The 144,179-nt window shown below is 44.6% G+C and overlaps 2 protein-coding genes, 2 long non-coding RNA genes and 1 pseudogene across 5 annotated transcripts; 1 reads left to right on the top strand and 4 right to left on the bottom strand.

Moving 5' to 3' along the window:
• Positions 1-1,522: 1,522 nt before the first annotated feature.
• LOC137349293 (zinc finger protein 22-like) lies at positions 1,523-11,093 on the bottom strand. Its single transcript, XM_068014835.1, has 2 exons — positions 11,006-11,093; positions 1,523-9,803 (listed from the first exon to the last, which is right to left on the bottom strand). Exon 2 carries the CDS (start codon positions 9,175-9,177, stop codon positions 8,914-8,916), a length of 264 nt encoding a protein of 87 aa, XP_067870936.1. The 5' UTR covers positions 9,178-9,803; positions 11,006-11,093; the 3' UTR covers positions 1,523-8,913.
• Positions 11,094-16,097: 5,004 nt separating this feature from the next.
• Positions 16,098-40,658, top strand: LOC137349259 (zinc finger protein 135-like). The gene is made up of 4 exons (XM_068014774.1): positions 16,098-16,318; positions 17,515-17,637; positions 23,540-23,662; positions 38,551-40,658. Exon 4 carries the CDS (start codon positions 38,655-38,657, stop codon positions 39,789-39,791), a length of 1,137 nt encoding a protein of 378 aa, XP_067870875.1. The 5' UTR covers positions 16,098-16,318; positions 17,515-17,637; positions 23,540-23,662; positions 38,551-38,654; the 3' UTR covers positions 39,792-40,658.
• A 1,653-nt stretch (positions 40,659-42,311) lies between these two features.
• Positions 42,312-51,882, bottom strand: LOC137349318 (uncharacterized). Its single transcript, XR_010969331.1, has 4 exons — positions 51,688-51,882; positions 47,194-47,296; positions 44,796-45,030; positions 42,312-42,652 (listed from the first exon to the last, which is right to left on the bottom strand). It is a non-coding gene; the product is annotated as an uncharacterized lncRNA (long non-coding RNA).
• A 25,979-nt stretch (positions 51,883-77,861) lies between these two features.
• On the bottom strand, positions 77,862-138,027 carry LOC137348766 (zinc finger protein 721-like; annotated as a pseudogene).
• Positions 103,954-107,028, bottom strand: LOC137349315 (uncharacterized). Of its 2 annotated transcripts, none has more exons than XR_010969327.1 (3): positions 106,943-107,028; positions 106,024-106,088; positions 103,954-104,307 (listed from the first exon to the last, which is right to left on the bottom strand). It is a non-coding gene; the product is annotated as an uncharacterized lncRNA (long non-coding RNA). The 2 variants fall into 2 exon arrangements; XR_010969326.1 differs by lacking the exon at positions 106,943-107,028 and adding an exon at positions 106,866-106,917.
• Positions 138,028-144,179: the final 6,152 nt, after the last annotated feature.

The following is a 144,179-nucleotide window of genomic DNA, read 5'->3' as shown; positions in this document are numbered from 1 at the left end:
TGAAAAGATTTCTCAACTGTCTTCCAATCCTTTGCCAATTACTGTAAATCTATGTCCCCTGGTTATTGACCTCTTTGATAATGGAAATAGCTCCTTCCTATCCACTTTATCTCAGCCCCTCATAATTTTATACAACTCAACCTCCTCTGTCCCAAAGAAAAAATCCCTAGCCTAACCAATCTTTCCTCACAGCTAATATTCTCCAAACCTGGCAACATCCTTGTAAATCTCTTCTGTACCCTCTCTAATGCAATCACATTCTTCCTGTAATGCGTTGACCAGAACTGCACACAGTACTCCAGCTGTGGCCTAACCAGTGTTTTATACAGTTCCAGTATAACCTCCGAGCTCTTATATCCTATGCCTCGGCCAATAAAAGCAAGCATCACGTATGCCTTCTTAACCACCTATTCTACCTATCCAGCCACCTTCAGGAATATGTGGACATGCACTCCAAGGTCCCTCAGTTCCTCTACACTTCTAAGTGTCCTACCATTTATTGTGTATTCCCTTGGCTTTCTTTCCCTCCCCAAATGCATTACCTCACACTTCTCCAGATTGAATTCCATTTGCCTTTTTCTGCCCATCTGACTAGTCTATTGATCTCTTCCTGCAGTCTACAGCTTTCTTCCTCACTGTCAACCACACGGTCACTTTTTGTCTCATCTGCAAATCTTTTAGTCAAGTCCCCTACATGTCAGTCTAAAGCATTGATATACATAGTAAAAGCTTTATTATCCAGGACTTTGCCAATCTGAAAACTCTGTTATCCAGAATTTCCAAAAACTTCTGAGGCTTGCCTCCCAATGCTGAGTTTTCCCAGTGCAGCCGATTGTTCTGGGCATTACTGTCCTGTAGTTAGTGATGCTGCTGATAGTAATCTTAGTGATGCTGCTGGAGGTCCAGCTTGTTGTGCCACCGTGTTTATGCAGTGTCGCGATTTATCTCCCTGTCCACCCATTATAGCATCCAAGAAAGCATTGACAGGAAAAGGGGGAAAGCAGAAAAGGATTGTTTTGATGCTACACCAGAAAATAGACATTTGCTGACGTCTTGAAAATGATGAAAATCATGATGTGTTGTTGAATGAATATAAAATACCACATACGACATCAAGGGTCAAAAAGACCAGTTGTTGAAATTTTTTACTGGTTCCGAGACTAATAAAACCGTTGACCAACACCGTACTCTACATAAACCTAAATTAGGACAGCTAGACAATGTATTGTATGAATGATTTTCGGTGAAAAGCTCTAAGGTGCCCCAATCTCAGGCCCAATGCTCATTGCAAAGGCAAAAGCCTTTCATAAGCCAAATGGAATTGACTGAACCATGCGCATTTTCCGATGGATGGCTCTCTTGCTTTAAATGGTGGCATGGCATTGTTGTGCCTAATTCAATTCAGCATGGGCTGACCCTTTATCCAGTTATTTCAAACTCCCAGGCACCAGACACCGGAATACAAACATACGACGAGGAGAAGTTTAATACAACAGTTTTATTTCGACACCAAATAAGTACAAGTCTCACTTCTTATACAAGATACCACTCGTCAACACAGAGGTGATCAGTCTCTTGACACTGTTGATCACTGAGTCTCCAGACTCAGGGTCCTGCCTTTGGGAGTTGTTCCTGGGTTCTCGCTGAGAATACCCTCCAGTAGTAACCATTATATATTCTTTGAAGGCTCCTTGTTCAACCCAAGACTCACAAGATCTTGTTTTGCACAAATCTTCAAGCATTATCTCATCTTAGGCAAGCATTAGCTGTTTAGCCAGCTGGACAGAAGTCCAGACTTGTTGATGATAACCACCGTTTGGTCCCCTGTATCTGTTCCTCTTTTATCTATTTTTATACAACAGTCCTGTCCAATGGTCACTGTCCCTTAACCACACGTTTCAACATGTCTGTTAGCTTACTTCAGCAAGTTCTGCGCTTATCTTTAGCTGCCTTAGAGCATGCTGGGTATTGAACAATACTTGGCCATTTTTTCAAGGCCTACAGTCCCCCCTTTGATCCTGCAGGGCTATTCCCAAGGGATCACACTCTCATGTCTCTTAGGTAGTACACTTGTGCAATTACAATTTATAAGCAGGGTAATGTTAAAGAAAGCACAACATAAGCATCACTTACATAATCAATCACTTGTGCGAACATAATATAGTTGCGATTTTGTTTGAGAGTTCATTGATCCTTCATTAATTCATTTTAAGTATCCAATCATAGGTTATACAATTATGCTTGTGTTACACAATCAATTGTCTATCTTTTTATAGAGCAAGTTCGAATACTGATTGCCTTTAAGGTAACTGTCCAACCTGTGTTCATACATCCTCTCACATTCCTTAATTAATGTCTTAAGTTTCCAAATTAAGTATATTATATATAACACCATGATACCCAAAACCACTATCAGGACATGGGAGATCATTCTAAGCCATTTGACCCCCAGTTTCATAAGTCCTCCCACCAGGTAGAATTGTTTATCTCGTCAATCTCATTTTGTAGCTTCTTCGACTGTTGTTCCAGATTGTCGTGCACTACGGCTTCTAGCTGCTGTCTCTCTTTACTCGAGCGCGTGGACAATGGCTTAATAGTATATTCATATTCCCGCAGGTAATTTATCAAGTCTTCCTTAATACATTCTGATACAGTTATCGTTTCTGTCTTTCATTTATGTATGTCTACCAACTCCATCTTCCCTACTGTGCTTGGTATTTGTGAGTTGAAACAAAACGTACTGTTACTCACTGGGAAAGTTTGGTTATGTCCATACTGGTATTCCTTCACCGTGGTGGTTAAGCAATATCTCCCCTTTCCCATATGGGTTAGCCCTGACAATGCTTTCCTAGTCTCCGTGGTGCAATTTACAGTGACATTAAGTCCACATTTTGACTCTATTGTTTTATATATAGGATGAGGACATACGACCACCTGGTTTTCCAGACTACACTTGGACAATGTTGTCCCAATTATCTCCTTTCCAATTTCCACAGCATAGAGTAATAAATCATAGTATTTTATATAATTTCTTCCCCTTATCACCCCTATATTTTCTACTTTGTATAATTGCATCCCTAATTTATCACTTGGAATTACAGGTATTCCCAATCTACTCCAATACTCAGAGATCTCGTATTTCCACAGTCCTGACCTTTCCAAAACTTCACCAGTTTTCTGAGTTGGCACCTAGTAATTTTATCCTTTGTGTGACTAGCTAAGTCCTCCAACTGGGTGTCATTTATCCAAACTGGCACCTGTCCTGCATCAATTTGCCTCAAATTTTCCCAAGTTTGTTCTAACGTCCACAAACCGTACGTACTACAAACACTTTCATTATCTGAAATATTGTGGAGCGCCTTTACCTTTTTTATTATATCATTAATAGTATGAACATGACCTTCCAGTACTCTCACCAGTCCTGTCACTGTGTTCGTCAAATCCTGTCCTACTTTAGCTACACCACTCTGTTCCTTTTCAAAATATCCTTTACTAGCTGACTGAGAGCTCTAACCTTCTGGTCCACGCTTTCCAAATCTATAGTATTGACAATTGAGGTTCCTGTGTTAAAGACTGTGCCTGCATCATTCACTAAACTACATTTATGTCTCTTTCCCTTTATTATTCCCTCATCCCCGAATTCTCATCCCAGCAATTATTGCAATAATACCTTGTACAACTCTCGGGTCTTCTCAGGGCACCAGTCAGGTAGCTGGATATCTGAGATATTCAATATTACCAGTGCCAACTCATGGTGTATGTTATCATGTATAATTTTATCAGTTTTTATGATCGCAAGTTCATTTTCAGGCCCTGCAGGTAAGGTGGGGCAAGGGAGATCAGTCGCTCATAGCTGCTGGGTTGGTAATTCGGATGCGGGGGTAACTGTGGTGGCTTATGCTTCTTGCCCATCCAATCTCATAACCTGGAATAGCAACTGTCCTTTTTTATTTCCCCAACACCATAGAGCCAATATCCCCTATCGTTGTGTGGTTTCACACATATTGATCAGTTTCTACAATCTTTATCATCGCACTGCCATGCGGGGAACTCGAGCTCCTTGGTAGGTCTCTTTTGGGTGTTTGACACATACCCATCAACAAAAATTTTGAGTGCTGGTTTGATTGCTGGCTCCTTCCCTTGTACATCCCCCAATGATTTTGACACAAAAAGGTCCCTTGAGGGTCTTTACTGTCAAAACCTGACACTCATGGGATTCGCCCTGGTAGATTGAATTGTCCGCCGGGCACACAGTAGTTCTTTTTTTTTCAGGAGATCATATAAAGGGCTGCCTTTAAGGCAAATCCATCCACATGGTTCCTGCAATACCGTCCACGGCCCTAAAATGTTCTCAGAGCCTTAATATCTTGCGGTAGGGGGAGGTTGAGGATTGTCTGTACTCGCATTTGCTCTATCTCATATTTTCCCTGTGTTATTACTATTCCCAAATAGGAAACCTTGTTTTCAGTATCTGTGCCTTTTTAGGGTTAACTTTCACTCCAACCTTCTACAGGAGTTGAAGGAGCTCCTCCATACTCACTGCCAACCGCTGGTGGAATATTGACGGACTGTTATGAAATCACTGAGGGAGACACGTCCAGGTGAATTGTTGTCCCTGGAATGTAAACGCAAATTTATATTGACACTGTTGTGCCAGCGGTATGGACCAGAACTCATTGCTAATGCCCAACACAGTAAAACACTTAGACTGTTTTTGTTTTTTTGTGTGTTTCCTAGAACTTTGATTGTCCTCTTAAATGTCAGATAAATTTCCCTTTGTGTGCTTTAAATAACCACGCATGTCAATTAAATTTTGTTTATCAATTCCAATTTCTTATGCCCAGACTTGGTGGTAATGCATTCGTTTTTTTTTACACTAAAGACAGAAGTGCTTGCAACTATCTCTCCTTCTCAAGCACTTTGTCTCATAGATAACGGATGCTGTGACATCAGAATCCACTGTGGCTCTGATCCAAAGCCCAATGGGTTAATTTTACTCTCAGCAATGCAAAAGTTGTGTGGTGGATTTAATGGGAAAAACAATAGCTGTAGTAGGGTTAATTTCCTTGCTTGTCTCCAAGGGGGTGGAGCAAAACATTCTCAGCTGGGTCACTTTACGTAACCTTTTTCTTCTGATCAAAAAGAACTACACTCCATTTTAAACAGTATTTTTTTCAATTTTTTTGGTATCCTGAAGATTTGAAAACAACAAAATCATTAGTAACATTACCAACTTCAAAGGAAAGCATCTCCATCGGGAAAGACAGCATTTTAGATTAAACTCCAATTGTTTCCAAACTTTTAACACCTTTTGTAAGAGGTTTCTAATCCAAGGATTTATATATATGTATACATACACAAAGATAATTCAAAATTCCAATTCACGGCAATAAACATTTAAAAATCAAAACTGCTGATGTTATATGAGCGAATCTTATGTCCGGAATTAAAGACTTCCTCAAAACTTCATATAATAAACTTGAAAGTTCATTGTGGCCACAAATGAAATTTCCAGTTTTCTCAACTTAACAGGTCAGTTAACCCTAATAGTATAAACTTCGTTCAGACTCATTAACTGCACACAGAACAGAATATCATGCTTTTTTTTTAAGATTGTTTTTTCTTCAGCCGCCTTTTCAAATGACTATAATAAAACCAAAAACTAAAGAAAAAGTTATTAAACGTTCTTAAAACAAAAGATTTAACACCAGCTTCTTAAACAAACTTTAAGCAGACAGAATCTTTCCCATGTCTCCTTTGTTTATCCTTCTCTCCCTTAAGCCAATATCCAATTCCTGACATTTGCCATTTAAAACAGTTAGTAAAACATGTCTTTAATTTAAACTCCAAAATAAAAAACAGATTTTAAACTGGAACTCCAATTAAAGCAGTGTTTTAAACTTCAAATTGGATTTCTGCCAGACATCTTCAGACCTGTGAGGCTGAATCTTATCTCTTACAAAATTGCTCATTGCCTTTTCACAGTTGCAAAACAAACTTTTAAAATAATAAAAACTTTAATTTAAAATATAATTCAATTTTACACCCCACTCCTGGGTGCACAATCTTAAATTGAAATGGACACACTCGATGATCACTTTTCACATTCATTCAATTTCAAACAACTTAGAAAATTGATTCCGTAATGATGAAATCAAAGTAGCAAAATTTGTGTTAAATTCCCTGCCCCGATTGAAATGAACACACACATGTTCAACTAGTTCAAAAACAAAACATGACTCAAGGTTCCCACAAAATATACATGGATAACAAATAGAACAAGCAGCAAACTCATGCTTTCATCATTAAGGCCAGACAACAAAAAGTTAACGACTGTCAGTTCTACTGAACACAAGCTGCACATCCCAAGGACATTCATTTCATTCGTGGAAGTTTCCAACATTCACACATTCGACTCAAAAGACACAGTGAATTGTTTTTACTCACTTGAAATTTCACTAAAACATAGTCTTTTTATGTCACTCTGCCATAAACTTAGTCATTGAGCCCTCTGTCCCCCAGTTATTAATGGCATCATAAGTAAGGCCAAGGTGGGGGCCGAAGGTTCAATTGGGAGTTCGGGCAGTTCGGTGGGGGGGTGGGGGGGGAGGTTGTCATCCCAAGGACTGTAACCATCATCATGTATTTACTGGCCTTATCTGCCAAGTTGGCCCGATTAAAGCCGTCATTGTCAGCATCCTCCCTATCCGCAAACATGTATATTATACCCCTTTGCACTGAGAGTTGAGACTGTAGTTTACTTATCTCCTGCTAACATTTGGTATGATCTCCCTATGCATGTCCGTGGTCTGTTGTTATATGTCCTTCATAGCGATCTAGAGATCGCTACATTTCTGTTCAGTTTTAGTTAACTGTTCTTTGACTCTCTCAGTTTCTCACTCAGCCTTACGGCAACTGTTCTCAGCCCTTTCAGCCTGAGGTTGAAACTGGCTCAGAAATATTAACTGCTTCTGTTGTTCCTTTTGTACCTGGAGGAGCCGGTCCTTCCAAGTGTCCCTATCCTTTTTAATTTCTCCCAATTGTTCCTCTAATTGTTCTACCCTTTTTTCCTTTTCATCCAACTCTCGCACACATGAGGCAATCGCCGTTGCCTTTGTTAATGTAGGGGCTATCTTAGCCTGGTGAGTACGAGCATCCTCCCAATGCTGAACTCCTACAGATCCCTGACCCGTGTACTGTTTAACTGCAAACTCAAATCCAAGAAGGCCACTTATCTTCCAAATATTTCCTCAACTCCAACTCCCAGTCAGGCCGAGGCTGAGCCATTTAACACTACATTTCACTGAAGGATTCCCCGAATCCTTAACTAACCTGCACAACAGACCCCTGGCCTGTGAGGATTCCCTGAATCCTTAACTTCCCTTTTTGTATTTCAAGGTCCAGTTCAATTCCTGCGAGCTCAAAAATGAACTTCTCATCAGGATCCTGCCAACTACGCCAATTCTGTTCTGCCCAATTCAACTCAGTATGGGAAGATTGACCCTTTAACCAATTACGTCAAAATCCCAGGCACCCGACCTTGAGATACAAACACATAACAAAGAGAAGTTTAATGTAACAGTTTTATTTAGACACCAAAAAGCACAAGTCTCACTCTTTGTACAGAATACTACCAGTCAACACAGAGGTGATCAGTCTCTTGAACCGGTTGATCACTGAACCTCCAGACTCAGGGTCCTGCCTTCAAGAGTTGTTCCCAGGTTCTCACCAAGAATACCCTCCAGTGTTAACCTTTATATATTCTTTGAAGGCTCTTTGCTCAACCCCATGACTCACATGGTCTTGTTTTGCACAAATCTTCAAGCATTATCTCATCTTTGGCAAGCATTAGCCGTTTAGCCAGCTGGACAGAAGTCCAGACTTGTTTACGATAATCATCGTTTGTTCCCTTATATCTGTTCCCCTTTTATCTATTTTTATTCAACCGTCCTGTCCAACGGTCACCGACCCCTAACCACAAGTTTCAACATGTCTGGTGGCGTCTCATCAATTTTTACTGCTGCCTTTACTGCCTTGAAAGCATGCTGGGTATCAAGCGTTACTTGACCAAATTTTCAAGGCCTACATGCTGAGGGATGTTCCTTCTACAAACCCAATCAAACAGCTTAGTGAAAATGTTGTAGAAGATTGGATTGAAGCTGACAAGGAGGTTGAAGTGACACATGTTGTTAGTGATGTGGAAATAATAGTGTCCGGAATCCTGAGAAGTCTAAGGAAACTGAAGAAGACTCGGCAAAAGATTTTAGTGAGGAACAGAAAATAACTTGGGGGAATGCTGCATCAGTATTTGATACATGAATCAAATTTGCTGAAAGGCAGACTTGTCATTCTGCACAAGAGTTAATGCAGCTACATATTTTGCTCTACTTTCATGAAAAAAAGACATGAGGCAGGTAGGTAAACTGATCCGAAATCTTTTCAAGGAAGCTTCCAGGGCTTGCCCTAGGCTCAGTACAGATTCTCTCCCATCACCTTCTACATCTCGTGTTTTAGTGTAATTTACACATTAAGTTTACTGTTCCTTAAGAATTCTATGTATCATTACTGCCTCAAGGTTTCCATTTTGTACATCTTGTACTTTGCAATTAATCATTTCTATTAAAATTAAAATTATTACATTGTATTGCCTTGGTAGCACGACTCTTGATTAACCGGAATTTGATTAACTGGCACCTCTCAGGTGTGACACATGCTGGATAACAAAGCTTTTACTGTACCACAAAAAGCAAGAGACCTGGTACTGAGCCCTGTGGAACCCCACTGGAAACAGGCTTCCAGTCACGGTTCAGTTCCAGATGTGATTAACAGCAGCAATTACAGCAGAATCCACCCTCTGCTGTGATATGTGAAATCGCTGGTGTCTCAGTAGGTGGGATGACTGAGTGAATCCCCTCACACACACACAGAGCAGGTGAATGGTCTCTCCCCAGTGTGAGTGCGCTGGTGTGCCATCAAATACTTTGTACTTTTAAATCTCTTCTCACAGCCAGAACATGCAAAAGGTCTCTTATCAGTATGAACATGTTGGTGTTTCAACAAGTTGGATGACACAGTGCATCCTTTCCCACACTCAGTGCAAGTGAATGGCCTCTCCCCAGTGTGAACTCGTTGGTGTCTCAGTAGGGCGGATGCAAAAACTGATTTCTTCCCGCACATGCAGCAGGTGAATGCCTCCCCCAGTATGAGTGCGTTCGTGTGTCTGTAGATCTCTTGTGCTTTTAAAGCTCTTATCACAGTCAGAACATTTAAATGGTCACTCTCCACTATGAACACACTGGTGTATACAGAGGGTGGATGAACATGTAAATCCCTTCCCACACATGGAGTAAGTGAATGGCATCCCCCCAGTCTGAGTTTGTCGATGAGTTTCCAGCCAGGATGGGAAATTGAATCCCTTCCCACAGTCCCCACATTTCCATGGTTTCTCCATGGTGAGGGTGTCCCTGTATCTCGGATGATCAGTTGAAGCCTCGTCCACACAAACACTTTTAAGCTATCTCCCCGCTGTGAATGGTGAGATTTTTTTCAGGCTGTGTAACTGGTTAAAGCTCTTTCCACAGTCAGTGCACTGGAACACTCTCACTCGCATGTGTGTGTCTCGGTGCTTTTTCAGTCATTGTGATGTTTGAAAGCTTTTCCCACAGACAGAACAGGCAAACATTTCTCCTTCCACATTCAAAGCCTGGTGATATCCAGGTCCTGATGAATCGAGTGATTCTGTCAGATCTTGATGTGATGTTTCGTTTGAGTTTTCCATCTGCAAATCCTTCCTTTCTAATATCCTGTAAAAGGAGTTTACAAAATTCATTACTGTCAGTCCAGGATAGAAATTCAGAAGGGACAAACATTTCTTTTGGTTTGAATTTTCAGTGTGTATTTCCTCCCCTTAAAAGCCCGTGTAAAAGGAGTTTACAAAAGCCATCAGTCAGTTCAAGATGGAACTTTTTAACATTCTCTCCTCCTGCTTCCTGGCCCAGGATGGCTGTGCTGTGTCCTGCTGCATATTGCCCTGAGGAGAGGCAATATACTACAACACTCTCAGCAACCTACAATCCACCTACATTACCGGGATAGGGAGACAGAGTTTAGAAACACTCAGCAACACGACTCCAGTAAAACATCCCAGGAGGAAAAGGGGGAGCAGTGTGTGTACCTGCCCTGATATCCCCCTCCCCAGGCCTGTCAGTCAAACCCCCCACTCCTCCCAGTCCACAGCTCAGCCTAGCAGCTTCCTGCACCTTGTGCCAGCCCTGCCCAGGTGTGCAAAGTCCAGGGGAAGTCTTGATAACTGAGCTAAGTTTCCTTTAAAGTTCTGGGCTTTGATGTTACCGTTTATTAATCCTCAGTTCCTCCAAAACAGCTGTAAAGCTGGCGGCCATTAACCTCGGCCTGTTACCTGCAGAAAACCCCACAGCTGCAAACGTGACATCTGGAGGTTATTAAATGAGTTTATGGCCTACACTGTGTTTCTCAAGCCTCCCACCCACCCAGTCTCCATTTCTCCTCCATTTACAGACGCTCCCTACGCACTCTCCATTTCTCCTCCATTTAGAGACAATCCCTGCCCACTCTCCATTTCTCCTCCATTTACAGACGCTTCCTACCAGTCTCCATTTCTCCTCCAATTAGAGACGCTCCCTGACCAGTTCCCATTTCTCCTCCATTTACAGACGCTCCCTGCCCACTCTCCATTTCTCCTCCATTTACAGACGCTCCCTGCCCACTCTCCATTTCTCCTCCATTTAAAGACGCTCCCTGACCAGTCCTCATTTCTCCATTTAGAGACGCTCCCTGCCTCTCCTGGATTTTGGGACAGTCTCTGCTCTTTGTTGAGATTGGGTCCGGAGGGAAGCGGTGGAAGCCGCGGCTGGGGGTTGATCTTGTTGTTTGTTGTGATCTCTCTGTTTAGATTGTCTCCTGTCTCCGCACTCGGTGTGTCTGCAGCCTGCGAGCCCCGGGCTTTATTAACCCGCCTCCCTCTCACCTGCTGGAACCGCGCTCTCTGCACCAACTCACACCGTCCGGCCGCTCAGATGATAGAGAGTAGCTCGGACCCATAGGCAGAGCGGGGGCGGGGCTGGAGGACCGAGCGGGCCTGGATCCTCCAACCAATCGGAGCAAGCGGTCTCGCGCCACGGTGAAGGCGCGGTCGCCCCGGACCTCCCTCTTGCTATTGGGCCGGAGGTGCTGTCAATCAACTGACGTCAGGTCAGAGGTTGCTGGCGGGAGCTCCATGTCTCGAGTGCATCGCGGTACAGTGTTTGGATCATGCGGGAGCGATGGAGCAGGTGGGCGAGGAGGCTTCAGAAATACCCGGTGTAAGCCGCAAGGTGTACCCTCTTTCAGAAGCTCCAGGTCCCGCATTTGTATCGAGCGGGGCGACAGCTGTGGGGTTTCTCCCGGTGACAGGCCCGGGGTTAACGGCCGCCAGATTTCCAGCTCTTTTGGAGGAATTAAAGATTAATGAAGTGTAACATCAAAGGAGAAAACTTTAAAGGAAACTGAGCTCAGTTATAAAGGGGCCTGGGGGAGGGAGGGAGGGAGGAACCATTTGGGACACAGCACAGGGCAGGAGGTCCCCCTCCCCCACTCCCTGGTTCCACAAAGACTCCCCTTGGACTGGGCCACACCTGGGCAGGGCTGGCTCAAGGTGCAGGAAGCTGATAGGCTGAGCTGTGGACTGGGAGGAGTGGGGGGTTTGACTGACAGGCCTGGGGAGGGGGATATCAGGGCAGGTACACACACTGCTCCCCCTTTTCCTCCTGGGATCTTTTACTGGAATCGTGTTACTGAGTGTTTCTAAACTCTGTCTCCCTATCCCGGTAATGTCGGTGGATTGTAGGTTGTTGTGAGTGCTGGATTATATTCACAGAATTACAGAATAATACAGTTCAGAAGAGGCCCTTCGGCCCATCGAGTCTGCACCGATGCATCAAACACACCTGACCTGTCTACCTAATCCCATTTGTCAGCACTTGGCCCATAGCCTTGAATGTTAGACGTGCCAAGTGCTCATCCAGGTACTTTTTAAAGGATGTGAGGCAACCCGCCTCTACCACCCTCCCAGGCAGTGCATTCCAGACCGTCACCACCCTCTGGGTAAAAAAAATTCTTCCTCAAATCCCCCTTAAACCTCCTGCCCCTCACCTTAAACTTGTGGCCCCTTGTAACTGACCCTTCAACTAAGGGGAACAGCTGCTCCCTATCCACCCTGTCCATGCCCCTCATAATCTTGTACACCCCGATCAGGTCAGTCTTCTCTGCTCCAGCGAAAACAGCCCAAGCCTATCCAATCTCTTCATAGCTTAAATGTTCCATCCCAGGCACCATCCTGGTGAATCGCCTCTGCACCCCCTCCAGTGCAATCACATCCTTCCTATAATGTGGCGACCAGAATTGCACACAGTACTCCAGCTGTGGCCTTACCAAAGTTCTATACAAGTCCAACATGACCTCCCTGCTTTTGTAATCTATGCCTCGATTGATAAAGGCAAGTGTCCCATATGCCTTTTTCACCACCCTATTAACCTGCCCTTCTGCCTTCAGAGATCTATGGACAAACACGCCAAAGTCCCTTTGTTCCTCGGAACTCCCCAGTGTCAGGCCATTCATTGAATACTTCCGTGTCACATTACTCCTTCCAAAGTGTTTCACCTCACACTTTTCAGGGTTAAATTCCATCTGCCACTTTTCTGCCCATTTGACCATCCCGTCTGTATCTTCCTGTAACCCAAGATGCTCAACCTCACTGTTAACCACTCGGCAATCTTTGTGTCATCCGTGAATTTACTGATCCTACCCCCCACATAGTCATCTATGTCGTTTATATAAATGACAAACAATAGGGGACCCAGCACAGATCCCTGTGGTACGCCACTGGACACTGGCTTCCAGTCACTAAAACAGCCATCTGTCATCACTCTCTGTCTCCTCCAGCTAAGCCAATTTTGAATCCACCTCATCAAGTTACCCTGTGTCCCATGTACAGTCCCATATTGCCTCTCCTCATTCTTCCTCCTTCTCCCATTCCGAGTTCCAGGCTGCAGGTTCCTGTGGCTTGATGGGCCTGAAATGTTAACTATTTCTCTCTCCACAGATGCTGTCTCACCTGCTGAGTATTTCCAGCATTTTCTCCTTTTATTTCAGATTTCCAGCATTCACAGTATTTTGGTTTTATTTTAACACAAGCATTGCTCACAAAACTGAGTTGGGAAATGCAGACGGACCAATTCAGAGCTGGTTTGTATCGGGTTGGGTCTTTTTTGTTGCATCAGTTTGAGATGGAGGAACAGCTGCTGGGTTTAATTCCAAATACCTTTGAGCCCAGTCGGGCCCAGCAACTTCCAAAGTGAGACTGTCAAGGGAGGAGAGGTTGCGAAATAGATATCAACCACTCAATGTGAAAGAGAATTGTTTCAGTAACAAGTATTTCTACAGAGGCCTTTAATCCATTTTATATATAGAGTCATAATAATAAATACTGCGGATGCTGGAAATCCGAAATAAAAACAAGAAATGCTGGAAATACTCAGCAGGTCTGGCAGCATCTGGGGAGAGAGAAGCAGAGTTAACGTTTCAGGTCAGTGACCCTTCTTCAGACTAGATTTCCAGCATCTGACGTATTTTGCTTTTATTTTAGTGTTTAATTCACTGCCACTTCTCTTCCAGGAATTTCTAACTTGAAGTTCTGCTCTTCTCTCTGGGACTTTCGTTTGTCTCTTTTACCTTGTTCACCTTCATTGCTTTCCATTTCCCTCCTGGTGTTATATCTAGAGTCGCTAGCCAGACCAGCATACATTGCTAATCCCCAGTTGCCCATTGAGGTGGTGATGGTGGGCTGCCTTCTTGAACCGCTGCAGTCCATGTGGTGAAGGTGTCCCACAATGGTGTTAGGGAAGGAGTTACAGGATTTTCACCCAGTGCTGATGAAGGAAAGGTGATATATGTCCAAGTTAACATCAACTTGTATTTATATAGCATCTTTAATGTAATAAAATGTTCCAAGGCTTTTCACAGCAATATCATTAAGCAGAGGGGCGGCACAGTGGCGTAGTGATTAGCACCGCAGCCTCACAGCTCCAGTGACCCGGGTTCGATTCTGGGTACTGCCTGTGCGGAGTTTGCAAGTTCTCCCTGTGACCGCGTGGGTTTCCGCCGGGTGTTCCAGTTTCTTCCCACAGCCAAAGACTTGTGGGTTGATAGGTAAATTGGCCATTGTAAATTGCCCCTAGTGTAGGTAGGTGGTAGGAGAACGGTGGGGATGTGGTAGGGAATATGGGATTAATGTAGGATTAGTATAAATGGGTGGTTGTTGGTCGGCACAGACTCGGTAGGCCAAAGGGCCTGTTTCAGTGCTGTATCTCTAAATAAAAACATCAATCAAGTCGCCTGTAACTCTTCTAAACTCCAGTGGATAGAAGCCTAGCCTATCCAATCTTTCCTCTTAGGACAATCCGCCCATTCCAGGTGTTAGTCAAGTAAACCTTCTCTGAACTCCTTCCTTAAATAAGAAGGCTAATACAGTGCACAGTACTCCAGATGTGGTCTCACCAATGCCCTGTATAACTGAAGCATTGCCTCCCTACTTTTGTATTAAATTCTCTGTGCACTAAATGATAACATTCTATTAGCTTTTCTAATTACTTGCTGTACCTGCATGGTGACCTTTTGCGATTCATACACTAGGACATCCAGATCCCTCTGCATCTCAGAGCTCTGCAATCTCTCACCATTTAGATAATATGCTTCTTTATTTTATTCTTCCTGCCAAAGTGGAGAATTTCACACTTCCCCACATTATACTCCATTTGCCAGATCTTTGCCCACTCACTTAACCGATCTATATCCTTTGTAGCCTCCTTATGTCCTCTTCACAACTTACTTTCCTACCTATCTTTGTGTCAACAGCAAATTTAGCAACCATACCTTTGGTCCCTTCATCCAAGTCATTTGTATAAATTGTAAAAAGCTGAGGCCCCAGCACTGATCCCTGCAGTAAATCACTCATTACATCTTGCCAATGACAAAATGACCCATTTATGAATTATCTTTGAAGAGCAGGGGTGTTCTCCCCGATGCGTGCCAATATTTATCCCTCAACCAATATCACTAAAAAGATTGTGGTCATAGCCACCTTTCTGGAACTTTGCTGTGTGTACAATATTCCTGCCGTATTTCCAACACTACACGAAGGACTTGCATTTATATAACATCTTTCACGACTTCAGGAAGTTCTAAAGCATTTTACAGCCAATGAAGTACTTCTGAAGTGTTGTCACTGTTGTAATGTAGGAAACACAGCAGCCAATTTGCACACAGCAAGATCCCACAAACAGCAATTTCATAATGACCAGATCATCTGTTTTACTGATGTTGATGAAGGGATAAATATTGGCCAGGACACTGGGGATAACCCACCTGCTCTTCTTTGAAATAGTGCCCCAGGATCTTTTACACCCACTTGATGGAGAAGACAGGGTTTGGTTTAATGTTTCATCTAAAAGATGGCACCTCAGGCAGTGTAGCACTCCCCCAGTACAGCACTGGAGTGTTTGCCCTGATTTTTGTGCTCAAGTCCTGGAGAAAACATGCACCTCCAACCTTCTGACTCAAAGGTGAGAGTGCGAGTCACAGCTGCCAATAGCACTAAGACATCAAAAGAACTTCATTAGCTGTAAACCACTATGGGACATCCTGAAGTCTTGAAAGGCACTATACAAATCTTCCGTTAACAAAGGAGAAAAGACACAAAATAGAACAGTTAGTAACAGGATATCGGTCTCTGTTATCTTGAAATCAAGGACTCGAACACTGCATGTTCGATGCATTGTTAGAATTAATATATTCATTTTGCGCGACCCTGGGGGGAGTGCGAGTTGTTAATGTGTTACACCATTATAGTTTTCTATAAATATGAAACTTGTACTACAAATAAATGGCAGGCTCTCCTACCCAGAGTGCAGCGTGCGCGTGAATACGGCCGATCTCTATTAGAAAAACAGTAACACGCAGGCGCGGTAAGGCCCCTCCCCCGGAGCAGCTAGTGTGCGCAGAGCATGCGCGGTGCAAATCCAGGAAGCTGAGCGGGGCTGAATGCAGCTTCAGCAGCACCGAGTTTCAGCAGCTTTTAGACCCCGAATCAGAATCGCAGGGTTGGTGGTAGTGCGGCGAGGGTGCACCATTAAAGCGAGGGTGTACCATTAAAGCGATGGTGTAGCGTCTCCCCCATCCTAGCCGCTGCTTCCCGCTTTCTTCTCCCGTTTGCACCGAGTCAGGAAGTCTGTGAGTTGATTGACTGGTAAGTATTGTAGCTTTGTTTCCCTTTCTCCAAAGTTAGGAAGTTAGTCCAAGGAGTTGGAAATTAAACATTCTAGTTTTCATCAGAATAAGGGGTAGATTTAAGTGGCACCAACAGAAGGTAAATGAGAAGCTGGTGAGTCTTTTTTAATTTTTAAGTAGTAAGGTTTACTATTAGTGAGGTTTATTCGTAGTAGCAAGGTTTATTATCCAATAGATTGATTAATGGCATAGGAGAGGGAGTAGGCCATTCAGTCCATGGAGCCTGCTTCGCCATTCAATACGATCATGGCTGATCATCCACTTCAATGCCTTTTTCCCACACTATCCCCATATCCCTATCCGTTATTTATGTTTAGAAATCCGTCAATCTCTGCATTAAACATACTCAATGACTGAGCTTCCACAGCCCTCTAGGGTAGGGAATTCCAAAGATTCACAACCCTCTGAGTAAAGAAATTTCTCCTCAGCTTGGTCCTAAGTGTCTTCCACATTACTTTGAAATTGTGTCCCCTGGTTCTAGACTCCCCTGTCTATCCCTTTAAGTATTTTGTAGGTTTCAATGAGATCACCTTTCATTCTCAAACTCTAGGGAATACAGGCCGAGTTTCCCCAGTCTTTCTTCATCAGACAATCCCGCCATCCCGGGAACACGTCTGGCGAACCTTCATTGCACTCCCTCTATGACAGGGCTGCTCCAACCTCGAGAGAGCACATCCTGCGGTATGTCGGAAATCCAGGACATTTCCGTGTCCTGGATAACCATTTACACAGGAAGAGCTGCCGGTTGCTGCAGCTCGAGCTCCAGGTTTCGGAGCATGAGCAGCAGCTGATGTCACTGTGACGCATCCGTGAGGTTGAGAGCTTCATGGATAGCACGTTTATAGAGGCGGTCAGCCCACAGCTGATGAGTATACAGGAAGAGAGGGAATGGGTGACCACCAGACAGTAAAGAAGAAGGTTGTGCAGGAGACCCTGAGTCCATCTCACTCTCCAACCAGTATTCAGTTCTGAATGTGATGGTTCATCTGGGGAGTGCAGCCAGAGACAAGGCCATGGCACCACAGGTGGCTCAGCTGCACAGGGGGCCACAAAGCAGACTGAAAGAGCAATAGTGATAGGAGATTCGATAGGAGGGAATGTTGTTCATTTCTATCCTGGACTGACAGTGATGGCTTTTGTAAACTCCTTTTACAGGGCTTTGAATGGGAGGATCTGAGAACGGGGAAACTCAAACCAAACATCACATCAAGATCTGACAGAGGCACTCGAGTCATCAGGACCAGAATATCATCGGCCTTTGAATGTTGAAGGAAAAAGGTTTGTCTGTTCTGTCTGTGGGAAAAGACTTCAGGTATCAGTTTGACTGGAAAAGCACTGAAATACACAAAGCCCTGGTTAGACCACATCTGGAGCACTGTGTTCAGTTCTGGGCACCACATATATATTGGAGGGAGTGCAGCACAGATTTACCTGAATGATACCTGGACTGCGAGGGTTAAATTATAAGGAGAGATTACACAATCATATGACCAAATGAATTTGCAGCAGAAGTAGGCCATTCAGCCTGTCAAACCTGCTCCGCTATTTAATAAGATCATGTCTGATCTGTTTCTGTCTTGAATTCCACACTCTCATCTACCCCCGATAATCTTTGATTCCCTTGCCTAACAAGAATCTATCTACCTCCGTCTTAAAAATAGTTAATGACCCCACCTTCACCACCCTCTGAGGCAGAGAATTCCAAAGTTGCACAACCCTCTGAGAGAAAAAAATTCTCCTCGTCTCTGTCCTAAAAGGGTGACCCCTAATTTTCAAACAGTACCTCCTAGTTCTGGACTCACCCACAAGTGGAAACATCCATTCCACACCCACCCTGTCAAGACCGTTTAGGATCTTATATACTTCAATCAAGTCTCCCCTCACTGTTCTAAATTCCAGTGAAAACAAGCCCAGTCTATCCAACTTTTCCTAATAAGACAACCCGCTCATTCCATGTATCAGTCTAGTAAACCTCCTCTGAACCGCCTCCAATGCATTTACATCTTTAAAGAAGGAGACCAAAACTGCACACAATATTTGAGATGTGGTCTCTCCAATGCCCTGTATAACTGAAGCATAACATCCTTACTTTTATTTTCAAGTCCTCTCGTAATAAAGGATAGCATTCTATTCGCCTTCTTTATTACTTGCTGTACCTGCATACTAACATTTTGTGACTCGTGCACTAGAACACCTAGATCCCTCTGCACCTCTGAGTTCTGCAGTCGTTTCCCATTAATACTCTGCTTTTTTATTCTTCCTGCCAAGTGAACAACTTCACAATTCCCCACATTATACTCCATCTGCCAGATTTTCGCCCACTCACTCAACCTATCTATAATCGGTCTGCAACCTCCTTATGTCCTCTTCACAACATACTTTCCTACCTATCTTTGTGTCATCTGCAAATTTAGCTACCAGGCCATCACTCCCCTCATCTAAGTCATTGATATAAATAGTAAAAAGTTCAGGCCCCAGCACAGACCCATGCAGGACTCCACTGGTTACATCCTGCCAATCAGAATAGGACCCATTTATGCACACTCTCTGTTTTCTGCCAGCCAGCCAATCTTCTATTCATGCTAATATGTTACCCTCTACACCATGAACTCCTACTTTGTGCAATAACCTTTTATGTGGCACCTTGTCAAATGCCTTCTGGAAATCCAAGTACAGTACGTCAACGGGCTCCCCTTTATCCACAGTACATTTTACTTCTTCAAAGAACTCCAACAAATTGGTTAAACAGAACCAAACCATGCTGACTAAAACCATGCTGACTATTCCCAATTACCTTGAGTTTTTCTAAGTGCCCAGCTATAACCTCCTTAATGATTGATTCTAACACCTTCCCCACGACAGACATCAAGCTAACTGGCCTATGGTTGCCTGTTTTCTGCCTCCCCCTCCCGCCCCCTTCTTGAATACAGGGGTTATATTTGCTACTTTCCAGTCTGATGGAGCCTTTCCAGAATCTAGCGAATTTTGAAAAATTAATACTAATGCATCTACTACCTCATTAGCCACCTCTTTTAAGGCCCTCGGATGAAGCCCATCAGGACCCGGGGACTTGTTAGCCTGCAGCTCCATCAGTTTGGTCAGTACCACTTCCCTGGTGATTGTAATTCCACCAAGTTCCTCTCTTCCTTCCACCTCCTGATTTACAGCTATTACTGGAATGTTTTTTGTATCGTCTGTAGTGAAGACAGAAGCAAAATATTTGTTCATTTTGTCCGCCATTACTGTATTCTCTAACTCCCCATTCTTACTCTCTAGATGACCAACACTCACTTTACTTACTCTTTTCCTTTTTAAATGAAATCACCAATGAATCATAGAGTCATTACGGCAGAAAAGGAGGACATTCTGTCCATCGAGTCCATGCCAGCTCTCTGTAGAACAATCCAGTCAGTCCCACTCCCCCACTCTATCCCCCTGTCATGTAGATTTATTTCCTTCAAGTGCCCGTCCAGTTTCCTTTTGAAATTATTGATTGTCTCCATTTCCACCGCCCTCATGCACAGCGAGTTCCTGGTCATTACCGCTCGGAGTAAAGAAGGTCTTCCTCGTATCCCCTTGTATCTCTTGCCCAGAACCTTAATCTGTGTCCCCTAGGCCTTGTATCGTCAGCTATTAGGAACAGCTTTTCTTTGTCTACCTCACCTAAAGCTATCATAACCTGTCATAATCTCGTACACCTCGATTATATCTCCCCCTCCACCTACTTTCTTCCAAGAAGAACAACTCCAGCTTCTCCAACCTATTCTTGTAGCTAAATTCCCTCATCCCTGGAACCATTCTGGTAAATCTCCTCTGCACCCCCTCAAGGACCCTCACATCCTTCCTAAAGTGTGGTGATCAGAACTGGACACAATACTCTAGTTGTGGCCAAACCAGAGCTTTATAAAGGTTTAGCATAACTTCTCAGAGAATGGAATGGAGTCCTCACAGGAGGCAGGGTGTGAGGAAGTGTAGTCGAGGTAGCTGTGGGAGCCGGTGGGCCTATAATGAATATTAGTAGACAGCCTATTCCCAGAGATGGAGACAGAGAAGTCGAGGAAGGGAAGTGTCGGAGATGGACCGTGTAAAGGTGAGAGAAAGGTGGAAATTAGAAGCAAAGCTGAAGTTTTCCAGTTCGGAGCAATAGCAGGAAGCGGCACCGATACAGTCATCAATGTACCGGAAAAAGAGTTAGGTGAGGGGGCCTGAGTAGGACTGGAACAAGGAATGTTCGACATATCCCACAAAAGGACAGGTGTAACTAGGACCCTTGTGGGTACCCATTGCAACAACGTTTATTTGAAGGAAGTGAGTGGAGTTGAAGGAGAAGGCAGAGGAGGGTGCTGGTGGATGGGGACTGGTTGGGCCTCTGTTCAAGGAAGAAGATTTTTCACATTTGTGCTTTTGGCTAGGGCTGTTCATTATTCTGTCATTAACACTCTCTCTGCACTAATGCTTTGTCTTTCAGCACACTCTCTTTGACTTTGCCCAATGACCACCTTGTCAGTTAATGTCTCCGGCCCTCTGTCCTATCACACAGCTTCCCTTTTGTTCTCTTTCTCCCCACCCCCGCTTTACTTGCTTAAATCGTATTACATTTCTAATGTTTGCCAGTTCTGATGACAGGTCACAGAACTAAAACGTTAACTCTGCTTCTCTCTCCACAGATGCTGCCAGACCTGCGGAGTATTTCCAACACTTTCTGTTTTTATTTCAGATTTCCAGTATCCGCAGTATTTTGCTTTTATTTTACCTAACGTATCCAGTCTTTCTTCATAACTAAAATTCTCCGTTCAGGCAACATCCCCGTAAATCTCCTCTGTATCCTCTCTAAGACAACCACATCTTTCCGACAGTGCAGTGACCAGAACTGCATGCAGTACTCCAGCTGTGGCCTAACCAGTGTTTTATACAGTTGAAGCAAAACCTCCCTGCTGTTACAGAACCATAAGAAAATTATGGCACAGAAGAAGGCCATTCAGCCCATCATGTCTGCGCCAGCTGAAAAACGAGCCTCGATCCAATCCCACCGTCCAGCACTTGGTCCGTAGCCTTGCAGGTTACAGAACTTCAAGTGCATGTCCAGGTACCTTTTAAAAGAATTGAGGGTTTCTGCCTCACCACCAATCTGGGCAGTGAACTCCAGACACCAACCACCCTCTGGGTGAAAACGTTTTTCCTCATGTCCCCTCTAATTCTTCTACCAATCACCTTAAATCTGTGCCCCCTGGTAATTGACCTCTCTGCTAGGGGAAACAGGTCCTTCCTGTCTACTCTATCTAGGGCTCCCATAATTTTTTTACACCTCTGTTAAATCAACCCTCAGCCTCCTCTGCTCTAAGGAAAATAACCCGAGCCTAGCCAATCTTTCCTCATAGCTGCAACTTTCAAGCCCGGGCAACATTCTTGTAAATCTCCTCTGTACTCTCTCCAGAGCAATTCTGTCCTTCCTGTAATGTGGTGACCAGAACTGTACGCAATACTCCAGCTGTGGCCTAACCAGTGTTTTATACAGTTCCAGCATTACATCCCTGCTTTTGTATTCTATACCTCGGCCAGTAAAGGAAAGCATTCCATATGCCTTCTTCACCACTCTATCTACCGGTCCTGCCACCTTCAAGGACCTGTGGACATGCACTCCAAGGTCTCTCACTTCTCCTACCCCTGTCAATATCCTCCCATTTATTGTGTATTCCCTTGTTTTGTTTGCCCTTCCCAAATGCATTATCTCACACTTTCAATTCCATTTTCCACTTTTCCGCCCACTCAACCAAACCATTGATATTCTGCAGTGTACAGCTATCCTCCTCACTATCAAGTACACGGCCAGTTTTTGTGTCATCTGCAAATTTCTCAATCAAGCCTCCCACGTTTAAATCTAAATCATTAATATATACCTCAAACAGCAAGGGACCCAACGCTGAGCCCTGTGGAACACCACTGGAAACCGCTTTCCATTCGCAAAAATATCCGTTGACTGTTTGTTTCCTGTCACTGAGCCAATTTTGGATCTAGTTTGCATCTGCAGTATTTTGATTTTCTTCCTTTTGTGTTTGTTGGGACTTTGTTGTTTATTTTGGTTTCTTTTAGATTGAGTTCCTCAGGGTAGTGTCCTAGGCCGAACCATCTTCAGCTGCTTCATCAATGACCTTCCTTCAATCACAAGGTCAGAAGTGAGGATGTTCGCTGATGATTGCACAATGTTCAGCACCATTCGTGACTCCTCAGATACTGAAGCAGTCTGTGTAGAAATGCAACAAGACCTGGACAATATCCAGGCTTGGGCTGATAAGTGGCAAGTAACATTCGTGCCACACAAGTGCCAGGCAATGACCATCTCCAACAAGAGAGAATCTAACCATCTCCCCGAGACATTCAATGGCATTACAATCGCTGAATCCCCCACTGTCAACACCCTAGGGATTACCATTGACTAGAAACTGAACTGGAGTAGCCATATAAATTACTGGCTACAAGAGCAGGTCAGAGGCTAGGAATCCTGAGGCGAGTAACTCACCTCCTGACTCCCCAAAGCCTGTTCACCTACAAGGCACAAGTCAGGAGTGTGATGGAATACTCTCCACTTGCCTGGATGGGTGCAGCTCCAACAACACTAGAAGCTCCACACCATCCAGAACAAAGCAGCCCGCTTTTCTTCCACCCCATTCACAAATATTCACTCCCTCCACCACCGACGTACAGCGGCGGCAGTGTGTACCATCTCCAAGATGCACTGCAGCAACTCACCAAGGCTACTCAGGCAGCACCTTACAAACCTGCGACCTCTATCACATAGAAGGACAAGGGCAACAGATGCATGGGAACTACCACCTGCAAGTTCCCCTCCAAGCCACACACCATCCTGACTTGGAACTATATCGCCGTTCCTTCACTGTCGCTGGGTCAAAATCCTGGAACTCCCTTCCTAACAGCACTGTGGGTGTACCTATCTCACATGGACTGCAGAGGTTCAAGAAGGCAGCTCACCACCACCTTCTCATGGGCAATGAATGCTGGCCTGGGCAGTGATGCCCACATCCCATGAAACAAATTTTAAAAAAAAACTGAGCCACATGTTTGGGGGAACAAGAAAGGAAAGAATATTCCATGGAATCTCGAATTGTCTATTACGTATTTCAGTCCTATATTTAGTGATGGCTTTTGTAAACTTCTTTTCCAGGGTGTTAGAAGGGGAGGATTTTCAGACAGGAAACTGAAACCAAGCATCAGATCAAGATTTGACTGAGTCACGTGATTCATCTAGACCTCTATATCGTCGGCCTTTGAATGTGGAAGGAAAAAGGTTTGTCTGTTCTGTCTGTGGGAAAAGATTTCAAATGTTAATGTGACTGGAAAAGCACCAAGGTGCACAATGTCCTGATGAGACCTGAAGTAAGCAATGGAGATGAGGAGGAATTTCTTCTTTCTGAGGGTTGTTAGTGTTTGGAATTCTTTACCCCAGAGAGCAGTGGAGGCTGGGTCATTGAATGTATGAAAGGTAGGGCTAGACAGATTTTTGATTAACAAGGGAGTTATGGGGAGCTGACAGGAAAGTGGTGCTAAGGCCACAGTCAGATCAGTCATGATCTTATTGGATGATGGAGCAGGCATGAGGGGCCGAATGGCCTACTCCTGCTCCTATTTCTTGGGTTTTTACATTCCTATGACAACACCTGGAGTATTGTGTTCAGTTCTGGGCACCATATCATAGGAAGAATATATTGGCCTTGGAGGGAATGCAGTGTAGATTTACCTGAATGATTCCTGGACTCCAAGGGTTAAATTACAAGGAGAGATTACACAAATGAATCATAGAGTCATTACGTCACTGAAGGAGGCCTTTGGCCCCTTTAGTGCATGCCAGCTCTCTATAGAGCAATGCAGTCAGTCCCATTCCCCTGCTCTATCATCATAGCCCTACAAGTTTATTTCCCTCAAGTCCCCATCCAATTTCCTTATGAAATCATTCATTGTCTCTGCTTCCAGCACCCTTGTTAGCAAGTTCCAGGTCATTATTCGTCATTGTGGGTGAAAGTTCTTCCTCACATCCCTCCTGTATCTCTTACCCAAAACCTTAATCTCTGTCCCCTAGTCCTTGTATCATCAGTTAATGGGAACACCTTTCCTTTGTCTACGTTCTCTGAACCTGTCATAATTTTGAACATCTCTATCAGATTTCCCCTCAATCCCCTTTCCTCCAAGGAGAACAACCCCAGCTTCTCCAACCTAACCTTGTAGCTGAATTTATTTTTTAAATTTTATTTTATTTAGAGATACAGCACTGAAACAGGCCCTTCGGCCCAGCGAGTCTGTGCCGACCAACAACCACCCATTTATACTAATCCTACATTAACCCCATATTCCCTACCACATCCCCACCATTCTCCTTCCACCTACCCCTACACTAGGGGGAAATTTACAATGGCCAATTTATCTATCAACCTGCAAGTCTTTGGCTGTGGGAGGAAACTGGAGTACCCGGCGGAGACCCACACGGTCACAGGGAGAACTTGCAAACTCCGCATAGGCAGTACCCAGAATCGAACCCGGGTCCCTGGAGTTGTGAGGCTGCGGTGCTAACCACTGCGCCACTGTGCCGCCCCTCATCCCTGGAACCATTCTGGTAAATCTCCTCTGCACCCTCTCAAGGACCCTCACATCCATCCATAAGTGTGGTGACCAGAACTGGAAGCAATACTACAGTTGTGTCTGAATGACAGATCTATAAAAGTTCAACATAACTTCCCTGCTTTTGTACAATGTACCTATATTTATGAAGCCCAAGATCCCATACACTTCGCTAACTATACTGTCAATAGGTCCTGCCACTTTCGTGTATCTAGCAACATGAACACCCAGGTCCCTCTGTCGTTGCACACTCTTGAGAACTGTACTATTAAGTGTATATTGCCTCTCTCCCTATCCCTTCTGCTAAAATGCATCACTTACTATGAGGGTTATATTCCCCAGAATTTAGAAGATTAACGGGTGATTTTATTGAAATGGTCAAGATATTAATTGGAACTGATTGGGTAGATAGAGAGAAACTATTTCCACTTTTGGGGAATCTAATACTTGGCATAGTGTAAATCTTAGAGTCAGACCTTTCAGCAGTGAAGTTAGGAAACACTTCTACACACAAAGGGTGGTAGAAGTTTGGAACTCTCTTCTACAAACAGCAGTTGATGTCAGATCAATGTCAATGTTAATGTTAAATCTGACATTGATAGATCTTTGTTAACCAAAGGTATTAATGGATATGGGACAAAGGCGGGTTTATAGAGTTAGATCACAGATCAGCCATGATCTCATTGCCTGGTGGAACAAGCTCAAGGGGCTAAATGGCCAACTCCTAGAATCAGAGAAACTTACAGCACAGAAGGAGGCCATTCGACCCTTTGTGCTTGTGCTGGCCCTTTGAAAGAGCAGTTGTGTTTAGTCCCACACACCCGCTTGTTGTTTGTAAGCCTGTAAGTTCCTCATTCTCAAATACCTGTCAACTCCCTTTTAAAATGACTGATCGAATCAGGTTCCACCACCTTTTCAGGTGGAGTGTTCCAGATCCCGACAACTCTCTGTTGGTGCAGAAACTGCTGAACTCAATGTTGAGTCTGGAAGGTTGTAAAGTGTCCAATTGAAAGATGAGCTGCTGTTCCTCGAGCTCCCATTGAGCTTCACTGGAACAGTGCAGGAGGCTGAGGACAGAGTGGGAGTGGAATGGAGAATTAAAATGGGAAGTGACCGGAAACTCAGGGTCACGCTTGCAGACTGAATGGAGATGTTTCACAAAGGCATCACCCAATCTGTGTTTGGTCTCCCCAATATAGAACAGATCACATTGTGAGCAGTAAATATAATCTAGTAAATTGCAAGAAGTACAAGTAAATCACTGGTTTCATCCCACAAAACACTGTGAATAGCCTAAAGGGAGCTACTTTATTTGAAGATTAAAGCTTACAATGTAAAGCAAACCATTGCCAGAATATTAAACTCCACCCCAGCTATAAAAGAATATTAACATCAGCAAATATAAACCCCACTGTTAGAATGAACACGGTTCAGTTCTGGATGTGATTCGCAGCAGCAACAACAGCAGAATCCGACCCCTGCAGTCACTTGTGAACTTGCTGGTGTGTCAGCAGGTGGGATGACTGAGTAAATCCCTTCCCAGACACAGAGCAGGTGAATGGCCTCTCCCCAGTGTGAACTTGCTGGTGTGTTAGGCGATCTGGGGTGTCAATCAAATTATTTACTTTACCAATTCTCTTGACCGCTTTATGCGGACCACTGAACCGTGCTTTCAGTGGTTCACCCTGTAAAGGCAGTAATACCCTGGTTAAAATGTTCGGATCTTGGCATGCTTGTCTGCCCATTCCTTCATAGCTGTTTGGGAAGCTTTATGGGCGGTACAGTGGCGCAGTGGTTAGCACCGCAGCCTCACAGCTCCAGGGACCCGGGTTCGATTCTGGGTTCTGCCTGTGCTCCGGGTGCTTCGGTTTCCTCCCACAGCCAAAGACTTGCAGGTGATAGGTAAATTGGCCCTTTTAAATTGCCCCTAGTGTAGGTCGGTGGTAGGGAATATGGGATTACTGTAAGGTTAGTATAAATGGGTGGTTGTTGGTCACAGACTCGGTGGGCTGAAGGGCCTGTTGCAGTGCTGTATCTGTAAATAAAAATAAAATAAATAAAATTTAAAAAATGGGCGTTCCTGAGCCTTTTTGTAGGCTCTCGTGAGCTGTTCCCGGAACACTGATACGTAATCTAGCACAGAAGATTCCTCCCTCTGTTCTAAAAACCTTTCTTTCATTAAATTTAGAGGACCTCTTATCTCATGTCTGTAAACTAATTCAAAAGGACGAAAACCTGTAGATTCATTGGGTGAATTCCTCGGGGCAAACAAAGAAATGCTAGCCCTTTATCCCAATCGGGGATGTTCATGACAGTATGGTTCATCGTTTTGAGGGTCTGATGGTACCTTTCTGAAGGCCCTTGTATTTGTGGGTGGTATTAAAGGCCAGCTCGGGACTGCAAATAAAACCTGACCTGAGCCCAACCCAAGTCCTTTCATTTTATCCTCCGCTCGACCCGACCACCGGAATGTTCAGTTACCCTAGCTTCCGCTTTTCACTTTGTAAGCTTGTGCAGATAAGCAACAAAAACTGTAACAGGACTTGAAAGGTTGTTTAAAAAGTACATTAAGATTGGAGCCAGGTACCGGAGGTGATGAGCCGAAGATTGTTGCCACAGAAGTTAGTGATTGTTTGGTCTCCGGTTAAACAGAAACCCATGGAGTTGTGCCCAGACAGGTTGTCCCACACTGTACCAGCATCTATATTGCTTAAAATAAACACAGCATTGCGCGAAGGCTCAGAAAATATCATTATACATTACCTAGACTCCTGCTTTACAGGTTGAAATACTTGCTACAAGTTTATCCAGTGAGCAGCTGAGATGCAGAAACCAGGAAGGTGCTGAGTGATTAATTATCTTAAAATATGCATTCCTATATTAAAGAGATTGTGCTCGACCTTTGATGGAATCGCTCACTGCAGACCAGTGCGGAGTGTTTCCCGCCTTGATGTCCTGGCTGTCACTGGATCGTGAGTCCAGGCCTCTGGATCACTAGTCCAGTAATCTTTGAAATGTCTCCCCTTGATTTAATATTTTAATCCGGTAGGTCAGATTTTACGAACAAAAATATGAACTGATTTAAGACTACTTCATATTTAGCAGTGTCACATAATTAAGAAATTAAAATATATTCAAAATTATATATCAACTATTAAATACTAATGCCTAGCTTTGTATATAAAAAAAGCCTCTTAATTTCATTAATTATCCATAAACACCGAGGCCACATTAAACTAAAAGCAGCAATTTATCAGGTCTGATGCTTAATTAATTAAATATATTCCAAATTCAGAGCATAATTTGTTGTCTTTCCCCTTTAAATCTCTTAATTTTCCTTACACGTCTCCTTGATTTCACTTTCTTTATTCAATACAATATGTTTTGAGGCAGGCACGAGAAGTCTTGCCAACCCATAACGGGATGCGGTCAATTCATTTGAAAACTGTGCAATTAAAGAAAAGGGCCAAGTTCCTATTAATGCAGATTGAAGCTGTTAAACTGCTTTTGTTGCCAAGAATACAAAGCGCAAAGGAAGACCAAGAGATAAACCAAAACACAAAAAGGTTAAATTTCTGTCAATGAAGAATGGGACTCATTTAAAAACATCTTATTACGTAACAGTGCAGCAACTGGTTACATTATAAATATTTCATTAAGATTAAAATGGCAAAGACCTTTAACACCCCTAGAAGCAGGGAAGGGCAAGAAAGGGCTAACCAGATAATGGTGAGACTGGGGCTGAGTTCAGCTACAATGTACACAAGAACCCCGTTTATTGATTAGTAACACAGTGAGTTGAAATACCAAGCAGAGTAGGAAGCACATTTCAAATGATCTGCAGTTTCCAGTGTTTCACTAACACAATTGGAATGCAAGGCTGTTAGAGTGTGTCCGATCCGGCCCGAGCCCGAATGCCGGACCCGGAAGTGCGACCCGACCCAACCCGAACTCGACACATGTCGTCTGGTACTGTCAGGGTAGCCATGCTCTCGGTGGTATGCTGAAGACTTTAACTATTATACCTAAGTTACCTATAACTTCCTGAAAGTTTTTAGACATAAAATTGGAACCTTGATCCAACTGAATCTCACTTGGTCATCCATATCTAGTGAAGAATTGGGTTAACTTTCTCTACCACTAGCCTAGCAGAAATTGTTCTCAAGGGAATGGCCTCTGGCAACCGATTAGCCATATTCATGATAGTGAGTATGTATTGGTGTCTCACTTCTGTTTTTGGTGAAGGTCCTACACGGTCTACCCTGAAAACTGGTATGAGAATTAGAGCTGCCGGTTTGATGGCAGCTGGCGGTTTCCCCACAATCTGGCACGTAGGGCACATTTTACAAAACTGCACCACGTCCTTGGAAAGAACTGGCCAGCAGAAATGTCGACAAATACGTGATTGGGTCTTCCGGATCCCCACATAGTGTCATAGAGAGATAAGGCACTGAAACAGGCCCTTCGGCCCACTGACTCTGTGCCGACCAACAACCACCCATTTATACTAATCCGACCTTAATCCCATATTCCCTACCACATCCCCGCCATTTTCCTACCACCGACCTACACTAGGGACAATTTACAATGGCCAATTAACCTATCAATCTGCTATTGGAATTTCATGCACCATCTTTAATATTTCGGGGCAGTACTTTGGCTGTACCACTATCTGATGAACAATCGTCCGCATCCCAACACATCAGTGTGAAAGATAAGGCTGAAGCATTTGCAACAATCTTCAGCCAGAAGTGCCGAGTTGATGATTCATCTCGGCCGCCTCCTGAAGTCCCCAGCATCACACATCACCAGACTTCAGCCAATTTGATTCACTCTGCCTGATATGCACGGTGTGTGGGAAGGGATTCACCTGTTCATCCACTCTGCTGGCACACCAGCGAGTTCACACGGGGGAGAGGCCATTCACCTTCTCAGAGTGTGGGAACAGATTCACCCGTTCATCCACGCTGCTGACACACCAACGAGTTCACACTGAAGGGCAGCACAGTGGCGCAGTGGTTAGCACCGCAGCCTCACAGGTCCAGCGACCTGGGTTCAGTTCTGGGTACTGCCTGTGTGGAGTTTGCAAGTTCTCCCGGTGACTGCGTGGGTTTTCGCCGGGTGCTCCGGTTTCCTCCCACAGCCAAAGACTTGCAGGTTGATAAGTAAATTGGCCATTATAAATTGCCCCTAGTATAGGTAGGTGGTAGGGGAATTGAGGGAAGGTGGGGATGTAGTAGGAATATGGGATTAATGTAGGATTAGTATAACTGGGTGGTTGATCGTCGGCACAGACTTGGTGGGCCGAAGGGCCTGTTTCAGTGCTATATCTCAAAAAAAAAATATCAAGGAACGACTGAATACTGACAATATTCCGGCAATAGTACTGAAGTGAAGACCTGTGTTCCAGAACTTGCCGTGCCCCTAGCCAGGCTGTTCCAGTACAGCTACAACACTGGCATCTATCCAGCAATGTGGAAAATTGCCCAAGTATGTCCTGTACACAAAAAGCAGGACAAGTCCAACCTGGCCAATCACCGCCCCATCAGTCTACTCTCAATCATCAGTAAAGTGATGGAAGGGGTCATCAACAGTGCCATCAAGCAGCACTTGCTTAGCAATAACCTGCTCAGTGATGCTCAGTTTGGGTTCCACCAGGGCCACTCACTCCTGACCTCATTACAGCCTTGGTTCAAACATGGACAAAAGAGATGAACTCAAGAGGTGAGGTGAGAGTGACTGCCCTTGACATCAAGGCAGCATTTCACTGAGTATGGCATCAAGGAGCCCTAGCAAAACTGAAGTCGATGGGAATCGGGGGAAAACTCTCCGCTGGTTGGAATCAGACCTAACACAAAGGAAGATGGTTGTGGTTGTTGGAGGTCAATCATCTGAGCTCCAGGCCATCACTGCAGGAATTTCCTCAGGGTAGTGTCCTAGGCTCAACCATCTTCAGCTACTTCATCAATGACCTTCCTTCATTCTTAAGGTCAGAAGTGGGAATGTTCGCTGATGATTGCACAATGTTCAGCACCATTCGCGACTCCTCAGATACTGAAGCAGTCTGTGCAGAAATGCAGCAAGACCTGGACAATATCCAGGCTTGGGCTGATAAGTGGCAAGTAACATTCGCGTCACACATGTGCCAGGCAATGACTATCTCCCCTTGACATTCAATGGCATTACGATCGCTGAATCCCCTCACTATCAACATCATAGGGGCTACCATTTACCAGAAACTAAACTGGAGTGGCCATATAAATACTGTGCCTACAAGAGCAGGTCAGAGGCTAGGAATCCTGCGGCGAGTAACTCACCGCCTCACTCCCCAAAGCCTGTCCACCATCTACAAGGCACAAGTCAGGAGTGTGATGGAATACTCTCCACTTGCCTGGATGGGTGCAGCTCCAACAACACTCAAGAAGCTCGACACCATCCAGGACAAAGCAGCCCGCTTGATTGGCACCCCATTCACAAATATTCACTCCCTCCACCACCGACGTACAGTGGCAGCAGTGTGTACCATCTACAAGATGCACTGCAGCAACGCACCAAGGCTCCTTAGACAGCACCTTCCAAACCTATGACCTCTACCAACTAGAAGGACAAGGGCAGCAAATGTATGGGAACACCACCACCTGCAAGTCAGAGCATAGCTACCCGACCCACACTCGTCGGGACCCGACGACATGTCAGGCTTGGGTCAGGTTCCTCTTGTGGGTCCGGCATTCGGGCTCGGGCCGGGTCGGACACACTCTAAAAGTCTTGCGTTACGATTGTGTTAGTGAAACACTGGAAACTGCAAATCTTTTGAAGTGTGCTTCCTACTGTGCTTGGTATTTCAACTTCTTCTTTGGCCTCCTTATCTCGAGAGACAATGGGTAAGCGCCTGGAGGTGGTCAGTGGTTTGTGCAGCAGCGCCTGGAGTGGCTATAAAGGCCAATTCTAGAGTGACAGACTCTTCCACAGGTGCTGAAGAAAAATTTGTTTGTTGGGGCTGTTACACAGTTGGCTCTCCCCTTGCGCTTCTGTCTTTTTTCCTGCCAACTGCTAAGTCTCTTCGACTCGCCACACTTTAGCCCCGCCTTTATGGCTGCCCGCCAGCTCTGGCGATCGCTGGCAACTGACACCCACGACTTGTGATCAATGTCACAGGACTTCATGTCGCGTTTGCAGACATCTTTAAAGGGGAGCCATGGACGGCCGGTGGGTCTGATACCAGTGATGAGCTCGCTGTACAATGTGTCCTTGGGGATCTTGCTATCCTCCATGCGGCTCACATGGCCAAGCCATCTCAAGCGGCGCTGGCTCAGTAGGGTGTACAAGCTGGGTATGTTGGCCGCCTCAAGGACTTCTGCCTTGGAGATACAGTCCTGCCACCTGATGCCAAGGATTCTCCAGAGGCAGTGAAGATGAAATGAGTTGAGACGTCGCTCTTGGCTGACATACATTGTCCAGGCCTCGCTGCCGTAAAGCAAGTTACTGAGGACACAGGCTTGATACACCCGGACTTTTGTGTTCCGTGTCAGTGCGCCATTTTCCCACACTCTCTTGGCCAGTCTGGACATAGCAGAGGAAGCCTTTCCCATGCGCTTGTTGATTTCTGCATCTAGAGACAGGTTACTGGTGATAGTTGAGCCTAGGTAGGTGAACTCTTGAACCACTTCCAGAGCGTGGTCGCCAATATTGATGGATGGAGCATTTCTGACGTCCTGCCCCATGATGTTCGTTTTCTTGAGGCTGATGGTTCGGCCAAATTCATTGCAGGCAGCCGCAAACCTGTCGATGAGACTCTGCAGGCACTCTTCAGTGTGAGATGTTAATGCAGCATCGTCAGCAAAGAGGAGTTCCCTAATGAGGGCCTTGTGTACTTTGGTCTTCGCTCTAAGATGGGAAAGGTTGAACAACCTGCCACCTGATCTTGCGTGGAGGAAAATACCTTCTTCTGAAGACTTGAACGCATGTGAGAGCAGCAGGGAGAAGAAGATCCCAAACAGTGTAGGTGCGAGAACACAGCCCTGTTTCACACCACTCAGGATAGGAAAGGGGTCTGATGAGACACCGATATGCTGAATTGTGCCTTTCTTGTTGTCATGGAATGAGGTGTCACTTAGTAGCTTTGGTGGACATCCGATCTTTGTTAGTAATCTGAAGAGACCACGTCTGCTGACGAGGTCAAAGGCTTTGGTGAGATCAATGAAAGCAACGTAGAGGGGCATCTGTTGTTCACGGCATTTCTCCTGTAGCTGGCGAAAGTCGCACTGTGCCTCAGGCTAGACACGCTCAGCCAGCTTCTGGAGTCTGGATAAAACAATTTGAGCGAAGACTTTCCCCACTATGCTGAGCAGGGAGATTCCACGGTAGTTGTTGCAGTCACCATGGTCACCCTTGTTCTGACAGAGGGTGATGATATTGGCATCGCACATGTCCTGTGGTACTGCTCCCTCATCCCAGCACAGGCAAAGCAGTTCATGTAGTGCTAAGAGTATAGCAGGCTTGGCACTCTTGATTATTTCAGGGGTAATGCCGTCCTTTCCAGGGGCTTTTCCGCTGGCTAGAGAAGCAATGGCTTCTGAGTTCCGAGTTTGTTGGCTGTCGTCTGGCTCATCCATGACTGGCAGAGACTGGGCTGCATTGCGGGCGGTATTAGTGACAACATTTTCCCTTACTTACAGGGAACTTACTGTGTTACTAATCAATAAACGGTTCTTGCGTACATTGTAGCTGAACTCAGCCCCAGGCTCATCATTATCCGGTTCGCCCTTTCTTGCCCTTTCCTGCTTCTAGGGGTGTTGAAAGTCTTTGCCGTTTTAATCTTAATGAAATATTTACAATATAATCAGTTGCTGCACTGTTACGTAATAAGATGTTTTTAATGAGTTCTATTTTTCGTTGACACAAATTTAACCTTTTTGTGTTTTGGTTTATCTCTTGGTTTTCCTTCGCGCTTTGTATTCTTGGCGACAAAAGCAGTTTAACAGCTTCAATCTGCATTAATAGGAACTTGGCCCTTTTCTTTAATTGCACAGTTTGCAAATGAATTGACTGCATCCCGTTAAGAATTGGCGAGACTTCTCGAGCCTGCCTCAAAACATATTGTATTGAATAAAGAATGTGAAATCAAGGAGACTTGTAAGGAAAATTAAGAGATTTAAAGGGGAATGACAACAAATTATGCTCTGAATTTGGAATATATTTAATTAATTAAGCGTCAGATCTGATAAATTGCTGCTTTTAGTTTAATGTGGCCTCAGTGTTTATGGATAATTAATGCAATTAAGAGGCTTTTTTATATACAAAGCTGGGCATTAGTATTTAATAGTTGATATATAATTTTGATTATATTTTAATTTCTGAATTATGTGACACCACTAAATATGAAGTAGTCTTAAATCAGTTAATATTTTTGTTTGTAAAATCTGACCTACCGGATTAAAATATTAAATCAAGGGGAGACATTTCAAAGATTACTGGACTAGTGATCCAGAGGCCTGGACTCACGATCCAGTGACAGCCAGGACATCAAGGCGGGAAACACTCCGCACTAGTCTGCATTGAGCGATTCCATCAAAGGTCGAGCACAACCTCTTTATTATAGGAATGCATATTTTATGATAATTAATCACTCAGGACCTTCCTGGTTTCTGCATCTCAGCTGCTCACTGGATAAACTTGTAGCAAGTATTTCAACCTGTAAAGCAGGAGTCTAGGTAATGTATAATATTTTCTGAGCCTCCGGGCAATTGCTGTGTTTATTTTAAGCAATACAGATACTGGTACAGTGTGGGACAACCTGTCTGGGCACAACTCCATGGGTTTCTGTTTAACTGGAGACCAAACAATCACTAACTACTATGGTAACAATCTTCGGCTCATCACCTCCGTACGTGGCTCCAATTTTAATGTACTTTTTAAACAACCTTTCAAGTCCAGTTATCTGCGCAAGCTTAAAAAGTGAAAAACGGAAGCTAGGTTAACTGAACATTCCAGTGGTCGAGTCGGGCGTGGGAAAAAATGAAAGGACTTGGGCCGGGTTGTATGTGGTTCTGTCGGGCTCAGGTCGGGTTTCATTTGTAGACCCGAGCAAGCCTTTAATGCAAGTTCCCCTCCAAGTCACACACCATCCTGACTTGCAACAATATCGCAGTTCCTTCACTGTCACTGGGTCAAAATCCTTGAACTCCCTTCCTAACAGCACTGTGGGTGTACCTAACTCACATGGACTGCAGCAGTTCAAGAAGGAAGCTCACCACCACCTTCTCAAGGGCAATTAGGGATGGGCAATAAATCCTGGCCTAGCCAGTGATGCTCACATCCCATGAATGAATAAAAAATAGTCTGTGAAGTGGTCTCCACTTCCTCATCAGAATCCCATTTAATATTATAGTCTTCTGCAACTCCTTTTGCCTCAGCTTCTGTTTGAGCTGATTGTGCCACTTTATTTAACTGTGGATCAGCTTGCTGAGCCGTGATCAGAGAAGGCTTATTAAATATTTCCTTTGGATTATCCAAATCCCCAAGGAAAGTTTCAGATCTACGGCTATCTGATGGTGGTGCCAATTTTACCTCCGACAATGGAATTGTTTAGCCATTGCTCGCGTAACAACACCTGAAGGAAAAATTCCTGGAACCTTTTCCTGTAACTGTTCGGTCTTTTACCTTCACTTGGTTTTTCCGTGACTACTGGAGAAGCTATTACTTTCGCTCCAGCCAAATCATTCCCCAGAAGTAAGTCAACTCCATCTACTGGCAAATTATGGACAACTCCTACAGTTACCGTTCCAGACATTAGGTCACACTCTAGATGCACCTGATACATAGGTATGGTTATATGCTCTCTGTCAATACCATTCACTAAAACCCTGGCATTCAGTGCGCTCTCTGATGGAAATGTTATGCCTTTCCCCAGAAAAAGAATTTGGGTAGCTCCTGTATCCCTAAGAGTAACTATAGATTTAGCTGCCTCGCTTGAGGGATAAGTTACTGTTCCTTTCGACAAGAATTTCCTATAACTTTCAGGTATCTTATTCACAACTCCTGCACTCAAGTGGTTTTTGTACTTGGCCTTGCAGTTGCAGTCAGAGTTACAGCCTGATCTGCTGTACTCTCTGTCAGGGCCCCTTTCACTGCATTGGCTTTGTGTATCCCCATAAGTCCCATGGGTTTACCCCGCAATGTATACAGCATTCTGCACGAAGATGTCCCACCTTGTGACAATGCTAACACTTAGGTTTGCGGACCTCACCTCCACCCTCAGCATCTTTCTTTCTGGTTTGAGGATGTGATCCCAGGGCGTTCCCAGCTGTCCCTTCTTGCCCCCGGCTACTTGCCGCCTTCTCACTCTCCCACCTTCTATCCTTCTCGTGTTTGTGGGGGTGATGGGCAAAGAGTTTGGGCTTGTAAACAAGCTGCTAATCATCAGCAATTTCCACTGCCTGTCTGGCTGTTGATTCTCCAGGTTCTCTACATGGGTTCTTATTAATGGAGGGAGTGAATTCTTAAATTCTTCCATGAGAATTAGTTCCCTAAGGTTCTCATACGTTGCCTACATTTTTAATGCCCATATCCACTGATCAAAATTAATTTCCTTTACCCTCTCAAATTCTATACAAAGTCTGCCCAGACAATCTCCAGAGGTGCCAAAACTTCTGCCTATAAGCTTCAGGGACTAACTCATACACAGCAAGAATAGCCTTTTTTGCCATCTAATCTGCAGAAGCCTCTTCAGAAAGCATGGCATAAACTTCATGAGCTCTGCCCATCAAGCTGCTTTGCATAAGCAGTGTCCAGCTGTCCTTTGGCCACTTCATCTGTTTGTCTATCTTTCAAAAATGAAAAATGCCTCTAAGTCCCTTTCTTCAAACTTCGGAAGGGCTTCCACAAATTTAAACAGCTCTCCACTGGGTCCTGACTGAAGTCAGATCTTTCCTCACCAGTATTTTCCTTGGAGTCAAGACCACCCCTTTATCTTAGTTCCAGCTTTTTAAATACAAATTCCCTTCCTGCTCTTTCCTGCTGCTCTACTTGCTCTATTTGAAATTGTTGGTCAAGTTTTTTCATTTTCAACTGCAACTGAATTGTAGCTAATTCAACTTCACTACCATCTGATTTGCCGCCGTCTTCCAATTGAAATGTTGGGCTATTACTGCAATTATGTCTGCTTTCTGAGCCCCTGATTTTAACTCTAATAGTTCTGCCAAATCCTTTAGTTTCACCTTGGTTAAGTGTCTCAAACCACTCAGGGATACATCCACCTTCCCCTGAAAGAATGTCTAACAGTTGCTGCAACCTGATAGAGTAACTATTTTTCTATTGCACAAGGAAACCTGGCTCTTTTTAAAATTTTTCCTTTTATCATTATCCCACTTACAATTGTACGTCGTCGGCGTTGGGTTTATGCCGGCAAGAGAGCCCCCAATTATATATGTTACGACCAAGGCAGGAGGAGTGCACTGTTAATTCAGTCCCGCTTCTCCACAGGTTACAACATATATTTTAAATTTTCCCACTTACCGATATGGTCAATCATATTTTTCCCAGAATATAACACACTAATCAGGTTTCTTTAATGAACAACAAAATTATAGGTTTATTATAAAACAGTCTTAACTATTAATGAAGTAAAGCATAAACACACAGACATTTTAAAGTCCCTTTTTACCTTAGCCCATCTCACTCACGCGCGCACACACACACATACATACGCCGGTTAAGCAGAAAAATAAAAAGGATTTTGGTTCAGAGCTCTGTTACAGACAAGAATAAACTAGGGCTGATCAACTGCTCAATTTTGAAGAAAACAGATGAGATAGGTTGTTCCAAAACTGACAAACAGTCTAACTTCCGAGTGCACGTAGACGGGTCACTGAGATCTTTTAGAACAGTTCTTCTCAGGCGATGTTGAGAAGTAACTTAGGCTTTTCTTTTCAAAGACAGGAGAAAAGATGAATTGACACAGTGGACTTCTCAGGGTCTTTTAGAGGTGGTCTTGTCTCCTTCCTTCACTTCTTCAGCAGCAGGCTAACTTTATCAGCTGTCTATTCCAGAAGGTAAAACACACTGAGACTACAACCAGAAGCTTGCAAGTTTTCTGCTCTCTCAGGTGCGCTTCTGCTCCTAGGCTTGTTCTATCGGGGCACATGATTAACTTCTCTGCCCACATCTTCCCCTGTTACCAGGGTTTCTGTTGTACTTCTAACAAGCCATGTGACAAGCAGTAAACATTGTTGCCAAACTAGTTCTTTCAGTACCCTTTGATTACCCTCTTGGGGAAAAAACTGGTCCAACATTTCTTCAGCATGACAATGAATTCCTCAAAAAAAAAATTTTTTTAATCACTTTCATAAGACTGGGTTCAGTTCTACAGCCCCTGTGTGCAGAGTGAGAATAAAATCAATGAGTCAATGATTTTCTCTCCTGGTCACTGGGACCCTGAAGCTCCACCCACTCTATGTTCTGGTCTGACGAATTTCCAGATTCACTCAGCTCAATTTCACAACCTGTCTTTGTTTTTTTGTGCATTCTCTCTCACTCCCTTTTTCCTATTTTAAATTCATTTTACAGGGTATTAGAAGGGGAGGATTTGCAGACAGGAAAATCAAAAATATCTCGTCAAGATCTGACAGTCACTCGATTCCTCAGGATCAGAATATCATCGGCCTTTGAACATGGAAGCAAAAAGTCTTGTTCACAGTGGGGATAAACTGTACACGTGCTCTGTGTGTGGACGAGGCTTCAACCGATCAACTGGCCTGTCAAAACACAAGCGCAGTCACACTGGGAAGAAGCCATGGAAATGTGGGGACCGTGAGAAGGAATTCAGTTTGCCGTCTGAGCTGCCAACCCATCGACACTGTCACACCTGGGAGAACCAATTCACCTGCTCCGAATGTGGGAAGGGTTTCGCTCAGTCATCCTCCCTGCTGAGACACCAGCGAGTTCACACTGGGGAGAGGCCGTTCACCTGCTCCGTGTGTGGGAAGGGATTCACTCAGTCATCCCACCTGCTGAAACACCAACGAGTTCACACTGGGGAGAGACCTTTTAAATGTTCAGACTGTGGGAATTGCTATAAAAGTTCCGCTGAACTGATGTCCCATCAACGTGTTCACACTGACGAGAGACCGTTCAGGTGCTCTCACTGTGAGGCTGGGTTCAGACGACTATCTGACCTCACTGTACACCAGCGAGTTCACACTGACGAGCGGCCTTTTAAATGTCCAGACTGTGGGAATTACTATAAAAGTTCCAGGGAACTGATCTCCCATCAACGTGTTCACACTGATGAGAGACCATTCAGATGCTCTCACTGCGGGACTGGGTTCAAGCAATCAGGCAACCTCACTGTACACGAGCGGGTTCACACTGGGGAGAGGCCGTTCACCTGCTCTGATTGTGGGAAGGGATTCACTCAGTCATCCAAGCTGTTGAGACATCAGCGAGTTCACACTGGGGAGAGGCCGTTCACCTGCACTGTGTGTAGGAAGGGGTTCACTCAGTCATCCCACCTGCTGAAACACCAGCGAATTCACACTGGGGAGAGACCTTTTAAATGTTCTGACTGTGGCAATTGCTATAAATGTTCCGCTGAACTGATGTCCCATCAACGTGTTCACACTGACGAGAGACCATTCAGGTGTTCTCATTGCGGCACTGGGTTCAGACGATCATCTGATCTCACTGAACATGAGCGTATTCACACTGGGGAGAGGCCATTCCCCTGCTCCGTGTGCGGGAAGGGATTCACTCAGTCATCACACCTACGGAGACACTGGCGAGTTCACACTGATAAGAAACCTTTTTAAATGCATGGACTGTGGGAATTGCTATAAAAGTTCCATTGAACTGATGTCCCATCAACGTGTTCACACTGACGAGAGACCATTCAGGTGTTCTCACTGTGGAACGGGGTTTAGATCAGGCCAACCCACAGTTGAGATCACACCAAGGAGAGACCATTCACCCACTCTGTGTGTGGCAAGGGATTTACACATTCATCCAACCTGCTGAGACACCAGCGAGTTCACAGATGATTACAGGGATTGGATTCTGCTGTTAATCACATCCAGGACTGAATCATGTACATTCTGACAGTTGGGGTTTATTCCTGATAGTTGCCCCTCTTGGATTGAGCTTGGGCCCCACAGCATCTTTCAATTATGTTGGAATAAACCATCATGTCTGCAAACTTGTTTTCAATTTAAAACCACTCAGTAAATGTACTGAACAAAAGATGAACAATAAACAGATCATAGGCCAATCCTGCAGCTCCATATTGACAGGGGAAAGTCTGTTATTTAGCTCGAGAACGAGGCTGTTTAAGGTTTGAATGTTTGTAAGCACCAGCAGACTTGAGCCGTTCGATCGACAGGCTGTTCACAGCTGTTAACATGTCAGAAATGGAAGGAATTTCTCTTAAAGTAAACTCACCAATTTCTCACCTCAGCCTCCGGTCCCTGCTGTAATTAATACTCAGCATCCATTAGTGCTGATTTACAGTCAATCACTGAATAACCAGGTTAACCTTTGTTACTTGTTTTGTGAAATACTCTCCCTATTAGTGGTGAACTGCTGGATAACTCTGATTACATTTAAATGTGTTTATACATGTCTATAAAGTGTCTGTGTGTCCAGATTTAACTAAGTTGTGATTTATAACCAATAAATGATGTTTTGGGCATGACTTATAGTCTGGTATCTTGGTGATTTGTCAAGAAAGATTTAATTCACTCACTCAGCAGCTCGAGAGGAACCAGACTGAGGTTGAATGAACATAAGAAATAGGAGCTGGAGGAGGCCATTTGGCCCTTCGAGCCTGTTCTGCCATTCACCCAGATCATGGCTGATCTTCTACCTCAACTCCACCTTCCCGCACGATCCCCATATCCCTTAATTCCCTCAGTACCCAAAAATCTATCAATCTCTGTCTTAAATATACTCAACGACTGAGCATCCACAGCTCCCTGGGGTAGACAATTCCAAAGATTCACAACCCTTTCAGTGAAGACATTTCTCCTCATTTCAGTCCTAAATGACCGACCCCTTATCCTGAGACTGTGACCCGGTGTTCTAGATTCCCCAGACAGGGGAAACATTTTCTCAGCATCTACCCTGACAAGTCCCTTAAGAATTTATTATGTTTCTGTCAGATCACATCTCATTCTTCCAAACTCCAGAGAATATAGACCTAGTCTACTCAATCTCTCCTCATAGGAGGAGATGGAGCAGAGTGGGGGTGCTGTAGCATAGTGGGTATGTTACTGAACTAGTAATCCAGAGGCCTGGACTAATGATGCCAAGACATGAATTTAAATCCCACCACGGCAGTTTACAAAGTTAAACTCAATTAATTAAATAAATCTGGGATAGATAAAAAGCCAGTATCAGTAATGACCATGAAACTACCAGATTGCTCTAAAAACCCACCTGCTTCACTAATTTCCTTTAGGGAAGTAAATCTGCCGTCCTTACCCGATGTGGCCTACATGTGACTCCAGACCCACAGAAATGTGGTTGACTCTGAAACGGCCGAGCAAACCACTCAGTTATATTCAAGGAGGTGGCTCACCACCACCTTCTCAAGGGCAACGAGGAATGGGCAATAAATACTGGCCTTTCCAGTAATGTTCACATTCTGTGAATCAAAAGAACAGTTGCCTCATCCCAGGATCCAGACTAGTGAACCTTCATTGCATTCCCTCAAGGCCAAGTGTGTCCTTCCTTAAGGAGACCAAAACTACGCACAGTACTCCAGGTGGGGCCTCACCAATGTCCTGTATAACTGTACGAAGAGTTCTTTACTCTTATACCCCAATCCCTTTGTAATAAAGCCAACATAGTATTTGCCTGCCTAATTGCTTGACATACCTGTATGTTAACTTTGTGATCCATGTACACCAGGTGCCTCTGAATGCAAACATTTCTCAGTCTCTCACCATTAAAAAAAAAGATTTATTTTTTCCTATCAAAGTGGATGACTTCACACTTCACCACATTGTATTCTATCTGCCATGTTCTTGCACACTCACCCAACCTGTCTATATCCCTCTGCAGCCTGTTTGTGTTCTCCTCACTACTTACTTTCCACCTAACTCTGTATCATCAGTAACCTTGATACATTACACTCAGTCCCCTGTTACAGACAGGTAGGAAATGGGCTGACTGGCTTCCACTTTTCACCTCCCAACTGATCACAAATAGTGTTTTTGTTAAACTAGTGTTTCAGCCCCTGAGTGTTTTAAGGGTCAAATAAACAGACCAACGACAGGTTTACTCATAGGTTTTAAGAAAGATAATGATTTTTTCCATAATAACTAAATTGTTCATTTCCTTCACCCACTCACGCATTCACACACAAACACACAAGGATAGACAGATGAAAAGGTAAGATGCAGTTAAAGTCCCAAGTGATGTAAGAGTTTTGTGGTTTCAAAAACCTGTTGAATTGTCTTGGGAGGAAAGTATTTTCAAAGGTGCAGGCCTGGATGTTTGTAATCTTGAACTTGCTGAAGTGTTGCAGATTTCTGGTTTACTTCCACTGGTGGGGAATTCAAAATCACCTTGCAATTTCTCTCTGCCTCAGTTGTTTAAAGATGGTTTGAAACTGTTTTTGCAGACAGGGCACCTTTGCTTGGCTGGAAGTATGGCCTTCAGTCTCCATCTCTGTCTTTAAGAAAAAAGTCTTATCAGCTTGGTTTCGGTCATGTGACCAAATAATGCTCTCCCCTGCAGGGTTTATACAATGTCTTTAAACGTGCACCATTGTTAAAAATGGGGTTTGCAGTTGGCTCATCATGATACCGTGGTGTTAGGTCACAACTATTATTTTGGTTTTAAATCCACAGTCTCCCTCTCTGCCAGGGTCTTTGATAACTCAATTGTTGAAGATAGGAGCTGCTTTGCTTTGAATTGCCTGTTTCCCATTTTAATGTCTTCCCAGGGCTGGACCAGATGTGATGATGGGTTTTGGTCTCCGTCAGCCCAGATGTTTTTTGTATTACAGGAGGGGAGTCACCCGACCCCTACCCAATCTTGTCTGCAGCAATGTGTCCATGTTTTGGAGTTTAACTCACCAGTTCATTTTTTATAGTTCATAACCGCTCCTGTTCACTTCATTTTTCATCCTTGCTCCCTCTTGTGAGTGTAACAGCTGAATCTGGCTAGGTTCAGTTCTACACTCTCTGGTTCCCCTCTCTCTCCTCCCCTGAAGGTGCTGACTCTGACTGGGTTCAGTTCGACACTTTCTGGTTCCCCTCTCTCTCCTTCCCTGAAGGTGCTGACTCTGACTGGGTTCAGTTCTACACTCTCTGGTTCCCCTCTCTCTCCTCCCCTGAAGGCGCTGACTCTGACTGGGTTCAGTTCTACACTTTCTGGTTCCCCTCTCTCTCCTCCCCTGAAGGTGCTGGCTCTGACTGGGTTCAGTTCTACACTCACTGGTTCCCCTCTCTCTCCTCCCCTGAAGGTGCTGACTCTGACTGGGTTCAGTTCTACACTCACTGGTTCCCCTCTCTCTCCTCCCCTGAAGGTGCTGACTCTGACTGGGTTCAGTTCTACACTCTCTGGTTCCCCTCTCTCTCCTCCCCTGAAGGTGCTGACTCTCTGTGTGTACGTGCTCTCTCTCCCCCTCCCCCGACACTCTGGCCCTCCCTGTCCATTGTAACATCTCCCAGTTCTGGTGATGGACTCTCACTGACCACTCTCCATTTCTCCTTCTTATGCAGATGCTCCCTGATCGTTACCATTTCATATAATCATACAGCAGAGAAGGAGGCCATTCGGTCCATCATGTCTGTGCTGACTCTCTGAAAGTACTATCCAATTAATCTCACTCCCCTACACTTTCCCCATATCCTTAGAAAGTTTCCCCTCTGAAGTTTTTATCCAATTACCTTTTGAAAGTTATTATTGAATCTGCTTCCTCCACCCTTTCAGGCAGTGAATTCCAGATCAGAACAACTCGCTGCCTAAAAACATTTCTCCTCACCACCTCCCACTGGCTTTATTGGTCAATTATTTTAAATCTCTGTCCTCTGGTTACTGACCCTCCTGCCAGTGGAAACAGTGTCTCCGTCTCTACTCAATGAAAATCCCTCATCATTTTGAACATGTCTATTAAATCTCCCCTTAACCTTCTCTGCTCTCAGGAGAACAATCCCAGCTTCTCCAGAGAACTGAAACCCCTCATCCCTGGTATCATTCTAGTAAATCTCCTCTGCACCCTCTCCAAGGCCTTGATTCTTTTCCAAGGTCTGGTGCCCAGAACTTGATACAATACTCCTGCTGAGATCTAACTAGTGATTTATAAAGGTTTAGCAGAGTTTCCTTGCCTCTGTACTCTCGGTTTCTATTTATAAAGCCAAGGATCTGGTCTGCTTTTTAAACCGCTTTATTAATTTGTCCTGCCACATTCAAAGATTTGTACATACACTCCCAGGACTCTCTGATCCTACACTGTTTGAAATTGTACTATTTAGTCTGTATTGCCTGTCCCGATTCTTCCTTCCAAAATGCATTACTTATACTTTTCAGCATCAAATTTTATCTCCCATGTATCTGATTGTTGCCCACCAGTCTGTCACTATCTTCCAGAAATCTGGTACCATCCTTCTCGCTCTTTACCATTCCTCTGTCATTTATAGACACTCCCTGCCCAGTCCCCACTTCTCCTCCATTTACAGACACTCCCTGAGAGGTCCCAGCTCTTGCTGTTCCTCTTGGAACTTGCCACTTACACTGCATTTTCTGGCCGGGGTGAACCTGGGTGCTGCTCCCCCCGGGGTTTATTAACCCACTCCTTCCACACATCTTACCTGGCAGTTCACAATGCCCAGCTGATTGACGGCAGCTCACGCCCAATAGGAAGAGTGGAGAGGGGCTGGAGGACCCATCCTCCAACCAATCGGAGTGAATGAGGGGCGGGGCACTGAGTGGGTGGGGCTAAGGCCATTCATTGGCTGAAACTCTGCATCATTCTGAAAGCTGATTTCTCTCAGACTCCAGGAGCAAACTGGCCCTTTTCTGTTGCAGCTTTAAACAAATGAAACCCTGTGGGCGTGGAGCAAACATTTCAACAATTAATAGTGAAATGGATCCATTTAAGACCATGAGAAATGTTTGTCTATTCTGAATTTCTATCCTGGAATGAGCACTAATAACTTTTGTAAATTCCTTTTACACGACTGGAGTCGTGTTGGTGAGCGTTTCTAAACTCTGTCTCCCTGTCCCGGAGATGTTGGTGGATTGCAGGTTGTTTTGAGTGTTGAATTATGTTGCTTCTCCTCAGGGCAATGTGCAGCAGGGTGCATGCACGGCCATCCTCGGCCCAGGAAGCAGGAGGAGAGAATGTTGTGAATTTCTATCCTGGACTGACACTGACAGCTTTTGTAAACTCCTTTTACAGGGCCTTAGAAGGGGAGGATTCACAGACGGGAAGTTCAAACTAGCATCACAAGATCATCTGGCAGAGTCACTCGATTCATCAGGACCTGAGTATCATCGGCCTTTGAACGTGGAAGGAAAAATATTTGTCTGTTCTGTCTGTGGAAAAAGATTTTGGGCATCAGTGTGATCAGAAAAGGACTGAGATACACAAAACACTGGTTAGACCACACCCGGAGTCCTCTGTTCAGTTCTATAGGAATTGGCCTTGAATGGAGTCCATTGCAGTATTACCAGGAATTTACCTGCACTCCAAGGGTTGAATAACCAGGAGAAATTACACAGGATGTCTCAGCTTTCCACGCTGTGATTCCCAGTGTGGATAGGTGGGATGTGTTTTGAGACAGGATGTTCCAGCTCTCCACCTTTAAAGGGACAAGAAGGGGATGAGCTGGGCTGAAAGGGGCTGCTTTATGACATCACTACATTGTCCAGTTACCAACCTCCTGAACGCTGCTCATTACGGTCTGTTTATTTAAAATTTGTTCATGGGATGTGAGTGCCACTGTTCATGGGACAGTGAAGAGGGAGCTTTGCTCTAACTAACCATGTTTTTTCTTTTTCCTTTTATATAACCCCCGTGCTGTACCTGTCCTGGGAGTGTTTGATGGGGACAGTGTAGAGGGAGCTTTACTCTGTAACTAACCCATGCTGTACCTGTCCTGGGAGTGTTTGATGGGACAGTGTAGAGGGAGCTTTACTCTGTAACTGAACCTATGCTGTACCTGTCCTGGGAGTGTTTGATGGGACAGTGTAGAGGGAGCTTTACTCTGTAACTGAACCTATGCTGTACCTGTCCTGGGAGTGTTTGATGGGTCAGTGTATCCTTCCACCTGTCAGCCCTGTAGAAAGACTTTATAAAAGCCATCACTTCTCTCCACTAATTTATTATTGTATCTTGGATTGGCCCTCTGGCTCCAATCTCAATCAGACTACATAACTATTTTCAATTCACCAATATGGCCTTTTAGTGGTGGATCATTCCCTGTGAGACAGAACGTACCCTAGCCTTATTCAGGTAAATCTACGCTGCACTCCCTCAAGGCCAATACATACTTCCTAAAGTGTGTGCACAGAACTGAACACAATACTCCAGGTGTGGTCTAACCAGGGCTTTGTGTATCTCAGTGCTTTTCCAGTCACACTGATACCTGAAATCTTTTCCCACAGACAGAACAGACAAACCTTTCTCCTTCCATTTTCAAAGGCTGATGATATTCAGGTCCCGATATCCAGTGACTGTCAAATCTTGATGTGATCATTGCTTTGAACTTCCTGTCTGCAAATCCCCTTGTAAGCCCCTGTAAAAGGGGTTCTCAAAGCCATCACTATCAGTCCAGGATAGAAATTCACAACATTCTCTCCTTCTGCTACCTGGCCAAGGATGGCTATGCATGCCCCTGCTGCACATTGCGCCCCAGAAAGATGGCGGCAAGACGAGGGACCTCCTCGTGGGACTGCTCCGTTCTGGACAAAGTGGCTGTCAACAGGTAGATGCAGCAGACAGTCAGGGGAGTCAGCCAGCCAGACTGTCTGCTTCTCTTCTGTAGCTATATCTGCGCCCAGGTGTCCACAGAGAGGGAGCATGCAGTGTCTGCCTTTATGTTTAAGGCCTTTATTGACTGGTAGGCACCAGGGGGACTGGAGTGTATCACCACCATTAGGAATGACATTTTAGTTTGATTTAATTAAGTTTCCTTTATAGTTTTAATTACAGCATATCACTGGTGCCCCTCCCTTTAAATTACAGATGCAAGAAAAAAGACCTACACAAGTGGTTAGGGACCGACTTCCACATCCAGCACCCAGCCCGAGACAAACTGGCTCTTAATTAGTCCGTCTGTGTTTCTCAACTCAGTTCTGTGAGCAATGTCTGCAATAAAACAAAAGCAAAATACTGTAGATGAACATACGAAAATACGAATAAGGAGCAGGAGTAGGCCATTCAGCCCATCGAGCCTGCTCCGCCATTCAACAAGACCATGGCTGATCTGATTGTCACCTCAACTCCACATTCCCGCTTACCCCCGATAACATTTCACCCCCTTATCAAGAAACTATCTACCTCTGCCTTACAAATATTGAAAGACTCTGCTTCTACTGTATTTTGAGCAAGAGAATTCCAAAGACTCACGACCCTCAAAAAAAAATTCTCATCTGTGTTAAATGGGCAACCCCTTATTTTTAAACAGTGTCCCTAGTTCTAGATTCTCCCACAAGGGGAAACATCCACGTCCACCCTGTCAAGGCCCCTCAGGATCTTATATGTTTCAATCAAGTCGCCTCTATCTCTAAACTCCTGCGGATACAAGCCTAGCCTATCCAACCTTTCCGCATAAGAAAACCTGCCCATTCCAGGTGTTAATCTAGTAAACGTTCTCTGAACTGCTTCCCATGCATTCATATCCTTCCTTAAATAAGGAGACCAGTACTGTACACAGTACTCCAGATGAGGTCTCACCAATGCCCTGTATAGTTGAAGCATAACCTCCCTACTTTTGTATTCAGTCCCTCTCACAATAAATAACATTCTATTAGCTTTCCTAGTTACATGCTGTACCTGCATACTAACCTTTTGCGATTCATGCACTAGGACACCCAGATCCCTCTGCATCTCAGAGCTCTGCAATCCTTCACCATTTAGATAATATGCTTCTTTTTATATTCTTCCTGCCAAAATGGACAATTTCACATTTTCCCACAGTATACACCATTTGCCAGATCTTTACCCACTCATGTAGCCAATCTATATCCCTTGGTAGCCTCATGTCCTCCTCACTACTTACTTTCCTACCTATCCATGTGTCATCAGCAAATGTAGCAACCATACCTTTGGTCCCTTCATCCAATTACATTGTCAAAAAGTTGAGGCCCCAGCACAGATCCTGTGGTGCACCACTCGTTACATCTTGCCAACCAGAAAATGACCCATTTATGCCTACTCTGTTTCCCGTTAGCTAGCCAATCTTTTTCCACAATAACCTTTGAATGTGTTAGATTTCCAGAAGGCATTTGATAAGTTAAGGGCAGCACATCCACCGAGTTCCCAGTTATCCACAGCACATGCTACTTCTAAGAATTCCAATATATTGGTTAAACATAATTTCCCTTTCACAAAACCATATTGACTCTGCCTGATTACCTGAACTTTTCTAAATGCCCTGCTAGAACATCTTTAATAATAGCTAACATTTGCCCTATGACAGCTGTTAAGCTAACTAGCCTGTACTTTCCTGCTTTCTGTCTCCTCCCTTTTTGAATAAAAGTTACTTTTGCTATTTTCCAATCTAATGCAACCTTCCTTGAATCTAGGGAATTTTGGAAAATTAAAACCAACGCATAAACTAGCTCATTGGCCACTTCTTTTAGGACCCGGGGACTTGTCAGCCCACAACTCCAACAATTTGCTCAGTACTACTTTCCTGGTGATTGTAATTTTCTGAGTTCCTCCATCCCATTTCCTGATTTACAGCTATTTCTGGGATGTTACTTGTATCCTCTACAGGTGAAGACCGATGCAAAGTACCTGCTCGATTCATCTGCTATCCTTATTTTCCCTTAATTCCCCAGACTCACTTTCTATAGGACCAACGTTCACTTTGTTAACTTTTTTAAAAAAATATCTATAGAAACTCTTAGTATCTGTTTTTATATTTCTAGCCAGCTTTCCCTCGTACTGTAATTTTCCCCTCCTTATCAATTTTTTCGTCATTCTTTGCTGTTTTTTATATTCTGTCCAACCTTCTGACTTGCCACCCATCTTTGTGCAATTATATGCTTTTTGTTTAAGTTTGATACTATCTAACTTTTTTAGTTAATCACGGATGGTGGGTCCTCCCCTTGGAATTTGTCTCTCTCATGGGAATGTATCTATTCTGTGTATTCTGAAATGTCCCCTTAAATGTCTGCTACTGCATCTCTATTGACCTATCAACCCAATTTGCCACTTCAATCAGCTTTCATGCCCTCATAATTGCTCTTATTTAAGTTTAATATACTAGTCTCGTCTCTCCCTGAAACTGAATGTAAAATTCAATTATATTATGATTGCTGCCATCTTCAGTGTAAGGTCATCAATTAATCCTATCTCGTTGCACACTATCAGGTGTAGTATAGCCTGCTCTCTAGTTGGCTGAAGAATGTTTTCAGGATAGTTTCTTAGAACAGCATATTCTATGAACTCCTCAGCTCAGCTCCCTTTGCCCATCTGGTTTTCCAGTCTATATGTGCATTACAATCCCCCATCGCCGCACTTTTCTGACACGCTCCCATTATTTCTTCCTTTATATTCTGTCCTACCATGTGGTTACTGTTAGGGGACCTGTACACCACTCCCACAAGTGATTTCTTGCCTTTGTCATTTCTCATCTCTACTCAACCGCTTCTACATCCTGGCTTCCTGAACTACTTAGTCATCCCTCTCTAATGTGCTAATATCATCATTAATTAACAGAGTCGCCCTTCCAGCTTTTTCTAGCTTCCTGTCCTTCCTAAATGTCATGTACCCTTCAATATTCTGGTCCAATAATGTCTCTGTAATGGCTATCAGATTGTACTTTTTTTTTATTTCATGGGATCTGGGCATCACTGGATAGGCCAGCATTTATTGCCCATCCATAACAGCCCTTGAACTGAGTTGCCATTTCAGAGGGTATTTAAGAGTCAACTACATTTCCGTAGGTCTGGAGTCACATGTAAGCCAGGCCAGATAAAGACAGCAGATTTCATTCCCTGAAGGAACCAGATGGGTTTTTTGCAACTATCAGTAATGGTTTTGTGGGCACCGTTAGAAGAGCTGTTTAATTCCAGATTTATGAATTGAATTCAAATTTCACCATCTGCCGTGGTGGGATTTGAACTGCGTTTGCAGAGCATTAGCCTGGGCCTCTGGTTACTACTCCACCACCTCTCCCTATTTGCACTATCAGTTCATCTGTTTTGTTTCGAAAGCTATATGCATTCAGATACAGAGCCTTTAGTTTTGTCCTTTTACTATTTTTGTAACGACTAGCCCTGACTGCTGATTTACTCAGATTTGTACTTTCTATCCCTTCCTGTCACTGTCTGTTTATTATTTCTCATATTAATACCTGTCTCTACTCTTTGACTCACCACATTGTTCCAATTTTGATCCCCTGCCCCCACTATCTCGTTTAAAATCAACTCTACTTCCCTAGTTATCCAGCTCACTAGAACAGTGGGCCCAGCATGGCTCAGGTGTGGGCCATCCCAACGGTACAGCCCCCATTTTCCCCAGTACTGCTGCCAGTGCCCCAAGAACCAGAACCCATTTCTACCACACCAGTCTTCGAGCCACACATTCATTTCTCTAATTTTATTTGCCCTATGTCAATTTGCACATGGCTCAGGTAATAATCCAGAGATGATTACCTTCGAGGTTCTGCTTAATTTGATGCCGAGTTCCTCATACTGAATGTGTTGAACCTCTTTGCTTGTCCTGCCTATGTCTTTGGTACCTACATGGTCAATGACGTCTGGATCCTCCCCCTCCCACTGTAAATTCCTCTCCAGCCCTGAGCAGATGTTCCAAACCCTGGCACCGGGCAGGCAACACAGCCTTCTGGACTCTTGCTCTTTGCTGCAGAGAACAGTGTCATTCCCCCTCACTATACAGTCCCCGACTACCACTACTTTCCTTTTTGCTACCCCCACCCCACTTGAACAGCTTCCTGTACCATGGTCAGTCTGCTCATCCACACTACAGCCCTCGCTCTTGTCCATACAAGCTGCAAGAACCTCAAACTTGTTGTGTCATTGCAAGGGCTGAGGCTCCTCCACTTCCACCTTCACAATCCCTTTATCTGCCTGACTCGTAGTCACACACTCCTGTCCCTGACCACTCACCAAAATGGATGAACCTATCCTAAGGGGTGTGACTGCCTTCTGGAACAGAGTGCCCAGGTAACTTTCCCCCTGCCTGATACATCGCAGTCTTTGCACCTCAGCCTCCAGCTCAATGACTCTGAGCTAAAGCTCTTCAAGCAGCAGACACCTACTACAGACATGGCATCCAGGAGCTCCCACATAGCAACGTTGTGACACATCACCTGTCCTGCTATCTTTATTGTATTAATTTAATAAATTAAGAAAAATAAATTGTAAGTTCCTCTCCTTAACAAACTCCCTTCTTCACACCAGTTAATTTGCCTCTTAACATAGACAGTAATTCCAGTTAATTGCTAAATGGAAACAAAACAAAAACTAGATTTTAGACAGATTAACCCTTAAAATCCCCTCACTTACCAAACTCTTCTTCACACTCCGTGCCGTCCAGCAGCAGTTAGTGCAGACAAGCGGCACGGAGAGTCCCCTGAGAATTTATACTCTCTGAAAACAATGATATGTCAGATTTGCTTGAGCTCAAAAACCAGACGCAGGAACCATAGAAAAATTACAGCACAGAAAGAGGCCATTCAGCCCACCATGTCTGTGCAGGAAATCTGAAATAAAAGGAGAAAATGCAGGAAATAGTAGGTCAGGCAGCATCTGTGGAGAGAGAAACAGGAGTTAATGTTTCAGATACATTGAACAGCTGGAGCCTGCAGCCTGGAACTCGGAGTGGGAGCAGGAGGAAGAATGAGGAGAGGCAATATAGTCCAACACTCACAGCAACCTACAATCCACCTACATTAAAAAAATAGGGAGTAAGAGTTTAGAAACACTCAGCAACACGAGTCCAGTAAAAGATCCCAGCAGGAAAAGGGGGAGCAGTGTGTGTACCTGCCCTGATATCCCCCTCCCCAGGCCTGTCAGTCAAACCCCCCAACTCCTCCCAGTCCACAGCTCAGCCTATCAGCTTCCTGCACCTTGAGCCAGCCCTGCCCAGGTGTGGCCCAGTCCAAGGGGAGTCTTTGTGGAACCAGGGAGTGGGGGAGGGGGACCTCCTGCCCTGTGCTGTGTCCCAAATGGTTCCTCCCTCCCCTCCCCCAGGCCCCTTTATAACTGAGCTCAGTTTCCTTTAAAGTTTTCTCCTTTGATGTTACACTTTATTAATCTTTAATTCCTCCAAAAGAGCTGGAAATCTGGTGGCCGTTAACCCCGGGCCTGTCACCGGGAGAAGCCCCACTTGGTGCAAACACGGGACCGGCAGCTCCTTATTGGGGGTGTTGAGGCCTGCACCGGACGTCTTTGAAACCACCCCGTCACTAACCGGCCGCAAATGCTTCAACTGCGCCCTCGAGATTTGAAGCTCCCGCCTGCGACCTCTCACGTGACAGCTCACCCGGGTGATTGACGGAAGCTTGGAACCAATACCAAGAGGGGGCGGGACTGCCGGCCAACAGTCGAACCCCGCCCACTCCATGACGCACAGTTCTCTCACTTCGTCTGACTGGTTGGAGGACCCACAACCCTCCCAGTGCTCTCATTCCGAGTCGGCTCTTCCTATTGGTCCGGAGCTGCTGTCAATCAGCCGGCCAGTATATCAGGGTGGGTGTTGGAGGTGGAAGTCAGTCCCTGACCACCTGTGTTGGTCTTTTTTGTTGCAGCAGTCTGACCGAGAGTGGAGTTGGAGGAACAGCTGCTGGGTTTAAACCCGAATATGTTTGAGCCCAGTTAGGCAATTTCCAATGTTCTCTTCTCTTTGGCCCCTTGTCTCAGGAGACAATGGGTAATTGCCTGGAGGTGGTCAGTGATCTGTGCAGCAGCGCCTGGAGTGACAGACTCTTCCACAGGTGCTGCAGATAAAATTGGCTGTTGGGGCTGTTACACAGTCGACTCTCTCCTTGCACCTCTGTCTTTTTTTCCTGCCAACAGCCAAGTCTCTTCGACTCGCCACTCTTTAGCCCCGCCTTTATGGCTGTCTGCCAGCTCTGGCGATCACTGGCAACAGACTCCCATGACTTGTGGTCAATGTCACAGGACTTCACGTTGCGTTTGCAGACGTCTGTAAAGCAGAGACATGGATGGCCGGTGGGTCTGATACCAGTGACGAGCTCGCTGTACAATGCGTCCTTGGGGATCCTGCCATCTTCCATGCGGCTCACATGGCCAAGCCATCTCAAGTGCCACTGACTCAGTAGGGTGTATAAGCTGGGGATGTTGGCCGCCTCGAGGACTTCTGCGTTGGAGATACAGTCCTGCCACCTGATGCCAAGGATTCTCCGGAGACAGCGAAGATGGAATGAGTTGAGATGTCGCTCTTGGCTGACATACGTTGTCCAGGCCTCGCTGCCGTAGAGCAAGGTACTGAGGACACAGGCTTGATAAACTCGGACTTTTGTGTTCTGTGTCAGTGTGCCATTTTCCCACACTCTCTTGGCCAGTCTGGACATAGCAGCGGACGCCTTTCCCATGCGCTTGTTGATTTCTGCATCGAGAGACAGGTTACTGGTGATAGTTGAGCCTAGGTAGGTGAACTCTTGAACCACTTCCAGAGTGTGGTTGCCGATATTGATGGATGGAGCATTTCTGATGTTGTGTCCCATGATGTTCATTTTCTTGAGGCTGATGGTTAGGCCAAGTTTGTTGCAGGCAGCTGCAATCCTGTCAATGAGTCTCTGCAGACACTCTTCAGTGTGAGATGTTAATGCAACATTGTCAGCAAAGAGGAGTTCCCTGATGAGGACTTTCCGTACTTTGGTCTTCGCTCTAAGATGGGAAAGGTTGAACAACCTGCCATCTGATCTTGTGTGGAGGAAAATTCCTTCTTCTGAAGACTTGAACGCGTGTGAGAGCAGCAGGGAGAAGATGATCCCAAACAGTGTAAGTGCAAGAACACAGCCCTGTTTCACGCCACTCAGGATAGGAAAGGGGTCTGATGAGACAAAATATCATGGAATGAGGTGATGATACTTCGTAATTTAAAAGCAAAATACTGCGGATGCTGGAAATCAGAAATAAAAACAAGAAATGCTGGAAACACTCTGGCAGCATCTGTGGAGAGGGAAGCAGAGTTAACGTTTCAAGTCAGTGACCCTTCTTCAGAACTGGCAAATATTAGAAATGTAAAAGGTTATAAGCAAATAAAGTGGGGGTGGGGCAAGAGATAACAAAGGAGAAGGTGTAGATAGGACAAGGTCACAGAATAGCTGACCAGAAGGTCATGGAGCAAAGATATGTTAATGGTGTGTTGAAAGACAAAGCATTAGTACAGAAAGGGTGTTAATGGACTGAAAATTGAACAGCCACAAGTACCAACATGAAAAAAACAGTGGGTAAGCAAACTAAGATGAAATAAAATAAAATAAACACAAAAAAGATTTAAAAAGGAAAAAGAAAAAAAGAACTAAAAATAAAAGTAAAATGGGGGGCCCATCATGCTCTGAAATTATTGAACTCAATGTTCAGTCCGGCAGGCTGTAGTGTGTCTAATCGGTAAATGAGATGCTGTTCCTTGAGTTTGCATTGATGTTCACTGGAACACTGCAGCAATCCCAGGACAGAGATGTGAGCATGAGAGCAGGGGGAGTGTTGAAATGGCAAGCAACCGGAAGCTCGGAGTCCTGCTTGCGGACTGAGCGGAGGTGTTCCACAAAGTGGTCACCCAGACCGCCTTTGGTCTCCCCAATGTAGAGGAAACCACATTGTGAGCAGCGAATACAGTATACTAAATTGAAAGAAGTACAAGTAAATTGCTGCTTCACCTGAAAGGAGTGTTTGAGGCCTGGGATAGTGAGGAGAGAGGAGGTAAATGGGTAGGTATTACACCTCCTGCGATGCCAGGGCAAGGTGCCGTGGGAAGGGGATGAGGTGGTGGGGATAATGGAGGAGTGGACCAGGGTGATACTTAGTAGCTTTGGTGGACATCCGATCTTTGCTCGTAGTCTGAAGAGACCACGTCTGCTGACCAGGTCAAAGGCTTTGGTGAGATCAATGAAAGCAACGTAGAGGGGCATCTGTTGTTCACAGCATTTCTCCTGTAGCTGGCGAAGGGAGAACCGCATGTCAATGGTGGATCTCTCTGCTCGAAAGCCACACAGTGCCTCAGGGTAGACGCGCTCAGCCAGCTTCTGGAGTCTGTTTAAAATGATTCGAGCAAAGACTTTCCCCACTATGCTGAGCAGGGAGATTCCACAATAGTTGGTGCAGTCACCGAGGTCACCCTTGTTCATATAGAGGGTGATGATATTGACATCGCGCATGTCCTGTGGTACTGCTCCCTCGTCCCAGCACAGGCAAAGTGGTTCATGGAGTGCTGAGAGTATAGCAGGCTTGGCACTCTTGATTATTTTAGGGGTTAATGCCGTCCTCTCCAGGGGCTTTTCCACTGGCTAGAGAATCAATGGCATCACTGAGTTCCGATTTTGTTGGCTGTTTGTCCAGCTCAGTTTCCAATGTGATAAAAGCAAAATGCTGCAGATGCTGGAAATCTGAAATAAAAACAGAAAGTGCTGGAAATACTCAGCAGGTCTGGCAGCATCTGTGGAGAGAGAAGCAGAGTTAACGTTGCAGGCCTGTGACCTTTCATCAGAACTAACAAAGGTTAGAAATGTAATAGCTTTAAGCAGGTAAAACAGGTGGGGGAAACGAGAACAAAAGGGAAGGTGTGTGATAGGACAGAGGGTCAGAGAGATAAACTGACAAGGAGGTCTTCGGGCAAAAGCAAAGAGAGTGTGCAAATGGTGTGATGAGAAGGTGATGGTGGGCCTTCTTCTTGAACCACTGCAGTCTGTGTGGTGAAGGTGCTCCCACAATGGTGTTAGGGAAGGAGTTACAGGATTTTCACCCAGTGATGATGAAGGAACGGTGATATATGTCCAAGTCAACATCAACTTGTATTTATGTAGTGCCTTTAATGTAATAAAATGTTCCAAGGCATTTCACAGAAATGTTATAAAGCAGCATTTGACACTGAGCCACATAAGGAGATATTAGGGCAGGTGACCAAAAGTTTGGTCAAAGAGGTAGGTTTTAAGGCATGTCTCTTCAGGACAATTTACAGCAGGGCACATGTGCAGCCATCCTGGTAGAGGAAGCAGGAGGAGAGAATGTTGTGAATTTCTATCCTGGACTGACAGTGATGGCTTTTGTAAACTCCTTTTACAGGGGCTCAGAAGGGGAGGATTTGCAATCGGGGAAACTCAAACCAAACATCACATCAAGGTCTGACAGAATCACTCGATTTATCAGGCCCTGAATATCATCGGCCTTTGAAAATGGAAGGAGAAAGATTTGTCTGTTCTGTCTGTGGGAAAAGATTTCAGGTATCAGAGTGACTGGAAAAGCACCGAGATACACAAAACCTTGGTTCGACCTCACCTGGAGCACCATGTTCATTTCCGGGCAATAGACCTTAGGAAGGATATATTGGCCTTGGAGGGAGTGCTGTGTACATTTACCTGAATGATGCCTGGATTCCAGGGGTTAAATTACAAGGAGAGATTACACAAATGAGTCATAGAGTCATTACAACACAGAAGGAGGACATTGAGCTTTTTGATTCCATGCCAGCTCTCTGTAAAGCAATCCAGTCAGTCCCATTCCCCCACTCTATCCCTATAGCTCTGCACATTTATTTCCCTCAAGTGCCCATACAATTTCTTTTGAAATCATTGATCGTGTCCACTTCCACCCCCTTGTAGGCAGCAAGTTCCAGGTCATGAACAGTCGCTGTGTAAAAACGACTTCTTCCTCAGATCCTTCCTGTATCTCTTGCCCAAAACCTTAATCTGTGTCCCCTAGTCCTTGTCCAAACAGCTAATGGGAACAGTTTTTCTTTGTCTGCCTTAACTAAACCTGTCATAATTTTGAACCCCTCGATCAGATCTCCCAGCTTCTCCAACCTGCACCCTCTCAAGGACTTCATATCCTTCCCAAACTGTGGTGACCAGAACTGGTTGCAATATTCTAGCTGTGGCCTAACCAAAGCTTCAGAAAGGTCCAGCATAACTTCCCTGTTTTTGCATTCAAAACCTCAATTTATGAAGGCCCAGATGCCAAATGCTTCACCAACTTCTCTCAGTCTGTCCTGCCACCTTCAACACTCTATACACAAGAACCCACACATCCCTCTGTCCCTGCACATTCTATAGAACGGTATCTGTATATTACCTCTCCCAACCCCTTCTGCCAGAATATATTACCTCACTATGAGGGTTATATTCCCTGGAATTTAGAGGATTTCAGTACTTCTCAGAATACAGGAGGCAACAGGAATCTCACTGGATGCAGAAATTCTTCAGAAACGGGAGGCAACAGGAATCTGCCACCTTTCAAATGCAGGATTCCTTCTCAAGAGATGAGAGTCTACTTTACAGAGAGAGGTAGCACTTTTCTGTGTCTTTTCTCTCTCGTTACAGGCAGGTCAAGCAAAGATTTCAAATGCCTGCCCTTTGCCCAATTCACAGGCTTTTTTAAAGGGTCCAAAGTGAAAAAGAAACCCTTGCTGAACATAGTCACCGGTCCAGACACACAGTCTCCCTCTGGTTCTGAAAGCTGCTCTGAAGAAAGGTCAAACCCCTGTGGCTTCAGTGAAACTGCTGGCCTTCTTGTCCTTTTACAAGTTTAATTTCCGTTCAAAACACCCATAAAGTTTAACTCTTGTTCTGAACTTATTTTCAAAGCATTGCAGGAATTCCAATTATTTTTGCAGGTGTCTTTGAGGAAAATCCTTTCTTCAGTTATTTTTTGAAACAGATAGAAGTCCAAGATTTTAGTACAAAAAAATAAAAACTTTTGTGACACCTTCGCCCTTGGCGAAATAAAACACCATTCTTGAACACATTTCTTCACAATGTAAAACAGAAATTGAAAACATTTTAAACATTTTTTTGCACTCATGCCCCTCATTCTACTGGTAATTAACACAATTTTTCTTTGTACTATGGTTACTCACGTAACTCAACAAAGGTAAATTAGTGATAAAGCATCTGCGATAACGTTCCCCCCCCCCCCACTCCCCCCGAAATATGTACAATTTTCAAGTGATAACGCTGTAACAGTAAACTCCACCTGAAAATTCTGGAATTTTTTTTTTCCACAAAGGTTGTTCCCATCAGCCAATTGCAACCTTCCAAACATCGTCTCCAAGTTGTTTCATGTGTTCCTTTTGAGTGTCCCTATAGACCAGCACCTCAGCAAGATGAACTGTATAGTTAGGAACACTGCCCACTACTGAGTTCACTAGCCTCTGAGAAGTATCTGTTAACCTGGGTGGTATCATTTGGCACTAATAAAGATAAAAGGTGTGACGAAAGCTGATATTTCCAGGGAGAAGACTCGGAGGGCGGAGTACCGGGGCGGTGAGTATAAAAACCTTACCTCGGGGATTCGCAGCCTAGTTCCAGGGAGAAGACTCAGAGGGCGGAGTACCGGAGCGGTGAGTATAAAGAGTAACTTACCTCGGTTGGGAAAAAAAACTGATAAAGTGACGTCTCAGGAAAGCTGTGACCTGATTGGCTGGTAGGGAATCTGCACTGAATTTGAAAATAAAACATTGATAATCTAATTAACCCTAATTAACTAATTAATTAATAAGTAGAGGAGTAACTAAACCGGAGGGAGGAGATTACTGTATTTAGCATTTAATATTTCTAGTAGAAATCTAGCGCTAGGGACCATATAGTTAATTGTAACTTAATTTAATAAGGATTTTATAAGTGTTTATTTTAAATTAATTTATTAATTAGTGCCAGAAATATCAGTTAGAGGGGTAAAGTGCTTCACCTGTGAGATGTGGGAGGTCCGTGATGCTTCCAGCATTCCGGACAACTACATCTGCAGGAAGTGTACCCAATTGCAGCACCTCACAGACCGCATGGATCGGTTGGAGCAGCAATTGGATGCACTTAGAAGCATGCAGGTGGCGGAAAGCATGATAGACAGGAGTTTTAGAGACGTGATTACACCCAAGGTGCAAGCAAATAGACTGGTGACTGCTAGAAGTGCAGGAATCCCCTGTGGCTGCCCCCCTCTCGAACACATATACCATTTTGGATACTGTTGGGGGAGGGAATGGCCTATCGGGAAAACAACAGCAGCAGTCAGAGCAGTGGCACCATGGCTGGTTCTGTTGTTCAGCAGGGAGGGACAAAGCACAGAAGAGCAATAGTTATAGGAGACTCTATAGTCAGGGGCACAGATATGTGCTTCTGTGGACGTGAAAGAGACTCCAGCATGGTATGTTGCCTCCCTGGTGCCAGGGTCAAGGATGTCTCTGAATGGGCAGAGGGCATTCTGAAGGTGGAGGGTGAACAGCCAGAGGTTGTGGTACATATTGGTACTAACGACATAGGCAGGAAGAGCGATGAGGTCCTGCAGGGGGAGTTCAGGGAGTTAGGTAATAAGTTTAAAAAAAACAGGACCACTAGGGTTGTAATCTCGGGATTACTCCCTGTGCCACGTGCCAGTGAGGCTAGAAATAGGAAGATAGTGCAGCTAAACACGTGGCTAAACAGCTGGTGTAGGAGGGAGAGTTTCAGATATCTGGATCATTGGGATCTCTTCCGGGACAGGTGTACAAGAAGGAGGGGTTGCATCTAGACTGGAGCGGCACAAATATCCTGGCTGCGAGGTTTGCTAGCGTCACTCGGGAGAGTTTAAACTAGTGTGGCAGGGGGGTGGGAACCAGAGCAGTAGGTCAGCAGGTGAAATAACTGAGGGGGAACTAGTGAATAAGGCCAGTAAGACTGAGAGGAAGAGCAGGCAGGGAGATGTTGCTGAGCACAGTGGGACTGGTGGTCTGAAGTGCATTTGTTTCAACGCGAGAAGTATAACAGGTAAGGCAGATGAACTTAGAGCTTGGATTAGTACTTGGAACTATGATGTTGTTGCGATTACAAAGATTTGGTTGAGGGAAGGACAGGATTGGCGGCTAAACGTTCTGGGATTTAGATGCTTCAGGCGGGATAGAGGGGGATGTAAAAGGGGTGGGGGAGTTGCATTACTGGTTAAGGAGAATATCACAGCTGCACTGCGGGAAGACACCTCGGAGGGGTCGTGCAGCGAGGCAATATGGGTAGAGCTCAGGAATAGGAAGGATGCATTCGCAATGTTAGGGTTTTACTACAGGCCTCCGAACAGCCAGCGGGAGATCGAGGAGCAGATATGTAGACAGATTTTGGAAAGATGTAAAAGCAACAGAGTTGCAGTGGTGGGTGATTTTAACTTCCCCTATATTGAATGGGACTCACTTAGTGCTAGAGGCTTGGATGGGGCAGAATTTGTAAGAAGCATCAAGGAGGGCTTCTTGAAACAATATGTAGATAGTCCAACAAGGGAAGGGGCCGTACTGGACCTGGTATTGGGGATTGAGCCCGGCCAGGTGGTCGAAGTTTCAGTAGGGGAGCATTTCGGGAACAGTGACCATAATTCCACAAGTTTTAAGGTGTTTGTGGATAAGGATAAGAGTAGTCCTCGAGTGAAGGTGTTAAATTGGGGGAAGGCTAATTATAACAATATTAGGCAGGAACTGAAGAATTTAGACTGGGGGCGGCTGTTTGAGGGTAAATCTACATCTGACATGTGGAAGACTTTCAAACACCAGTTGATTAGAATCCAGGACTGGCATGTTCCTGTGAGGATGAAGGATAAGTTTGGCAAGTTTTACGAACTTTGGATAACGAGGGGTATTGTGAGCCTAGTCAAAAAGAAAAAGGAAACATTCATAAGGGCTAGAAGGTTGGGAACAGACGAATCCCTTGAGGAATATAAATAAAGTAGGAGGGAACTTAAGCAAGGAGTCAGGAGGGCTGAAAGGGGTCATGAAAAGTCACCGGCAAACAGGTTGAAGGAGAATCCCAAGGCTTTTTATATGTATATAAAGAGCAAGTGGGTAGCCAGGGAAAGGGTTGGCCCACTCAAGGACAGATGAGGGAATCTATGCGTGGAGCCAGAGGAAATGGGTGAGGTACTAAATGAGTACTTTGCATCAGTATTCACCAAAGCGAAGGACTTTGTGGATGATGAGTCCAGGGAAGGGTGTGTAGATAGTCTGGGTCATGTCATTGTCAAAAAGGAGGAGGTGTTGGGCGTCTTGCAAAGTATTAAGGTAGATAAGTCCCCAGGGACTGATGGGATCTACCCCAGAATACTGAGGGAGGCACGGGAGGAAATTGCTGTGATAAAAACAAGAAATATTGGAAATACTCAGCAGGTCTGGCAGCATCTGTGGAGAGAGAAGTAGAGTAATCTGTTCAATTTTACAGTCCATTAACACCCTATCTGTACTAATGCTTTGTCTTTCAACACACCATTAACATATTGTTTGCCTTTGCTCCACAACCTTCTCATCAGCTATTCTGTGACCTTGTCCTATTTACACCTCCTCCTTAGTTATCTCTTGCCCCACCCCTGCTTTACTTGCTTAGAACCCTTTACATTTCTAATATTTGCTAGTTCTGCATATTTCAGATTTCCAGCATCTGTAGGATGCATAAAAGCATTTGCTTTTACTTTAGGAAATTGCTGGGGCCTTGACAGAAATCGTTGTATCCTCATTGGCTACAGGTGAGATCCTAGAGGACTGGAGAATAGCCAATGTTGTTCCTTTGTTTAAAAAAGGTAGCAAGGATAATCCAGGAAATTACAGGCCTTACATCAGTGGTAGGGAAATTATTGGAGAGGATTCTTCGAGACAGGATTTACTCCCATTTGGAAACAAGTGGACTTATCAGCAAGAGGCAGCATGGTTTTGAGAAGGGGAGTCACTAACTTGATCGAGTTTTTTGAGGAAGCGATGAAGATGATTGATGAAGGAAGGGCAGTGGGTGTTGTCGATATGGACTTCAATAAAGCCTTTGACAAGGTCCCTCATGGCAGGCTGGTACAAAAGGTGAAGTCACACGGGATCAGAGGTGACCTGCAAGATGGATACAGAACTGGCTCGGTCACAGAAGACAGAGGGTAGCAGTGGAAGGATGCTTTTCTGAATGGAGGGCTGTGACTAGTGGTGTGCTGCAGGGATCAGTGCTGGGACCTTTGCTGTTTGTAGTATATATAAATGATTTGGAGGAAAATGTAGCTGGTCTGTTTAGTAAGTTTGCGGACGACACAAAGTTTGGTGGAGTTGTGGATAGTGATGAGGATTGTCAGAGGATACAGCAGGATTTCGATCGGTTGGAGATTTGGGTGGAGAAATGGCAGATGGAGTTTAATCCAGACAAATGTGAGGTAATGCATTTTGGAAGGTCTAATACAGGTAGGAAGTATACAGTTAATGGCAGAACCCTTAGGAGTATTGACAGACAGAGAAATCTGGGCGTACAGGTCTACAGGTCACTGAAAGTGGCAACGCAGGTGGATAAGGTAGTCAAGAAGGCATCCGGCATGCTTGCCTTCATTGGTCAGGGCATTGAGTATAAAAATTGGCAAGTTATGCTGCAGCTGTACAGAACCTTAGTTCGGCCACACTTGGAATATTGGGTACAATTCTGGTCGCCACACTCCCAGAAGGATGTGGAGGCTTTGGAGAGGGTACAGAAGAGGTTTACCAGGATGTTGCCTGGTCTGGAGGGTATTAGCTATGAGGAGAGGTTGGATAAACTCAGATTGTTTTCACTGGAACGACAGAGGTGGAGGGGCGACCTGATAGAGGTTTACAAAGTTATGAGTGGCATGGACAGAGTGGATAGTCAGAAGCTTTTTCCCAGGGTGGAAGAGTCAGTTACTAGGGGACATAGGTTTAAGGTGCGAGGGGCAAAGTTTAGAGGGGATGTGCGAGGCAAGTTCTTTACACAGAGGGTGGTGAGTGCCTGGAACTTGCTGCCGGGGGAGGTGGTGGAAGCAGGTACGATAGCGACATTTAAGAGGCATCTTGACAAATACATAAATAGGATGGGAATAGAGGGATACAGACCCCGGAAGTGCAGAAGGTTTTTGTGTAGACAGGCATCATGATCGGCGCAGGCTTGGAGGGCCGAATGGCCTGTTCCTGTGCTGTACTGTTCTTTGTTCTTTGTATTTCTTTCACTCAGGATGTCAAAAGAACTTGCCAGTATCCCTTTAACAAATCTATCTTTGTAAGAAACCTGGCACTGTCCACTCTGTTAATACAGTCTTCCATTCGAGGAATTGGGTAGGTGCCTGTCTTCGTTACTGCATTGACTTTTCTGTAATCTATGCAAAGTCGGGTTGACCCATCAGGTTTAGGCATTAATACTATTGGTGAACTCCAGCTGCTTTGACTAGGTTGAATTAAATTGTTTTCCTGCATGTATTGGATTTCTGTCTGGACTTAAGCAGTAAGGATGTTGTTTTATAGGAATTGATTCTCCGATATCCACATCACATGTGGCTAAGGTTGTGGATCCTGACTTATCCCTACAGATTCTTTTAAATTTTGTGAGTAGCCTTGTTCGGTCTTCTCATTGTTCTGCATCTAAGTACAAAAGCATGTTGTTCAATTTTCCTAGCCATTCTGTATTAGCTAACCTTCTTCCTGTAGGCCCTGAAAAGTTGGTCAAGTAACACTTTATACCCAGCATGCTCTAAGGCAGCTAAAGCTAAGCACAGAACCTGAAGTAAGCTAACAGACATGTCGAAGCTTGTGGCTCGGGATATGTGACCGTTAGACTAGGCTGTTGAACAAGAATAGCTAAAAGAGGAACAGATATAGGGGAACGAATGGTGGTTATTGTAAACAAGTCTGGACTTCTGTCCAGGTAGCTAAGTGGCTAATACTTGCTAAAGATGAGATAATGCTTGAAGATTTTATGCAAAACAAGATCATGTGAGTTATGGTTGAGCAAGGAGCCGTCAAAGAATATATAAGGGTTAACACTTGGGAGTATTCTCGGCAAGAACCTGGAAACAATTCTCGAAGGCAGGACCCCGAGTCTGGAGGTCCAGTGATCAACCGTGACAAGAGACTGATCATCTCTGCATTGATGGGTAGTATCTTGTACAAGAAGTGAGACTTGTACTTATTTGGTGTCTAAATAAAACTGTTGTAAGCATCTGTATGCGTTAAGTGATTTTCGTACTAATAAAGTGGTTATACGAGACTTTGGTTTCAGTGTATCTTTGTCCGTCACGTCAGGTGGTACCCTACAGAGAGAAAGGGTCAACATTCCTCATTATCACTGTCCTTTTCCTTCTCAGTCTCCATTACCTGACATACCTGTACTGGCTTATCCTCCTCCCTGCGATAATATTGCTTTAACATATTGATGTGACACAACCAGTTCTTCTTCCAGCGATGTCAATCAAGTAATCTACCTTACCCACTCTTTTGATCACTTTATATGGACCACTGAACCGTGCTTTTAATGATTCACCGTGCAACGGTAACAATACTAATACTTCATCCCCTGGTTGAAAATTTCAGGTCATGGCGTTCTTGTCTGCCCATTTTTTCATATTGGCTAAGGTGTTCCTGAGCCACATTGCAAGCTTTTGTGAGCCTTCCCCGAAACACAGATAAATAATCTAGTATTGAAGATTCATTCTTTTGTTCTAAAAAAAACTGTCTTTGATGAGTTTCAGTGGACCTCTTATTTCATGTCTGTAAACCAATTCGAAAGGACTAAAACCTGTAGATTCTTTCAGTGAATCTCTACTGGCAAATAAAAGGTAATCTAGCCCTTTATCCCAATCATGGGGATGAGTGTTTGATGGTGCCTTTCTAAAGGTCCCTGTGTCCGTGGGTGATATGCTAATTATCTATGACTTCCTGAAATATTTTTGACATGAAGTTAGAAGCTTGATCCAGTTGAATTTCAAGTGGTAATCCATATCTCGTAAAGAATTGGATTAACTTCTCCACTACTCCTTTAGCAGTAATTGTCCTCAAAGAAATGACTTCTGGAAATCGAGTAGCCATATCCATGATGTCCCACTTTTGTTTTTGTCAAGGGTCCTACGCAGTCTACCAATACCCTACTAAATGGTTCCTCAATAACTGTAATGGGAATTAGACCTGCCGGTTTTATGGTAGGTTGCGGTTTTCCCACCATTTGACACGTTTGGCATGTCCTATAAAACTGCAGCACGTCCTTTGTAAGGCTTGGCCAGTAATAATGTTGACTTATACGTGATTTGTTCTTCGGAATCCCCATGTGTCCTGCCATAGGAATGTCATGTGCTAACCTTAATAATTGCTGGTGATATTTAGGTGGTACCACTATCTGTCGAACAACTGTCCAGTCTTCGTCCGCAGGTCTATGAGGCAGTCTCCATTTCCTCTTCAGAATCCTGTCTTCAACATAATAGCCTTCTGAAATTCCTTTTGTCTCAGCTTCTGTCAGAGCCGACTGTGCTATTCTGTACAACTCTGGATCAGCTTGTTCTGCTGTAATTAAAGACTTGTTAACCATCTCATTTGGATTATCTAAATCACCAAGGAAAGTTTCAGACACTCGGCTATCTGTTTCTGGTGTCAATTTTACCTCTGACAATAGAACTTGTTGAGCTATTGCTTGGGTTATTACACACGCAGGAAATATTCCTGGAACTTGTTCCTGTAATTGTTCAGTTTCTTTAACTTCATTTGGTTTCTCTGTGACTACAGGAGAAACTGATACTCTTGTTCCGGCCAAATCATTCCCCAGGAGTAGGTCAATTGCCTCTACCGGCAAACTATGGACAACTCCTACCATTACCATCCCAGATATTAGGTCGCACTCTAGTTGAACCCAATACAAAGGTACGGGTATATACTCCCCGCCAATACCATTAACTAAGACTTTAACATTCAGTGCGCTCTCTGGTGGAAATGTTATACCTTCCTCCAGCAAAAGTTTGGGTTGCTCCTGTATCCCTAAGTACAATGATAGGTTTACTTTTCCTTCTGACAAGAATTAATTCTAACTTTCAGGTATTTTATTCTTAACCCCCAACACTCACTTTGGTTTTTGTATCTGGTTTTACAGCTACCTTTAGAGCTACAGCTTGATCTGCTGTACTCTCAGTCAGAGCCTCTTTATCTGTATTAGGTTTGTGTACCCCAACAAGTCCCATTGGTTTACATCACAACTTCCAACATTCTGAACGAAGATGTCCCACCTTATGGTAATGATAACACATCGGCTTGCAAACTTCACTTCTACCCACAGTACCTTCCTTTCTGGAATGAGGAGGGGATCCTGGGGCATTTCCAGCTATTCCTTTTTGTCCCCGGCTACTTGCCTTCCTTTCACTCTTCCATCTTATGTCCTTCTCGGGTTTGTGGTGGTGACAGACAAAGCTTATTCACAAGCTCAAAATCATCAGCAATTTCCACTGCTTGCCTGGCTTTTAAAACATTCAGGTTCTCTACACGAGTTCTCACTACTGGAGGGATTGAATTTTTAAACTTTTCCAAGAGAATCAATCCTCTAGGGTTCTTATACATGGCTTCCATCTTTAGTGCCCATACCCAATGATCAAAATTTATTTGTTTTACCCTCTCAAATTCTACTTAAGTCTGTACAGCCAATCTCCGTAGGTTCTGAAACTTCTGTCAATCAGCTGCAGGGACTAACTAATATGAAGCGAGAATAGCCTTTTTTGCCATCTCATAATCTGCAGAAATCTCTTCAGCAAGCATGGCATAAACTTCATGAGCTCTGCCCATCAACCCGCTTTAAACAAGCAGGGTCCAGTTTTTGGCCATTTCATTTGTTTGGCTATTTTTTCAAAAGAAATGAAAAATGCCACTGTGTCCCTTTCCTCAAACCAAACATAGGAAGAGCTTGCATAAATTTAAACAGCTTTTTGCTGGGTTCTGGGCTGGATTCAAATTCTTCCTGACCAGAATTTTCCCTGGAGTCAATACTCCCCCTTCGTCTTAGTTCCATCTCTTTAAACCTAAATTCCCTAGCTTTCTCCCTTCCCTCTTTTTCAACTCAAGTTTTTTCTTTGTCAGTTCCTTCTCAGCCTCAAGTTTTCTTATTGCTATTTCTTTTTCCTGTTAAAAATTTCTCGTTTTTAACTGAATCTTAGCCAATTCCACTGTATTACCCTCTGACTTACTATCTTCTTCTTCCAATTTTAAATGTTGGGCTATTACATCAGTTATCTCTGCATTTTAGCACCCAATTTCAACTCTAACCCCAACTGTGCTACCAGCTCTTTTAGTTTAATCTTGGTTAAAGTTGTCAAGTCACTGAGGGGCACATTCTCCTATCCCAGAGAAGCTGCAGCAACTGCTAATGCCATTCCAATGGTATCGTCTTTATCCTATTATACAAGAAACCGGGTTCATTTTTTTCCCCTGTTTCAATTATTTACTCCCTTTATAATTAACATTGCAATTAGCACTGATAACAATCCTAGATGTGCCCCCAATTAATATGTTATGACCAAGGCGGGAGTAATGCACTGTTAATTCAGTCCCACTATTCCACAATCCACAGCAGATCAAATAAAGTTTCCCACCTACCAGAAAATAGGCAAATTAAATACTCTATTTGTCCCCCAGAATACAGCACACCAAATGAGGTTTCTTTAAACAACAAAATTTATTAATAAACCAACTCTAAAACAACAATGAGATAAATCTGTAAAGGAAAAGATTTTATAACTTCTTATTCTTCCCAACCCTCATACATGCACACATACATTCAAAAACAGGGGGAAAAGGCTTTTTGGTGTTCAACTGTTTCTTAGGAATAATAAAATAATTGAATTTCATGGTCTGCTAGGATATTTCTGGATCGGTGAGCTGTTCCAGAATCGAATAGTCAGATGCCACTCGAAGTCTCTCCAGGTGAGATTGAAGAAGTCTGTGATGGGTAGGTGCTCAAGGCAATTCGTCTGCAGCAGGGGTCACACAAGCTCTGTCACCAGGGGTGCAGCAATAGGTGTCAGTTCTCAGTCAACGCAAAAGCCCCTTTATTTAAAAAAAATGTACAACTTCTGCCAATTCAGGACTTATTCAAACACAGGAGGGAACTTGATGCAGCAATTCACAGTTTAAGGCAAAGATTCTTCAGAGACCTGAGGCAACAGTAATCTGCCACATCCAAAATACAAGACTTCCTCTTTGCAGACAGACACACCAAAAAGGGTTTTAACTCCCATACATTTGATTTGCAACTCCTTCAAAGTTCTTTTAACTTCATGAAGAAATTAGAATTTTACTTGATACAGGAATTATTTGAAGAGAAAGAGTTTGAGCTATCTTTCAGCAGGTCTCTAGAAGCAACTGACTTTTTAATTGAAAAGTGAAACTAGCTATCAAAAGTCAAGTCATAAGAAAGTCATAAATCTTCCTGGTTGCTTGGAAACAGGTCTTGCAGTCTGCACACTGCAATAAGTTCATGGCTGAACTGATTACTCCACATTTCCACCTACCCCTGTGCTTAACAAGAATCTATCTACCTCTGCCTTAAAAATATTCAAAGACTCTGCTTCCACTACCTTTTGAGGAAGAGAATTCCGAAGATTCAGGACCCTCAGAGAAAAAAATTCTCATCTTTGTCTTAAATGGGCGACCCCTTATTTTTAAACAGAGACCCCTAGTTCTAGATTCTCCCACAAGGGGAAACATCCTTTTCACATGCACCCTGCCAAGACCCCTCAGGATCTTATATGTTTCAATCAAGTCGCCTCTTACTCTTCTAAATTCGAGCGAATACAAGCCTAGCCTGTCCAACCGTTCCTTGTAAGGCAGCCCGCCCATTCCAGGCATCAGTCTAGTAAACCTTCTCTGTACTGCCTCCAACACATTTACATCCTTCCTTAAATGAGGAGACCTATACTGTACACAGTACTTCAGATGTGGTCTCACCAATGCCCTGTATAGCTGAAGTGTAACCTCCCTACATTTGCATTCAATTCCCCTCACGAGAAACAATGACATTCTATTAGCTTTCCTAATTGCTTGCTGTACCTGCACACTAACCTTTTGCGATTCATGCACTAGGACACCCATATCCCTCTGCATCTCAGAGCTCTGCAATCTCTCACCATTTAGATAATATGCTTCTTTTTTTATTCTTCCTGCCAAAGTGGAAAATTTCCCACATTATACTCCATTTGCCAGGTCTTTGCCCACTCACTTAACCCATCTATATCCCTTTGTAGCCTCCTTATGTCCTCTTCACAAGCTACTTTCCTACCTATGTGTCATCAGCAAATTTAGCAAGCATACCTTTGGTCCCTTCAACTAAGTCATTTATATAAATTGTAAAAGATGAGGCCCCAGCACAGATCCTGTGGAACACCACTCATTACATCTTGCCAACCAGAAAATGACCTATTCATGCCTACTCTCTATTTCCTGTTAGATAGCCAATCTTCTATCCATGCCAATATGTTACCCCATACACCATGAGCTTTTATTTTCTGCAATAACGTTTGATGTGGCACCTTATCAAATGCCTGCTGGAAATCTGAGTACAATACATCCACCGGTTCACCTTTATCCACAGCACATGTAACTCCCTCAAAGAACTCCAATAAATTGGTTAATCATGATTTCCCTTTCACAAAACCATGTTGATTCTGCCTGATTACCTTGAATTTTTCTAAATGCCCTACTATACCATCTTTAATGATAGCTTCTAACATTTTCCCCAAGATAGATGTTAAGCTAACTGGCCGGTAGTTTCCTGCTTTCTGTCTCCCTCCCTTTTGAATAAAGGAGTTACATTTGCTATTTTCTAATCTAACAGAACCTTCCCCGAATCTAGGGAATTTTGGAAAATTAAAACTAATGCATCAACTATCTCACTAGCCACTTCTTTTAACACCCTAGGATGAAGTCCCACTGTCAACCCTCAGCTTCAACACGTTTCAGCATTCAATGGTCACCAAAAATCCCTTTTCCCAGTTTTCAAAAACACACAGCATTCCCAGTTTTCAAGAAAAAAAACCTCTTGTGACAATGACCAAAGGTTTCATGGTACAAAGTCAAATAAAAACAAAACAGAAGATGTGTCTGGTTGAGGTGTAGATCACACAATAGCAGACTGTCCAAAAGCGAAGTACAGAGATTAAGAAAGAACCCACGGGGGGCAGGGGTGGGGGTGCAAACATGTAAATCAGCAAAAATAACAAGCACAGGAAAAGAAATGGAGGCTGAGGTTATGGTCTATGGAAAAGGACAAAGAACAATCAGAGTAAGAATAAGTAACTGAGGGAAAGCCAACTTCAATGGGGTAAGAATGGAGCTGCGGTGAATAAATTGCAGTCAAAGGATGGCAGGAAAAACAATAGCTGAACACCTTCAAAGAGGAGAGATTTCGGACAGTCAAGGTATGTTCCCTCTAAGGGGAAAGGTCAGGCAACAAACCCAGAGCTCCCTGGATGACAAAAGAGGTTAAGATAAAGAAGAAAAGGTGTGCTTCTGAATGATGCCAGGTAGAAAATACGATTGAGGCTGAATACAGAATGTCCACAGGGGAAGTGAAAAAGCAAATAAGAGAAGCAAAGATAGAGCATGAAAAGAGACTGGCAGCTAACATCAAAGGAAATCCTAACTTTTTGATAGGCATATAAATGGTAAAAGGAGGATTGGGGTCCATTAGGGACCATATACATATGGAGGCAGAGGGCACAGCTGAGGTATTAAATGAATATTTTGCATCTGTCTTTACCAAGGAAGAAGATGCAACCCAGGCAATGATGAAAGAGGAGGTCAGACACTCAAAGGGTGTAAAATTGATAAAGAGGATGCATTAGATCAGCTGTCTGTACTTAAAGTGAATAAAACACCAGGACCGGATGAGATGCATTCAAGGACACAGAGGGAAGCGAAGGTGTAAATCACAGAGGCACAGGCCATAATTTTTTAGTCTTCCTCAGACTCGGGGGTGTTGCCAGAGGACTGGAGAATTGCAAACGTTACACCCTTGTTCAAAAAAGTTTGTAAAGATGAGTCCAGTAACTACAGGCCAGCCAGTTTAACTTCAATGGCGGTGAAACTTCTAGAAAAAATAATTCGGGTAAAAATAATACTCATGGGGACAAATGCAGGTTAATTAAGGAAAGCCAGCATGGATTTCTTAAGGGAAAATCATGTTCAACTAACTTGCTGGAGTTTTTTTGCGGTGGTAACAGAGCGGGTTGATCTGGGCAATGTTGTTGATGTGGTGCACATGGACATCCAAAAGGTGTTTGACACAGTGCCACACAACAGACTTGTGAGCAAGGTTATAGCTCATGGAATAAAAGGGACGGTAGCAACATGGATACGGAATTGGCTGAGTGAGAGGAAACAAAGAGTAGTGATTAATGTATGTTTTTCAGGCTGGAGGAAGGTTTGTAGTGGAGTTCCCCAGAGATCGGTATTGCGACCCTTGCTTTTCCTGATACATATTAATGACCTAGACCTTGGTGTACAGGGCACAATTTTGCAGATGATACAAAATTTGGAAGCATTGTGAATGTGAGGAGGAAAGTATAGAACTTCAAAAGGACATAGACAAGTTGGTGGAATGGGCAGATAGGCTTCAGATGAAGTTAAATGCAGTGAAATGTGAAGTGATTCCTTTTGCAAGGAAGAACATGGAGAGACAATATGAAGTAAAGGGTACAATTCTAAAGGGGGTGCAGGAGCAGAGGGACCTGGGTGTATATGTGTGTAAGTTATTGAAAGTGGCAGGACAGGTTGAGAGCGCAGTTAATAAAGCATATAGTATCCTGGGCTTTTTTAATAGGGGCATAGAGTACAAGAGCAAGGAAGCTATGTTGAACTTGTATAAAACACTAATTTGGCCTCAGCTGGAGTATTATGTCCAATTCCGGGCACCGCACTTGAGGAAAGACGCGAGGGCATTGGAGAGAGTAGAGAAAAGATTCACGAGAATGGTTCCAGGGATGAGGAATTTCAGTTATGAAGACAGGACTGTTTTCTTTGGAGAAGTGAAGGCTTTTTGATAGAGATATTCAAAATCATGAGGGGTCTGGACAGAGTAGATAGAGAGAAACGGTTCCCACTCGTGAAAGGATCAAGAACGAGAGGGCAGAGATTTAAAGTATTTGGTAAGAGGAACAAAAGTGGCATGAGGAAAAACCTTTTCATGCAGCGAGTGGTTAAGCTCTGGAATGCTCTGTCTGAGAGTGTGGTGGAGGCAGGTTCAATTAAAGCCTTCAAAAGGAATTCCACAGTTGTATGAAAAGGAAAAATGTGCAGGGTTAGGGGGAGGTGGTGTGGGAATGGAACTGAGTGAATTGCTCTTTCAGAGAGCTGGTACGGACATGATGGGCTAATGGCCTCTTTCTGGACTGTAACAATTCTGAGATTCTGTAAAGTTATTGAACTCAATGTTGAATTCAGAAGGCTGTAGAGTGCTCAGTTGAGAGATGACGTGCTATTCCTCGAGCTTCCATAGTGTTTCATTGGAACACTACAACATCGAGGTGAGATGGTGGTGTAGTGGTAATGTCACTGGACTCAATAGAGAGGCCTGGGATAATGCCCCAGGGGCAGAAGTCCAAATCTTACCATGGCTGCTGCTGGCATTTTGATTCAATTAATTAATACAAGTCTGGAACTGAAAGCTCGTCTCAGTAATGGTACCATGAATCTGTTATCGATTGTCATCAAAACCCATCTGGTTCCCGAAAGTCCTGTAGGGAAGGAAATCTGCTGTCCGTACCTGGTCTGGCCTACATGTGACACCAGACCCACAGCAATGTGGTTGACTCTTAACTGCCCTCTGAAATGGCCAAGCAAGCCACTTAGTTGTCAAAGACAATTGGGGATGGGCCACAAATGTTTGCCTTGCCAGTGATGCGCATATCCCTCCCATGAAAGAATAAAGTTTGTAAAAACAGGCCAAAGACAGAAAGGAAACAAAGAGTAGGCATAAATGGGTTGTTTTCAGGTTGGCAAGTTCTAACTAGTGGAGTGCCACAGGGATCATTGCTGGCGCCACAACTGTTTACAATCTATACCAATAACTTGGATGAAGGGTCAGAATGTACAGTTGCTAAATTTGCTGATGGCACAAAAGATAGGAGAGTAAGTTTCAAAGAGGACATGTGGAGTCTGCAAAGGGATGAAGATAGGTTAAATGAGAGGGCAAAGATTTGGCAGATGAAGCATAATGTGGGAAAGTGTGAGCTTGTCCACTTTGGGCGGCACAGTGGCGCAGTGTTTAGCACCGCAGCCTCACAGCTCCAGCAGCCCGGGTTCAGTTCTGGGTACTGCCTGTGCGGAATTTGCAAGTTCTCCCTGTGCCTGCGTGCGTTCCCTCCGGTTTCCTCCCACAGCCGAAGACCTGCAGGTTGATAGGTAAATTGGCCATTGTAAATTGCCCCTATTGTAGGTAGGTGGTAGGAGAATGGTGGGGATGTGCTAGAGAATATGGGGTTAATGTAGGATTTGTATAAATGGGTGGTTGTTGGTCGGCACAGACTCGGTGGGCCGAAGGACCTGTTTCAGTGCTGTATCTCTAAATAAATAAATAAAAATAAAAAAGCAACATTTTATTTAAATGGAGATTGCAGAACTCTGAGATACAGAGGGATATAGGTGTCCTAGTACACGAAACACAAATAGTATAGAAGTACAGCAATTTATTAAGGTAGCAAATGCAATGGTGTTTATTAAAAGGGCGGCACAGTGGCGCAGTGGTTAGCACCGCAGCCTCACAGCTCCAGGGACCCGGGTTCGATTCCGGGTACTGCCTGTGTGGAGTTTGCAAGTTCTCCCTGTGTCTGCGTGGGTTTCCTCCCACAAGCCAAAAGACTTGCAGGTTGATAGGTAAATTGGCCATTATAAATTGTCACTAGTATAGGTAGGTGGTAGGGAAATATAGGGACAGGTGGGGATGTTTGGTAGGAATATGGGATTAGTGTAGGATTAGTATAAATGGGTGGTTGATGTTCGGCACAGACTCGGTGGGCCGAAGGGCCTGTTTCAGTGCTGTATCTCTAATCTAATCTAAAATAAAAGTAGAAATGTCTTGCTGCAGTTGTACAGGTATTGGTGAGACCACATCTAGAGTATTGTGGACAGTTTTGGTCTCCTTACTTAAAAGGATATAATTGCATTGGAAGCAGTTCAGAGAAGGTTCACTCGACTGATTCCTGGGATGAAAGGGATATCCTTTGAGGAGAGGTTGAACAGCTTGGGTCTGTATTCATTGGAGTTCAGAAGGATGAGAGGTGATCTCATTGAAACATATAAGATCCTGAGTGGACTTGACAGGGTGAATGTTGAAAGTATGTTTCCCTTTGTGGGAAAGACTAAAACTAGGGGGCACAGATTAAAAATAAGGAGTCTCCCATTTAAGACAGTTAAGGAGAATTTTTTTCTTCGAGTCATGAGTCAGCGGAATTCTTCCTTGGAGAGCAGTGGAGGGAGGGTCATTGAATGTTTTTAAGGCAGAGGTAGACAGATGCTTGACAAACACGGGATTAAAGGGTATCAGGGTAAGCAGGAAAGTGGAGTGGAGTCCACAAAAAGATCAGTCATGATCTTATAGACTGACGGAGCAGGCTCAAGGGGCTGAATAGTCTACTCCTGCTCTTAGTTCGTGTGTTCATTTGTTCATATGTAGGTCAGACTAGGAGCAAGGTAGAGAATTAAAATGAGCAGCAACAGGAAGTGCAGGGTCATGCTTGTGGACTGAAGGGAGGTGTTCCATAAAGTGGTCACCCAGTCTGCATTTAGCCTCCCCAGTGTAGAGGAGACCTCAATTATCTATCACTGTGTAGTGTGAGGGCACCTGGTGATAAAACAGTCTGCTCAAGAAAATTCTCACAGAACATTCCCTCTTGCATTTTTACTCTTCTAATTTCTCTGATATTTTAAGATGAAACTACACCATAAAATATTTTGAAGTCTTAAAAATATACAGTCACCCCCATCACAGAATATAACCCACATGCTAGACAGGGGCACTCCCCATGATACTAAAAGGAACTAATAGATTCACCACTTGTGCATTGCCTACAGCAGCATCAGTCCAGGAATCAAACGCTGTCATCAGACCTGGGCTCATCCACTTGTCCCAGAGGGATAATTTTTATTCCAAACAGTGTTTCATCTTGGTGAATGGCAGAGCAGGCTCGAAGGGCCAAATGACCTCCTCCAGCTCCTATTTCCTACATTAAACCTCAGTCTGGTTCCTCTCAAGCTGCTCAGTGAGTGAATTAAATCTTTCTCAACAAATCACCAAGATACCAGACCACAAGTCATGCCTGAAACATCATTTATTGGTTACAAATCACAACTCAGTTAAATCTGGGCACACAGACACTTTATAAACATGTATAAACACATAGAAATGTAATCAGAGTTATCCAGCAGTTGAGCACTAATAGGGAGTATTTCACAAAAACAAGTAACAAATACAGGGGTGAGAGTGGCCAAAGATCAAAAGGTTTGAAAATTAGTGGCCGAAGACAAGAAAGTCTGAATTATTTTGACATGGAATCATGCAATTTTAGCACTGTTATTGAAGCAAATTTTGAACAATTTTGCATCTGTAATGAATAAAATTGCACTGTACTCAGAATACAATTTCATGAGACTTACCTGACAGCTGATAATTGGTTTTACAGAGCTTCATGTTCTCAATGTCCTGCTTCTGCCTATTTATAGCTTGCTCATGTAAAAGATGTTCTGTGAAGATGTGTCAACTTTAATGGAAAGCAATATATATAAACATACCAGATGGCACGTTCTGGTGCCTTGGTAAGTGATGTGACCAAATCAGAAGGTTATAAATTAATAAAAAGTAAACATTTTCTTATATCGTGCTATGACATAATCACCTGAACGAAGCAGAAAGCAAAACAGGTAGGGAGGATGGTACACCAGTTATACAGCCTGTTCAACGTGCTGTCCATTAACTTAAATGGACAGGAATATCACATGCGATACTCCCGATCCAATTTTCTTCTGGACAATTATTTACCTCCAGGCACAAAAGAGGAAAATAACCTTATTAACTTTAGCAAATGTGGTCCCTCTATAGATAGAATGCTGTTTTTAAATATCATGGTAGATTATATAAATAAAATAATTAGTCACATTATAAAGGTTCTAAACTAAAATAATCTTATTTGCAGTGCAGATCTCATTATAATTTTAATGAAAACTAATGAAAGGTGTGGTTTTCCTCTTTAAAGGGTCCAAATATTATGTAATGTAAAAATTGTCCCAGATCTTGCTAGTGACAGTGGAAAAGTAATGAGACTAGTGTTGTACCTCGAGGAAGCAAATCCTGCACTCCGGGTCCCACTACCTGGTGGGACGTCCTGCCCCATGTGCCCAAAGATCTGCGGGTCAAGAATCAGCCTGTTCAGTGACCTGAAGACCCATGGCAGAAACTTGCGACCTTGAGTAGATGCAATCGTCGAATCGAGGGACAGCTGATGACGACCTCTACAGTAACAAGTTTGAGGTTCTGTTGCATCATCCCCAAATCAGGCTCAAAAGTTTGGTATTGGCTCTGTGACAATGCAGTAGGTCCAATGGACAGCTGTATATCCCAACAGTGGACTTCTGGATCCTGTTCAACTGCACCCATTGGTGCAGTGGCAGCTGCATTTAACAGCAAGGTGAGCTGCAAATCATAACTATTGTGTTGGCTTGGAGAAAGGCAGCACTCTGTATATACATATTCATACATGTACAGAGTATTGTGCCATCAGCCTCAGATACCCAGTGACCATTTATAGTGACTGCAGAGAGCTCACAGGATAGTTGCACTGCAGCCAATACACAGCACTTGTGGTGCAGAACAGCCTTTTCCAGATAATCGTAAGCAATGTCAAACCACACACTGAAGAAAGATGGCCAGAGTTATACTTCTTGCCTTGCATCACTATGGTGCAAAAGACAGCTTCACACTGACTCAAGGTTTACAGCTGTGTTCTTCAACCTTTTCGCATGGGGGTCACATTACAATTTTTGTCTTACATGGGGGGCAGATGAGCCAATTTCAGAAAGATAAAGGCATTAAACTTTATCTTACTGTTAATCAAAACAACAACAAAGGTGCATTTTTGAGAAGAAGCTTTAAATGAGAAGAATAATTTATTGACTGACTTTCTGGTCACTATGTTGGACAGATATTGATTTAGTGAGATACCAAGCATTTTTGTGCCTGCACAAGTACTGAGTGTTTGCCCGCACACTTCTTGTAGTGATGCAGAGTATTCTGGATAGATTTCATTCTGACAAGAGTGATCTGAATCACTCTCTCTCTCTCCTTCTTGCTCTCCCTCTCTGCCCCCTATTTGCCCTCCCCCTCTCTTGCTGCACCCCCCTCTGCTCTCTGTCTGCCCCTCCACCATCTCCCTGCCCACCCCCTCTCACTCTCCGCCCCTCTCTCTCCCCCCACCTCGTTCCCCTGTCGCTCTGTGCTCCCTCTCTCTTCCTCCCTTGCCCCCACCTCCCTCGCTCTCCCGCGCCCCCCCTCGCTTGCCCTCTCTCCCTCTGCCCCCCCCTCGCTCGCCCTCTCTCCCTGCCCACCTCACTCGCTCTCCTGTTCTCCCTGCCCACCCCCCGCTCTCCCTGTCCCCCCTCGCTCTCCCTGCACCCCCCCCTCGCTCTCACTCTCTGCCCCCCCTCACTTACACTCTCTCTCTGCCTCCCTCACTCGGTCTCTCTCTCTGCCCCCCCCCGCCCCCCACACTATCTCTCTCCCTCTCTGACAGTTGCAGAGAGCAAGAATGTTGGTTGATCAGTTTTTCTTAAATCTCAAGTCAGTTTCACAGCTGACAGATCCTGACATCAGCAACAGCAGTTTCTGAACTTCGGATAGATGCGGGGTTTTCCACCAGACTTTTTTAAACATCCCGAATCCGTCCCAAGTTCAGAAACTGCTGTTCCTGATGTCAGGATCTGTCGACTGTGAAACTCAGCGTGATTTTTTTTTTTAAAAAGCCGGTCTACAAGAAGGCCACAAAGGGAAATTTCTCATCTCCAATTACGGACCCCTGATGAGGATGAGGAACGGCCCCGGGTACAGTTTACACCCGAGGGCTGGATGGAAACCTTTGGCAGGCTGGATCTGGGCCCCGGGGCCTTATGTTGGACAACCCAGGTTTACAGTGTGGGGTAGTAGACAGTGAAAGTGGAGATGAACAATGAATGGAATTCAGCCATACACCTGAGCAAACCGATAAGTGGAAATTCCAGATCACTTCAGTTGCTGCAAAGTACAGGACATATTAAGTTTATACAGTTCATGCTCACTGCAGGATATTCACATTCAGTAACCAGTTTGTGCAGGGTTTTCAGAAATTACTACAGACACACACTGCTGTGTAAATGGAAGCAAGTTTCAAATTCCTACTGACAGACCAATGTTTTTGCTGCAGACCAGTGACTTGCCAGCTACTGATGCTGCACCATTAATTTTAAACCGTATCAAATGAGCTGTGTCAGTTCTCAAGTGATCACTGCTAAGATATACTATGAAGGCAAAAACAAACACTGGGAATTGGTCATACATACAAGCATACGAATTAGGAGCAGAGGTCACCCTAATTTTGAAACAGTGCCCCCTAGTTCTGGACTCACCCACAAGAGGAAATATTCTTTCCACATTCACCTTGTCAAGACCGTCGGGATCTGATATACTTCAATTAAGTCTCCCCTCGTTCTTCTAAACTCCAGTGAAAACAAGCCCAGTCTGTCCAACCTTTCCTCATAAGACAACCCGCTCATTCCAAGTATCAATCTAGTAAACCTCCTCTGAACCGGCTCCAACACATTTACATCCATTCTTAAATAAGGAGACCAAAACTGCGCACACTATTCGAGGTGTGCTCTCACCAATGCCCTGTATAACTGAAGCATAACATCCTTACTTTTATATTCAATTCCTCTCATACTAACAGATAGCATTCCATTAACATTCTTTATTACTTTTTGTGACTCATGCACTAGAATACCTAGATCGCTCTGCACCTGAGTTCTGCAGTCATTCTCTGTTTAAGTAATACTCTGCTTTTTAATTCTTCCTGCCAAAGTGAACAACTTCACATTTACCCACATTATATTCCATCTGCCAGATTTTTCCCACTCACTCAACCTAACTATATCGGTCTGCAACCTCCTTATGTCCTCTTCACAACATACTTTCCTGCCTATCTTTGTGCCATCTGCAAATTTAGCTACAATGCCATCACTCCCCTCATCTAAGTCATTGATATAAATTGTAAAAAGTCGAGGCTCCAGCATAGAGCCCTGCGAAACTCCGCTCGTCACATCCTGCCAATCAGAAAAGGACCCATTTATATAAACTGTCATCTGTCAGCCAGCCAATCTTCTATTCATGTTAATACGTTACCCCCTACACCATGAGTTTCTACTTTGTGCAATAGCCTTTTATGGGGCACCTTGTCAAATGCCTTCTGGAAATCCAAGTACAGTACAACTGGCTTCCCTTTAACCACAGCACGTTACTCCTTCAAAGAACTCCAATAAATTGGTTAAACACGATTTCTCTTTCACAAAACCATGCCGACTATTCCCGAATACCTTGAGTTTTTCTCAGTGCCCAGTTGTAGCCTCCTTAATGATCGATTCTAACCCTTCCCCACGACAGGTCTGTGTATACACACACCTCCTTTTGGCCATTTACAGAAGACTGGTACACTTAGGTTGTGAAGGAGTATGCAGTTGCACCCACTTGCTTTCCTGTTCAAGTTCATTTCCAACGAAGTGTAAGAAAATCAAAAACAAAGACGACTTAAAAACAGCTTTGTGGCATTGAAACAAATATCGGAAAGTGAGAAGCCAATTGTGTATTTCTGAAACTCAAATGTCGTAAATCCTCCATTTGGCAGAAAAGTCTCATCCCCGAGTTACTTGTGAACTCGCTGGTGTGTCAGGAGGTGCGATGACTGAGTGAATCCCTTCCCACACTCAGCGCAGGTGAACAGCCTCTCCCCAATGTGAACTCGTTGGTGTGTCAGCAGATGGGATAACTGAGTGAATCCCTTCCCACACTCTGAGCAGGTGAATGGCTTCTCCCCAGTGTGAACTCGCTGGTGTCTCAGCAGGTCAGATGAAGTAGTGAATCCCTTCCCACACTCTGAGCAGGTGAATGGCCTCTCCCCAGTGTGAACTCGCTGGTGTGTCAGCAATGTGGATAACTGAGCGAATCCCTTCCCACACTCTGAGCAGGTGAATGGCTTCTCCCCAGTGTGAACTCGCTGGTGTCTCAGCAGGTCAGATGAAGAAATGAATCCCTTCCCACACACTGAGCAGGTGAACGGTCTCTCCCCAGTATGAACGCGCTGATGTTTCAGCAGGTCGGATGAAGAAATGAATCCTTTCCCACACACTGAGCAGGTGAACGGTCTCTCCCCAGTGTGAACGCGTTGGTGTGTGAGCAAGTGGGATAACTGAGTGAATCCCTTCCCACACTCTGGGCAGATGAATGGCCTCTCCCCAGTGTGAACTCGCTGGTGTTTCAGCAGGTCGAATGAAGTAGTGAATCCCTTCCCACACTCAGTGCAGGTGAATGGCCTCTCCACAGTGTGAACTCGCTGGTGTTTCAGCAGAATGGATAACTGAGTGAATCCCTTCCCACACTTTGAGCAGGTGAATGGCCTCTCTCCAGTGTGAACTCGCTGGTGTTTCAGCAGGTCCGATGATGTAGTGAATCCCTTCTCACACTCTGGGCAGGTGAATGGCCTCTCCCCAGTGTGAACTCGCTGGTGTGTCAGGAGGTCAGATGACGTAGTGAATCCCTTCCCACACTCAGTGCAGGTGAACGGCCTCTCCCCAGTGTGAACTCGCTGGTGTCTCATCAGGGTGGATAACTGAGTGAATCCCTTTTCACACGCTGAGCAGGTGAACGGCCTCTCTCCAGTGTGAACTCGCTGGTGTTTCAGCAGGTCCGATGAAGTAGTGAATCCCTTCCCACACTCTGGGCAGGTGAATGGCCTCTCCCCAGTGTGAACTCGCTGGTGTGCCAGCATGTGGGAAACCTGAGTGAATCCTTTCCCACACACGGAGCAGGTGAACGGCCTCTCTCCAGTATGAACTCGCTGGTGTGCAGTGAGTTCAGATGATTGCCTGAACCCAGTCCCGCAGTGAGAGCACCTGAATGGTCTCTTGTCAGCGTGAACACCTTGATGGGACATGGGTTCAGCAGAATTTTTATAGCAATTCCCACAGAATGGATATTTAAAAGGTCTCTCGTCAGTGAACTCGCTGAAGTGTCAGCAGATCAGATGAATGAGTGAATCCCTTCTCACAATCTGAGCAGGTGAATAGCCTATCTAGGGTGTGACTGCGTGGATGAGTTTCCAGCTCAACTGGATAATTCAATCCCTTTCCACATTCCCCATATTTAGTTGGTTTCTTCCCAGTGTGACTGCACTTGTGTTTCGACAGGCCAGATGATCGGCTGAAACCTCGTCCACACACAGAACACGTGTACAGTTTCTCCCCGCTATGATCGCTGCTTTTTCCTTTCACCTTCAAAATCCGGTGATATTAAGGTTACGCTGAATTGGGTGGCGCCTTCAGATCCTGATCTGACGTTTGCTTTGCATTTCATGGCTGCAATTCCTCCCCTTCCAAAACCCTGTGAAATTGATTTAAAACAGAAAAAAACAGTGTGAGAGAACCCACAAAAACACAAAGGCGGTTGTGAAATGGAGCTGAATGAATCTGGTAATTTATGGGGCCGACACTAGGAAAATGTGACCATGGAGGCTGCTGGATTGATGTACAACCCCAACTGGTTCACTAATGTCCTTCAGGGAAGGGAACCTGACACCCAGTCTGGACCTATACAAGACTCTGCCCTCTAGAACATAGAACATAGAACATAGAACATACAGCACAGAACAGGCCCTTCGGCCCACAATGTTGTGCCGATCCTTTGTCCTCTGTCAAGGACAATTTAATCTATACCCCATCATTCTCCTTTATCCATATACCTATCCAAAAGCCTTTTGAAAGTCCCTAAAGTTTCTGACTCAACAACTTCCCCGGGCAAGGCATTCCATGCCTCGACCACTCTCTGGGTAAAGAACCTTCCCCTGACATCCCCCTTATATCTCCCACCCTTCACCTTAAATTTATGACCCCTTGTAACGCTTTGCTCCACCCGGGGAAAAAGTTTCTGACTGTCTACCCTATCTATTCCCCTGATCATCTTATAAACCTCTATCATGTCACCCCTCATCCTTCTCCTTTCTAATGAGAAGAGGCCTAGAATGTTCAGCCTTTCCTCGTAAGACTTATTCTCCATTCCAGGCAACATCCTGGTAAATCTCCTCTGCACCCTCTCCAAGGCTTCCACATCCTTCCTAAAATGAGGCGACCAGAACTGCACACAGTACTCCAAATGAGGCCTTACCAAGGTCCTGTACAGCTGCATCATCACCTCACGGCTCTTAAATTCAATCCCTCTGCTAATGAACGCTAACACCCCATATGCCTTCTTCACAGCCCTATCCACTTGAGTTGCAACTTTCAATGATCTATGCACATAGACCCCAAGGTCTCTCTGCTCCTCCACATGCCCAAGAACCCTACCGTTAACCCAGTATTTTGCATTCATGTTTGTCCTTCCAAAATGGACGACCTCACACTTTTCAGGGTTAAACTCCATCTGCCACTTTTCAGCCCAGCACTGCAACCTATCCAAGTCCCTTTGCAGACGACAATAGCCCTCCTCGGTATCCACAACTCCACCAACCTTTGTATCATCTGCAAATTTACTGACCCACCCTTCGACTTCCTCATCCAAGTCGTTAATAAAAATCACAAACAGGAGAGGACCCAGAACTGATCCCTGCGGCACGCCACTGGTAACTGGGCTCCAGGCTGAGTATTTACCATCTAAGACCACTCTCTGCCTTCTATCAGTTAGCCAATTCTTAATCCAACTGGCCACATTCCCCACTATCCCATGCCTCCTGACTTTCTCCATAAGTCTACCATGGGGGACCTTATCAAATGCCTTACTAAAATCCATGTACACCACATCCACTGGTTTACCCTCATCCACTTGCTTGGTCACCTGCTCAAAGAATTCAATCAGGCTTGTGAGGCAAGACCTACCCCTCACAAAACCGTGCTGACTGTCCCGAATCAAGCAGTGTCTTTCCAGATGCTCAGAAATCCTATCCCTCAGCACCTTTTCCATCAACTTGCCTACCACCGAAGTAAGACTAACTGGCCTGTAATTCCCAGGGTTGTTCCTATTCCCTTTCTTGAACAGGGGCACAACATTTGCCACCCTCTAAGGGAGGAAAGAGAGAGAGAGAAAGAGAAATGGGAGAGGCAGGGAGAGGAGAGGGATTTTATATATCTACAACTCCACCAGAACTTTGCCAGAACCTCCCAAACCATCAACTTCCAACATCTAGAAGGACCAGGGTAGCAGGTGTATGTGAACACCATCACCTCCAAGTCACACACCATCCTGACTTGTCTGACATCCAGTACTGGATGAACAGAAATTTCCTTCAATGAAATATTGGGAAACCTGAAGCCATTGTCTTCAGTTCCTGCTACAAACTCCACTCCCTAGTCACCAACTCCATCCCTCTCCCTGGCAACTGTCTGAGGCTAAACCAGACGGTTCATAACCTTGGTGTCATATTTGACCCCGAGATGAGTTTCCGACTGCATATCAGCACCATCACTCAGATCGCTTATTTCTACCTCAGTAACATCGCCCGACTTCGCCACTGCCTCAGATCATCGACCTCTGAAACTTACATCCATGTATTTGTTACCTCTCAACTTGACTATTCTAACACACTCCTGGCCGGCCTCCCACATTCTACCCTCTGTAAACTTGAGATCTTCCAAAACTCTGCTGCCTGTGTCCTTACTCGAACCAAGTCCTGTTCACCCATCACCACTGTGCTCACTGGCCTACACAGGCTCCCAGTGAAGCAGCACCTCAATTTTAAAATCCTTATCCTTGTTTTCAAATCCCTCCATGCCCTCACCCCTCACTATCTCTATAATCTCCTCCAGACCTACAACCCTCCGAGAGATCAGGGTTCATCTAATTCTGACATCTTGAGCATCCCTGATTTTCATTGCTCCACCACTGGTGGCCGTGCCTTCAGCTGCCAAGGACATAATCTTTGGAAATCTGTCCCTAATCCTCTCCGCCTCTCTACATCACCTTCCCTGATTCAGACACTGATTAAAACCTACCTCTCTGATCAAGCTTTTGATCATCTGCCCTCATACCTCATGTGGCTCAGTGTCAAATGTTGCTTTATAACACTCCTGTGAAACACTTTGGAACATTTATTTTATGAAAGGTACTATAGAAATACAAGTCGATGTTAACTTGGACATATATCACCGTTCCTTCATCATCACTGGGTGAAAATCCTGTAACTCCTTCCCTAACACCATTGTGGGAGCACCTTCACCACACAGACTGCAGCGGTTCAAGAAGAAGGCCCACCATTACCTTCTCAATGGACAACTGGGGATTGGCAATATATGCTGGTCTGGCTAATGACACCCATATCCCAGGATTGAAGTAACACGTATATGTAAAATAAATTAAAAGCCTCTACAGAAATACTTGTTACTGAAACAATACTCTTTTACATTGAGGGGCTAGTGTCCATTTAGCAACCTCATCTCCCCTGCAATCTACCTCTCTTGACAGCCTCGCATTGAAAACCCATTGGGTCTGACTGGGCACAAAAGTACTCAGATTAAAGCCAGCAGCTGCTCCTCCATCTCCACTGCAGCTCAAACTGATGGAACCGACTTCCACATCCAACACTCACCCTGATAATAAAGTGGCTCTTAATTGGTCCGTCTATGTTTCCCGACTCAGTTCTGTGAGCAATGTCTGTAATAAAACAAAAGCAAAAGAGAGTGGTGGGTGCGTGGAATGCGCTCCCAGCGGTGGTAGTAGCAGATACATTAGGGGCATTTAAGCGACTCTTGGATAGGTACATGGATGATAGTAGAATGAAGAGTAGGTAGCTAGTTTGATCTTAGAGTAGGTTAAAGGGTCGGCACAACATCGTGGGCCGAAGGGCCTGTACTGTGCTGTATTGTTCTATGTTCTATGTTCAAAATACTGCGGATGCTGGAAATCTGAAATAAAAGGAGAAAACATTGGAAATACTCAGTTCAGGCAACATCTGTGAAGAAAGAAGCACAGTTAACATCTCAGGCACATCGAGCTGCCGGAGCCTGCAGCCTGGAAAGCGGTGTGGGAGAAGGAGGAAGAATGAGGAGAGACAATATAGTCCAACACTCACAGCAACCTCCAATCCACCAACATTACCGGGATAGGGAGACAGAGTTTAGAAACACTCAGCAACACGACTCCAGTAAAAGATCCCAGGAGGAAAAGGGGGAGCAGTGTGTGTACCTGCCCTGATATCCCCCTCCTGTCAGTCAAACCCCCCACTCCTCCCAGTCCACAGCTCAGCCTAGCAGCTTCCTGCACCTTGAGCCAGCGCTGCCCAGGTGTGGCCCAGTCCAAGGGGAGTCTTTGTGGAACCAGGGAGGGGGGACCTCCTGCCCTGTGCTGTGTCCCAAATGGTTCCTCCCCCCCCTCCCCCAGGCCCCTTTATAACTGAGCTCAGTTTCCTTTAAAGTTTTCTCCTTTGATGTTACACTTTATTAATCTTTAATTCCTCCAAAAGAGCTGGAAATCTGGCAGCCGTTAACCCCGGGCCTGTCACCGGGAGAAGCCCCGCAGCCGTCGCCCCGCTCGGTGCAAACGCGCGACCGGGAGCTTTTTATTGGGGGTGTTGAGGCCTACACCGGGTGTTTCTGAAGCCCACCAGCAGCAGAAGCGTCTCTCCACCGCCATCACCCACACTGCCTCCAAACACAATTCCACAATGCGCCTGTCCAGTTGGTATATGACCTTTGACCTGTGAGCTCACAATGCCTGGACGATTGACAGCAGCTCCGGACCCGTGGCAAGAGTGGGGCGGGACGGGAGGACAGCGGCGGCCCCACCCGCTCTTTGATGCAAGCCCCGCCCCTATTTGCTCCGATTGGTTGGAGGACCCACATCCCGTCAGGTCCTCCAGTCCCGCCCCCGCTCTTCCGATTTGTCCGGAGCTGCCGTCATTCAGCCAGGCGGGCGGTGTGAGCTGAGCAGGTGCGGCCAGCAGGGGTTGAGGCAGAGAGCGCGGTTCCAGCAAGTGAGAGGGAGGCGGGTTCACAGAATTGTTACAGTGCAGAAAGAGGCCAATCGGCCCATCGTGTCTGCAGCTGATCGCCCAAACAGCAAATCACTCAGTTCCATTGCCCTGCCTTTTCCCTCTAATCTGCGTGTTACCAAACGAATTAGCAGCAGTAGGCCATTCAGCCCGTCAAGGCTGCTCCGCCATTTAATAAGATCATGGCTGATATGTTGCTGTCTCGAATTCCGCACTCCCATCTACCCCGGATAATCTTTGATTCCTTTACCTAACAAGAATCTATCTATTTACGCCTTAAAAATATTCAATGACCCCACCTCCACCACCTTCTGAGGGAGAGAATTCCAAAGCTGCACAACCCCGGCGGCGCCCTGGGGCGGCACAGTGGTTAGCACTGAAGCCTCACAGCTCCAGGGACCCGGGTTCAATTCTGGGTACTGCCTGTGCGGAGTTTGCAAGTTCTCCCTGTGACCGCGTGGGTTTCCACCGGGTGCTCCGGTTTCCTCCCACAGCCAAAGACTTGCAGGTGATAGGTAAATTGGCCATTGTAAATTGCCCCTAGTGTAGGTAGATGGTCGGGAATATGGGATTACTGTAGAGTTAGTATAAATGGGTGGTTGTTGGTCGGCATAGACTCGATGAGCCGAAGGGCCTGTTACAGTGCTGTATCTCTTTAAAAAAAACCCTTGAGAGCAAATAATTTCCCCACATCTCTGTCCTCGAAGGGCGACCCCTAATTTTAAAACAGTGCCCCCGAGTTCTGGACTCACCCACAAGAGGAACTATCCTTTCCACATCCACCTTATGAAGACCGTTCAGGATCTTATATACTTCAATCAAGTTTCCCCTCACTTAGAGGTCTGCTACTTGACCGGAAACCGATGGGACCCGACGACATGTGTCAGATTCGGGTCGGGTCAGGTTGCACTTCCGGGTCCGGCATTCGGCCTCAGGTCGGACACGCTCTATCACAGGTAAGTGGCTCCACTGTTAATTTTTTTTTTGGACTAAAAAGGTGGTTTTGTTACAGTTATTTAAGCTTGTGCAAATCAGCAACAAAGTGAAAAACGGAAGGTAAATTAACTGATGGTCGGGTCGGGAGCGGGAGAAAGTGGAAGGACTTGGGCCTGGGTCGGATGTGGTTCTGTCGGACTTGGATCGGGTTCTTTTTGCAGACCCGAGCAGGCCTTTACCTTCGCTCTTCTAAACTCCAGTTAAAACAAGCCCAGTCTGTCCAACCTTTCCTCATAAGACAAGCCGCTCATTCCAGGTATCAATCCAGTAAACCTCCTCTGAACTGCCTCCAACGCCTGTGGTTTCACTCATGCCCTGTATAACTGAAGCATAACTTCCTTACTTTTATTTTCAATTCCTCACATAATAAAGGTTAGCATTCCATTAGCCTTCTTTATTACTGGTGTTACAACCGACTGCTCCAGTCAAAGCCCCCAATCAAAATATATGATTCTGATTGTGGTGGGAGAAATGCACTGTTAATTCAATCCCACCGCTCCACAGATCGCCTAACATATCATTTAAAACTTTCCAAATTAAAGAAAGACCCATCCAAATTGTACCATCCATTAACCCCCAAATGAGGCTAACCAAAACAGATGTCTTTAAATCAGCAAATTAACTGTTTAATTAGAAAAACTAATACCATGAGGATATAAACAACATTTAAAATAGAAAAAATTACAGTCCTTGCACATTTACAGTCCAATGTTGCTTGAAGTCCTCACAGCTGTCCGATGGGGATAAAAGGTTCTTCCACAGTAGAACAGTCCATCGTCTAATTCTAGCAATAAGTGATGCTTTCCTTCCTTCAGCGAATTTCAACAATTAATGACTTGCAAACACTTTCAATGGAATCAATCTGACTTTAGAGTTTTTGAGGGATAAAAGATTGTCAGAGTCTAAACTTCCCTTCCTTCAGTTCAAATTATCACTTGACCTTTTTAGAATTTTGACAGATAATTAAACAGACTAAATTTCTCTTCCTTCAGTTTAAATGGCTGAGAGCTCTGTTTTCAGGTGCTAACACCACAGCTGTCTGTTTGTGTGTCCTCTGTTAGAACAAACTGTCTTCAACTAAAAAGCCAGTTCAAAATTGAATTGTGACAAATGTATCGCTTGATACTCACTCCAAGTGGCTGTATCTATGGTAATGAGAATGCACTCTTTGAATCGCAGTCTCCAAATGGTTGTATCCAACGGCAACCAAAAATGCATTTTCTCGAACTCCTGAGGATTGCTGGTTCTTAAAGCAGTACTGATCATTTGCAAGCCTTAAAGGCAAACTGCATATTCCCTGGAGAAAAGCTACAGGACCATGACACTTGCTGTACCTGCATACTAACCTTTTGTGATTCCTGCACTAGAACACCTAGATCCCTCTGCACCTCAGAATTCTGCAGTTGCTCCCCTTTTAAGAAATACTCTTTTTTTTTATTCTTCCTGCTAAAGCGAACAACTTCACATTTTCCCACATTATACTCCATGTGCCAGATTTTTGCCCGCTTACTCAACCTATCTGTATCAGTCTGCAACCTCCTTATTTCATCTTCACAACAGACTTTCCGACCTATCTTTGTCATCTGCAAATTTAGCAAACATGCCATTGCTCCCGTCATCTCAGTCATTAATATAAATTGTAAAAAGTTGAGGCCCCAGCATAGACCCCTGCAGGATTCCACTCATCACATCCTGCAAATCAGAAAAGGACCCATTTATGCATACTCTCTGTTTTTTTGCCAGCCAACCAATCTTCTATTCATGCTAATATGTTACCCCCTACACCATGAGTTTTTACTTTGTGCAGTAACCTTCTATGTGGCACCTTGTCAAATGCCTTCTGGAAATCCAAGTACCGTACGCCAACGGGCTCCACAATGCATGTTATTCCTTCAAAGAACTCCAATAAATTGGTTAAACATGATTTCCCTTTCACAAAACCATACTGACTATTCCCGATTACCTTGAGTTCTTCTCTGTGCCCTGCTATAGTCTCCTTAATGATTGATTCTAACACCTTCCCCACGTCAGACCTCAAGCTAACTGGCCTATAGTTACTTGTTTTCTGCCTTCCCTCCCGCCCCTCTCCTTGACTAGAGGGGTTATATTTACTACTTTCCAGTCTGATGGAACCTTTCCGGAATCTACAAATTTTGAAAAATTAACACCAATGCATCTACTACCTCAGTAGCCACCTCTTTTAAAACCCTAGGATAAAGCCCATCAGGACCTGAGGACTTATCAGCCAGCAGCTCCATTAATTCCTTTTTGTATAAGTAATTAATTCCCTTTTGTATAACTAATTAATTCCCTTTTGAATGCTTCAATTGAACCTGCCTCCACCATGTTCTCAGGCAGCGCATTCCAGTTCTTAACCACTCGCTGCGTGAAAAGGGTTTTCCTCATGGCACTTTTGCTTCTCTGACCAAATACTTCAAATCTGTGCCCTCTCATTCTCGCTTCTTTCATGAGTGGGAACAGTTTCTCTCTATCTACTCTGTCCAGGCCTCTCATAATTTTGAATACCTCTATCAAAGCACCTCCCAGCTTTCTCTTCTCCACGGAAAACAGTCCCAACTTTTCCAATCTATCTTCATTACTGAAGTTCCTCATCTCTGGAACCATTCTCATGAATCGTTTCTGCACTCTCTCCGATGCCCTTACCCAAATTGCGGTGGCCAGAATTGGACGCAGTACTCCAGCTGAGGCTGAGCTAGTGTCTTATACAAGTTCAACATAACTTACTCTTGTACTCTATGCCCCTATTAATAAAGCCAAGGATAGTGTACGCTTTATTAACTGCTCAACCTGTCCTGCCACCTTCAATGACTTATGCACACATACACCCAATTCACTTTGCTCCTGCATCCCCTTTAAAATTGTACTCTTTATTCTATATTGTCTCTCCATGTTCTTCCGACCAAAATGAATCACATCACGTTTTTCTGCATTGAGCTTCATCTGCCTCCTGTCTGCCCATTCCACCAACTTGACTGTGTCCTTTTGAAGTTCTACATTATCTTCCTCACAGTTCACAATTCTTCCAAGTTTTGTATCATCTTCAAACTTTGAAATTGTGCCCTGTTACACCAAGGTCTAGGTCATTAATATATATCAGGAAAAGCAAGGATCCCAACACTGACCCTTGGGGAACTCCACGACAAAACTTCCTCCAGCCCAAAAAATCCCTTAACCACGACTCTTTGTTTCCTGTCACACACCCAATTCTGTATCCATGTTGCTACCGTCCCTTTTATTACATGAGCTAAAACTTTGCTCACAGGTCTGTTGTGTGATACTGTATCAAATGCCTTCGAAAGTCCATGTACACCAGATCAACTGCATTGCCCTGATCACCCGCTCTGTTACCTCCTCAAGAATTCCAGTAAGTTAGTTAGACATGATTTTCCCTTAAGAAACCTATGCTGGCTTTCTTCAATTAACCTACATTTGTCCATGTGATTATTAAGTTGTCTCAAATTATTCTTTCTGGAAGTCACCCTACCATCCAATTTAAACTCACTAGTCTGTAGTTGCTGGGCTTATCTTTACACCCTTTTTTGAACAAGGGTGTAACGTTTGCAATTCTCAGTCCTCTGGCACCACCCCTGAGTTTAAGAAAGACTGAAAAATTGTGGCTAGTGCTTATGTGATTTCGCTTCCCTCAGTATCGTTGGATGCATCTCATCTGCTCCTGGTGTTTTATCCACTTTAAGTACAGACAGCCTATCTAATATGTCCTCCTTATCAATTTTAAACTCTTCTAGTGTCTAAATTACCATTGCCCAGGTTATATTTTCTTCCTTGGTAAAGACAGATGCAAAGTATTCATTTAATATCTGAGCTATCCCCTTGACCTCCATGCATAAATCCCCTTTATGGTCCCTAATAGGCCCAACACCTCCTTTTACTATTTATATGTCTATAGAAAACTTTGGGATTCCCTAAAATGTTAGCTACCAGTCTCTTTTCATGCTCTCTCTTTGCTTCTCTTGCTTTTTCACTTCCCCTCTCGACCTTCCATATTCAGGGTAGTTATGAACCAGCTACCCGGTTCACATCTCTCCCCTCTTTTTACATCAACACGAGTAAAAGTGAGAGATGGAAGTAGGATCCCGGGTCATTATCACCTGAACAACAGTATACACCAAGTCCAAATCTCCCCAGTGAAGCACTGAGACACAAAAAACAGAGTTCCAGGGAGTAGGACAGAACTGAGAGATAGAAATAAACAGAAAGGGAGAGAGAATCACAGCATTGATAGGAATTGAGAGCAGAAGGCAGAGCTACTGAGAAATTGACAGAGACAGCTCTGGAAGAGATGGATAGATAGATAGAGAAGAGATTATAAAAAGAATTTGCAGAAATATAGAGAGGCAGAGATATAAGGGATGTCATGAGGTAGTGATACACAGAATGGTACATGAAGAAATATACTGAGGTATAAAGAAAGACATGGAGAGGCCCTTCCCCTCTGCCTTGTTGTAAAAATATCTCAAACCCCTAAAACACAAGACTTTTTTCTGTAGGTAAGAATGAGTGACACAGAGAAACATATATCATTATTATTCCCCTCTGGAGGAAGCTCTTGTCCAAGGATTCCTCTTGTCAAAACACACACTCTCTCTCTGCATCGACATGTTGCAGCTTCTAAAAATCTCCTGGAGAGAGAGAAATGAAACATTAATGAAAACAAAACAAAGACTTTTTAAAATAGAAGACATCAATAGCCCAGGTCTCCTTTTCTCTCTGTCACTCACTAACATGGACAATCTCAGCATCATTTACACATCCCCCACTATAAACCCAGAGACTGTAAAGAGGGAACAGATTTAAAATGTGAGAGGGTCTATTAGATGCTGAGATCTTGTCATGTTAATCCAGGTACCAGGGCTGTTTGAAACAGAGACATTCGAGGGAGCTGCTTTTGATGATCTGTGAACTTATTCTGACAAGGCCATTGTTGAGAACATTTACTGCATCTTTCAGCTAATCAACAGGAGGACAGTGACATGACCAGGCCCCAGTCTGTCCAGAAGCTGAGAAACTCTCTTTAAAACTGTCATTAAAGGAGCTAATTCCTGATCATTGTCTCAGGATTAATCTTTACACATCAGACCTTTGGGAAAGGTGTGAGAAGGGGCTGGGGAATGTAGTTTTATACACAGACTGGGAGCTGGGCAGTCACTAAACACCAGAGACCCCCAGAGTCTGTCTCTCTCCCTCTGTGTTTAACCTGTCATTTCAATCCCTTTCTCTCCCTCTATTTCTCTCTGTGTCTCACCATCTGTTGATGCCTCATTGTAAAAACACAAACACTGGTGATTCCCCATCCCTCTCCTGTTCACTGCCCCTGTCCCCACTCAGCCCAGGATTGATGTTTTGTACATTCAATGTTACAGAGGAAAACAATGTGCTGATTCCTTCGGGAGACCAGGGGAAAGGTAGGGCAAAAAGATCCAGAGATCCCTGGATGTTCTTTTTTGTTCTTTTGGGCCTCCTTATCTCGAGAGACAATGGATACGCGCCTGGAGGTGGTCAATGGTTTGTGAAGCAGCGCCTGGAGTGGCTATAAAGGCCAATTCTAGAGTGACAGGCTCTTCCACAGGTGCTGCAGAGAAATTTGTTTGTCGGGGCTGTTGCACAGTTGGCTCTCCCCTTGCGCCTCTGTCGTTTTTCCTGCCAACTACTAAGTCTCTTCGACTCGCCACATTTTAGCCCCGTCTTTATGGCTGCCCGCCAGCTCTGGCGAACCTGGATGACAAAAGAGGTTAAGATAAAGAAGAAAAGGTGTGCTTCTGAATGATGCCAGGTAGAAAATACGATTGAGAACCAGGCTGAATGTCGAATGTCCAGAGGGGAAGTGAAAAAGCACATAAGAGAAGCAAAGAGAGAGCATAAAAAGAGACTGGCAGCTAACATTAAAGGAAATCCTAATGTTTTTGATAGACATATAAATGGTAAAAGGAGGATTGGGGTCCATTAGGGACCATAAAGGGGTTATACAGATGGAGGCAGAGGGCATAGCAGAGGTTTAGTTTAGTTTAATTTAGAGATACAGCACTGAAACAGGCCCTTCGGCCCACCGAGTCTGTGCCGACCATCAACCACCCATTTATACTAATGCTACACAAATCCCATATTCCTACCACATCCCCACCTGTCCCTATATTTCCCTACCACCGACCTACACTAGGGGCAATTGCTAATGGCCAATTTACCTATCAACCTGCAAGTCTTTGGCATGTGGGAGGAAACTGGAGCACCCGGAGGAAACCCACACAAACACAGGGAGAACTTGCAAACTCCACACAGGCAGTACCCAGAATTGAACCCGGGTCACTGGAGCTGTGAGGCTGCGGTGCTAACCACTGCGCCGCCCATCAAAATGAATACATCTGTCTACACTCAGGAAGATGCAACCCAGGCAATGGTGAAAGAGGAGGTCAGACACCCAAAGGGTGTAAAATTGATAAAGAGGATGCGTTAGATCAGCTGTCTGTACTTAAAGTGAATAAAACACCAGGACCGGATGAGATGCATTCAAGGACACAGAGGGAAGGGAAGGTGTAAATCACAGAGGCACAGGCCATAATTTTTTAGTCTTCCTCAGACTCGGCGGTGGTGCCAGAGGACTGGAGAATTGCAAACGTTACACCCTTGTTCAAAAAAGGCTGTACAGATGAGTCCAGTAACTACAGGCCAGCCGATTTAACTTCAATGGCGGTGAAACTTCTAGAAAAAATAATTTGGGTAAAAATAATACTCATGGGGACAAATGCAGGTTAATTAAGGAAAGCCAGCATGGATTTCTTAAGGGAAAATCATGTTCAACTAACTTGGAGTTTTTTTGAGGATTTACAGAGCGGGTTGATGAGGGCAATGTTGTTGATGTGGTGCACATGGACTTTCAAAAGGTGTTTGACAGTGCCACACAACAGACTTGTGAGCAAGGTTATAGCTCATGGAATAAAAGGGACGGTAGCAACATGGATATGGAATTGGCTGAGTGAGAGGAAACAAAGAGTAGTGATTAATGTATGTTTTTCAGGCTGGAGGAAGGTTTGTGGTGGAGTTCCCCAGAGATCGGTATTGCCACCCTTGCTTTTCCTGATACATATTAATGACCTAGACCTTGGTGTACAGGGCACAATTTCAAAGTTTGCAGATGATACAAAATTTGGAAGCATTGTGAATGTGAGGAGGAAAGTATAGAACTTCAAAAGGACATAGACAAGTTGATGGAATGGGCAGATAGGCTTCAGATGAAGTTAAATGCAGTGAAATGTGAAGTGATTCCTTTTGCAAGGAAGAACATGGAGAGACAATATGAAGTAAAGGGTACAATTCTAAAGGGGGTGCAGGAGCAGAGGGACCTGGGTGTATCTGTGTGTAAGTTATTGAAAATGGCAGGACAGGTTGAGAGCACAGTTAATAAAGCATATAGTATCCTGGGCTTTTTTAACAGAGGCATAGAGTACAAGAGCAAGGAAGCTATGTTGAACTTGTATAAAACACTAATTTGGCCTCAGCTGGAGTATTATGTCCAATTCCGGGCACCCCACTTGAGGAAAGACGCGAGGGCATTGGAGAGAGTAGAGAAAAGATTCACGAGAATGGTTCCAGGGATGAGGAATTTCAGTTATGAAGACAGGACTGTTTTCTTTGGAGGAGAAGGTTTTTTGATAGAGGTATTCAAAATCATGAGGGGTCTGGACAGAGTAGATAGAGAGAAACGGTTCCCACTCGTGAAAGGATCAAGAACGAGAGGGCAGAGATTTAAAGTATTTGGTAAGAGGAACAAAAGTGGCATGAGGAAAAACCTTTTCACAAGCTCTGGAATGCTCTGTCTGAGAGTGTGGTGGAGGCAGGTTCAATTAAAGCCTTCAAAAGGAATTCCACAGTTGTATGAAAAGGAAAAATGTGCAGGGTTAGGGGGAGAAGGTGTGGGAATGGAACTGAGTGAATTGCTCTTTCAGAGAGCTGGTACGGACATGATGGGCTAATGGCCTCTTTCTGGACTGTAACAATTCTGAGATTCTGTAAAGTTATTGAACTCGATGTTGAATTCAGAAGGCTGTAGAGTGCTCAGTTGAGAGATGACGTGCTATTCCTCGAGCTTCCATAGTGTTTCATTGGAACACTACAACATCGAGGTGAGATGGTGGTGTAGTGGTAATGTCACTGGACTCAATAGAGAGGCCTGGGATAATGCCCCAGGGGCAGAAGTCCAAATCTTACCATGGCTGCTGCTGGCATTTTGATTCAATTAATTAGGGTGGCACAGTGGCTAGCACCGCAGCCTCACAGTCCAGCGACCCGGGTTCAATTCTGGGTACTGCCTATGTGGAGTTTGCAAGTTCTCCCGGTGTCTGCGTGGTTTTTCTCCGGGTACTCCGGTTTCCTCCCACATGCCAAAGACTTGCAGGTTGATAGGTAAATTGGCCATTATAAATTGCCCCTAGTATAGGTAAGTGGTAGGGAAATATAGGGCCAAATGGGGATGTGGTAGGAATATGGGATTAGCGTAGGATTAGTATAAATGGGTGGTTGATGGTCGGCACAGACTGGGTGGGCCGAAGGGCCTGTTTCAGTGCTGTATCTCTCAAAAAAAAAATTAATACAAGTCTGGAATTGAAAGCTGGTCTCAGTAATGGTACCATGAATCTGTTATCGATTGTCATCAAAACCCATCTGGTTCCCTAAAGTCCTGTAGGGAAGGAAATCTGCTGTCCGTACCTGGTCTGGCCTACATGTGACACCAGACCCACAGCAATGTGGTTGACTCTTAACTGCCCTCTGAAATGGCCTAGCAAGCCACTTAGTTGTCAAGGGCAATTGGGCATGGGCCACAAATGTTCGCCTTGCCAGTGATGCACATATCCCTCCCATGAAAGAATGTACGGTTGCTAAATTTGCTGATGGCACAAAATAGGAGAGGAAGTATCAAAGAGGACATGAGTCTGCAAAGGGATGAAGATAGGTTAAATCAGATGTCAAAGATTTGGCAGATGAAGTATAATGTGGGAAAGTGTGAACTTGTCCACTTTGGGCGGCACAGTGGCGCAGTGTTTAGCAAAACAGACTCACAGCTCCAGCAACCAGGGTTCAGTTCTGGGTACTGCCTGTATGGAGTTTGCAAGTTTTCCCTGTGTCTGTGTGGGTTTCTGCCGGGTGCTCCGGTTTCCTCCCACAGCCAAAGACTTGCAGGTTGATAGGTAAATTGGCCATTGTAAATTGCCCCTATTGTAGGTAGGTGGTAGGAGAATGGTGGGGATGTGGTAGAGAATATGGGGTTAATGTAGGATTAGTATAAATGGGTGGTTGTTGGTCGGCACAGACTCGGTGGGCCGAAGGGCCTGTTTCAGTGCTGTATCTCTAAATAAATAAATTTTAAAAAATAGAAAAGCAAAATATTATTTAAATGGAGATTGCAGGACTCAGATACAGAGGGATATGGGTGTCCTAGTACACGAAACACAAATAGTATAGAAGTACAGCAATTTATTAAGGTAGCAAATGCAATGGTGTTTATTACAAGGGGAGTGGAATATAAAAGTAGAAATGTCTTGTTGCAGTTGTACAGGTATTGGTGAGACCACATCTAGAGTATTGTGTACAGTTTTGGTCTCCTTACTTAAAAGGATATAATTGCATTGGAAGCAGTTCAGAGAAGGTTCACTCGACTGATTCCTGGGATGAAAGGGATATCCTTTGAGGAGAGGTTGAACAGGTTGGATCTGTATTCATTGGAGTTCAGAAGGATGAGAGGTGATCTCATTGAAACATATAAGATCCTGAGTGGACTTGACAGGGTGAATGTTGAAAGAATGTTTCGCTTTGTGGAAAAGACTAAAATTATGGGGCACAAATTAAAAATAAGGGGTATCCCATTTAAGACATAGCTTAGGAGAATTTGTTTTCTCAGTCATGAGTCTGTGGAACTCTTCCTTGGACAGCAGTGGAGGGAGGGTCATTGAATGTTTTTAAGGCAGAGGTAGACAGATGCCTGACAAACACAGGATTAAAGGGTATCAGGGTAAGCAGGAAAGTGGAGTTGAGTCCACAAAAAGATCAGTCATGATCTTACAGACTGACGGAGCAGGCTCAAGGGGCTGAATAGCCTACTCCTGCTCTTAGTTCGTGTGTTCATATGTTGGTCAGACTAGTAGCAAGGTAGAGAATTAAAATGAGCAGCAACAGGAAATGCAGGGTCATGCTTGTGGACTGAAGGGGGGTGTTCCATAAAGTGGTCACCCAGTTTGCATTTAGCCTCCCCAGTGTAGAAGAGACCTCAATTATCTATCACTGTGTAGTGTGAGGGCACCTGGTGATAAAACAGTCTGCTCAAGAAAATTCTCACAGAACATTCCCTCTTGCATTTTTACTCTTCTAATTTCTCTGATATTTTAAGATGAAACTACACCAGAAAACATTTTGATGTCTGAAAAATATACAGTCACCCCCATCACAGAATATAACCCACATGCTCGACAGGGGCACTCCCCATGATACTAACAGGAACTAATAGATTCACCACTTGTGCATTGCCTACAGCAGCATCAGTCCAGGAATCAAACGCTGTCATCAGACCTGGGCTCATCCACTTGTCCCAGAGGAAGGATTTTAATTCCAAACAGTGTTTCATCTTGGTGAATGGGAGAGCAGGCTCGAAGGGCCAAATGGCCTCCTCCAGCTCCTATTTCTTATGTTCATTCAACCTCAGTCTGGTTCCTCTCAAGCTGCTGAGTGAGTGAATTAAATCTTTCTCAACAAATCACCAAGATACCAGACTACAAGTCATGCCCAAAACATCATTTACTGGTTACAAATCACAACTTAGTTAAATTTGGGCACACAGACACTTTATAAACATGTATAAACACATAGAAATGTAATCAGAGTTATCCAGCAGTTGAGCACAAATAGGGAGAGTATTTCACAAAAACAAGTAACAAATACAAGGGTGAGAGTGGCCAAAGACAAGAAAGTCTGAATTATTTTGACATGGAATCATGCAATTTTAGCACTGTTATTGAAGCAAATTTTGAACAATTTTGCATCTGTAATGAATAAAATTACACTGTACTCAGAATACAATTTCATGAGACTTACCTGACAGCTGATAATTGGTTTTACAGAGCTTCACGTTCTCAATGTCCTGCTTCTGCCTATTTATAGCTTGTTCATGTAAAAGGTGTTCTGTGAAGATGTGTCAACTTTAATGGAAAGCAATATATATAAACATACCAGATGGCACGTTCTGGTGCCTTGGTAAGTGATGTGCACAAATCAGTAGGTATATAAATTAATAAAAAGTAACATTTAAGAGACATTGACAATCTAGAAACTTGAACATAAGTGGGGTCATTTTCTTATATCGTGCTATGACATAATCACCTGAACGAAGCAGAAAGCAAAACAGGTAGGGAGGATGGTACACCAGTTATACAGCCTGTTCAACGTGCTGTCCATTAACGTAAATGGACAGGAATATCACATCCATTGTTAGCAGCATGTGATACTCCCGATCCAATTTTCTTCTGGACAATTATTGACCTCCAGGCACAAAAGAGGAAAATAACCTTATTAACTTTAGCAAATGTGGTCCCTCCATAGATAGAATGCTGTTTTTAAATATCATGGTAGATTATATAAATAAAATAATTAGTCACATTATAAAGATTCTAAACTAAAATAATCTTGTTTGCAGTGCAGATCTCATTATAATCTTAATGAACACTAATTAAAGATGTGGTTTTCCTCTTCAAAGGATCCAAATATTATGCAACGTAAAAATTGTCCCAGATCTTGCTAGTGACAGTGGAAAAGTAATGAGACTGGTGTTGTACCTCTAGGAAGCAAATCCTGCACTCCGGGTCCCACTACCTGGTGGGACGTCCTGCCCCATGTGCCCAAAGATCTGCAGATCGAGAATCAGCCTGTTCAGTGACCTGAAGACCCATGGCAGAAACTCACGACTTTAAGTAGATGCAATCCTCGAATCGAGGGACAGCCGACAACAACCTCTCCAGTAACAAGTTTGAGCTTCTGTTGCATCATCCCCAAATCAGGCTCAAAAGTTTGGTAATGACCCTGTGACAATGCAGTAGGTCCAATGGACAGCTGTATATCCCAACGGTGGACTTCTGGATCCTGTTCTACTGCACCCATTGGTGCAGTGGCAGCTGCATTTAACAGCAAGGTGAGCTGCAAATCATAACTATTGTATTGGCTTGGAGAAAGGCAGCACTCTGTATATACATATTTGTACACGTACAGAGTATTGTGCCATCAGCCTCAGAAACCCAGTGACCATTTATAGTGACTGCAGAGAGCTCACAGGATAGTTGCACTGTAGCCAATACACAGCACTTGTGGTGCAAGACAGCCTTTTCCAGATAATCGTAAGCAATGTCAAACCACACAATGAAGAAAGATGGTCAGAGTTATACTCCTCGCCTTGCATCACTATGGTGTAAAAGACAGCTTCACACTGACTCAAGGTTTACAGCTGTGTTGGCCAACCTTTTCGCATGGGGGCCATATTACAATTTTTGTCTTACATGGGGGGCAGATGAGCCAATTTCAGAAAGATAAAGGCATTAAAATTTATCTTACTATTAATCAAAACAACAACAAAGGTGCATTTTTGAGAAGAAGCTTTAAATGAGAAGAATAATTTATTGACTGACTTTCTGGTCACTATGTTGGACAGTCACCGAGTTAGTGAGATACCAAGCATTTTTGTGTCTGCACAAGTACTGAGTGTTTGCCTGCACACTTCTTGTAGTGATGCAGAGTATTCTGGATAGATTTCATTCTGACAAGAGTGATCTGAATCACTCTCTCTCTCTCCTTTTTGCTCTCCCTCTCTGCCCCCTATTTGCCCTCCCCCTCTGCTTTCTCTGTCTGCCCCTCCACCATCTCCCTGCCCACCCCCTCTCACTCGCCGCCCTCTCTCTCCCTGTTCCCTCTGCCCCCTTCTCTCTCACCCCCAACTGGCTAGCTCTTCTCCCCCCCAGCTCCCTCTCGTTCCCCTGTCGCTCTGTGCTCTCTGTCGCCATTTGACCCGCTCTCCCTCACCACCCTTCTCTCCCTCACCACCCCTCTCTCTCTCTCTCGCTCCCCCCTCTCTGCCCCCCCTCGCTTTCACTCTCTCTGCCCCACCCCCCCCACACTATCTCTCTGCCGCCACCTACCCCCCCGCCCCCCCCCCACACTATCTCTCTCTCTCTCTGACAGTTGCAGAGAGCAGGAATGTTAGTTAATCAGTTTTTCTTAAATCTCAAGTCAGTTTCACAGCTGACAGATCCTGACATCAGCAACAGCAGTTTCTGAACTTCGGACAGATTCAGGGTTTTCCACCAGACTTTTTAAAAATCCCGAATCCGTCCCAAGTTCAGAAACTGCTCTTCCTGATGTCAGGATCTGTCGGCTGTGAAACTCAGCGTGATTTTTTTTTTTAAAAAGCCGGTCTGCAAGAAGACCACAAAGGGAAATTTCTCATCTCCAATTACAGAGCCCTGATGAGGATGAGGAACGGCCCCGGGTACAGTTTACACCCGAGGGCCGGATGGAACCCTTTGGCAGGGTGGATCCTGGCCCCCGGGCCGTATGTTGGACAACCCTGGTTTACAGTGTGGGGCAGTAGACAGTGAAAGTTGAGATGAACAATGAATGGAATTCAGCCATACACCTGAGCAAACCGATAAGTGGAAGTTCCAGATCACTTCAGTTGCTGCAAAGTACAGGACATATTAAGTTTATACAGTTCATGCTCACTGCAGGATATTCACATTCAGTAACCAGTTTGTGCAGAGTTTTCAGAGATTACTACAGACACACACTGCTGTGTAAATGGAAGCAAGTTTCAAATTCCTATTGACAGACCAATGTTTTTGCTGCAGACCAGTGACTTGCCAGCTACTGATCCTGCACCATTAATTTTAAGCCGTATCAAATGAGCTGCATCAGTTCTCAAGTGATCACTGCTAAGATATCCTATGAAGGCAAAATCAAACACTGGGAATTGGTCATGCATACAAGCATACGAATTAGGAGCAGAGGTCACCCTAATTTTGAAACAGTGCCCCCTAGTTCTGGACTCACCCACAAGAGGAAACATTCTTTCCACATTCACCTTGTCAAGACCATCGGGATCTGATATACTTCAATTAAGTCTCCCCTCATTCTTCTAAACTCCAGTGAAAACAAGCCCAGTCTGTCCAACCTTTCCTCATAAGACAACCCGCTCATTCCAATTATCAATCTAGTAAGCCTCCTCTGAACCGGCTCCAACACATTTACATCCATTCTTAAATAAGGAGACCAAAATTGCGCACACTATTCGAGGTGTGGTCTCACCAATGCCCTGTATAACTGAAGCATAACATCCTTACTTTTATATTCAATTCCTCTCATACTAACAGATAGCATTCCATTAACATTCTTTATTACTTTTTGTGACTCATGCACTAGAATACCTAGATCGCTCTGCATCCGAGTTCTGCAGTCATTCTCTGTTTAAGTAATACTCTGCTTTTTAATTGTTCCTGCCAAAAGTGAACAACTTCATATTTTCCCACATTATATTCCATCTGCCAGATTTTGCCCACACACTCAACCTATCTATATCAGTGTGCAACCTTATGTCCTCTTCAACATACTTTCCTACCGATCTTTGTGCCATCTGAAAATTTAGCTACAATGCCATCACTCCCCTCATCTAAGTCATTGATATAAATTGTAAAAAGTCGAGGCTCCAACATAGAGCCCTGCGGAACTCCGCTCGTCACAGCCTGCCAATCAGAAAAGGACCCATTTATATAAACTGTCATCTGTCAGCCAGCCAATCTTCTATTCATGTTAATACGTTACCCCCTACACCATGAGTTTCTACTTTGTGCAATAGCCTTTTATGGGGCACCTTGTCAAATGCCTTCTGGAAATCCAAGTACAGTACAACGGGTTTCGCTTTAACCACAGCACGTTACTCCTTCAAAGAACTCCAATAAATTGGTTAAACACGATTTCTCTTTCACAAAACCATGCCGACTATTCCCGAATACCTTGAGTTTTTCTCAGTGCCCAGTTGTAGCCTCCTTAATGATCGATTCTAACCCTTCCCCACGACAGGTCTGTGTATACACACACCTCCTTTTTGGCCATTTACAGAAGACTGACACACTGAAGTTGTGAAGGAGTATGCAGTTCCACCCACTTGCTTTCCTGTTGAAGTTCATTTCCAACGAGGTTTAAGAAAATAAAAAACAAAGACTACTTAAAAACAGCTTTGTGGCATTGAAACAAATATCGGAAAGTGAGAAGCCAATTGTGTATTTCTGAAACTCAAATGTCGTAAATCCTCCATTTGGCAGAAAAGTCTCATCCCCGAGTTACTTGTGAACTTGCTGGTGTTTCAGCAGGTGCGATGACTGAGTGAATCCCTTGCCACACTCAGCGCAGGTGAACAGCCTCTCCCCAATGTGAACTCGCTGGTGTGTCAGCAGGTTGGATAACTGACTGAATCCCTTCCCACACTCTGAGCAGGTGAATGGCTTCTCACCAGTGTGAACTCGCTGGTGTGTCAGCAGATGGCATAACTGAGTGAATCCCTTCCCACACTCTGAGCAGGTGAATGGCTTCTCACCAGTGTGAACTCGCTGGTGTGTCAGCAGGTCAGATGAAGTAGTGAATCCCTTCCCACACTCTGGGCAGGTGAATGGCCTCTCCCCAGTGTGAACTCGCTGGTGTCTCAGCAGGTCAGATGAAGTAGTGAATCCCTTCCCACACTCTGAGCAGGTGAACGGTCTCTCCCCAGTATGAACTCGCTGGTGTTTCAGCAGGTCGGATGAAGAAATGAATCCCTTCCCACACACTGAGCAGGTGAATGGCTTCTCACCAGTGTGAACTCGCTGGTGTGTGATCAAGTGGGATAACTGAGTGAATCCCTTCCCACACTCTGGGCAGGTGAATGGCCTCTCCCCAGTATGAACTCGCTTGTGTTTCAGCAGGTCGGATGAAGTAGTGAATCCCTTCCCACACTCTGAGCAGGTGAACGGCCTCTCCCCAGTGTGAACTCGCTGATGTGTCAGGAGGTCAGACGAAGTAGTGAATCCCTTGCCACACTCAGTGCAGGTGAATGGCCTCTCCCCAGTGTGAACCCGCTGGTGTTTCATCAGGGTGGATAACTGAGTGAATCCCTTCCCACACTCTGAGCAGGTGAACGGCCTCTCTCCAGTGTGAATGCGCTGGTGTTTCAGCAGGTCCGATGAAGTCGTGAATCCTTTCCCACACTCTGAGCAGGTGAACGGCCTCTCCCCAGTGTGAACCCGCTGGTGTGTCAGCACGTGGGATAACTGAGTGAATCCTTTCCCACACACGGAGCAGGTGAACGGCCTCTCTCCAGTATGAACTCGCTGGTGTGCAGTGAGTTCAGATGATTGCCTGAACCCAGTCCCACAGTGAGAGCACCTGAATGGTCTCTTGTCAGCGTGAACACGTTGTTGGGACATGGGTTCAGCAGAATTTTTATAGCAATTCCCACAGAATGGATATTTAAAAGGTCTCTCGTCAGTGAACTCGCTGATGTGTCAGCAGATCAGATGAATGAGTGAATCCCTTCTCACAATCTGAGCAGGTGAATAGCCTATCTAGGGTGTTGACCGCGTGGATGAGTTTCCAGCTCAACAGGATAATTCAATCCCTTTCCACATTCCCCATATTTATATGGTTTCTCCCCAGTGTGTTTCGACAGGCCAGATGATCGGCTGAAACCTCATCCACACACAGAACACGTGTACAGTTTCTCCCCGCTATGATCGATGCTTTTTCCTTTCACCTTCAAAATCCGGTGATATTAAGGTTACGCTGAATTGGGTGGCGCCTTCAGATCCTGATCTGACGTTTGCTTTGCATTTCATGGCTGCAATTCCTCCCCTTCTAAAACCCTGTGAAATTGATCTAAAACAGAAAAAAGGAGTGTGTGAGAGAACTCACAAAAACACAAAGGCAGGTCGTGAAATGGAGGTGAATGAATCTGATAATTTATGGGGCCGGCACGAGGATAAAGTGACTATGAAAGCTGCTGGATTGATGTACAACCCCAACTGGTTCACTAATGTCCTTCAGGGAAGGGAACCTGACACCCAATCTGGACCTACATAAGACTCTGCCCTCAGTGGGAGGAAAGAGAGAGAGAGAGAGAGAAAGAGAAATGGGAGGGGCAGGGAGAGGAGAGGGATTTGATGCATCTACAACTCCACCAGAACTTTGACAGAACCTCCCAAACCATCAACTTCCAACATCTAGAAGGACCAGGGTAGCAGGTGTATGTGAACACCATCACCTCCAAGTCACACATCATCCTGACTTGTCTGACATCCAGTCCAGGATGAACAGAAATTTCCTTCAATGAAATATTGGGAAACCTGAAGCCATTGTCTTCAGTTCCAGCTACAAACTCCACTCCCTACCCATCAACTCCATCCCTCTCCCTGGCAACGCTTCATAACCTTGGTGTCATATTTGACCCCGAGATGAGCTTCCGACTGCATATCAGCACCATCACTCAGATCGCCTATTTCTACCTCAGCAACATCACCCGACTTCACCACTGCCTCAGCTCATCTCCCTCTGAAACTTACATCCATGTATTTGTTACCTCTCAACTTGACTATTCTAACACACTCCTTGCCAGCCTCCCACATTCTACCCTCCGTAAAGAGATCATCTAAAACTCTGCTGCCTGTGTCCTTACTCGAACCAAGTCCTGTTCACCCATCACCACTGTGCTCGCTGGCCGACAGTGAAGCAGCACCTCAACTTTAAAATCCTCATCCTTGCTTTCAAATCCCTCCATGCCCTCGCCCCTCACTATCTCTATAATCTCCTTCAGCCCTACAACCCTCCGAGAGATCAGGGTTCATCTAATTCTGACATCTTGAACATCCCCGATTTTCTTTGCTCCACCACTGGTGGCTGCGCCTTCAGCTAAGGCCATAATCTTCGGAAATCCCTCCCTACTCCTCTCCGCCACTCTACCTCACCTTCCATGATTCAGACATTTCTTAAAACCTACCTCTCTGATCAAGCTTTTGGCCATCTGCCCTCATATCTCATGTGGCTCAGTGTCAAATGTTGTTTTATAACACTCCTGTGAAACACTTTGGAACATTTATTTTATGAAAGGTACTATAGAAATACAAGTTGATGTTGACCTGGAAATATATCACCGTTCCTTCATCATCACCAGGTAAAAATCCTGCAACTCCTTCCCCCTTCCCTGACACCATTGTGGGAGCACCTTCACCACACAGACTGCAGCGGTTCAAGAAGAAGGCCCACCATCACCTTCTCGATGGGCAACTGGGGATTGGCAATATATGCTGGTCTGGCTAGTGACACCCATATCCCAGGATTGAAGTAACACGTATATGTAAAATAGATTAAAAGCCTCTACAGAAATACTTGTTACTGAAACAATACTCTTTTACATTGAGGGGCTGGTGTCCATTTAGCAACCTCATCTCCCCTGCAATCTACCTGTCTTGACAGCCTCGCATTGAAAACCGTTGGGTCTGACTGGGCACAAAAGTACTCGGATTAAAGCCAGCAGCTGCTCCTCCATCTCCACTGCAGCTCAAACTGATGGAACCGACTTCCACATCCAACACTCACCCTGATAATAAAGTGGCTCTTAATTGGTCCGTCTATGTTTCCCGACTCAGTTCTGTGAGCAATGTCTGTAATAAAACAAAAGCAAAATACTGTGGATGCTGGAAATCTGAAATAAAAGGAGAAAATATTGGGAATACTCAGTAGTTCAGGCAACATCTGTGAAGAAGCAGAGTTAACATTTCAGGCGCATCGAGCTGCCGAAGCCTGCAGCCTGGAACTCAGAGTGGCAGAAGGAGGAAGAATGAGGAGAGACAATATAGTCCAACACTCACAGCAACCTACAATCCACCTACATTACTGGGATAGGGAGACAGAGTTTAGAAACACGACTCCAGTAAAAGATCCCAGGAGGAAAAGGGGGAGCAGTGTGTGCACCTGCCCTGATATCCCCCTCCCCAGGCCTGTCAGTCAAACCCCCCACTCCTCCCAGTCCACAGCTCAGCCGAGCAGCTTCCTGCACCTTGAGCCAGCCCTGCCCAGGTGTGGCCCAGTCCAAGGGGAGTCTTTGTGGAACCAGGGAGTGGGGGAGGGGGGACCTCCTGCCCTGTGCTGTGTCCCAAATGGTTCCTCCCTCCCTCCCCTCCCCCAGGCCCCTTTATAACTGAGCTCAGTTTCCTTTAAAGTTTTCTCCTTTGATGTTACACTTTATTAATCTTTAATTCCTCCAAAAGAGCTGGAAATCTGGCGGCCGTTAACCCCAGGGCTTTCACCGGGAGAAGCCCCGCAGCCGTCGCCCCGCTGGATGCAAACGCGCGACCGGGAACTTTTTATTGGGGGTGTTGAGGCCTGGGTGTTTCTGAAGCCTCCCCACCCACCAGCTCCTCCGCCAAGCCGCCGCTCACCAACAGCAGAAGCGTCTCACCGCCATCACCCACACTGCCCCCAAACACAATTCCACAGCTGGTACATGACCTCTGACCTGTGAGCTCACAATGCCTGGACGATTGACAGCAGCTCCGGACCCGTGGCAAGAGTGGGGCGGGACGGGAGGACAGCGGCGGCCCCACCCGCTCTTTGATGCAAGCCCCGCCCCTATTTGCTCCGATTGGTTGGAGGACCCACATCCCGTCAGGTCCTCCAGTCCCGCCCCCGCTCTTCCGATTTGTCCGGAGCTGCCGTCATTCAGCCAGGCGGGCGGTGTGAGCTGAGCCGGTGCGGCCAGCAGGGGTTGAGGCAGAGAGCGCGGTTCCAGCAAGTGAGAGGGAGGCGGGTTCACAGAATTGTTACAGTGCAGAAAGAGGCCAATCGGCCCATCGTGTCTGCAGCTGATCTCTCAAACAGCAAATCACTCAGTTCCATTGCCCTGCCTTTTCCCCCTAATCTGCGTGTTACCAAACGAATTAGCAGCAGTAGGCCATTCAGCCCGTCAAGGCTGCTCCGCCATTTAATAAGATCATGGCTGATAGGTTGCTGTCTCGGATTCCGCACTCCCATCTACCCCGGATAATCTTTGATTCCTTTACCTAACAAAAATCTATCTACTTCCGCCTTAAAAATATTCAATGACCCCGCCTCCACCACCTTCTGAGGCAGAGAATTCCAAAGCCGCACTAACCTGCGGCACCCTGGGTTAAATTCAAATTAAATTTAACCTAGGTTAAATGTGAGGGCAAAGATTTGGCAGATGAAGTATAATGTGGGAAAGTGTGAACTTGTCCACTTTGGGCAGCACAGTGGCGCAGTGGTTAGCACTGCAGCCTCACAGCTCCAGGGACCCAGGTTCAATTCTGGGTACTGCCTGTGCGGAGTTTGCAAGTTCTCCCTGTGATTTGTCATCTTAATGATAATCTGAATCTCAAGAAACAAACCACCCCTCGGCTTAGATAAGACTCTTGGGCTCCTGTTATCTGGGCTGCTGGAGCTGGACAAGCCGGACCCAGGTTGGCAGGTCCAGGGGATTTGGACAAGCCTGACCCAGCACTGACAGGACAGGACAAGCCCACTGGGAGATGACATAAGGCTGAATTAAGACTCAAATGCATCAATTTCATGAAATAATTAGCTGAGAAAGGGTTCAGTAATGACCTTGAGGGATGTGTAACCATAATATGGTTACATTTTATATTGAGTTTGGAAGTGATTTAGTTAAGTAGAAAACTAGGGTCTTACATCTAAACAAAGCCAACTTCGTAGGTATGAGGGGTGAGTTGGCTAAAGTAGATTGGGACACTACATTAAAAGATATGACAGTAGACAAGCAATGGCCTCACATTTTAAGAATTAAAACATAATTTTTTTAACAAATGTACATTCCTTTACGATACAAAAATCCCATGGAAAAAGTGGTCCAACAATGGCTAACAAGAGGAGTTAAAGGTAGTATTAGATTGAAGGAAGAGCTTTATAATGTTACCAAAATGAGTGGTATGCCTGAGGATTGGATTGATTTTAGAATTCAGCAGAGGACCAAAAATTGATCAGGAAAGAATATGAATGCAGACTAACAAGAGACATAAAAACAGATTGTAAATGTTTCTCTAGGTATGTCAATAGGAAGAGATTGGAGAAAGGAAACGTGGGCCCATTAGAGAGAGCGACAGTTGAAATTATAATGGGGAATAGGGAAATGGCAGAGACATTAAACAAATGATTTGTATCTGTCCTCACGGTAGAAGACACAAAAACATTCCAGAAATAGGAAACCAAGTGTCTAGTGAGAATGAGGAACTGAAAGAAATCAACATAAGTAAAGAAATAGGAATGGAAAAATTAAGTGGCAACAAATCCCCTGGACCTGACAACCTTCATCCTCGGGTTTTAAAAGAGGTAGCTGCAGATGTATTGGTTTTGATCTTCCAGAATTCCATAGATTCAAGAGCGGTTCCCAAGGATTGAAAGGTAGCAAACATAACCTCACTATTCAAGAAAGCAGAAAGAGAGAAAATGGGGAACTATCAGCAAATTAACCTCACATCAGAAGTAGGCAAAATGCTAGAATGTATTATTCGGGATATGGTAACAGGACACATAGAAAATCAAAATATAATTTAAGCAGAGTCAACATGGACTTGTGAAAGAGAAATCATGTCTAACAAATCTGTTAAGAGTTTCTTGAGGATGTAACTAGCAAGGTACTGCAAGGATCAGTGCTTGGGCCTCAGCTATTTACAATCTATAGAAATGACTCAGATGAGGGGATTAAGTGTAACATATCCAGATTTGCTGATGGCACAATGTTAGGTGGAAAAGCAAGAAATAAGTATGACAGAAAGAGGCTGCAGAGGGATACAGATGGGTTGGGTGGGTGAGTGGACAAGAACACAGCAGCTAGAATCTTCTTTGGCCTCCTTGTCTCGAGAGACAATGGGTAAGCGCCTAGAGGTGGTCAGTGGTTTGTGAAGCAGTGCTTGGAGTGGCTATAAAGGTGAATTCTAGAGTGACAGACTCTTCCACAGGTGCTGCAGATAAAATTGGTTGTCGGGGCTGTTAGACAGTTGGCTCTCTCCTTGCGCGTCTGTCTTTTTTCCTGCCAACTGCTAAGTCTCTTCAACCTGCCACTCTTTAGCCCCGCCTTTATGGCTGACCGCCAGCTCTGGCGATCACTGGCAACTGACTCCCACGATTTGTGGTCAATGTCACAGGACTTCATGTCGCATTTGCAGATGTCTTTAAAGCGGGGACATGGATGGCCGGTGGGTCTGATACCAGTGGCGAGCTCGCTGTACAATGCATCCTTGGGGATCCTGCCGTCTTCCATGCAGCTCACATGGCCAAGCCACCTCAAGTGCAGCTGGCTCAGTAGGGTGTATATGCTGGGGATGTTGGCCGCCTCGAGGACTTCTGCGTTGGAGATACGGTCCTGCCACCTGATGCCAAGTATTCTCCGAAGGCAGCGAAGATGGAATGAGTTGAGACGTCGCTCTTGACTGACATACGTTGTCCAGGCCTCGCTGCCGTAAAGCAAGTTACTGAGGACACAGGCTTGATACACCCGGACTTTTGTGTTCCGTGTCAGTGCGCCATTTTCCCACACTCTCTTGGCCAGTCTGGACATAGCAGAGGAAGCCTTTCCCATGCGCTTGTTGATTTCTGCATCGAGAGACAGGTTACTGGTGATGGTTGAGCCTAGGTAGGTAAACTCTTGAACCACTTCCAGAGAGTGGTCGCCAATATTGATGGATGGAGCATTTCTGACGTCCTGTCCCATGATGTTCGTTTTCTTGAGGCTGATGTTTAGGCCAAATTCGTTGCAGGCAGCCGCAATCCTGTTGATGAGACTCTGCAGGCACTCTTCAGTGTGAGATGTTAAAGCAGCATCGTCAGCAAAGAGGAGTTCCCTAATGAGGACTTTCCATACTTTGGTCTTCGCTCTTAGACGGGCAAGGTTGAACAACCTGCCACCTGATCTTGTGTGGAGGAAAATTCCTTCTTCTGAAGACTTGAACGCATGTGAGAGCAGCAGGGAGAAGAAGATCCCAAACAGTGCAGGTGCGAGAACACAGCCCTGTTTCACGCCACTCAGGATAGGAAAGGGGTCTGATGAGGCACCACTATGCTGAATTGTGCCTTTCATATTGCCATGGAATGAGGTGATGATATTTAATAGCTTTGGTGGACATCCAATCTTTGCTAGTAGTCTGAAGAGACCACATCTGCTGACGAGGACAAAGGCTTTGGTGAGATTTATGAAAGCAATGTAGAGGAGCATCTGTTGTTCACGGCATTTCTCCTGTAGCTGGCGAAGGGAGAACAGCATGTCAATGGTGGATCTCTCTGCTTGAAAGCCGCACTGTGCCTCAGGGTAGACACAATCAGCCAGCTTCTGGAGTCTGTTTAAAACGACTCGACCGAAGACTTTCCCCACTATGCTGAGCAGGGAGATTCCACGGTAGTTGTTGCAGTCACTGTGGTCACCCTTGTTCTTATAGAGGGTGATGATATTGGCATCGTGCATGTCCTGTGGTACTGCTGCCTCATCCCAGCACAGGCAAAGCAGCTCATGGAGTGCTGAGAGTATAGCAGGCTTGGCACTCTTGATTATTTCAGGGGTAATGCCGTCCTTCCCAGGGACTTTTCTACTGGATAGAGAATCAATGGCATTACTGAGTTACGATTTTGTTGGCTGTTCATCCAGCTCATCCATGACTGGCATATGCAATATGGTGAAGTCTGAAGTTATCTACTTTGATAAGAAAATTTTTTTAAATGTTGAGAAACTGAGAAACGTTTGCATTCAGAGATAACTGGATGTTGATACGACTAAGGTGGGAGTAATGCACTGTTGATTCAGTCCCACTACTTTACAGGTCACAGCATATTAGTAAAGTTTCCCACCAGGTTTCTTCAAATAACAAAATTAACTACTTATTAATAAACTAAATCTTAAACAATAATGGGATAAATCTATATCTATCTATATATATATATATATATATATATATATACATATATAAATAAAGATTTTCTAACTTCTTATTCTTCCTAATCCTCATGCACATACATATACATTCAAAAACTGGTTACCTGGGGTGGGGGCGGGGGAAGGCTTTTTGGTTTCAGCTGTTCCTTGGGAATAATACAATAGTTGGTGGTTATGGTCTGATAGGATATTTCCAGATGGGTGAGGTGTCCCAGAGTCGAATAGTCAGATGCCATTCAAAGTCTCTCCAGGCGAGTTTGATGAACAGTCTTTGATGGGTAGACATTCAAGGCAATTCGTTTGCAGCAGGCATCACACAGATCTTTCAGCAAATGGTGCAGCAACAGGTCAACTTACAGTTTAAAGTAACAGTCTAGCAATAGAAGCTTGCTTGAGATTTCACGATCTTCCAAAAAAACACAGGAGTAACAGGAATTGCTCTTGAGGCAGAGATTTTTCAGAGACTGGAGGCAATCGGTATTTGCTTCCTTTAACAACGCAGGTCTTCCTCTCAGCAAAGGAGCCTTTCTCCACGGAGAGCAGCAACTCCTCTTTCTCTGGGTCTTTTGCTCTCCAGGCAGAACACAGCCACAACTCAAATGTGGAATTTCTTTCCACAAGCGAGGCCTTCTTTCCAGGGAGAGGTCTTTTTCTGGTCTGCCAAAAAAACACAGGTCCCAGACAGTTTGTTCTGCCTCCTGCCTGCCCAGCACTGGTCTTTCACAAAGCAAAAGTGAAACTGAATGCTTAACATTAAATCATATGACCTGTCATTTTCCTTGATGTTGTTGCTTGGAAACAAGTTGCCTTGCAATCTGTGCCCCACCAGTTCAGCATTTAATGTTCTCAGTCTTTCAAATCACAGAACTCCAAGTTTTTTCTTTTTAAAAAAAAACACTTGTAAAAGTATTCTTGTACATGAATGACAGAAAGTTAACATGCAGGTACAGCAAGCAATTAGGAAGGCAAATGATATGTTAGCTTTTGTCACAAAGGGATTGGGGTGTAAGAGTAAAGAAGTCTTACTACAATTATACAGGACATTGGTGAGGCCCTACCTGGAATAGTGTGTGTAGTTTTGGTTTCCTTACCTATGGAGGAACATACCACACTTGAGGGAATGCAATGAAGGTTCACTTGTCTGGGTCCTGGGATGAGGCGATTGTTCTACTTATTCACGGAATGTGGGTGTTGCTGAAAAGGCTAACATTTATTGTCCATTCCTAATTGCCCTTGGGAAGGTGGTGGTGAGCCACCTCCTTGAATATAACCGAGTGGCTTGCGAGGCCACTTCATAGGCCAGTTAAGAGTCAACCACATTTCTGGAGTCACATATAGGCCAGATCGGGTAAGGATGGCAGATTTCCTTCCCTAAAGGAAATTCGTGAACCAGGAAGGTTTTTAGAACAATCTGGCAGTTTCATGATCACCTTTACTGATACGAGCTTTTTTAATTCCACATTTATTTAATTAATTGAGTTTAAATCCCTGAACTGCCGTGATGGGATATGAATTCATGTCTCTGCATCAATAGACCAGCCCTCTGGATTACTTGTTCAGTAACATAACCACTCTGCTACAGCACTCCCACTGTGCTCCATCTCCTCCTGAGGAGAGATTGAGTAGACTAGGCCTATATTCCCTGGAGTTTAGATGAATGAGAGGTGATCTGACTGAAACATCGTAAATTTTTAAGGGACTTGGCAGGGTAGATGCTGAGAAAATGTTTCCCCTGGCTGGGGAATCCCGAACACAGGGTCACAGTCTCAAGATAAGGGATCGGCCATTTAGGACTGAAATGAGGAGAAATGAAGCGTATTAAGGTGGATAAATCCCCAGGGTCTGGCCAGGTGTATCCTAGGATGCTCTGGGAAGCAAGGGAGGAGATTGCTGGGGCCCTGGCAGAGATTTTTGTGTCATCGTTAGCCACGGGTGAGGTACCGGAAGACTGGAGGATAGCTAATGTGCCTTTATTTAAGAAGGGCAGCAGGGATAAGCCCAGGAACGACAGGCCAGTAAGCCACACATCAGTGATGGGAAAGTTATTGGAAAGGATTCTGAGAGACAGGATTTATATGCATCTGGAAAGGCATGGTCTGATTAGGGATAGTCAGCATGGCTTTGTGCATGGGAAATCATGTCTCACGAATTTGAGTTTTTTGAGGAGGTGACCAAGAGGATTGATGAGGACAGGGCGACGGACGTTGTCTGCATGGACTTTAGCAAGGCCTTTGACAAGGTCCCGCATGTTAGGCTGGTCCAGAAGGTTCGAACACATAGGATCCAGGGTCAACTAGCAAATTGGATACAAAATTGGCTTGGTGATAGGAGGCAGAGGCGAGTAGTGGAGGGTTGTTTTTCAGATTGGAGGCCGGTGACCAGTGGTGTGTCACAGGGATCGGTGCTGGGCCCTCTGTTGTTTGTCATATATATTAATGACTTGGATGTGAATGTAAGGGGCATGATTACTAAGTTTGCAGATGACACCAAAATTGGTGGTATAGTGGACAGTGAAGAAGGTTGTCTAAAGTTACAACAGGATATAGATCAACTGGGAAAGTGGGCAAGGGAGTGGCAAATGGAATTTAATGCAGACAAATGTGAAGTGATGCATTTTGGGAAGTTAAACCAGGGTAGGACATATACAGTGAATGGCAGGGCCCTGGGAGTGTTGTTGAGCACAGAGACCTTGGGGTGCAAATACATAGTTCCCTGAAAGTGGCAACATAGGTAGACAGGGTGGTGAAGAAGGCGTATGGCATGCTTGCCTTCATCGGCCGAGGCATTGAGTACAAGAGTTGGGACGTCATGTTACAGTTGTACATAACGTTGGTTAGGCCGCATTTGGAGTACTGTGCGCAGTTCTGGTCGCCGCACTACAGGAAAGATGTATTTAAATCAGAGAGGGTGCAGAAAAGATTCACAAGGATGTTGCCTGGTTTGGGGGGCTTGAGCTTATAAAGAGAGATTGGATAGGCTGGGTCTGTTTTCCCTGGAGCGAAGGAGGCTGAGAGGGGACATGATAGAGGTATATAAAATTATGAGAGGCATAGATAGGGTAGATAGCCAGAGTCTGTTTCCCATGGTAGGGGTGACTAAAACTCGAGGGCATAGATTTACAATGAGAGGGAGGAGGTTTAAAGGGGATCAAAGGGGTAAATTTTTCACACAAAGCATAGTGGGTATCTGGAATGAGGTGATGGAGGCAGGAACAGTAGTGACATTTAGGAGGCATCTGGACAGGTACTTGAATGAGCAAGGCATAGAGGGATATGGAATTAATGCAGGCAGGTGGGATTAGAATAGATAGGCATTATGGTCAGCATGGACATGGTGGGCCGAAGAGCCTGTTTCTATGCTGTACAACTCTATGACTCTAAATTTCTTCACTGAAAGGGTTGTGACTCTTTGGAATTGTCTTCCCCAGGGAGCTGTGGATGCTCAGTCATTGAGTATATTTAAGACAGAGATTGATAGATTTTTGGGTACTGAGGGAATTAAGGGATATGGGGATAGTGCAGGAAGGTGGAGTTGAGGTAGAAGATCAGCCATGATCTTGGTGAATGGCAGAACAGGCTCGAAGGGCCAAATGGCCTCCTCCAGCTCCTATTTCTTATGTTCATTAAACCTCAGTCTGGTTCCTCTCAAGCTGCTGGGTGAGTGAATTAAATCTTTCTTGACAAATCACCAACATAACAGACTACAAGTCATGCCCAAAACATCATTTATTGGTTACAAATCACAACTTAGTTAAATCTGGGCACACAGACACTTTATAGACATGTATAAACACATATAAATGTAATCAGATTTATCCAACAGTTGACACTAATAGGGAGAGTATTTCACAAAACAAGTAACAAAGGTTAACCTGGTTATTCAGTGATTGACTGTAAATCAGCACTAATGGATGCTGAGTATTAATTACAGCAGGGACCGGAGTCTGAGGTTATAAATTGGTGAGTTTACTTTAAGAGTAATTCCTTCAATATCTGACATGTTAACAGCTGTGAACAGCCTGTCTATCAAACAGCTCAAGTCTGTTGGTGCTGACAAACATTCAGAGCTTAAACAGCCTCGTTCTCGAGCTAAAGAACAGACTTTCTCCTGTCAATATAGAGCTGCAGGATTGGCCTGTGATCTGTTTATTGTTCATCTTTTGTTCAGTACATTTACTGAGTGGATTTAAATTACAAACGAAGTTTACAGACATGATGGTCTATTCACACATGAATGAGAGATGCTGAGGGGCAAACACTCAGTCCAAGAGGGGCAACTGATGTCAGGAATAAACTCCAACTGTCAGAATGAACATGATTCAGTCCTGGATGTGATTAACAGCAACAACAGCAGAATCCAATCCTTGTAATCATCTGTGAACTCGCTGGTGTGTCAGAAGGTTGGATCAATGTGTGAATCCCTTCCTACACACGGAGGTGAATGGCCTCTCCCTGGTGTGATCTCACTGGTGTACAGTGGGTTGCCCTGTTCGTCCAAACCTCTCTTACAGTGAGAGAACCTGAATGGTCTCTTGTCAGTGTGAACATGTTGATGGGATGTCAGTTCAGCTGAACATTTATAGCAATTCCCACAGTCCATGCATTTAAAAAGGTCTCTCCCCAGTGTGAACTCGCCAGTGTCTCCGTAGGTGTGATGACTGAGTAAATCCCTTCCCACACATAGAGCAGGTGAATGGCCTCTCCCCAGTGTGAATACGCTCATGTTCAGTGAGATCAGATGATCGTCTGAACCCAGTGCCGCAATGAGAACACCTGAATGGTCTCTCGTCAGTGTGAACACGTTGATGGGACGTCAGTTCAGCGGAACATTTATAGCAATTGCCACAGTCAGAACATTGAAAAGGTCTCTCCCCAGTGTGAATTCGCTGGTGTTTCAGCAGGTGGGATGACTGAGTGAACCCCTTCCTACACACAGTGCAGGTGAACGGCCTCTCCCCAGTGTGAACTTGCTGATGTGTCAGTAGGTCGGATGACTGAGTGAATCCCTTCCCACACTCTGAGCAGATGAACGGCCTCTCCCCAGTGTGAACTCGCTGGTGTCTCAACAGGGTTGATGACTGATTGAATCCCTTCCCACACACAGAGCAGGTGAACGGCCTCTCCCCAGTGTGAACTCGCTGGTGTCTCAGCAGATGGGATGACTGAATGAATCCCTTCCCACACTCAGAGCAGGTGAACGGCCTCTCCCCAGTGTGAACTCGCTGGTGTTTCAGCAGTTGGGATGAACTGGTGAATCTCTTCCCACACTCAGAGCAGGTGAATGGCCTCTCCCCAGTGTGAACTCGCTGGTGTCTCAGCAGGGAGGATGACTGAGTGAATCCCTTCCCACACTCAGAGGAGGTGAATTCGTTCGCCCAGTTGTGACAGTGTTGATGGGTTTGCAGCTCAGACGGGTAATTGAATTCCTTCTCACAGTCCCCACATTTCCATGGCTTCTCCCCAGTGTGACTGCGCTTGTGTTTTGACAGGCCAGTTGATCGGTTGAAGCCTCGTGCACACACAGAACACGTGTACGGTTTATCTCCACTGTGAACAAGACTTTTTGCTTCCATGTTCAAAGGCCGATGATATTCTGATCCTGATGAATCGAATGACTCTGTCAGATCTTAACGTGATGTTTGGTTTGAATTGCCCGTCTGCAAATCCTCCCCTTCTAATACACTGTAAAATGAATTTAAAACAGGAAAAAAGGGAGTGAGAGAGAATGCACAAAAAAACAAAAAGACAGGTTGTGAAATTGAGCTGAATGAATCTGGTAATTTGTCAGACCAGAACAGAGTGGAGCGGAGCTTCAAGGTCCCAGTGATCAGAAGAGAAAATCATTGACTCATTGATTTTCTCACTCTGCACGCAGGGACTGGAGAACTGAACCCAGTCTTATGAAAGTGATTTTTTTTTTGTTAAAATATTTTTTGAGGAATTCATTGTCATGCTGAAGAAATGTTGGACCAGTTTTTTCCCCAAAAGGATAATCAAGAGGGTACAAGAACTAGTTTGGCAACAGTGTTTACTGCTTGTCATACGGCTTGTTAAAAGTACAACATAAACCCTGGCAACAGGGGGAGATGTGGGCAGAGAGGTCAGATAGGACAAGCCTAGGGGCAGAAGCGCACCAGAGAGAGCAGAAAACTCGCAAGCTTTTGATCATCGTGTCACTGTGTTTTCCCTTCTGGAGCGGACGGCTGATAAAGTTAGCCTGCTGCTAAAGATGTGAAGGAATGAGACAAGACCACAACCCAGCTCGCTTTCCAGCACCTCTAAAAGACCCTGAGAAGTCCACTGTGTCAATTCATCTCGTCTCCTGTCTTTGAAGAAAAGCCTGCTAAATTACTTCTCAACGTTGCCCGAGAAGAACTGTTCTAAAAGATCTCAGTGACCTGTCTACGTGTACTCGGAAGTTAGATTGTTTGTCAACTTTGGAACAACATATCTCATCTGCTTTACTTGTTTAAAACTTATTACATTTCTAATATTTGCCAGTTCGAATGGAAGGTCACTGACCTGAAATGTTAACTCTGCTTCTCTCTCCACAGACGCTGCCAGACCTGCTGAGTATTTCCAGCATTTCTTGTTTCACTACCGCCTGGCGGACTGAACATCGAGTTCAATAATTTCAGAGCATGACGGGCCCCCTTTTTATTTTTAGTTATTTTTCCTTTTTTAAAAATATTATTTTAGTTTGTTCAGTTTGTTTCTGCTGCGCCGACCCACTGTTTTTGTTATCTTAATGTTTGAGCTTGGAGCAAGGGCAGTTCATTTTACAGTCAATTCACACCCTCTCTGTTCTAACGCTTTGTCTTTCAGCACACCAGTAACATACCATTTGCCTTTGTTTCATGACCTTCTGGTCAGTTATTCTCTGTGACCTTGTCCTATCAATACCTTCTCTTTTGTTAACTCTTGCCCCACCCCCACTTTATCTGCTTAAAACCTTTTACATTTCCAATATTGGTCAGTTCTGATGAAGGGTCACTGACCTGAAACATTAACTCTGCTTCTCTCTCCACAGATGCTGCCAGACCTGCTGAGTATTTCCAGCATTTCTTGTTTTCATATCTCATCTGCTGTTTTCTTCAAAAATGGGAAGTATTTTCTTGTCTGTAATAGAGCTCTGAACCAAAATCCCTTTTGTTTTTCTGGTTAACAGGTGTATGCATGTGTGTGTGTGTGTTGAATGAGAAGGGCTAAGGTAAAAAGGGGACTTTAAAATTTCTATCTGTGTGTTTATACTTTACTTCATTAATAGGTAAGAGTTGTTTTATAATAAAATGACAATTTTGTTGTTCATTAAAGAAACCTGATTAGTGTGTTATATTCTGGGAAAAATATTTGACCGTATTGGTAAGTGGGAAAATTTAAAATAGACGTTGTAATCTGTGGAGAAGTGGGACTGAATTAATAGTGCACTCCTCCCACCTTGGTCATAACATATATAATTGGGGGCTCTCTTGCTGGCATAAACCCAATACCGATGACATACAATTGTAAGTGGGGTCATAATAAAAGGAAAAATAAAAAAAAGCCAGGTTTCCTTGTGCAATAGAATAAAGTTACTCGATCAGAAAGTCTTTAACAGTTGCTGAAAACTTTCTGGGGAAGGAGGATGTATCCCTGAGTGATTTGAGACACTTAACCAAGGTTAAACTAAAGGATTTGGCAGAACTATTAGATTTAAAACCAGGGGCGAAGAAAGCAGACATAATTGCAGTAATAGCTCAACATTTCAATTGGAAGGTGGCGGCAAACCAGATGGTAGTGAAGTTGAATTAACTAAAATTCAGTTGCAATTGGAAATGAAAAAAAATTGACCTACAATTTCAAATGGAGCAAGCAGAGCAGCAGGAAAGAGAAAGAGAAGGAAGGGAATTCAAATTTAAAAAGCTGGAGCTAAAATAAAGGGGTGGTCTTGACTCCAAGGAAAATACTGGTGAGGAAAGATCTGACCAGCCCAGGACCCAGTGGAGAGCTGTTTAAATTTGTGCAAGCCCTTCCGAAGTTTGAAGAAAGGTGCAGAGAGGCATTTTTCATTTTTTTTTTTGAAAAGATTGCCAAACAGATGAAGTGGCCAAAGAAAAGCTAGACACTGCTTATGCAAAGTAGGTTGATGGGCAGACCTTATGAAGTTTATGCCATGCTTTCTGAGGATGCTTCTGCAGATGAGATGGCAAAAAAGGCTATTCTCGCTGTGTATGAGTTAGTCCCTGAAGCTTACCGACAGAAATTTTGGAACTTCCAGAGATTGTCTGTGCAGACTGAGAGAGAATTTGAGAGGGCAAAGCAAATTAATTTTGATCATTGGATACAGGCAGCAAAAATGGAAGCTACGCATGAGAACCTTAGGGAACTAACTTTCCTGGATGAATAGAAGAATTCACTCCCTCCTTTAGTAAGAACCCATGTAGAGAACCAGAAGGTTTCAATGGGCAGACAGGCAGCAGAAGTTGCTGATGATTAGGAGCTTGTGTTGTAAGCACAAATCCTTGGCCCATCACTCCCACAAACCTGAGAAGGATAGAAGGTGGGAGAGTGAAAGGAAGACAAGTAGCCGGGGACAAGAACTGACAGCCGGGAACACCCTGGGCTGTCATCCTCAGGCCAGAAAGAAAGATGCTGAGGGTGGAAGCGAGGTCTGCAAGCCTAAGTGTTACCATTGTCACAAGATGGGACATCTTCGTGCAGAATGCTGTATACGTTGCGGGGTAAACCCATGGGACTTATGGGGATACACAAAGCCAATGCAGTGAAAGGGGCCCTGACCGAGAGTACAGCAGATCAGGCTGTAACTCTGACTGCAACTGCAAGTCCAAGTCCAAAAACCACTGAGAGTGCAGGGGACGTGAACTTTCAGATACCTGAAAGTTATAGGGAATTCTTGTGGAAAGGAAAAGTAACTCCTTATCCCTCAAATGAGCAGGTAAACCTCTAGTTATAATTAGGGATACAGGAGCTACCCAAACCCTTTGCTGCAGGAAGGCATAACATTTCCACCAGAGAGCGCACTGAATGCCAAGGTTTTAGTGAATGGTATTGGCAGGGAGTATATACCCATATCTTTGTATCAGGTGCACCGAGAGTGTGACTTAATCACAGAGTCATTACAGCGCAGAAGGAGACCATTCATCCCATCGTATTTGCACCAGCTCTCTGAAAGAGCAACTCCCTCAATTCCAATCCCCTGCCTTCTCCCCATATGTCTGGAATGGTAAATATAGATGTCCATAATTTGCCAGTAGATGGAGTTGACTTATTTCTGGGGAATGATTTGGCTGGAGCAAAAGTAGTAGCTTCTCCAGTTGTCACAGAAATACCAAGTGAAGTTAAAGAGATAGAGCAGTTACTGAAAAAGGTTCCAGGAATTTCTCCTTCATGTGTAGTAACCCGAGCAATGGCTAAACATGTTCCATTTTCAGGGTAAAATTGGCACCACCATCAGATAGCCAAAGATCTGAAACTTTCATAGAATCTTAGAAAGAATCATAGAAAGTTTAAGGCACAGAAAGAGGCCACTTGGCCCATCGTGCCTGTGCCGATCGAAAAACAATCCACCTATTCTAATCCCACCTACCAGCATTTGGTCCGTAGCTCTGCAGCTTACCGCACTTGAGGTGCATATCCAGACTCCTTTTGAATGAGTTGAGGGTCTCTGCCTCAACTACCCTCACAGGCAGTGAGTTCCAAACCATCACTATCTTCTGGGTGAAAATGTTTTTCCTCATCTCCCCTCGAATTTTTCTATGAATCACTTTAAATCTATGCCCCTCGTCACTGACCTCTCTGCTATGCAGGCCCCTCAAAATTTTCAACATTTCAATCAGATCTCCCCTCAGCCTTCTCTGTTCCAAGGACAACAACCCCAGCCTATCCAATCTTTCCTCATAGCTGCATTTTTCCAGTCCTGGCAACATCCTCGTAAATCTCCTCTGTACCCTCTCTATTGCAAATACATCCTTTCTGCAATGAGGTGACCAGAACTGCACACAATACTCAAGTTGTGGCCTAATCAATGAGTTATACAGTTCTAGCATAACCTCCCTGCTCTTGTACTCCATACCTAATCTAATAAAGGAAAGGATTCCATATGCATTCTTAACCACTTTATTGACCTGTCCTGCTACTTTCAGGGATCTGTGGACATTCACTCGAAGGCCCCTTACTTCCTCTACACTTCTCAGTATTTTCCGATGAATCGTGTATTCCTTTGCCTTGTTTGACCTCCCCAGATGCATCACCTCACACTTCTCCAAGTTGAATTCTATTTGCCACTTTTTTGCCCATCTGACCAGACTATCAATATCTTCCTCGCTATCTACCACACGGCCAATCTTTGTGTCATCTTTAAACTTCTTGATCATGCCCCCTACATTTACATCCAAATAGTTAATATATACCACTAAAATCAGGGACCCAGTACTGAGCCCTGCGGAACGCCACTGGAAACAGCCCTCCAGTTGCTGAAACAGCCTTCAATAATTACCCTTTGTTTCCTGCCACTGAGCCAATTTTGTATCCACCTTGCTGCATTTCCCTGGATCCCATGGGATTTTATTTTTTTAACCAGTCTGCCATGTGGGACCTTGTTAAAAGCCTTGCTAAAATCCATGTAGACCACATCAACTGCAATACCCTCATCTATCTTCCTTGTTACTTCTTCCAAAGATTCGATTAAGTTGGTCAAACAAGATCTTCCCTTAACAAATCCATGCTGACTGTCCTTGATTAACCTGTGGCTTTCTCAGTGACAGTTTACCCTGAGACTCAGAATAGATTCCAATAATTTGGCCACTACTGAGGTTAGACTGACTGGTCTGTAATTACTCGGTCTATCCTTCGCTCCCTTTTTAAACAGAGGTACAATGTTAGCAATTCTCCAATCTTCCGGCACTACACCTGTATCCTGTGAGGTCTGGAAAATGATGGTCAGACCTTCTGCTATTTCCTCTCTTGCTTCTTTTAACAGCCGAGGATACATTTCATCTGGCCCTGGTGATTTATCAACTTTCAAGAATGCAAATCCCAATAATACTTCCTTCTCCCTATATTTATCACATCCAATACTTCACACTGTTCCTCCTTAACTACAATATCTGCATTTTCCTCTCTTTTGTGAAGACAGACAGGAAGTATTCATTAAGACCCACACCAATATCTTCCGCTCCTACACTTAGGTTACCTTTTTGGTCTTCTATGGGCCCTACTCTCTCCTTAGTTATCCTCTTACTTTTAATATGTTGATAAAACATCTTTGAGTTCACCTTGATTTTGCTTGCCAATATTCTTTCATACCCTCTCTTTGCTTTCCTAATTTCCTTTTTGATTTCAACCCTCCACTTTCTATACTCCTCTCGGCTTTCTGTCATATTGAGTTCTCGGTGTCGGACATAAGCTTTCCTTTCTGCCTTATCTTACCCTGTAGGCTCCTTGACATCCATGGGGCTCTAGAATTGGCGGCCTCACTCTTTTTCTTTGTGGGAACATGTTTACCCTGAACACCTTGAATCTCCCCGTTGAATGCCTCCCACTGTTCTGACACTGATTTACCTTCAAGTAGCTGTTTCCTGTCCACAGTCGCTAAATCATTCCTCAGTTTAGTAAAATTGGCCTTGCCCCAATTGAGAACTCTAACTCCTGTTCTATCTCTGTCTTTTTCCATAATTATGTTAAAACTGACTGAATTATGATCACTATGACCAAAATGCTCTCCCACAGCCACTCCTTCCACCTGCCCATCTTCATTTCTTAAAACTAAATCTAAAACTGCGCCCTCTTGTTGGACTTGTTACAAACAGGGCCAAAAAGCTCTCCTGAATGCACCTCAAGAATTCTGCTCCCTCAATTCCTTTCACACTAAAACTATCCCAGTTAATACTGGGGTAATTAAAATCCCCTACGATTAGTGCCTATTGTTCTTGCACTTCTCAGAGATTTGCCCACAAATCTGGCTTCTATCTCCCTCTGACTGTTTGGGGATCTATAGTACATTCCCAGCCATGTGATTGTCCCATTTTTTCTCCTTAGCTCAATCCATATGGCCTCATTCATTTATTTATTTCGAGATACAGCACTGAAACAGGCCCTTCGGCCCACCGAGTCTGTGCCAACCATCAACCACCCATTTATACTAATCCTACACTAATCCCATATTCCTACCAAACATCCCCACCTGTCCCTATATTTCCCTACCACCTACCTATACTAGGGGCAATTTATAATGGCCAATTTACCTACCAACCTGCAAGTCTTTGGCATGTGGGAGGAAACCGGAGCACCCGGAGGAAACCCACCCAGACACAGGGAGAACTTGCAAACTCCACACAGGCAGTACCCAGAATTGAACCCGGGTCGCTGGAGCTGTGAGGCTGCGGTGCTAACCACTGCGCCGTCCTAATTTGATGAACCTTCCAACATATCATCCCTCCTCACAGCTGTAATAGTTTCCTTGACCAAAATTGCCACTCCCCTTCCTTTCTTATCTCCCTCCCTATTGCGTCTGAAAACCCTGTGACCAGGAACGTTGAGCTGCCATTCCTGTCCCTCCTTAAGCCATGTTTCTGTAATAGCTATGATATCATACTGCCACGTACCTATCTGTGCTCTCAGCTTATCTGCTTCATTTGCTATACTCCTTACATTGAAATTGATATCCTTGAGCACTGCCAAACTCTTTTTTTTTTCTAACCTTTGTTTCCTCTGTCTTCCAGACTCATCCATTAATTTCTCACCTTTCTTTTAATTTCGGATTTTGTCCCAGCTGAGTCTACCCTCAAGTCCCCATTCCCCTGCCAAACTAGCTTAAACCCTCCCCAACAGCACTAGCAAAACATCCCGCAAGGAACTCAGTCCCGGCTCTGTTTAGGTGCAACCCGTCCGGCCTGTACAGGTCCCATCTCCCCCGGAGCTGGTCCCAATGTCCCAGGAACCTGAAGGCCTCCTTCCTACATCATCTTTCCAGTCATGTATTCATCTGTCTTATCCTTCTATTTCTATACTCACTTGCACGTGGCACTCGGAGTAATCCGGAGATTACTACATTTGAGGTCCTGCTTGCTAATTTCTTACCCAGCTCTCTAAATTCTGACTGCAAGACCACATCCATCTTTCTACCTATGTTGTTGGTTCCAATTTGGACCACGACTGCTGGCTGTTTCCCCTCTCCCTTCAGGATGCTCTGCAGCCGCTCAGTGACATCCTTGACCCTGGCACCAGGGAGGCAACACACCATCCTGGATTCAAGTCTGCGGCCACAGAAACGCCTGTATGTTCCCCTGACTGTTGAATCACCTATCACTATGGCTCTTCCAGTCTTCCCTGGTACCCATGGTGCCATAGACTTGGCTCTGGCTGCACTCCCCAGGTGAAGCATCACTTTCCTCAGTATTCAGATCTGAATACCTGTTGGAGAGTCTGATGCATTCAGGGGTCGCCTGCACTACCTGCCTGATTCTTTTTGACTGTCTGGTGGTCACCCATTCCCTCTCTCCCTGCATAATTTTAAGCTGTGGGGTGACTACATCTATAAATTTGCTATCCACGTAGCTCTCATCCTCATGAATGCACCGCAGTGTCACCAACTGCTGCTCAAGTTTCAAGACCCGGAGCTCAAGCTGCTTCAATTGACGACACTTCCTGCACAAATTGTTCTCCAGGATACAGGAAGCATCCTGGATCTCCCACATAGCACAGGAGGTGCACTCCAGAGGTTGAAGCAACCCTGCCATTCCTTTATTTATTCGTTGACCCTTTGCTACTGCTATAAAAAAACCTTACCAATACTACAACAGCTTAGAATTAATAAAACCTTACTAGTACTGATAAATCCTACTAAGAATCAACAGTTCACTAGTTAAAGTAAACCTTACAATAAATAAAATACCAGCTACTCATTCATTCCCTATTAAGCTATTTACACACACACCCTAACAGTATGTACTAACTCAGATATTTACTGATACTCCCTAACAGCAATTACTCACCAACCAATCACCTTGCAGCTTTTCTGTGACATCACTGTTCACTTTGTTTTCAAACTTCGGCACACCTGGACTCCTGCCACTGCTCGACCGCAAGGCAAGTGCTCCAGGCCGCAATCCTCGGGCTCTATTTATCCGCTCCCCGCTCCATGCTCTTCCCGCAGGTCTGCTGCTCTCCCAGAAGCTAAGTGCCGTTCTTTGGGGATTTGGAAAATCCAACGGAAATATTTAATAATTCTTCTCCGATCACGGCTCAGCAAGCTGATCCAGAGTTAAATAAAGTGGCACAATCAGCTCTAACAGAAGTTGAGGCAAAAGGAGTTGCAGAAGACCATAATTAGAATTAGAATTAGAACATTACAGCGCAGTACAGGCCCTTCAGCCCTCGATGTTGCGCCGACCTGTGAAACCATCTGACCTACACTATTCCATTTTCATCCATATGTCCATCCAATGACCACTTAAATGCCCTTAAAGTTGGCGAGTCTACTACTGTTGCAGGCAGGGCGTTCCACGCCCCTACTACTCTCTGCGTAAAGAAACTACCTCTGACATCTGTCCTATATCTTTCACCCCTCAACTTAAAGCTATGTCCCCTCGTGTTTGCCATCATCATCCGAGGAAAAAGACTCTCACTATCCACCCTATCTAACCCTCTGATTATCTTGTATGTCTCGATTAAGTCACCTCTCCTCCTCCTTCTCTCTAACGAAAACAACCCCAAGTCCCTCAGCCTTTCCTCGTAAGACCTTCCCTCCATACCAGGCAACATCCTAGTAAATCTCCTCTGCACCCTTTCCAAAGCTTCCACATCCTTCCTATAATGCGGTGACCAGAACTGCACGCAATACTCAAGGTGCGGTCTCACCAGAGTTTTGTACAGCTGCATCATGACCTCGTGGCTCCGAATCTCGATCCCCCTACTAATAAAAGCTAACACACCATATGCCTTCTTAACAGCCCTATTAACCTGGGTAGCAACTTTCAGGGATTTATGTACCTGGACACCAAGATCTCTCTGCTCATCTACACTACCAAGAATCTTCCCATTAGCCCAGTACTCTGCATTGCTGTTACTCCTTCCAAAGTGAATCACCTCACACTTCTCCGCATTAAACTCCATTTGCCATCTCTCAGCCCAGCTCTGCAGCCTATCTATGTCCCTCTGTACCCTACAACACCCTTCGACACTATCCACAACTCCACCGACCTTCGTGTCATCCGCAAATTTACTAACCCACCCTTCTACACCCTCATCCAGGTCATTTATAAAAATGACAAACAGCAGTGGCCCCAAAACAGAACCTTGCGGTACACCACTAGTAACTAAACTCCAGGATGAACATTTGCCATCAACCACCACCCTCTGTCTTCTTTCAGCTAGCCAATTTCTGATCCAAAGCTCTAAATCACCTTCAACCCCATACTTCCGTATTTTCTGCAATAGCCTACCGTGGGGAACCTTATCAAACGCCTTACTGAAATCCATATACACCACATCCACGGCTTTACCCTCATCCACCTGTTTGGTCACCTTCTCGAAAAACTCAATAAGCTTTGTGAGGCACGACCTACCTTTCACAAAACCGTGCTATCGCAAATGAACTTATTCTTTTCAAGATGATTATAAATCCTATCTCTTATAACCTTTTCCAACATTTTACCCACAACCGAAGTAAGGCTCACAGGTCTATAATTACCAGGGCTGTCTCTACTCCCCTTCTTGAACAAGGGGACAACATTTGCTATTCTCCAGTCTTGCGGCACTACTCCTGTCGACAATGACGACATAAAGATCAACAACAATGGCTCTGCAATCTCCTCCTTGGCTTCCCAGAGAATCCTAGGATAAATCCCATCTGGCCCAGGGGACTTATCTATTTTCACACTTTCCAAAATTGCTAACACCTCCTCCTTGTGAATCTCAATCCCATCTAGCCTAGTAGGCTGTATCTCAGTAATCTAATGATACTATTAAATGGGATTCTGATAAGGAAGTGGAGACCACTTCACAGACCTGTGGATGAAGAATGGACGGTTGTTCAGACAGTGGTGCTGCCAAATTATTGCCGGGAATTACTAAGCTTCGCACATGAAATTTCGATGGCGAGACATGTGGGGATCCAGACGATCAAATCACATCTCAGCCAAATTTGTACTGGCCAGGTCTTTCCAAAAACGTGTTGCCATTTTGTAAAAAATGCCTGATTGTGGGAAAACCACAACCTGCATAAAACCGGCACCTCTAATTCCGATAGCAGTTTTTGGGGAACCATTTAGTACGCCGTTGGTCGACTGTGTAGGACCTTTACAGAAAACATCAATATATACTCACTATCATGAATATGGCTACTTGGTTCCCAGAGGCCATTTCCTTAAGAACAATTTCTGCTCGGGTCCTGGTAGAGAAGTTAACCCAGTTCATCAGTAAATATGGATTACTGACTGAGATTCAGTGGAATCAAGGGTTTAATTTTATATCTGAACATTTTCAGGAAGTTATGGGTAACTTGGGTTTAACACAGTTGAAGTCTTCAGCATAGCACCCATAAATACAAGGGGCTTTAGAAAGATCCCATCACAGCCTCAAAATGATGATCAGCGCATACAGTCATGAATATCCCCCTGATTGGGATAAAGGGCTGGAATTTCTTTTGCTTGCCACTAGGGATTCACCTATCGAATCAACAGGTTTTAGTCCTTTTGAATTAGATTGCAGGCATGAGATAAGAGGTCCTGTAAAATTAATGAAAGAAAGGTTTTTGGAACAGAGGAAGGAATCTTCTGTGCGAGATTTAAGGCTTCCCAAGCAACTATGAAGAAATGGGCAGACAAGCATACCAAGACCCAAACATTTCAACCAGGGTATTACTGCCCTTCCAGGGTCAGCTGCTGAAAGCACGGTTCAGTGGTCCGTATAAAGTGGTCAAGAGAATTGGTAAAGTAAATAATTTGAGTGACACCCCAGATTGCCCGACACACCAGCAAGTTCACACTGGGGAGAGGCCATTCACCTGCTCTGTGTCTGGGAAGGGATTTACTCAGTCATCCCACCTGCTGACACACCAGCAGGTTCACAAGCGACTGCAGGGGTTGGATTCTGCTGTTGTTGCTGCTGCTAATCACATCCAGAACTGAACCGTGTTCATTCTAACAGTGGGGTTTATATCTGCTGATGTTAATATTCTTTACAGCTGGGGTGGAGTTTAATATTCTGGCAATCAATTTGCTTTACATTGTAAGCTTTAATCTTCAAATAAAGTACCTCCCTTTGGGCTATTCTCAAGGTTTTGTGGGACGAAACCATTGATTTACTTGTACTTCTTGCAATTTACTAGATTATATTCACTGCTCACGATCTGGTCTGTCCTATATTGGGAAGACCAAACACAGACTGGTTCATCAATTTGAGGAACATCTCCATTCAGTCTGCAAGCGTGACCCTGAGTTTCCGGTCACTTCCCACTTTAATTCTCTGTCCCACTCCCACTCTGACCTCTCTGTCCTCGGCCTCCTGCACTGTTCCAATGAAGCTCAATGGGAGCTCGAGGAACAGCAGCTCATCGTTCAATTGGACACTTTACAACCTTCCGGACTCAACACAGAGTTCTGCAGTTTCTGTAACAACAGAGAGTTGTCGGGATCTGGAACGCTCCACCTGAAAAGGTGGTGGAACCTGATTCGATCAGTCATTTTAAAAGGGAGTTGACAGATATTTGAGAATGAGGAACTTACAGGCTTACAAACAACAAGCGGGTGTGTGGGACTAAGCACGACTGTTCTTTCAAAGGGCCAGCACAAACACAAAGGGTTGAATGGCCTCCTTCTGTGCTGTAAGTTTCTCTGATTCTAGGAGTTGGCCATTTAGCCCCTTGAGCCTGTTCCACCATGCAATGAGATCATGGCTGATCTGTGACCTAACTCTATAAACCCGCCTTTGTCCCATATCCATTAATACCTTTGGTTAACAAAGATCTATCAATGTCAGATTTAAAATTAACATTGATCTGACATCAACTGCTGTTTGTGGAAGAGAGTTCCAAACTTCTACCACCCTTTGTGTGTAGAAGTGTTTCCTAACTTCACTCCTGAAAGGTCTGGCTCTAAGATTTGCACTATGCCCTCAAGTACTAGATTCCCCAAAAGTGGAAATAGTTTCTCTCTATCTACCCAATCAGTTCCAATTAACATCTTGAACATTTCAATCAAATTACCGTTAATCTTCTAAATTCTGGGGAATACAACCCTCACAGTGAGTGATGCATTTTAGCAGCAGGGATAGGAAGAGAGGCGATATACACTTTATCGTACAGTTCTCAAGAGTATGCAGGGACAGAGGGACCTGGGTGTTCATGTGCATAGATACATGAAGGTGGCAGGGACCTATTGACAGAGTATTTAGCGAAGTGTATGGGACCCTGCGCTTCATAAATGGAGGTACTGAGTACAAAAACAGGGAAGTTATGTTTAACTTTTATGAATCTCTCGTTCAACCACAACGATAGTATTGCTGATGGTACAAGGACTAGGGGACACAGATTAAGGTCTTGGGTAAGAGATACAGGAGGGATGTGAAGCAGAACTTTTACACACAATGGCTGGTAATGACCTGGAAATAGCTGCCACCGAGGGTGGTGGAAGCTGAGAGTATGAATGATGTTAAAAGGAAATTGGATGGGCACCTGGAAATAAATTGCAGGGCCATGGGAACAGACTGGGGGAATGAGACTGACTGGATTTCTCTACAGAGCTGGCAATGGACTAAAGGCCTTCTTCTGTACCAGAATGACTCTGACTCATTTGTGTAATCTCTCCTTGTAATTTAACCCGGAACTGAACAGAGTACTCCAGGTGTGGTCATAAGAACATAAAGAGCTGACAAATAGGAACGGGAGTAGGCCATTCGGCCCCTCAAGCCTGCTCCATCATTCAATAAGATCGTGACTGATCGGATTGTGGCCTTAACACCACTTTCCTGTTAGCTCCACAGAACTCCCTTGTCAATCAAAAATCTGTCCAGCTCAGCCTTGAATATATTCAATGACCCAGCCTCCACTGCTCTCTGGGGTAAAGAATTCCAAACACTAACAACCCTCAGAGAAGAAATTCCTCCTCATCTCCATTGCTTACTTCAGGTCTCATCAGGACATTGTGCACCTTGGTGCTTTTCCAGTCACATTTGAAATCTTTTCCCACAGACAGAACAGACAAACCTTTTTCCTTCCACATTCAAAGGCCGACGATATTGAGGTCCAGATGAATCACGTGACTCAGTCAAATCTTGATCTGCTACTTAGTTTCAGTTTCCTGTCTGCAAATCCTCCCCTTCTAACACCCTGGAAAAGAAGCTTACAAAAGCCATCACTAAATATAGGACTGAACTACGGAATAGACAATTCGAGATTCCATGGAACATTCTTTCCTTATTTGTTCCCCCAAACATGTGGCCCATTTAATCTAAAAGTAGCCAAAATAAGCAACAAAATCCCATCTAAAGCAAATGGAAAAATACTGCTGATGCAAGTTGGATCCAAAATTGGCTCGATGACAAGAAACAAAGGGTAGTAGTCGACAGATGTTTTTGTGAATGGAAAGCTGTTTCCACTGGCGTTCCACAGGGCTTAGTGTTGGGTCCCTTGCTGTTTGTGGTATATCTTAATGATCTGGACTTAAATGTGGGAGGCATAATTGGGAAATTTGTAGATGACATAAAAATTGTAGTTGAAATTGAGGAGAATAGCCGTAGACTCCAGAATGATATCAATGGTTTGGTTGAGTGGGCGGAAAAGTGGAAAATGGAATTCAATCCGGAGAAGTGTGAGGTAATGCACTGGGGGAGAGTAAATAAAGTGAGGGAATACACAATGAACAGGAAGATATTGATATAGAAGAAGTGAGAGACCTTGGAGTGCAGGTCCACAGGTCCGTGAAGGTGGCAGGACAGGTAGATCGAGTGGTGAAGAAGGCATATGGAATTCTGTCCTTTATTGACCGAGGTACAGAATACAAAAGCAGGGATGTAATGCTGGAACTGTACAAAATGCTGGTTAGGCCACAGCTGGAATATTGCATACAGTTCTGGACACATTACAGGAAGGACAGAATTGCTCTGGAGAGAGTACAGAGGAGATTTACGAGAATGTTGCCAGGACTTGAAAGTTGCAGTCATGAGGAAAGATTGGATAGGCTTGGGTTGTTTTCCTTAGAACAGAAGAGGCTGAGGGGTGACTTAATTGAGGTGTACTAAATTATGAGGGGCTTAGATAGAGTAGACAGGAAGGACCTGTTTCCCCTAGCGGAGAGGATAATTACCGGGGGTGCAGAGTTAAGGTAATTGGTAGAAGGATTAGAGGGGACAAGAGGAAAAACTTTTTCCACCCAGAGGGTGGTGGGTGTCTGGAATTCACTGCCCGGAATGATGGTGAGGCAGAAACCCTCAATTCATTTAAAAGTTACCTAGACATGCACCTAAAATTCTGTAACCTACAAGGCGATGGACCAGGTGTTGGAAGGTTGGATTAGATTGGGCTAGTTTTTTCAGTTGGTGCAGACATGATGGGCTGAATGGCCTCCTTCTGTGCCGTAACATTCCTATGGTTCTGTAAGAGCTGGGAGGTTATGGTGGAACCGTATAAAACACTGGTTAGGCCACAGCTGGAGTACTGCATGCAATTCTGGTCACCGCACTGTCGGAAAGGTGTGGTTGGCTGAGAGAGGGTATAGAGCAGATTTACGGGGATGTTGCCTGGACTGAAGAATTTTAATTATGAAGATTGGATACGTTAGGTAAAACTAAAAGCAAAATACTGCAGATGCTGGAAATCTGAAATAAAAACAGAAAGTGCTGGAAATACTCAGCAGGTCTGGCAGCATCAGTGGACAGAGACGTAGAGTTAATGTTTCAGGTCTGTAACCTTTCATCAGAACTTGCAAAGGTTAGAAATGTATTAGGATTTAAGCAAGTAAAGCAGGGGTGGGGAGAAAGAGAACAAAAGGGAAGTTGTGTGATAGGACAGAGGGCCAGAGAGATTAACTGACAAGGAGATCATGGGGTAAAGGCAAAGAGAGTGTCCTAATGACATGATGAAAGACAAAGCATTAGTGGAGAGAGTGTTAATGACAGAATAATGAACAGCTCAAGCCAAAAGCACAAACATGAAAAACCTTCTTCCTTGAACAGAGGCCCAACCAGTTCCCATTCACCAGCACCCTCCTGTGCCTGGCAGCAGAAACAAAACTGGGAGACAGGAAGCACTAGTTACTCCGATTGTTTGGCACTTGCCTGTGCGCTGGTCTCCTGTGGTCAGAATAGGGAACATTCTCCACCATGGACAATGCTGGGTAAAAACCCCGCCATCGCAGCCCCAAAGAAATGTAATTGTGTTTTTGCTGTAATGGTGTGAAGACTGGGGCTGGACCAATCAATAAAATTAGGAAAAAATAAATACAGAAACCAATTGCACGGACTCCCCATTATCCACCAGAAAGGAGGGGAATGGGAACTGGGACCAATCCAGATTCCCCAAAACAGCAGCAATAACAGCAGAATCCAACCCCTCCAGTCACAGTGGTGTGTCAGCATGTGGGTGAATGAGTGAATCTCTTCACACACACAGAACATTTAAACAGTCTCTCTCCAGTAAGAATGTGCTGATTATGGATCAAATCCTTTGAACTTTGAAAGCTGGGATGTTAACAGGTGGGAAAACTGAGTAAATCCCTTCACACAGGTGAAGTATCTGAACGGTCTCTCTCCAGTGTGACTGTGCTGGTCTATCAGTAAATGGGATGACTGAGTGAATCCATTTCCACATTCAGCTGGTGAACACCCTCTCCCTGACGTGACTACACCCAGGAGTTTCCAGCTCAGACTGGAACTGAATCCCTGCCCACAGTCAACAACAACAATGTGCATTGATATAGCACCTTTAACACATTCCGAGAGTCTTCACAGGAGCATTACTACTTTTGAGGTCCTGCTTGCTAATTTCCGACCAGCTCCCTAAATTCTGACTGCAGGACCACATCCCTCTTTCTGCCTATGTCGTTGGTACCAATGTGGATACCACTGCTGGCTGTTCACCCTCCCCCCTCAGGGTGCTCGACAGCCATTCAGTGACATCCTTGACCCTGGCACGAAGAAGGCAACACATCTGCGGCTGCAGAAACACCTGTCTATTCCCCTAACTATCGAATCTCCTATCACTATTGCTTTTCCAGTCTTCTTTTTGCCCCCCTGTGCAGCTGAGCCACCTGTGGTGCCATGGCCTTGGCTCTGGCTGCATTTCCCAGATGAACTATCACTCTCATTGGTATTCAAAACTGAATACTAGCTGGAAAGTGAGATGTACTCAGGGGACTCCTGCACTACCTGCCTGTTTCTTCATGACTGTCTGTTGTTCACCCATTCCCTCTCTCCCTGCATACTCTTAAGCTGAGGGGTGACCACATCTATAAACATGCTATCCACGGAGCTCTCAACCTCACGGATGCACCGTAGTGACACCAGTTGCTGCTCATGCTCTGAAACCCAGAACGGGCTGCTGCAACTAAGGACACTTCCTGCACAAATGGCCATCCAGGACATGGGAAGTATCCCGGTGCTTGCATATAGCACAGGGTGTGCCTCAAGCAGGCTGTAAGAAGAGAACCCACCGGGGTGAGGCCTCAAGGGAAGCTCGAAGAGAAGGCACCCAGCAGGGGCAGCTGGAGAGAGAGAGAGAGAGAGAGAGAGAGAGAGGGAACGCCTGCTCTGTGAAGATATACAATGAAAGGCTGTGGAAACATGAAGTTTTTTTTTGAGAGACAAAGTCTTGTGGAGGAGGAAAGGGCCCACAGGATGATCGGAAATCACATTATCCACAGATGTGCAGGTCAGAGGTGCTTGGAGAAGTGAGCAAAGGAAAATATGGTTTTTTTGAAAAGTCTGGGAGATCCAGCACATTGGAACTGGGAGAAATTTGGGGCTTTTAACCGCAAACAATATTGTCATCAAAAAGGATTGTGTAGTATATCAGTGTCGTGTGGGATATTCAAGGGTTGAACAAGTAAATAAATATTTCTGATTGTAATTTGGGGTATTAGCTATTTACAAAGTGCTATTTAGTTCATTGAGGATTTGTTCTAATGCAAGAAGTGTAGCAGGTAAGGCAGATGAACTTAGGGCTTGGATTAGTACCTGGGAGTATGATGTTATTGCTATTACTGAGACTTGGTTGAGGGAAGGGCATGATTGGCAACTAAATATCCCAGGATATCGATGCTTCAGGCGGGATAGAGAGGGAGGTAAAAGGGGTGGAGGAGTTGCATTATTGGTCAAAGAGGATATCACAGCTGTGCTGAAGGAGGGCACTATGGAGGACTCGAGCAGTGAGGCAATATGGGCAGAACTCAGAAATAGGAAGGGTGCGGTAACAATGTTGGGGCTGTACTACAGGCCTCCCAACAGCGAGCGTGAGATAAAGGTACAAATATGTAAACAGATTATGGAAAGATGTAGGAGCAACAGGGTGGTGGTGATAGGAGATTTTAATTTTCCCAACATTGACTGGGATTCACTTAGTGTTAGAGGTCTAGATGGAGCAGAATTTGTAAGGAGCATCCAGGAGGGTTTTCTAGAGCAGTATGAAAATAGTCCAACTCGGGAAGGGGCCATACTGGACCTGGTGTTGGGGAATGAGCCCAGCCAGGTGGTTGAAGTTTCAGTAGGGGACTACTTTGGGAATAGAGATCACAATTCCGTAAGTTTTAGAATACTCATGGACAAAGATGAGAGTGGTCCTAAAGGAAGAGTGCTAAATTGGGGGAAGGCCAACTATACCAAAATTCGGCAGGAGCTGAGGAATGTAGATTGGGAGCAGCTGTATGAAGGTAAATGCACATTTGATATGTGGGAGGCTTTTAAAGAGAGGTTGATTAACGTGCAGGAGAGACATGTTCCTGTGAAAATGAGGGATAGAAATGGCAAGATTAGGGAACCATGGATGACAGGTGAAATTGTGAGACTAGCTAAGAGGAAAAGGGAAGCATACATAAGGTCTAGAAGGCTGAAGAAAGACGAAGCTTTGAAAGAATATCGGGAATGTAAGACCAATCTGAAACGAGGAATTAAGAGGGCTAAAAGGGGTCATGAAATATCTTTAGCAAACAGGGTTAAGGAAAATCCCAAAGCCTTTTATTCATATATAAGGAGCAAGAGGGTAACTAGAGAAAGGATTGGCCCACTCAAGGACAAATGAGGAAAGTTATGCGTGCAGTCAGAGAAAATGGGTGAGATTCTAAACGTGTACTTTGCATCGGTATTCACCGAGGAGAGGGACATGACGGATGTTGAGGTTAGGGACAGATGTTTGATTACTCTAGGTCAAGTCAGCATAAGGAGGGAGGAAGTGTTGGGTATTCTAAAAGGCATTAAGGTGGACAAGTCCCCAGGTCCGGATGGGATCTATCCCAGGTTACTGAGGGAAGCGAGAGAGGAAATAGCTGGGGCCTTAACAGATATCTTTGCAGCATCCTTAAACACGGGTGAGGTCCCGGAGGACTGGAGAATTGCTAATGTTGTCCCCTTGTTTAAGAAGGGTAGCAGGGAAAATCCAGGTAATTATAGACCGGTGAGCCTGACGTCAGTGGTAGGGAAGCTGCTGGAGAAGATACTGAGGGATAGGATCTATTCCCATTTGGAAGAACATGGGCTTATCAGTGATAGGCAACATGGTTTTGTGCAGGGAAGGTCATGTCGTACCAACTTAATAGAATTCTTTGAGGAAGTGACAAAGTTGATTGATGAGGGAAGGGCTGTAGATGTCATATACATGGACTTCAGTAAGGCGTTTGATAAGGTTCCCCATGGTAGGTTGATGGAGAAAGTGAAGTCGCATGGGGTCCAGGGTGTACTAGCTAGATGGCTAAAGAACTGGCTGGGCAACAGGAGACAGAGAGTAGCAGTGGAAGGGAGTTTCTCAAAATGGAGACGTGTGACCAGTGGTGTTCCACAGGGATCCGTGCTGGGACCACTGTTGTTTGTGATATACATAAATGATTTGGAGGAAAGTATAGGTGGTCTGATTAGCAAGTTTGCAGACGACACTAAGATTGGTGGAGTAGCAGATAGTGAAGGGGACTGTCAGAGAATACAGCAGAATATAGATAGATTGGAGAGTTGGGCAGAGAAATGGCAGATGGAGTTCAATCAGGGCAAATGCGAGGTGATGCATTTTGGAAGATCCAATTCAAGAGTGAACTATACAGTAAATGGAAAAGTCCTGGGGAAAATTGATGTACAGAGAGATTTGGGTGTTCAGGTCCATTGTTCCCTGAAGGTGGCAACGCAGGTCAATAGAGTGGTCAAGAAGGCATACGGCATGCTTTCCTTCATTGGACGGGGTATTGAGTACAAGGGTTGGCAGGTCATGTTACAGTTGTATAAGACTTTGGTTCGGCCACATTTGGAATACTGCGTGCAGTTCTGGTCGCCACATTACCAAAAGGATGTAGATGCTTTGGAGAGGGTGCAGAGGAGGTTCACCAGGATGTTGCCTGGTACGGAGGGCGCTAGCTATGAAGAGAGGTTGAGTAGATTAGGATTATTTTCATTAGAGAGACGGAGGTTGAGGGGGGGACCTGATTGAGGTGTACAAAATCATGAGAGGTATAGACAAGGTGGATTGCAAGAAGCTTTTTCCCAGAGTGGGGGATTCAATTACTCGGGGTCACGAGTTCAAAGTGAGAGGGGAAAAGTTTAGGGGGGATATGCATGGAAAGTTCTTTACGCAGAGGGTGGTGGGTGCCTGGAACGCGTTGCCAGCGGAGGTGGTAGACGCGGGCACGCTAGCGTCTTTTAAGATGTATCTAGACAGATACATGAATGGGCAGGAAGCAAAGAGATACAGACCCTTAGAAAATAGGTGACATGTTTAGATAGAGAATCTGGATCGGCGCAGGCTTGGAGGGCCGAAGGGCCTGTTCCTGTGCTGTAATTTTCTTTGTTCTTTGAGTTGTAATAATAAGACTTAAAACGTGAAATCTTGTGTAATTTCTTAAATAGGCATTCATATCTAGTATTTTTCATGTTGAGCATTTCTCTGAGGTCATAAATAACTAGAAAAAGGGATTAATCTGGATTCCTCTTTGTTTGTCAGTACAGACATAATGGGCTGAATGGCCTCCTTCTGTGGCATTGATTTTCTATAGCGCAGGATGAGCAGTGTGGAGGTTGGAGCAGTCCGACCATTCCTCTATCTAATCGATAATAAACCTTACTAATACACATAAACCTCACGACTTAAAAACAAAAGAGAAGACTCACCAGCAACCCATTCCCCTTCTGTTAGTGTCACTTAAATCTAGGGAAGCTCCCACTTATTCTGATGAAAACTGGAATGTTTAATTTCCAGTTCCTTGGACTAACTTCCTCACTTTGGAGAAAGGGAAACAAAGCTACAATACTTACCAGCCAATCAACTCACAGGCTTCCTGACTCGGTGGAAACGGGAGAAGAAACGGGGAAGCGGTGGCTCGGATGGGGGAGGCGCTGCACCATCGCATTAATGATGCCCCCTCCTTCCCCCGGGGCCCTCGCCACACGTCCGCCGAAGCCAGGGGGTCAGAAAGCCGCTGAGATTCGGTGCTGTTCAGGCTGCACTCGGCCCCGCTCAGCTTCCTGGAACAGCACTGCGCATGCTCCAAGCGGACAGACGTCCTCCGAGGCTGATCGTTGCAGCGCCTGCGCGTTGCTGTCCTTGGGCTGGCGATAGGCCGTGTTCACTCGCGCGATGCATACTGGTCTGTCTGGGCTGCCATTTAAATATCAGAGAATGATGGGAAGTTTCATAATCAGAAAAATAAAATGGTATAAAAAGGCGAACATATATTAACGACGCCGCGTTTGCTGGCAATGTAACCACTAGGTGGAGCATCAATGGCACATGCGCAAATGCAGCCTCATCAACTGAAATGTCTGCGAAGTCTCAGGCAGCTGCCAGGAATAAAGATGGCGCTCCACAATTTGACACAAAAACATCAACTAAACCCAAACCACCTCAAGGGTCGCAATCGCCGCGTTCAGGTCCCCTCTCAATCACCGTTTCTCTTCCACGCTGCTTCCGGCGCCCGTCTGCTCGCCATTCCCGACGATTCGCCGCTCCCCTGGTTGCGAACTCCCATCCGCCACTCGTCTTGGAGATTCCATGGCGGAGCCATTCTCGGCGCTAAAAAAAAATGACCCCTATTTACAATTCAGGAGTCCAGTGCGCCGGCGTCGCACGAAAAAGTGCTTGGGGCATGCACATTGCTGAACTGCCTTTCGCGCAGGCGCAGTGCGAGTTATAGCGGTGGCCGGCCATTTCCGGTGAAAGTAAAATACTGCAGATGCTGGAAATCTGAAACAAAAACAAAAAGTGCTGGAAAAACTCAGCAGGTCTGGCAGCATCTGTGGAGAGAGAAGCAAAGTTAACGTTTCAGGTCTAACCTTTGCCAGTTCTGATGAAAGGTCACACACCTTAAACGTTAACTTTGCTTCTCTCTCCACAGATGCTGCTGGACCTGCTGAGTTTTTCCAGCACTTTTTGTTTTTGTTTGTGAGTTACATCTGGGCAGGAACACGCACTGCTTCCCCTTTTCTTCCTGGGATGTTTTACTGGAGTCATGTTGCTGAGCGTTTCTAAACTCTGTGTCCCTATCCCAGTAATGTAGGTGGATTGTAGGTTGCTGTCAATGTTGGACTATATTGCATCTCCACATTCTTTCTCCTTCTCCCACTCCAGGTTCCAGGCTGCAGGCTCCGTTGGATCGATGCACCTGAAACGTTAACTCTGTTTCTCTCTCCACAGATGCTGCCTGAAAAGCTGAGTATTTCCAGCATTCTCTCCTTTTATTTCAGATTTCCAGCATCAACAATTTTTTGCTTTTATTTTATTGCACGTGTTGCTCACAAAACTGAGTCGAGAAACACAGATAGACCAATTAAAAGCTGGTTGGTGTTGGGGTGGGTGTGGGCTGTGGAAGTCAGTCCCTGACCTCCTTGTTTGGGTCTTTTCTGTTGCATCAGTTTGATCTGGAGTGGAGATGGAGGAGCAGCTGCTGGCTTTAATCCCGAGTACTTTTGAGCCTAGTCAGCCTAGCAATTTCCAATGTGAGACTGTCAAGGGAGGTAGATTCCAGGGGAGATGAGGTTGCAAAACAGACACCAACCATTCAGTGTAAAAGAGTATTGTTTTCGTAACAAGTATTTCTGTAGAGGCTTTTAATCCATTTCACATAAACAGATTTTTTTTTAAACTTCATTCTTGGGGTATGGACATCCCTAGTCAGACCAGCATATATTACCAACCCCCAGTTTCCATTGAGAGGGTGATGGTGGGCTTCCTTCTTGAACTGTTGCAGTCTGTGTGGTGAAGGTGCTCCCACAATGGTATTATAAAAGGAGTTACAGGCTTTTCACCCAGTGATGATAAAGAAACGGTGATATATGTCCAATTTAACATCAACTTTTATTTATATAGCGCCTTTAATGTAATACAATGTTCCAATGTGTTTCACAGGAGTGTTTTCAAGCAACATTTGATACTGAGCCACAGAAGGAGATTTGGCAGATGACCAAAAATTTGATCAGAGAGTTGGGTTTTAAGAAGGTGAGGTAGCGAGGCGGAGTGGATTAGGGAGGGATTTCCAAATGTTTATACCCTTGACAGCTGAAGGCACGGCCACCAGTGGTGGAGCAATGAAAATCGAGGATGCTCAAGATGCCAGAATTAGATGATCCCTGATCTCTCGGAGGGTTGTAGGGCTGGAGGAGATTATAAAGATAGTGAGGGGAGAGGGCATGGAGGGATTTGAAAACAAGGATGAGGATTTTAAAATAGAGGTGCTGCTTAACTGGGAGCCTGTGTAGGCCAGTGAGCACAGTGGTGATGAGTGAACAGGACTTGGTTCGAGTAAGGACACAGGCAGCAGAGTTTTGGATGATCTCAAGTTTACGGAGGGTAGAATGTGGGAGGCCGGACAGGAGTGTGTTAGAATATTCAGGTTGAGAGGTAATAAATACATGGATGTAAGTTTCAGAGGCAGATGAGCTGAGGCAGTGGTGAAGTCTGGTGATGTTACTGAGGTGGAAATAGGCGATCTGAGTGATGGTGCTGATATGCAGTCAGAAGCTCATCTTGGGGTGAAATATGATACCAAGGTGATGAATGGTCTGGCTGAGCCTCAGACAGTTGCCAGGGAGAGCGATAGAGTTGGTAGCTAGGGAGTGGAGTTTTGGGCAGCACAGTGGTGCAGTGGTTAGCACCGCAGCCTCACAGCTCCAGCGACCCGGATTCAATACTGGGTACTGCCTGTGTGGAGTTTGCAAGTTTTCCCTGTGACTGCGTGGGTTTTCGTCGGGTGCTCCAGTTTCCTCCCACAGCCAAAGACTTGCAGGTTGATAGGTAAATTGGCCATTATAAATTGCCCCTAGTATAGGTAGGTGGTAGGGGGATGTGGTAGGAATATGGGATTAAACGTAATTAGTATAAATGGGTGGTTGATGGTCGGCAAAGACTCTGTGGGCCGAAGGGCCTGTTTCAGTGCTGCATCGCTGGGAAAGAAAATGCAGGAACTGAAGAGAATGGCTTCAGATTTCCCAATATTTAATTGGAGGAAATTTCTGTTCATCCAGTGTTGGATGTCAGACAAGTCAGCATGGTGTTTGACTTGGAGGGGAAGTTGGAGGTGATGGTGTTCACATACATCTGCTACCCTGCTCCTTCTAGATGCTGGAAGTTGAGGTTTTGAGAGGTTCTGTCAAAGTTCTGGTCGGGTTGTACGTATTGTTATGACCAACCACTCCAGTCAAAGCCCCCAATCAAAATATACGATTCTGATTGTGTTGAGAAAAACACACTGATAATTCAATCCCATCACTCTACAGATCGCCTAACATATCATTTTAAACTTTCCAAATTAAAGAAAGACCCAGCCAAATTGTACCATCTATTAACCACAACCCCCCCCCCCCCCCCCCCCGAATGAGGCTAACCAAACCAGGCGTCATTAAATCAACAAAGTAACTCTTTAATTAGAAGAACTAAATTCTTAAACACTATGAAGATATAAACAACATTTAAAATAGAAAAAAATAGAGTCCTTGCAAGTTTACAGTCCAATGTTGCTTGAAGTCCTCACAGAATGTTGCTTGAAGTTCTCACAGCTGTCCGATGGGGAGAAAGGTTCTTTCACTTAGAACAGTCCGTAGTCTAACTTCAGCAGTAGGTGATGCTTCTTTCCTTGGCGATGAATTTCAACAATTAACAACTTGTGAACACTTTTGATAGAATCAAACTGACTTTAGCGTTTTTGAGGGATAAAAGATTGTCACAGTCTAACTTCCCTTCCTTCAATTTAAATAACCAGAGATCTCCGTTTTGGCTTGACTTTTTTTTTTAGAATTTTGAGAGATAATAATTAAACAGACTAAATTTCTCTTCCTTCAATTTAAATGGTTGAGTGCTCTTTTTCCATGTGCTGTCTTTCACAGCTGTCTGTGTCCTCTGTGTCTGTGTTCTGTTACAACAAACTGTCTTCAACTGAAAGCCAGTTCAAATTTGAATTGTAACAAATGTATCACTTGCTACTCACTCCCAGTGGCTGTGTCTATAGTAACGAGAATGCACCCTTTGAATTGCCATCTCCAAATGGCTGTTTCTAACTGCAACCGAAAATGCACCTTTTTATAACTCTTGAGGCTTGCCGGTTCTTAAAGCAATACTGATCCTCTGCAAACCTTAAAGGCAAACCGCATATTCTTGGAAAAAAAAACTACAGGACCATGACAGTATATGGAATCCTCTCCCTGCAACGCCCCCCACCCTCGCTCTCTCCCTCTCTCCTCCCAAAGATGGCAGAGGCTTGTGTAGCTCCAGACTGTGCGGCAAGTTCCCTTCCCTGAAGGACGTTAGTGAACCAGTTGTGGTTGTACGTCAATCCAGCAGCTTTCATGACCACTTGTTCCCAGTGCCGGCCCCCATAAATTACCAGATTCATTCAACTCCATTTCACAACCTGCCTTTGTGTTTTCCTGGGTTCTCTTCAGTAGCTGTTGGATTCCATCCGAATAACTGCTTCCACTATTCACATGTAACGTTCTCAATTCCATCCGTGTGATCATTAAAATCCACAACAATTGCTTGACTAAAGCACTGAAGCTGTGGACACCATTTACACATCTTCTTCCAAATAGCTACACGGTTAGTATCAAAGCAAGGTTGTGACAAACGTATGTCATCCACATGTGGACGAAACTGCCCGAGATGTCAAACAGTAAAACAATGGACTTTCTCTGCCTCTCCATCAATGTGTCACTCTGATTCTATTCATTGCTCTAGGCCGAAGTCTGTTGTGTGCTTTATTGGCAGCGAGAGTGAGTCTGAAGGTCACAGCATTGAACAAAACAATCTGAAAGAATGAGGTTAAACTGCAGTCAGTCCATTGGAAAACTGCCATAATTGTTATAGTGAAACAGATAACCTTCAGTCTGCACTAGCATGGGACATTGTCCGTTATGTAGATTGCTTCGTGCATATTGATTAAGCAGCCCAAAGTACGTACAGGTCTTTCCTATAATCAGAGCCACCGATTTTTTGGTGCAATATTTTGTTTCAGCTTCTGACAACAAATGGCTACAAATTGATCACAGGCGAAAATGACTATTAACTGGGCAGTAGTGTCTCTGGATGCATAAATTATCCTAATCCTCACACGGGGCTAATGGCCAGACGTTACCTGGAATGTAAATATGAGGAATCCAGTTCAATATCACGGCGGTGATAATGACCAGGAACCCCCCTTACCGCCATGGGCACCAGGTACCGAGTGATACATCTGGAGAGACTGCACTTTCCTCACGACTGGAACTGTAAGAGAGATAAAGAGAAGCTATACAATGCACTACAATGAGACGGAATATATTGATCTTTATGCACCAGCTTCCCAAAAGCAGTCGGGAGACCATTAAGCAGTTGGTCCTGAACTGCGACATTGCTCGAGGAAAGAATATTTTCCAAACACCAGGAGACCTGCTGGCCCTTCTTCAGTGCAATCTTTCCACCTCAACTACCTACTTGGGTATCGGTTTAACATATCATGTAAGAACCATATTTCCCACACTGCAGCACTTCCTCAATACTTCTTCATGTCAACATTGACTAGACTAAACTGCTGAGTGGGTCTGAAAACGAATAATTCTCGGACTGAAAGTTCTGCCATCTAAAATTAGATTATATATTTTGACATAAATAGACAAAATTACGCTTCAAAGAACATCCACGGTCACTGGACAAGCTGCAAATGGAGAAACAGTGAGGGCCAGGAAAGGTAAACATTCGGATTTGGACTTTCAAATGGATGATTGATTAAAAGTGAGGCACGTGATCTGATGGCTAGGAATGGCCCTTGAAGCTAAAAGAGGAATCCAAAGGCCAGACGGGATGTTTAAGTCCCGAATAAGGTTGGAGCAAAGAGTTGGATTTTGAATCGCAAAGGCACAATTAATTGCAATGGCACAAGTTGATTTTGATTTATTTTTATTTAGAGATACAGCACTGAAACAGGCCCTTCGGCCCACCGAGTCTGTGCCGACCATCAACCACCCATTTATACTAATCCTACAGTAATCCCATATTCCTACCACATCCCCACCTGTCCCTATATTCTCCTACCACCTACCTATACAAGGGACAATTTATAATGGCCAATTTACCTATCAAACTGCAAGTCTTTTGGTGGTGGGAGGAAACCGGAGTACCCGGCGAAAACCTACGCAGACACAGGGAAAACTTG

The sequence above is a fragment of the Heterodontus francisci genome, chromosome 34 (genome assembly GCF_036365525.1).
Source record: "Heterodontus francisci isolate sHetFra1 chromosome 34, sHetFra1.hap1, whole genome shotgun sequence".
NCBI classification, from domain to species: Eukaryota; Metazoa; Chordata; class Chondrichthyes; order Heterodontiformes; family Heterodontidae; genus Heterodontus; species Heterodontus francisci.
This window is presented reverse-complemented; position numbering and strand designations above follow the sequence as displayed.

What these genes read in the sequence shown, in the direction of transcription:
- LOC137349293 (XM_068014835.1), bottom strand. Translation starts at nt 9,177, where the DNA reads ATGTGCGGGAAGAAATCAGTTTTTGCATCCGCCCTACTGAGACACCAA.
- LOC137349259 (XM_068014774.1), top strand. Translation starts at nt 38,655, where the DNA reads ATGGAAGCAAAAAGTCTTGTTCACAGTGGGGATAAACTGTACACGTGC.